Here is a 105994-nt window from a genome sequence, read left to right as displayed (position 1 = left end):
ACATACTTTTGAACCAGTCCTAGGCATTGTTCTTGAGAAAATTGTAGTTTGAAAAGTGGGATCATCTGCTCAGTGCATTTTTTTTATCTGACTTCCTGATAAACCAGTAATAAACATAAACCCTAAAAAGATATAATTTCTGATATTGAAATGTCTGACATTGACATTGATTTTATGAATAGCATGGTAAATAAACATTTTATATCTCTTGAGCAAGTGGCTGAGTTATTGCAAGGAGAAGATTCGGGTGAAGATCTTATTCCAGCATTAGACTCCAGTGATAATGAAGATGAGGGGACAGAGACTTCTTTATTTCGCACTGACAATGGCATACTCATCGTGTCATGCCCCCAGGAATTAAACTGGTACTCATTTTTTGGTGTAGGCTGAGTGAACCTTAGGGCCATGTGTGGTGGAAATTTTGTTTCTTAAATTTGACTTCCTGCCTGGGAAAGTTTGGTAAATTTACCAGAAATTATTTGAAGAAAATGTCATACAGACACTTGGTTCAATGTGGGCTGATTTTCACCTATTTTTATACTATGCGTGACATGCTCATGTTCTGATGTTCCGGATACTACGGTTCACTCACCTACAAAATACGAAGGTTTAGTGTTAGTTAAGGCCCAGTGGAAAGCATTTATCCAACATCTTAATGTGGCAGATATTCTGGAAAAATCTAACTATATATGTGCACTTTGTGGAAGAAATACTAAGAAAGAAAAAGACCACATTTCCATAATTTGAACATTGATGTGGGAAAAACAATAAAAACAAATAGCAAAGCTACCAGGAAAAGGCTAAGAAAGAAAGAGTTTAAAAAACGATGTTCCCTTTCTAAAAAAAAAAAAAAAAAAAAAAGTAAAGGAATTGCCCTCTTTGGATGGCATTCTCAAGGAAACAAATGGTTTGCAGAAAAGGTAAGCATTTCAACATCAGAGTGGACCAAAAGCATCAAGATGATGGCACATGTGGCTTGTATGGTAGAAGCAAAGAGAACCACCACTGCAGGCTTGAGATTGGAACATGGCAAGAAGAATTTTTTTGTGTGTTGATAATTGTATACTTTGTTCTATCGGCTGATGATGACATTGATATGTGTCAAAACCGGTCCCAAACCAAATTAAACATCTTGTGACATTAATTTGTGCAACGGTTTATCATTGTATTGAATAGGTGGAACATCTCTCTTTTTAGCATTATGATACCTGTACCAGAGTGACACAGAAGGAAAATGAAGTAAGTCAACAAAGCGATGGCTGTTCCCGCCATTGTGCTTCCTTCCTGTGAATGTACTTATGATATAGAAAGGCTTCAATAGTTATTTTAATAATACGCACCCAATGCCTTATTTTTTTCTTTATTTCATAATACAATATTAATGATATTATAATATTCCTTAATTACGAGAATTTATGGGTGTCAAAGAGGGGGGTGTGTTCACTCCTTGTAGGTCCATAAAAGCAGTACTGTTTTCTTAACGGGGACTAATCTATAGCCACAATTGGCGAGGCGGCTGTGCATGGGTCCGTGCTTCTTTTAAGGAACCATTTATATTCCAAGACATAAAAATTGTTCAGTACTGTGTCTTATGGCAAACCTGATGAGGGTCAACTTCCTAAATAAAGGATTATATGTATTAACTGGCTGCTTTGCCTCACGTTTTCAATATGGTGATGAATAAAGCATATCACAGGTCTGATATCGGCGGTCCTAATTTAGCTACAAATGCACCTGTCTCTTCATACAGAGAATCGTGCCTGAAGGATTTTAGCTTTTGAAACTAATAAACTGGAAACAAATATCCATTGCACTTTTCCAGGACTTGTGTGAAATACTCCCAAATGCATATATTTCTCTTGGTGGCAATCAATGTGAGCCAAAAATATTAGTGAATAAGTCACAAGCAGGAAGGCAGAAATCTCTCCCACCCAACATAAATCAAAGGCTCAGGCTTGAATGGAATCAATATCAAATAATAAATAATAATAATTTAATAACTGAAATGTTACATACGACTAGACATGATATAGGCTTTTGGGCTTATGCCGTGTCAAGAAAATAAGGTGAAATTCTTTACGTTTCCCAGAGAACCCATATCAAAGAACATGAATGTAATATTCGTCTCAACCAGCCAGACAAATCAGCAATAGCTGAGCACACTCTACCGTCGGGTCATGATATCATGTTCCAAGATGCTCGAGCTCTTACCCATACCAGACACTACAGGTCCAGGATTATACAGGAAGCTGTCGAAATACGTAGAAATCCTATCAATTTCAACAGGGACACTGGCTATCAATCAAGTGTAATACCTGGTTGCCAGCTATTAAGGATTTACGTAGGTAGTTCCCTTCCCTGTCCCTTCACTATCATTATTTCGTCTCTGTGTTTTCCAAGTTCGTACGTTCCTCATCGCCAGATGTTTCATTCCAGGCTTGTGTCAATGTCATACACCTGTCAATATTACGTACACATGTTATGTGACCCTCTTAGACTGATTCTGATGGTTCCGTCTGCTTCCGCTTCAAACACTAGCGCTGTACCGTGTCCGGGGAGCCATCTGGTGACGAATGAACGTACCGTTCCCACTTCAATTATAACTTCTAAATTCAAAAGCTCGTTGTTTAAGAAGCCTTTCTTGTGGACAGCAGAGATTTTCTTCTGACGATGCAGAGCACAGTTCTCTGCGAAACGTAAAGAATTTACCTTATTTTCTTGACACGGCATAAGCCCAAAAAGCCTATATCATGTCTATAAGTACGGGCCGTGAAAGCATCAATTGCAACGAAACATACTACTACCTGTCTTGTAGGTTGACCAGCAAAATGAACAAATCGGACCTCCTAGGTACCACACCTTTCTTCTAGCATTTACCTGGACATGGACCTAAAATTATATAGGGGTGGTATTTAAATGTTCTTTTTTACAAGAAACACAAAATTTGTTTCAACTGATTGTACTAGATATTGCATGAAGCATGTGTTTTTTCAGTCCTCAGCCCGAAGGCTGGCTGGATCCTCAACAGCTCCACCATTAGCTGTCATACACCACTGAAGAGGCATACTAGGGAAATGAGTTGAGGTAGTTTCCTATTGCTTTTCTCACTGAACCAGAAGTCGCTGTTATACATCAGTCTGCCAAGCCCACTGAAATGCATGCAGCAACCAACCATATGAGCAACATTTTCACACCATTCATAGCACAGAATGACTGCATAAGGAATGGCATTACTAGCATTGCTCATACCTCAGTCACTTCCATACTGAGACAGATCAATGAAAGTAACAAAATTGCTCTAGCCTATACCAGAAGACATAGTGCAAACAGTAAGTCTCGCCAGCAAAGGCATATTGCATAATAACAACAAAATACATGGAAATTTTCTTTTGCTAGTGGTTTAACGTCGCACTAATACACTGAAGGTTTTCCGCGATGCAAGGATGGAAAAGGAGTAGGACTGGAAAGGAATCGGCCATGGGCTTAATTAAAGTACAGCCCCAGCATTTTCCTGGTGTGAAAATGGAAAACCACGGAAAACAATCTTCAGGGCTGCTGATAGTAGGGTTCAAACCCACTATCTCCCAAATGCAAGCTCACAGCATTGCGCTCCTAACCGCACTGCCAACTCCCTTGGTCAGTAAAAGACAGCTGATTACGAGTTAATATGAACTGTGATGTTGTAAAGTGCCTGTTTCCTTGATATAAGGCTTAATTATTATTAATATTTTATGTTTTATGCCTCCACTGTAAAAAAAATGGGAAAATGGTCTACACAACATTTTTCGGGGGGCGTACTCCAATTTCATTATCTACACTATTTCTTCAGTTGGATGATGCCGAGTCTCTCATGTCAATGGCAGAACTAATTTCACTCTTGTTGACGAGCTGATAGCACAATTTGCACTTATGGCAGACCTACTATAAAACCATCAGTGTATACTACTACTGCAATGTTTCATTGTAATGAAACCTAGACTTGGTGATGGCATGAATTATGGCAAACAGAATGGAATAGGTCATCCTTATCTTGAATCATTTGCTCATCATCGTCTACTGTAATTTCATCGAACAGGATGGTTGTGTGGTTTGGGTCATGTAGCAGTGAACATGCATTCGGGAGATGATGCTTTCAAACCCCACCATCAGCAGCCCTATAGGTGGTTTTCGATGGTTTCCCATTCCTGCATCAGGCCATAGTTGCCTCTTTCCCAGTCATAGGCCTGTACTATCTCTTTGTCATCATCAGACTTGACTGTGTCAGTGTGACATAAGACCAATAAAAGTCTATTGTAACTTCATCCTCCTCCCAAGGTTTACATTATGCTTTACAGTTGTTATCCTTTCTGGGGTTATTTTAGGACTTTTATACGTACAACAATTTTCAAATACAATAGAGAAAATAGTATCCTTCAACATTTCTATTTTAAGCCCAGAGTGAATACCAGATTAACACTCTGGTGCTCGTACAGATGACTATTGTCATCCAAGGATACAATTTTCTTAGTATTGTAGGCTATATGTTAAAAAAATCATTTCAGTATTTTATATAACTTCAAGAAATAATTGCTAAGGATGCCTGAAGTTAAAGGTTAATTTCTCCAGATACTTCCGTTTATAAAATCTCAAATGCAAGTAGATGGCAATAGTAATCCATGCAAGCTCTGGCGTCACAATTTTGTTGTTAAAACGTCCTTTAAGTGTATGTGACAGTCTTTACTATTTTTTTACTGCATCAATTCCATAGAAAAAAAATTCAGTTGATCCTTCAGGAGCTGGTTGTTGTCTTCAACATGTTATGGATATAATCCTCAGACTTGTTTATCATTATCTAAAGTGCCGATTTTTCTTCAGAATGAAAGAAATCTGGCAAGATTTATCATCTAAAACATCCGCCAAATCTTCATGCAAGCTTCAAAAGTCCAGTAACCGACAAACTGAGTAGATAAGTACAGTATTGCCTTTAAATAGTTCATGGGGGTTTATCTTCCGTTATTGGACATTATAAATTTTCCAGCTAACTCATTCCTGGTTGCCAGAGTTTCGCCCCCGTGTGCTAGGCTGGGCTCATCAGTTGGTACCTAGCACACCTACCAAGACGCATGGCTAGTGCATACCATGGAGGCCACTGCGTAGGCTAATTGTAGCCACCGGCAGTGCCAATACACTTTTTCTCAAAGTCTCCCATAGTGCATTGGCACTGCCGGTGGCTACAATTAGCCTACGCAGTGGCCTCCATGGTATGCACTAGCCATGCGTCTTGGTAGGTGTGCTAGGTACCAACTGATGAGCCCAGCCTAGCACACGGGGGCGAAACTCTGGCAACCAGGAATGAGTTAGCTGGAAAATTTATAATGTCCAATAACAGACCATTTATATTGGTACTAGCGCTACTTGGCGGGGGGCGCTTTACCCAGGAGTCCACACACTTGTTCTTATTTTTATTCGTCATGATTGGGGTTTGGGTCTTTGGTGGCAGACACATACCAGTTGTATGCAGAAGTCTTTTCTGGTTTCACTACGAGATGGCACCACGAACAGTACGCAGCGCATGTATTTGACACATACGTCAGTTAGTTCATGGTGGTTTGCCCCAAAAGACAAGCAGTTTATCTGGCATACTATTCATAACTTACGTGAAAGATGGGCAAAGTATGTAGAAGTCGACGGCCGATGCTTTGAATAAACAAAAAAAACAACCTTGAATATTACAAGTTTTCTTCACCCCAAATCCCAGCAGAAACTCATGCATACACCTGTTACTAATGCTAACAGCAATATCAAGGTCCACTGTAATAAAAATCAACTATCACTATAAAAATATTTACTAAAGATCTTATTTGAGGACAGTACAAAATCGTTAAAAGTATAACACACAATCATACTCATTTGCTAAAAATTTAAATTACAAAAGTAATTTACATTCTGAAGAATACTTGTACTTTCATAACAGGTACCATGTCTTTTACAGAATACAGATTCAGAACTCCAGTTCAATAAGCACAAATACTTCACAAACAAACACAACAGTAAGAAACATCACTTAGTTTTAGGTCAGTTTGAAGCCCACAATCGAGCATCATGCTGCAATAACAAGCTGACACAACCAAAATGACCTTTCCTAGCTGCTTTCATAAGCACGGTAATGTTCTGATTATTGCAGGCATTAACATCTGCACCATGGTCCAAGAGAACTTGCACGCAGTCCACATCTCCTTGAAGTGCTGCAATATGTAGAGGCGTCGCCTGCAGATTATCACAACTGTTGACATCGGCTCCTTTCTGAAGCAGAAGTTTTGCAATTTCAGCACTATGACCATACATACTACAGTGCAATGGAGACCAGCCCAAGTTAGATTTCTTATGTACATCTGCTCCCAAATCCAGTAACAACTTTGAACTCTCTACTAACCCTTCACGAGCAGCTAAATGCAATGGTGTATATCCTTCATCATCAGATTTATTTACATCTTTACTCCGCTCCAAAACCATCTTCAAACACTCTTCATCTATTCCAGCAGCAATGTGCAAAGCAGATGTTCCATGTCGATCAACATCTTCACAATCTATTTTGCCAAGAAATGCCTTGAAATATTCCACACCTTTTGTTGCAGCCACAGCTAATGGAGCAGGATTATCCGGAGTGGATTTGAACACATCTGCTCCATTTTCTATCAACAATTCAGCACAATTCAAATGGCCCGATAAGAGAGACTGATGCAATGGTGTTATACCTTGTATATCTTGAGCATCTATTTCACAACCGTAATCGACTAAAAGACGCACACACTCGTAGCTCCCGATACCCACAGCTAAATGTAAAGGTGTTTTTTGTTTATCAATGGTCTTATTTACTACAGCTCCATTTTGTAGCAGCACTTTCATACACCCACTCCTGCCTTGGCCAGCACTGTAATGTAAGGGTGTGCCACCATTAAAATTCATAGCATTGACATCTGCTTTGTATTCAAGGAGAAGTTCCACAGATTTCTCACGTCCTCTGGCGGCAGCTAGATGTAACGGCGTGAGTCCATTGCCATCTGTCTTAACATTCACGTCTGCACCTTTTTCTAAGACTAATTTCATATTGTCCGAGTTTCGCCCAGCTGCAACATGCAAGATTGTTACACCACCTGGACGAACCTCGTTCACATCTTCAGGAAGACACACAGAAAAAATGTCAGATTTTCCCATTGCTGCAAGGTCGAGTGCCATAATTTTATGATTGGCCACTGCAAATATATTGGCTCCTCTATCCAACAACAACCTGACAGAAGTTTTGTTACCCCGTGATATGGCAAAATGGAGTGGTGTCAGGCCAGCATTGTCCACGAAGTTAACATTCGCACCTTTATCCAGCAACAACACTAAACACGGCACTCTCTCGTAACGAGCAGCAAGGTGAAGCGGGGTGCTGTCGTGTTTAGCTTTGACATTGATATTTGCCCCTCTATCTATAAACGACTGCAGAACGTTTTTATGACCATGTTCAGCTGCAATATGCAAAGCAGTCCACCCTCTCCTGTTCTTAGTGTACATCTCAGCGTCTCTATCAAGCAAAAGATCAATGCACTTTGCGTGTCCTCTCTTGGCAGCAACATGAAGGGCCGTTTCATCGTTGTGGTCTTTTGCATCGACGTAAGCTCCCTCGTCTAGTAAGGCTTTTAAGGACTCATAATTGCCTTGCTTCGCCAGCATATGAATGGATGGAGCTTTGCTAACTTTCTTCCTATTCCATTTAGCTATTAACTTCATAAGACTATAATGAGCACCACTACTCATATCTGCCATTTCTTCCAGCTTAGTCACTTCAGCCCCATGTTTCAACAAAATGTCTATGACAGTCGGAGAAGAACCTTTAAATGCACACGTGAGAGCGGATATTCCAGTTTCAGGATCTCTGTAATTTATGTCCGCTCCATGTTTAAGCAATTCCTCGACGCACTCTGGCTCTTGATGGAACGCTGCGGCCATTAACGGTGTATACTCAGCATTCTTTTGGTTAAACAGAGTTTCGCTAAGAGAACTTTTCTTTTTTGCATTTGGATCAGCTTTATTTTCTAACAAAACGCGAACACAATCTGGATACCCCCTCTCGCAAGCGACGATCAAAGGAGTGGTGCCCACATCGGTATTGAAGTTAACATTGACACCCTGCTGGATAAGGCTCCTCACAACATCAGGGTTCCCACAAACCACCATTGCCAGTAGGTATTCTTCTTCCAAGGTGCATGAAACCTGCATTGTTACCTATAAAACAAGGACAGGAGATTTAAAAAGGAAGTACAGGATACAAAATTGCAAGTTATGAATTTCATATTGGGATCCATACTTAACTGAGTATCAGCTCATGAATGAATTATCTTGTAGAAGTCCACCTTTGTAATACAATTTGTGATTTATTAGAAATCAAAACCGATGTTACATAATGGTTTCGCCTAAATATATTAGGCATCTTCTGCTATGTTTTCTTAATACTAAAATTAAAATGGTTAACTAGTCTGTGGGCTATGATTAAAACACTATATAAAATGGCTTGTGACAGTGAAGGAACTATCATAGAAATACACACACTTACTTAAAATGAACACTTAGGTGCACTTGAAATTTGTGTTATTGTCTTAAAAGTACATTTGGATAAAATAATGCTTTGTAATGCTTTGCGTTGATCGTCTTTGACAGTTAATATTTGTAAACACTCAAGTACATTTGTAAGTACATTTCACAAACTTATATCTTCGTTGGATTAAAAAATGCTAATGTTAATCATGTCTGTACAGTCGAAACTCGATATCTCGAACCTCCATCACTCAAATTTTCAGTATCTCCAAGTAACTTCAATTTCCTGGCCGTCTGTCCCATTCTTCATCTGCAGTTATTTCTCTATTATTCGAAATTCAGTTACACGAATTTCTCGAAGCAAACGTTTCCTCCCTTGAAGCAAAAATCTTCTGTAACTTGACTTTTGTACAACACTGACTGTGCAATACAGCATTTGTAGTTTGTGAGGGATAGTTAAGAAGTAAGGAAAGTGTTACAGTAATGCATCCCTATGCAGACAGAGTAGAAGAGGAGACTTTGAGAGAAGGTTTTTTTCTGTGGCTAGATATATTTTTAAAAAGAGAGTCCCATGATGGTGGGAGAATAGTCCGCTTGATGTGATCACTCTTCTGTTAAGTTGCTACAGTGTGTTGCTAAATGTGTGTTAACCATTTTAAATATAATAATAAGACAACACGGTTGAAGATGCCCAATATATTTCGGCGAAACATGCGTTATTGTAATATGTAACATTGCTTTTGTTTTCTAATAAATCACAAATTGTACATAAAAGGTGCATTTCTACGAGATAATTATTTCATGCCCTAATACAAAATTATCGGAACTGTTTCATCTGCAAAATGAATGATTTATCAAATAAGTGCAACAATTGTTCAGCATTGTCAGGACCCTGTAGGTAGGACAGAATAGTTTCCAAATATAACTGGACTAAGAAAGGGAAATATGCTTTCACCTTTGTTGCTCATGATTATAATTAATAAAATAATGAAGGAATAAAAGAAAAAATATGGGGTCAGAAGTTGAAGGTGATGTATTTATGATGTGGGGAGCATATGGAGAGAAAGAACTAGGTCAGCTTGATATATTGAGCGAGTAAATTGTAATTATGGAAGGAAAATAAGCACAGAAAATATTAAGACAAAAGTATTGAGGAGAGGAGAAAGGGAAGGGAAATTGGGGGACAAGACCTTGAAATTGTGATAAGTTTCATGTACTTGGGAAACAAGCTGACAGGGGACTGGACATGAAGATCATTAAAAGGATACAACAGGGAAACCATTTTACGTGGGTGTGAAAAATTTATCTGGAAGAAGGAAGTGTAAAGGAGTGAAGTATATGATGTGCATTACTGCCCCATATTGACTGACATATGCAACAGAGACCTGACAATGATGAAAAGACAGGAGAGTAAAATCCAGGGAGTGGTGGGGGTGCTTTTTCTTCCAAGATGAAGTATAACCTAGTATCTGTCCTCTCTGAACAAATTAATTGAAACAAAATTAAAAATACATTTCCCAAGTAACAGAACCCTTCAAATTTATATGTGTTTGATCCACTCTCTCACATAATGCAAATGACAAAAGCAGCAGTATTCTCGTCAATGGCTAATACGAGTGTCTCTTTCCTTCAGGCTGAGATTCCATCTTAGGCTAGAGAAATCAGCGAGAAATCTATGAGGATGTGGGCCGCAGTGAATTTGGCACTAGAAGAACACACATGGTGGTCTTCCCTCGTTAGGAGTGTGCAGATCTATCCTCAGCCTACCGGAAACTACGGCCACACTCAGTGAAGGGCGGAAAGAGGACTGCCATATGCCAGTTGTATTTTTGAGGGGGGATGTAACCCAAAAAGCACAAATATATAAAAATAATTCCTGTGATCTCAGTTTTAATCATAATGCCTACTGCTCACGGTAAAATGTTTCGTAAAATTTGTTGCACAATTAATTTTATAAAAATTTGGTGAAAACAAGTTGTGTTATTCACGGTAAAATTATTTTATTAAAATCTGTGGAAGCACCAGGATGGCCACCTATGAACTCACTTCTGAACTAAGATGTGTATGTGCTGCTATCTATTGGTAAACTTTTAAACCAAGAATCAGCTGTTCAACTTACGGTGTGTTTGAGAGTATGGCTCCAACAAAGCAAAACTTGCTGCTTTAGCTGCAATTATATGTTGTACAATGGTAAAAAGGAAGAAAAGAAATGCCAGGAAATGCTGGACTTGGGATAGGATCAAAAGAAGAGAAGAAGGTAGAGAATTGCTGTCCTTGGTCGAAACTTAGTTGAGGTTAGAAGACCAGCATTCATATAGGAATTTGGCGATTGTGTTTTCTGCCTCTCTTCTTGCATTTCTGTTGTAGTAAAGTGGTGTTTTAACTTTGTACAAATAAGGATATTTCTGGTATTCGTCCAGGAAAACACTAAGAGCTTCCTTAATCCACCCGGAACCTGCCATTTTAGAAAAAAGTGTTTGTTTACAATCGAGCTTCACAATCTTCTCCCGACGTAGCGCCAGCATCATCGTGATGTCAGCTTTGCTGATTGGTTCATTTCATAAAATTAATTTTATGGAACAGAACATGTCCTACTTTATGAAAAGTTTTATCAAAGGTCTTATAAAACTTGAATTTGACCGTGCACAACAGAAATTTTATCTTCATTCAAATTGTCGAAGTAGGCACCTTTTAGATGTCGAAGTAGTAACTTAAGTAGAAAACATGCCTGAAGTAGGTGTGATTGAAGCATTCCGTTACCAGAATCAGATGATAAATCACTATCAACTTCTTTAAAGTCACTGCCCAATATGAGGGTAAGAGCTTCCTCCGCAGTATATCTTTCCTCGGTCATCAGGCCTTCCAAAATTTATAAGTGATTGAAAGCTAAATCGAGAAGCACAGGGGAGCAACTAGACGCGAAGTGAGTAGCATACTGGACACGTTGCTTTCATCTTCAAACTATTTACTCCAGTCATCTGGTCATCATAGCCATAACTATAGACTCCCAAGTCAGTCACGGTAGACCTCCAAGGCCGAACTTCCTCAGCGGTCTATCGTAGCTAAACGGAAAATAGTTGAAAGACACGGAACTTCTACAGCAGTCGACCGGCTATGAGGCACTGCTAGAGCAGTCGACCGGAGTGAAAGGGTTAATGCAGCAATTATTCTTCAGAATGTCTCAGATTGCACGGTTTCTTGCTAAAAAGTCAATTTTTCATATTTTCAGGGCTGCAAATGAGTGGAAAGAGAAATATAGCCTTGTTCGCCTTGAAGACAGAAGGATTGTGCAGAGTTTGCTTGAAGATGATGATGATGATGATGATGATGATGAAGAAGAAGGTGAGTTGTATACTGATCAGGAAGATGTTCTAAAAACTAGAAGGGGAAGTATAGGCAGTGAACAAAACACAGACAGTAGTGATGAAGTAGCAGAAAATGGCAGTACAGAGTTTCTAAGTGGTGGTGGTGGTGGTGGTGGTGGTGGTGGTGGTGGTGATGATGATGATGATGATGATGATTATGTTGTTGTTTAAAGGGGCCTAACATCTAGGTCATCGGCCCCTAATGGTAAGAAATGTAATGACAAAATAAAAGTTCAAAATCATCCACTGACCAAAATAAAAAATTTCATGAAAGAATGAATGGATGGCCATGAATTTAAAACAATCAGTGGATCCGACCCAAAAACTATCATAAAAATAGTATTACTGACCAGGCGACCACTTCTAAAGCACAATCCTGAATCAAGAATGTTAGTTGTCCAGTGGGGTTCAAAATCCAGGTCAACGGCCCTCATAATGGTACTTATAGCTAGTAAAGTAGTATTTGTCATGTTGGGGTACTAATCAAAAATAGCGTAAACTCACGGTATTCCACACATGACGGTACTACTCACAAGTAATATACATCGCACAGGTAACGCAGACCTATGGTGTTCCTGCTATTTGCTTTATGTCGCAGCGACACGTCTTATGGCGACGATGGGACAGGAAAGGCCTAGGAATTGGAAGGAAGCGACCGTGGCCTGAATTAAGGTACAGCCCTGGCATTTGCCTGGTGTGAAAATGGGAAGCCACGGAAAACCATCTTCAGGGCTGCCGACAGTGGGGCTCGAACCCACTATCTCCCGATTACTGGTTACTGGCCGCACTTAAGCGACTGCAGCTATCGAGCTTGGTATGGTGTTTCTCACATAATGGCGTCACTCATAGGCAATGAAAACCGATGGTACTCCTCACCTACGTGTACTAATCACGGACGCCGGTATTCCCATGGTGTTCCTCATATGGTGCGTACTAATCACAGGCAACGCCCAGACCCGTGGTGTTTTTCAGATACTAATCGCGAGTACTGGAAACCCACAGTGAACCACTCTCAGCTGCTACTAATCACAAACCTCTGGTGTACCTAATATAGTGGTACTACTCGCAAGTAAAGGTGACCCATGGTGTTCCCCGCATGATGGTACTAATCACAAGTAGTTTCATGGTTCTGATGCAATCATCCCTTGGTCGCCCCTTTTAGTCTCCTCTTACGACAAGCAGGGGATACCATGGGTGTATTCGTCTGCGTCCCCCACCCACAGGGGGTAGACAGAGAGAGAAAAGGAAAAAAGAAGGGATCCGTCACTTTGAAAAATGAAGTAACGGACAAAGAAAGGCAAGGGCCATGAAGGGCGTGAAAATGAAAGACACCTTAGGCCTCGAATACTCTAATACCGTCAGGGTCGGAAAAGAACAAAAGTTAACCAAGGGAGATCGGACAGGATAGATGAAAGTGAGGAGCCTGGCACAAGTAAGTGGAAGCAATGCCAGGACTCAGCTAAGGGCCCCATGGTCACCAACTCATACTCCCAAGTTGAGAGCCCCTTGGGCCCCTTTTAGTCACCTCTTACGACAGGCAGGGGATACCGTGCATGTATTCTTCATCTGCGTCCCCCACCCACAGGGGGTGTTTCTAAGTGGTGTAAAACTAATCCTCCAAGAAATATTCAAACCCGGTGACAAAATATCGTCACGCATTTACCCTGTGTGAAAGGTGTTGCGAAGTTTGCTAGAACACCTAAAGAATGATAGGAACTATTCTCTGATGACACAATGCTATCTACTATGGTCGAGTGCACTTAACGGGAAAATTGAACATGTTCAAAGGAACGACAGCAGGAAAGGGACGCTCGATCTACCGACCAAATAAAGGACCCAATTGGCATACTGTACTTAAGTGTTGCAAGGAAAAATATAACCTCACAAACACAAAGGAGATTTGGGCTAGCGATTAAAACGGGTATTAAGCTGTGCCGCTTGGTTATGTCAGAGAGAAGTTTTAGGTTCTTATTTATATTGCCTAATATCCATCGTTAGTTGATCTCATATCAATAAATTAGATTCAGTAATTTATATTCATCCTTTCGAAATGTCCTAAAATTAATTAAATCATTATTCAAAACTTCATAGTAAGAGCCAAGATATCTAGTGCAGAAGTCAACTTTCCCTCCACCTCTTCAAATGTCTTTCCTTGGGCAGCCACTGCAGTATCATCGGCATAGATGAAAAGCCTGGTATGTTCCGTTATGGGCTGATCATTAGTGTAAATGTTAAATAGCACAGGGGCTAGCACTTGAGGTAAACCGTTCTTTTGTACGCACCATCTGCTCTTCTTACCATGGAGAGCCAAGATATCTAGTGCAGAAGTCAGAAGTCAGGTGGAATCTTCTATTCTGGAGGAGAATACCAATACGAGATGTTAGCTGATAATCATTAATGAGCTGGTAAATTTTCCTCAGCAACTTCCTGTGGTTGATGGTGTCGTAGGAAGCTGTTAAGTCAACAAAGGCAACTCCTGTTACCTTATGCTGTTCAAAACCATCCTCGATGTGTTGAGTAAGGTTCAATATTTGACTGCAGCATGACTTTCCAGGTCGAAAACCAGCTAGTTGAGGAATTAACTTTCCTTCGAGGATGCCACTAATTCGGTTAAGGATAAGGCGCTCGAAGATCTTGAAACAATGACATAACAATGATACTGGGCAAAAGTTTTTAGGATCGTTTGGTTCCTTACCAGGCTTAAGTAGTGCAACCACTCGAGCTTTCCTCCAGAGCTTGGGAATATAAAGCTTAGATACACACTCATTAATCACTGTAAGCAGCCATTGCAGAGTGCTCCGGCCGAACTTCTTGATCTGTTCTACTCTGATATCATCGATGCCAGCAGCCTTATTTAATTTCAAGTTGGAGATGGCAGACTCTAGTTCATTCAAGGTGAAGGGTTCTCTGAGATTATAGTTCTCACTTCCTGGGGTTCGTTCCAGTTGCTCCCGTGTACTCTGACCTTTAATTTTTCCGTTCATGAGTAATTGGGTTACAATCTGGTCTGCTGTAATTGTGGTGAAGTTTCTAGGTTTTGTTGGGTCACCGCTGAGGTTTTTCAGGAGATTCCAGACTCGCCTCCTGTTCAACTTCATGTCCAGATTCTCTACCAGTGAGGTCCACTTAACTTTGCGATATGCTGAGATAGTTTGCAGCAATTCCTCACCAATCTGGATAGTTTCATCAGCAAATGTGTCAGCCTCAAAAAGATCTTTGTAATGGTTCATCAGCTGTTTGCTGTCATCAGTCATTCCTGGTAAATAATTTGTTCTACAACCTCTTGGAATGGTCCTTCTAGAGGCTGTCTGGACGCATTTGACAAATGCCTCGTACATCTCAGGTTGTGCTGGGATCTTGGCAACTTCTGTATCAAACTCGTTGGTGAATCATTCCCAATTGGCCTTATGAAAATTAAACCTTCACTTGAAAGGTACCTCCTCTGGCACTACCATGGCATTCACTTTGCAGATTACAGGTCTATGTTGGGTAGATGGGATGGGCTTACCCATCATCTTCACACAACTCCCAGGAACTTTTGATGACACGAAAATATTGTCAGGGTTGTAGCCTCTCTTCCACCGACCACTATTGAAGGATGCTGGTAGCTTTGGATCATAAATTAGATGAAGATCATGATTCTCTGCCAGGTTTCCAGTTTATCTCCACTGGTATCTGAATCTGGGTATCCCCAAGATGTGCTTCGGCAGTTGTAATCTCCAAGGATGAAATTTACGCCCTGGTACTTAAAGTTAGTAGGTTCTTCAAAGGTGAAGTCAACATTAGGAGGCTTGTATACAGAAGTAACGCTGAAGTGTGGCGTACATACAGAAAGAATCTCGATGTCATCCCTTTCAGTCAGTGAGGTTGATGTGATATTTAGGTTTGGTCTGGTGAAAATGGCACTACCATATTTATCATGGGGCCTTTCCAGAACAAGCTCCATGCCTGCGATTTTGGGTCGATGGCTGTTGTAGCCCCGGTGAGTCTCTTGCACTAGAAGGATGTCACATTTACATTCCTTACACAAATCAGCCAATAAGGTCTCTTTGGCACGCGAAAAACCCTCGATGTTTATCGAGACTATAACAAGTGGTCTTAAAAAGACGCTTTAGGATAATTACTACTTCTGTGTTGACCTTTAGTGGAAGAATCCACCGCTGCTAATTTGCAACGTTGCCCAAGGTGCGCCCGATTGTACTGATTTTTCATAGCGTAATTTATACAATCTTCGGGGAGGCCATCGGAGTTGCTACATTTTGGAAATGCTGACCGGACACGGAATGAAGATGATTCGAAACTTGGGATAGCATAATTGCCTCAGAAACGAAATGGCGTCACTCAGACGCCACGCGACCTTCTATGTCATAGAATTGTGAGCAACCACTGCAGGGATGAAAAGGACTTCGACAGAGCGCAATGGAAAACACTGATAAGGAGCCTTTACTTTCAGCAGATCAGAATGAGATGAGATGACAGTGGAAAGGAAGACTGAAAGGGACGTTAGATAACGGTGCTCTCTCTCTTCCAAACTGCTCAATGTGTACCTGGACAAGATTATTGGAATATATCCAAATGATGATGATGATGCTTGTTGTTTTAAGGGGCCTAACATCTAGGTCATCGGCCCCTGATGGTACAAAATGAGATGAAATGCAATGACAAAATAAAAATCCAAAATCCTTCACTGACCAGAATTCAAAGCGTGAGGACTAAGAATGAATGGATGGATATGAAGTTAAAACAATCAGTGCAGCTGACCCGCAAAGCCTCAGTCACAGAGACTGATGTAAACAATAGTATGACTGGCCAAGAGACTGCTTCTATAGTACAATACAGAATCGATGTTTGCAGTCGAAAGGGGTTCAAAATCCAAGGCATCGGCCCCTTATAATGGTTCTTATCTTTAGGAAAGTAGAACCATGGTATTTGTCATGTTGCAGTACTAATCAAGAGTAGCGTAGACTCACGGTATTCCACACATTATGGTACTACTCACAGGTAATGAAATTCGCACATGTAATACAGACCTATGGTGTTTCGCACATAGCGGCACCATTTACAGGCAACGCAAACCTATGGTTTTCATCACTTAATTGTACTAACCACAGGGACACGTACTATACTGTGGTGTTCCTTATATAGTGGGTACTAATCATAGGTAAGCCAGAACCCTGGTGTCGCTCATATAGTGCTACTAATCACAGGTACCGTAAAAGCCTAACCGCACGGTGCTCCTGCATGCTACTAATCACAAACCTATTTAGTACCTGACATAGTGGAACTATGCGCAAGTAATTGTGATCCTTGGTGTTCCCCGCGTGGTGGTACTAATCACAAGTAGTTTCATGCTTCTAATCCAATCATCCCTTGGTCGCGCCTTTTAGTTGCCTCTTACAACAGGCAGGGGATACCATGGGTGTATTCCTTGTCTGCATCCCCCACCGACAGGGGGTGATATATTATATATATATATATATATATCCAGATGGAAGAGGAGGAATATGCATTGGTGGAAAGAGGCAAGACTGAATTCGCGGATAACACGATGTTGTTAACAGTGTGTAAATGGGCTAAAAGTGGAATGAGAATTAATAAGAGCAAGACAAAGAGCATGGTGATAAGTGAAACAGCGAATAATGCAAACATCAAGATAAGTTAGGAAGACATTGAGGAAGTGTCAACTTTCAAGTATCTCGGAAGCAAAATAACACATGATATGAGATGCAGTCAGGAGGTACGGACTCGCATTGCTATAGCCAAGGCCTTCAACAGAAAAGATTCTCCTTTGTGGACACTTGGACATGGGGCTCAGTAAGAGGCCGGTGAAATGCTTTATTTACGGAGCTGAGACATGGATGCTAAGGAAGAGGAAAGATGACAGCAGGTATTGTAGCAGAATGGGAGGGACATCCGGTGGAAGGAAAATGTAGTGATGAGGAACTGGAGAGAATAAACAGGAAGCTAATAGATGCTATCCAAGAAGGAAGAGTAACTAGCTTGGGCACTGGCTGCGAAGGTTGTTGACAGATGCCCTAGAAAGAAGTAAATGGAAGGAAATGAAAAGGACGGAAAAGGTACCAGGTGAAGGACAGTGTAATAGTTATATTGCTTTTACGTCCCACTAACTAAACTTTTACGGTTTTCAGAAACGTCCAGGTGCCGGAATTTAGTCCCGCAGGAGTTTTTTTACGTACCTGTAAATCTAACGACATGAGGCTGACATATTTGAGCACCTTTAAATACCACCGAACTGAGTCAGGATCGAACCTGCCAATTTGTCAGAAGGCCAGCGCCGCAACCGCCTGAGCCACTCAGCCTGGCAAAGGACAGTGTTATGTATCACGAAACTACCAGCAAATGAGTAGGGTTGCAGAAGACCTGCCTAAGGCAAGAACACTCTGGTACACACGGCTTGAAGACAAGAAGTCTATTGCCGTAAGTTTATCAAACAGATTTTGTCAAAGTTTGAGAAAATCTATGTTGACACACTGGCGTCAAGACGAGCAGTGGTTGCGAGCGGTGTTTTGGCACATGAATCAAATGACAAGTTCAGCTTGCAATGACGCAGTGCTTCGCTTATCTTCATATATTAGATTCCCTTTGCAGTACAATTTCTAACAAGATACTCTGCAGGTAACTAGAGGCATGTACTGTTGGTAACAATGCATCTGTATTTCTGTGTGACACTGGGATTGTTGAACAACAGTTTATTTGCATTGGTATTCAGTATATATTATGCAGTAGAACCGGTTTCAAAGTAATTGCGACGAGAGATTGAAAGTGCTTGTAGACATTGTTTTAGATGGCGATTATGGCAATACTGATATTTTGGAAAATGAATCCGAGTTCAAGGATAGTGGTAGAAACAGTAACAGTTACTGAAGTGAGCAGAATTATTGAAGAATGTGAGAGGGAAAGTACCACCCCAGGTTCTTCCAAACGTGCGCGGCCAGTGACACAAAAGAACTGTAGTGACTGGAAATTGGAGAAAAAAGACTAATCAATTTCGTGGATACAGCGGTGTTTCAAAGCAGCTTACGAAAAATTTGTACACCGCCTACTATCCGAAATTGCAATTTTTTAGAGTACACTGATCTGATTTTTTTGAAATGATTTCAAATGAAACATTTGTACCACAGCCAGCAAACACTCAAGGAATAAAGAACGGGGTAAGTCACAAGCTTCGAGGGCATGAATGTGAAATTTGAGTGAATTATCTGCATTAGTTTTTATTTTATGCACGTTTTCGTGTGACAGGTACAATCAAACTATGGGCGGAAACTTATATCTGATTCCACAGGTAACAATGTGGCCATTTATTGTGACTTGAATTGGTTAAACTCTGGTATTTTGATACAACAACGTAGCTGATATTTTAAGTATAAATATTGCATTACTCGGCTATGGAAACTCATCCTTTATACCTCCTTTCATTTTTGAGAGTCAAAATTAAAAAATCTAGGAAATGGAACAAATTCCTCAGTATTATTACATGATATTAATTTCATTATTTAGCCTGTATTGTCAACCTTAATCAAGTGTTATAGAATGTTTTAAGAAGAAATCTATCTTTACAATACTGGAAATTATATATTCCTTCGTAGAATAACATCAGTGGCACACACTTAACCTACTCCTTTCAGTCATAATCCCCTCAATCTCCCTTCAAACAGAAGCTGCTCGCTCCCCTCTCAGTTGTTACAAAATAGTTTTGTTTTTGCTAATGGCTTTACGTCACACCGACACAGATAGGTCTTATGGCAACGATGGGATAGGAAGGGGCTAGGAGTGGGAAGGAAGTGGCCGTGGCCTTAATTAGGTACAGCCCCAGCATTTGCCTGGTATGAATATGGAAAACCATGGAAAACCATCATCAGGGCTGCCGACAGTGGGATTCGAACCCACTATGTCCCGGATGCAAGCTCACAGCCATGTGCCTCTAACCGCACGACCAACTCGCCCAGTACACAAAACAGTTTAGCAGATTTTGAATTTTAAAAATTCAGGTTACTCAGTCAATAATTTAATATTCTCAGTTGGAAAAATTAAATTTTCCTAATGGGCACTTAGTTGTTGACTTGGATGAACATGAGTGAAAATGAAGATTTTTTAGCTTTGTATTAATAATATTCAACTAATGTGCTTCCCCGCCAATAAGTTACTGTTTATATTAACACGTTCACTCCCAGCTCCCCCTGCAGGCATTTAATCGTGCAGTCCAGCGGTTTTTAAATGACGTGCTGACTCAGAAGGTAACTCGTAATGCACTGCTTTAACTTACTATTACTCCTAAATTGGGAGGGACATGATCAGAAGCGTAGGTAGTACAGGAAGACGTTGAAGCTCATGAGATATCAGAAACAGCTGGTGAGGGAGCTAAATCAAGCAAACCCTCTTCTTGACCTTGGAGATTTAGTAGACTGTCTGCATGAATGTTATATATGTTATTTTTTTCTGTGGATTTGGTTTCTTGCACAGTTGGAAGCAGCAGAATAAAGTGCAAATTAAAAGATAGAAAAAACACTTTCTTTGGTTTTCCAAATTAAGGGGTATAATGCCAGGTATTAGTTTTAGTTTCTTTCTGCCGAATTTAGACTGTTTCAACCATTTCAGCGGGTGCATTGTTGAAATCATACTTATTGTTTTCTTGTCCTTCCACACAACAAGTAGCACTTCCCCATCTCGTCGTAATGTCATCTCACCTTCATTTACTGTTGTTGGTGATGCTTAAATTCTTTTAATAATAATGTTATTTGCTTTACGACCCACTGACTACTATTTTTTTTACGGTTTTCGGAGACACTGAGGTGCCGGAATTTATTCCCGCATGAGTTCTTTTATGTGCCAGAAAATCTACCGACATGAGGCTAACGTATTTGAGCACCTTCAAATACCACCGGACTGAGCCAGGATCGAACCTGCCAAGTTGGGGTCAGAAAGCCAGCGCCTAAATTCTTTTGGTAGACCCATGTTTTGATGGATTGTCCCATATATGGCAGCGTTTTGCTCCATAATTCTTTTGATAACTGAACACGGTTATGATAATTTTCCATGTAGATGGAATATGCCAAACCTAGGTAGAGGTTTAGAAGTTTAAATACTGTATCATGGAGACTGATTCCACTAGCATATATACAGCTATATTACTTTCAGTTCACATACATATCCACTAGGATATTCACAAACCATGTGGACCATTATTCCATATTTCGTGATCTTACCCCGATTGTAAACACGAAATTGAAGACGCTCTCTCCAAGCAAGCATTCCAAAGGAAACTGGTCACTAAGCTGTTCTAAAACAGACATAATTTTGTAGAGCCTATCTGCACTACTCTTGTAGCGCCTGTTGTCACTGAAATAAAGGTATGACATTATACTTTTGAACCAGTTCCTAGGCATTGTTTTTGAGAAAATTAGAGTTTGAAAAGTGGGGTCAACTGTTCAGTGCATTTTTATATCTGGCTTCCTGATAATACCAGTAATAAACGTAACCCCTAAAAATATTTAATTTCTGACAATGAAACTGGTTTCAATGTCAACAGTACTGAATAATATGTGAATTGGCAAGGTGTGGTACTAATTACTTGGTCTGTGTACAGATTTATCTGATTACAAACATACGTGATAAAATCATTGGTCAAAAATGTACTGACGGATCACATCACATCGTCACTGCTGTGAACATCAATATTTAATCCTGCACTGGCCATGAACTGTGGTAAAGTGGGGCGATAAGCTTAGCGACACATTAGACACGATTGGTATGCCATTGTCAGTGCGAAATAAACAAGTCTCTGTCTTCTCATCTTCATTATCACTGGAATCTAATTCTGGAATAAGATCTTCACCCGAATCTCCTGCTTGCAATAACTCGGCCACTTGCTCGAGAGATTATAAAATGTTTATTTGCCATGGCTATTCATTACATCACTCAGTGCCACTTGAATTCCAACTGCACACTTCAGAGAAGCATTGGCTACTGAGTGTATGATTCGAAGCAGTGTATTGTTTCATTCAAGTGTCTGAGTGAATCGAATCACAGGAACGGTGAGCTCCCGGCACATGATTCAGCTCACTCGCAGCAGACAGTGCTGAGTGGCAGATCAGTGAGACAAAACAAACGGACGATTAATTATTGGTACACTGGACGTTGGCAAGGGGGAGAACTTCCGCTGCAGCGAGACATACAGAGCCATGGCACACTGATAGAATCATACACCTGCTCTCAGCTCATTTCAAAATAATACCCGCTTGCATTCACTGTCCTCTTCTTACAGGGAGGTTTAAATGATAGTTGGATTTATATGCAGTGTTAAATAGGTAGTCAAAACATCATTCCAAAGTGGCTAGCAAGTAGGTAAACTATCAGGTTATTCTATTTATTAGTTTAATGAATCTTAGTATTATAACTTAGTTGATATTCAACAATTAATTCAGCTCAGCTCTCTAGCCAGCCCTATGACTATGAGTAATGCTCATGACCACTCATCAGTTTTATACTGGGAAGAACCGTTCTGTATTCTCTCAGTTTGTATGTCGCATCACTGCACAAGATTTCAAAAATCGAATCACCAAGATCACTGGTGAACATGGATCATGAGTAAGTGAGCTGTCTGACGCAATAACTTAACTAAAAAGATGTTGAATCAAAAGTCTGTGAATACAGTGAAATTTCCAAGTTCTTTGAAATCATTTAAGAAAAGACTAGGCAATCAGTTGATAGGTATTTTGCCACCTGGGCGATAGCACTAAATGCACATCATTAATGATTGCCAATTTTTTCTTCTAATTCTATATACTTATTTAATGGAGTTGTCATTGTGGAGGAAAGGCTTTGTAACATCAAAACTTGATGCCAAGAGACAGCTGCAGGAGAAACCTGAATCAGAAAGCTGGATGATGCATAGGAAAGCAGTTCATGGAATGAAGATAGATGGCAGCAATAAGCACTGAATGCTGTTGCTATTGTTGTATCAGTACACACTACACAGATGAAAAAGGAACGGCAACTTGTGCCATAAATTGATGTATCGATTCAGTAACATGAACGGAGTCACATAAATCGATTTAGTAAAATGAATCAAATATCCCATCACTACTTCAAATACCTTGAGACAGACTAGTGTTTATTTAGATCATACAGCACACAATGCGGGGAGTTACCCCAAGCTACAGTAAAATGTTCATCTCCCCGCTATATAACAGCAAACAGATATACTGGGTCATCTAACATACTTTTGAACGTAAAAAGTTGTCGCGAATTCAAATCCGACTAAGGTTGGATACGGTATTTTACACGTGAGAAACCTAATCTGACCAGGGTCTGTTATGGGAACAGATGTGTTAAGTAATTCTCTTTCCACAGGCTTAACACTCATTTGCTCCAAAGCTGATTTTTTTTCTTCTATAACTTGAAGAAATGTGAAACTACCCATACAATGCCCTAAACAATGAAGTAAAACTTCACCCTATTTAATTTATTTTTTCAAATGTCCTTCAGTTGATCTTGGCTGAAAATTTATGGTGGAACTGTATAAGAGTAATGGAAAACAGGATCAATAACTTGATAAAACTCGTGTTTCTCACATAGAGAGTTTCTTTGTGCATGATAAGGATTTATAAAAACTTATTTCCCTGTTAAATAATCCTCTATTAAGACAACCCTCCTGCCTAGCATGGATGGGGTACCATGTGTGCAGATAGTGTCAGGCTTAGCTCATTCAAGTTTACCAGTATCAATATCACATTTTTCTACTAAGTTTTTCTGTACCTCAAAAAATATTCATTCTAGTTTTTTTGGATCAATAATCAAGAGAGTCATGCACAAATTGGGGCAAATATTTCTTTATAGGAGAAGAAATCAGGAATTGGAATAATTTAACGGGGGGGTTCAATAAATTTCCAAATTCTTTGAAATTATTTAGGAAAAGATGATGACGATGTTTGTTGTTTATTGGGGCCTAAAATCTAGGTCATCAGCTCCTAATGGTACGAAATGGAACAAAAAGTAATGACAATTAAAAATTCCTAAATGAATCCACTGACTAGAGCTCAAAAAGACAATGATGAACAATGATTATGAACTTAAAACAATCTGTGGATCTGACCTGCAATACCCCAATCCTGAGTATACTCGGGAATGTCTCACACTTATCGGTACCTAATTTAAAGGCCCAGATATACTCGCTTCTTGTTGTTTTTCAGTATTTTTGCCAGATCTTTATAAAATTATTACTTCAGGTTCCTATTTTTGCCATAAGATGTCTCTGACTCAACCGTAGTGGATGTCGGTGACTTGTAACTGTACAAGAGTATGATCCCAATTTTAGGTTAGGAAATGTTTGTATACGACTATCTCCCAATTTTAGGTCAGGAAATTTTCGTAAAATAATTTGTAAATACAAAGTAGTAAATATCAGGTGAGTTTCTAAATTAAGATGTAAGAACATAATATTGTAAGAAGAATGTGTAGTTCGGGAATATTGCATATGTGCATCATTATATTTTGTATACATTCCTGTCTGTGTAAGAGTCTGCACGTGGTATGGCAGTGTAGATTGCTCAAGATTGTGCAACACCGAAAACAGTGGCTATATCGGGAAAGACTGTTGAAGTCGGTTGAAAGTGTTGCAACAAAGTGGCTTGGAAACCCGGAGTACAGCCAGGAAGTATAGGCTGAAGATTGCAATTGATCAAAGTGGATGTACATGAGTGGACGTTCTATGTCACATCAGTCGCTCAATAGCCAATATGAGGGCTTTATTTCAAGCAAGGTTGGGTTGACTGAGTGACGCGTTAAGATGTGCCTGTGAGGGCGTTGCTACCCGTAAACTTTTCGGGATGCTATAACCATGTGTAGCAAGCCTATATATAAGTGTGTCTGCGTGTGCGGCAAGGATTCTGATTTTATTCGCATTCAACACTGGTGATCCTATGCCATTGTTCTTCAGTATCCGTTACAGAGTGAGCTCTCTACAATTACAGATGCTTACAAGTTTCTGGTGGGCATTCTGTAAATGACACCACTAAGTGTTTATTTGTTAGTCAAACTCTGTTTTATTCAATGTACAGCAGGTGCGGTGGTGTATATTGCATGTATATTCTGGAGTGGATGTGGTGTTGTGCACAGAGCTAATTTTTCTTAGAGGAAATTGTTGACCGAGTATGCAGTACTTCAGTTGGAGAAACGTGAGGGGCCACATTAACCTGTGCTGGAAGCTGGGATGACTCAAGACAGTAATGAAGAGGAGTGTAAATAAGGTTAGGGATGGTCTTCGTAAAGAAGGGTGTATCCGTACGTATAGAAAGTCGTCTTACTTATCTTTACAAGATAAGGATTTTTCTTCTGTAGCAGTAAGCAGTGCAGAGGGACTTACCTGGAGGTATGTCATATAAAATGTATATAGTCATTCCTTCTGCAGCCAGTCCCTGCTATGAATGGTGTGAAAATATTGCTCATAGGGTCGGTTGGTGCATGCATTTCAGTGGGCTTGGCAGACTGATATGTAATAGCAACTTCTGGCTCGGTGAGGAAAGCAACGGGAAACTACCTCACTCCTCATTTCCCTAGTACGCCTCTTCAGTGATGCCTAGGCCATCTATGACAGCTGATGGCAGAGCTGTTGAGGATCCAACCAGCCTTCGGGCTGAGGACTAAACATACATACATACATAGTGAAACTAATTGTAGGCCTATCTAAATTGCGGGTAGATGATTTACTGGTGGTTTGTAGATGTTTGTACATTTGCCTTTTTGGAAACAGCAAAGACGAGTTGGTCTCATCACATGATGATTATTGTTGGTGTTTTTCATGTGTTATTTTGTTTTGGGAGTAAATTCATGTAGTAAAACTTGTGTTAAATCTTCTATCGGTGGAGTAAGGAAAAACTGGCATGCTATCCAAATTTTATTTCAGGGGTAAACAGTAACAGGAGGTCATAAAACAAGTTTGGAGCCTCATCAGCTTAATGACCGTCACCTTGGGAGAGGGAGTTCCTTTTTTTTTTTTTTTTTTTTTTTTTGCTAGGGGCTTTACGTCGCACCGACACAGATAGGTCTTATGGCGACGATGGGATAGGAAAGGCCTAGGAGTTGGAAGGAAGCGGCCGTGGCCTTAATTAAGGTACAGCCCCAGCATTTGCCTGGTGTGAAAATGGGAAACCACGGAAAACCATCTTCAGGGCTGCCGATAGTGGGATTCGAACCTACTATCTCCCGGATGCAAGCTCACAGCCGCGCGCCTCTACGCGCACGGCCAACTCGCCCGGTGAGGGAGTTCCTTCATGCTCTACAGAGTTAATTATTTCTGTAAATCTTTTGGAGGTGGTGCCCAATTTCATTATTTACATTTTATTCTAGTTACAATTAATCCATTTAGTATTTTCAATTTCGCCAAATATTACAGACTCGGACAGCTCGTTTTTACAGCTTTTCCGTATTTATTGCTATCTAAGTGTACTTCGTCTGTTAGGTGAAAATGGAGAGTGAAGAAGAGTTTGACATTGAGTTTAGTAGTCTGGTGGTTCTATGTGTGTGATGCTAGAGGGAAGAAGGCACAAAAGAAATCCAGGTACATCCGTAAGGAGTGCGATGTAGCATTGTGTGTTGATCCTTGTTTTAGGGCATTTCACACAGCCACAAACATATGAACAATGTCTTTCTTGTACAGTATTGAGTGTCATGTTATCTTACTTGCCATCTGTTTAGTGCTGTGATATTTATTTTACATGCAAGTTAAAAGAAGAACCCATAAAAATATCACAAGTATACTCGGGATTTTAAAACAGGAACTTTTCAGCGGCTTATATTTCATTGTTAAGTTCGCAAAATTTACTTCCATTGTTACTAGTCACTTTTTTCAATAGTGTGTCCATTTTTTCAATTAAACTAGGTAAAATAGATTCACAATTTTGTAAATAATTGCTATGTTAAGAGGTTAAAACAATGTTATATAGTGACCAAGGGGCTGCTTGCAAAACACAATCCTGAATTGATGATGCTTGTTGTTTAAAGGGGTCTAAAATCCAGGTCAATGGCCCCTCATAATGGTACTTATAGCCAGTAAAGTACGGTAGGAAAAATATGAAAACACAAAAAGACAAGGACAATCTTCTCACTTCTTTCTTAATCTGCTTGCCCTCCAGGGTTGGTTTTTCCCTCGGACTCAGCGAGGGATCCCACCTCTACTGCTTCTAGGCCGGTGTCCTGGAGAGTAAAACTTTGAGTCGGGGAGGACCAGTACCTTGCCCGGGTGGCCTCACCTGCTATGCTGACCAGTGGCCTTGTGGGGTATGGGAAGATCAGAAGGGATAGATAAGGAAGAGGGAAGGAAGTGGCCATGTCCTTAACTTAGGTACCATCCCAGCATTTGCCTGGAGAAGTGGTAAACCATGGAAAACCACTTTGAGGAGGGCTACGGTGGGAATCAAACCTCCCTCTACTCAGCTGACCTCCTCGAGGCTGAGTGGACCCATTCCAGCCCTTGTATTTCGTGGTAGAGCCAGGAATCAAACTTGGGCCTCTCGGGGTGGCAACTAATCACACTAACCACTACACCACAGAGACGGACCAATCTCCTCATACACTGCCATTTTCAAGTAGACAGGCTCTCTTCTCATCAATCCCTATTCTTTTACATCCACCTCTTCTCAGTGAAAGTCACGTCATGATGGTCCTTGGAGGAGTGAAAGGTAAAGGCTTCCACCATACGTAACCTCGGCACTTTATGAGGTAGAGTGGTTAGCTCTACACCTGGCCACCTTTACCTGGTACTCCTTTTTGGTGTAGGCTGCGTGAACCTCAGGGCTTAAATTTGACTTCCTGACTGGGAAAGTTTGAAAATTTACCAGAAACTATTTAGAGAATTTATGGGACAGACACTTGGTTCAATGTGTGTTGGTTTTCACCTATTTTTATACTCTTCTCTGAATATAACATATGTGTCTGTAAAAAAGTGACATGCTGATATTTTGATGTTCCGGATGCCATGATTCATTCAACTACAAAATACAAAGATTTAGCGTTAGTTAAGGCCCAGTGGGAAACATTCATCCAACACCTCAAGGGGCTCGTACACTGCAGGATGTCAAACTTTCCGTTTTCTCCTTTTTTGTATTTATTTGAAAGACCATACCTTTCTTATGTTAAGTTTCATCGCTAAATTCAGCATTTTGGCAGCGATACAGCGTACTATGTGAGACCATGTGCACATCTGCAGATACGCAGTGTTGAACTTTCAAAGCTATTTTCCCTGAAAGTTGTTTTTAAAATAAAAGGTAAGGTAAGGTAAGGGTGTATTCTGCCCGAAGGCAGGTCTGAACCTCCGCAGAGGTGTTCCTGAGCCGGAGTTTACGTGCAGTAGGGTGGCAGTTCCTTTCCACTCCTCCATTCCCTTACCCCCCACCAACAGCACGTGGCAACCCATCCAACTCCTGACCATGCCCAATGTTGCTTAACTTTGGAGATCTCGCGGGATCCGGTGTTTCAACACGGCTACGGCCGTTGGCTTTAAAAAAAGAAAAACGCAATATTTCTGAAACTATTTGAGAAAACTGCATAAAACTTTGCATAAATATCCCTATTAATGATCACTACAGGATGAAGCTTGTTCATAAAGTTTTATTTTAAAATAGCTATCATATACGTAGAAAATTAAACAAAAAATTGTTACATTTTTGAGAGACAATTTAACAATTCAACAAAGCTATCGGGGAAAGGCTAAGAAACGAGTAGTTCAAACAACAGTGCTCCAAAAAGGTAAAGGTACTGCCCTATTCGCATGGCACCCTCAAGGAAATAAGTGGGTTGCAGAAAAGGTAGGCCTTTCAACATCAAAATGATGGCATACGTGGCTCCAGTACGAAGCTTGTATGGTAGAAGCTAGGGGAACAACAACTGCATGTGTGCCTGCGGTGATATTGGAACATTGGGGCATGTTTTCAGCTACTGTCCATTCGGATCACTGCTTAGCTGCCTCTGTGGATCAGTGGTAGAGTGTTGGCCTCCGGATCCCAAGATAGCGGGTTCAAACCCGGCAGAGGAAGTCGGATTTTTGAAGGGCGGAAAAAAGTCCATTCGAGACTCCATGTCGTACGATGTCGGCATGTAAAAGATCTCTGGTGACACATTTGGTGTTTACCCGACAAAATTAATTAAAATCTCAGCCACAGACGCCCAAGAGAGATCCAGTTTATTCTGTCTGCCATCTAGTGGCCCTAGAGTAAAACGGAATGTCAAAATTGACGAGCAGACAGCCAGATGGTGTCAAATTGAAATGTCTGCACACGGTAGCTGAGGCCAGACAATTATTATTATTATTATTATTATTATTATTATTATTATTATTATTATGATTATTATTATTATTATTATTATTATTATTATTACTGCTTAGGAATACTCACCGTCACACAATTTGCAGCTTTACTGCAAAAGCCCTTCGCGATAACGGGTGGGAAGTGTATGAAGAAGTGAACAGCTTAGCTCAAAATGGAAACAGGCGAACAACAGCTGCACGATGTACACTATGAGAAGCAGGCAATCTACATTACAGTATCCAATTACATCATGAAGAAATATCATGTAAACTTCATCACCGTTTATGGATTGTCAGTGGGTACAAGAGGTACTATACCGGGGATGATGGCCGAGTTGTGGAAGAGGTTTGCCCTCGAGGAAAGCTACCTATAGATCATTCCATGTTAAGAAAACAGTATTGTTTTTATGACACCGGGGTTGCCATATCAAACAGTTCTGCTCAACAACACCACGGGGAAACGGCCGCAAGTATAATTGTCAAATTCAGTATTAAGTTCAAGTTAAAAGACAGAAGAAACTAAGGTGCAAATTATATTCATGAACTCTAGGGTATCAGGGGTGGAGCAAGGTTGGTTTAGAGGGGCTCATTTTGTCTTTATTCCGCCCTATGAAAGTATTTATGAAATAGAAAAGCTTCAATAGTTATTTTAATAACACACACAAGAAATGCTTTATTTTTTCTTTATTTCATAATACAATATTACATTATAATATTTCTTAATCACGAGAATTCATGGGTGTCTAAGACGGGGTGTGTTCGCTCCTTGTAGGTCCACAAGAGTAGTACCGTTATCTTAACTCTCTTGGAGCCAGGCGGTACTGCGAGCGTCCGCCCTTTAAATTGCCAGAGCCGATGAGATCGGCCTTTAAATATCCGTGCGTAAGTTGCCAGAGCCGATTACATCGGCCGGCTGGAATTTCTATGATATACATAATTTTTTGGCAGTCTATAGTGACGTGCATACTTTTGTGACAACCTGTAGTAAAGGAGCTACAAGTTATTGTGTGCCTGACATTGCTTTGGGATTTCTAAGAGGGTGTTCTAGCTTTCACAAGAGTTTCCTGTGTTTAGAAATACCGCTAACCGGTCAGTACAAGATTGCTCCTTGCAGTGAGTGGATTCTTGACAGCAGAATGGCAAGTGGATCACGTGATATATTTTCAGCAGGTATTGATGACGATAAATTAATGGAATATTTGGAACAATGCGAAGTGAACGCGGATGATTTATCGGATAACGATAGTGAATTTAGTTCAGAGAGTAGTGATGAAATTATACCAGACACGCCCCCGGGATCACCACAGCTAAAGAAGAGGCGTTTATTTGTTTCTAATGGCAGTAAAGCTATTGTGAATACTGTTGTTGATGAAACTAGTGATGACGAAGACGAAGATGATGATGATGATGATGATGATGTCTCTGGAGAACATTTTGTGGAAATTTCTCCCAATGAATCTGACAACGTTCCTCAGCCTCCTATTTCGTTCATGGAACTTCCTGGACCTAAACATGCCCCTCCGCCTGATTCTCCGCCCATATCATACTTCAATTTATTTTTCACTTTTTCTCTGCTAAACCTTATAGTCACAGAGACCAATTGCTACGCTGACCAACTCCTTACTTGTAATGAACTGTCACCTAATTCCCGCTCTCGATGTTGGAGACGCACTACAATTGATGAAATAAGGGCGTTCATAGCTGTCATCATGAATATGGGACTGATAAGAAAACCTACCATTGTTTCGTACTGGAGTACTGTAGACCATTTCATTACTCCTTGGTTTGGTGAAATGTTCTCAAGGAATAGGTTTCAGCTTATTTTGAAATTTCTTCATTTAGTTGACAACAGTAAGCTTTCTCCTCCTGGCTCTCCAAACTATGATCCCTGTGCTCGATTCCAGCCTCTTGTAGATCATGCTAATAAGCTATTTAGACATCATTATACTCCTCATCAGCAACTTTCCATAGACGAAAGTTTAGTTGGAACTAAATGCCATACACAACTACTCCAATACATGCCGAATAAGCACCATCACAAGTGGGGAATAAAATTTTGGATGTTGTGTGATGCAGTTAGTAAGTATTGTGTTGATTTTTATACCTACCGACGAGCAAGATACACTGAAGACAGAAACGAAATCAGAATTAATGGACTGTGAGTGACCAAACTCATGTCCCTAGGGAATTATTTTATGAAAGGATTTCACGTTTACGCAGATAATTATTTTACGTCAATCCCCCTTGCAAAACATTTATATTCAGTTGGAACATTTAGTACCGGCACTATACGAAGAAACAGGAAGGGACTACCAGATGCTGTGAAAAAGCCGTTTAAATTAGTTTGTAATAAATATTTCAGACAGGGGCCAATTTTACTAGTGGGATCCAAACAGAAAAAATCTCAGAAAAATCAGGTGGTGGTTATAAGTACACGCGGAGCTGCAATAGAAACAGAAGTGCCTGCAACTGCTAGAAATATTAATCAACCCAAGAGGAAACCTAATGTGATCTTAGACTATAATCGTTATATGGGCGGCATTGATACAAATGACATGGTGTATTTTTATTTGGATGAACGTAGAACTTTGAAATTCTGGAAAAAAGTTGCATTCAATATAATTTCGAGAATGGTCTTAAATGCTTATTTGATGTATTTAGAAAACTGTAACGGAAAGAAAATGACTAGGCTCCAGTTCTACTCCAGTATAATTGAATCTCTGAGTGCTGAATGGTTTGAGAATAGACAAAAGATTATCACGAATATTCCTGTGTGTGGCGTAAAACTTTTGTCAGGTAAATTAGAAAGACGGTGCGTTGTATGTAGCTCTCCGCAACAGAGAAAGAGGTCGTGAACTGTGTGCATCAAGTGCGATAAAGGCCTGCATACTAAATGTGCGGCTCTTCATAAGTGCCCTAAATAAACAAAATATATTTAAAGTTCTATTTGAACAAAAAACACAGATTTTATATGACGTTGCGTTGCGCTTTTTATTGTTCCTATTAGTGTTAGTGATAAGTGATTAGTGTTAGTGTAAATACCCGTAAGTGCTTCAACAGTGGTCTCAAACTTTGAACAACATTATATAGCGGTGACGAGTCTTCTTCTCAAAAATTTTCAGTGAGTAAATTTATTTTGTCAGTTTTCTTCTTTTTTACTAGTGACATGGTAAATTTGTGTTTGCATTTTTTGTTCTTCTTTTTCTCGTTCAGAGCAATTATTCTGTTCATAAATGAATTCTCTATCATTACGTAAATACCGGTCCCCACGGGTCAAGTGTAATGTGCCTGCCTCTCACTCGGAGGTCATGGGTTCGATTCCCGGACAGGTGAACGATTTTTACCTGGGTCTGAGTGTTGGTTCGAGGTCCATTCAAACCAAGTGACCCTAAGTGATGACAATCGAGGAGAGATCTTAGGCTAAGAGAACTACCTTGGTCTAGAAAACCATGAATAATGAACGAGAGAATTCGTCTCACTGACCATGCGTCACCTCGTAAACTGCAGGTCTTCGGACTGAGCAGCAGTCGCTTATTAGACCAAGGCCCATTAGGGCTTTAGTGCCATAGATGTTTTAATTACGCATATTGTATTGTATTGTAAAATGTTTCTTAAAAATAGATACTGAAACATAAAACTAGAAAAGGGGATTTCCGATAAAATAAAAACTATAATCTCAACTATTATTTTTTACTTTTTAATAACTCAGAACTATTTTTATACAATCTAGTCCACATATATAAAATTTATCTTAAGTGTTTGCCATACATCGATATATACATTAATTTTATCGGTGAGTAAAACTGTCTTATTTTCATTAGGGACATACGTTTGAATTTTTTAATTTTTTATATTTTTATTTTTCGCGTTCAAAATAATTATTTTATAGAATTATATTTAGAAATAAATTCTACATTATCAAGTATATTCTTTTGCATCGTAGATTATATTTTCAAAGTAGATATTGAGAGAGAAAGTGCGAAAATATTTTTCTCTTCCTAAAAGTAAACGTTATCGACAACCATAATATCAACAATAATACTGTATAATTCTTTATATCACTCTAAATCAGTTGTTTATTTTATGTAGTCGACGTGTAGAAAATTTCTTGCCGGTATTTGACATACACCGGAAGATATACGTGAATATTTAAATGCACGTAATTCTACTAAAAACGGCCTGGCACTTTGCAGTAGTCGAGTGCAGGCGGAGCTCTGGCCTCTTCCAGCTGCTAGTGAGCGGCCGACCAGATCGGCTCCTGGCTCCAAGAGGGTTAATGTGGACTGATCTATAGCCACGATCGCCGAAGCGGCTGTACGTGGGTCCGTGCTTCTTTTAAGGAAGCATTTATATTCCAAGACATAAAAATCCACTGGCTCCATGGCTAAATGGTTAGCGTGCTGGCCTTTGGCCACAGGAGTCCCGGGTTCGATTCCTGGCAGGGTCGGGAATTTTAACCATAACTGGTTAATTTCTCCGGCATGGGGACTGGGTGTATGTGTTGTCTTCATCATAATTTCATCTTCATCACAACACGCAGATCGCCTACGGGTGTAAAATCGAAAGACCTGCATCCGGCGAGCCGAACTTGTCCTCTGACACTCCCAGCACTAAAAACCATATGACATTTAATTTTGTACAATACTGTTGTCTTGTGATGCAAATGCAATAACAGGTATAACTTGAAAACAATGTTCTCTCACCCATGGGTAACTAATGCAGATATCGAGCTTGAATTATTATTATTATTATTATTATTATTATTATTATTATTATTATTATTATTATTATATATAGCTATGAAGTGTACATATATTTAGTATTAGTATTGTTATTATTTACATAGTTGAATCATCGTATTGTGTGTGAGGTTATGTCATAGAACACGTGTTGTACATAGACATTTATATCAGTTCCGTTAATGCAAATGCCTGTAAATTAATATTATATAATTTATTCTTACCTGTATATATAAATTGTAATCCGTAATTGTGAAATTGTAACTTCCAGAATGGTATAGACATTAGAACAATTGAGAATATTCTGTACATTAGGACCTATGGATTACGCACTCTAGAATATTCAAGAAGGTAGCTTTTTTTTTTTTGGTAACGTAATTTTCTAGATGCCTGGCCAGGCACCTATATAAAGAGGTGATCTTAACGGTGAAGTTAGTTATTGACAGTTGCTGTTAAGTTAGTTACTGTTAGTTGTGGTTTGGAAGTTATTGGAAGAGAGTTACTGTTTAGTAGCACGTGGCTGACATGCCGAGTTAGCCAGTCTCCATGTTGAATTGATCAGTAGTCATCTGTGGTTGAAAGTGTAACCTCTGTGGTATTCGGTGTCAGTTGTCAACTGATTAAAGAAGGCGGCTTTGTTGATATTCTACAAGTGAAATTTTTTGTTTTGTGATACGGTGATTAAGGTGGTAATGTATGTATTAATTTGTAAATATATATGAAAACATAACTGTATCAACTGACAGCATCTCGTGTGCGTCTTCGTGGATACGTTACTTGTGGCAAACCTGTTGAGGGTCAGCTTCCTAAATAAAGGATTGTATGAGGGCTGATTGAATGTTTGCCTTATTTAAGCAGATGGTCCAAACATTTAGCTTTGCCTCACTTTTCCAATGTAATGATGAATAAATCATATCATAGGTCTGATATCGGCATTCCTAATTTAGCTACAAATGCACCTGTCTCTTCAAACAGATAATCATGCCTGAAGGTTTTTTGCTTTCGAAAGTAATAAACTGGAAACAAATATCCATTGCACTTTTCCAGGACTTGTGTGAAATACTCCCAAATGCATATATTTCTCTTGGTGGCAATCAATGTGAGCCAAAAATATTAGTGAATAAGTCACAAGCAGGAAGGCATAGATCTCCTCCACCCACCATAAATCAAAGGCTCAGGCTTGAATGGAATCAATATCAAATAATAATTAATAATTTAATAACTGAAATGATACATACTGTTATCCGTCTGGTAGGTTGACCAGCAAATCGGACCACCTAGGTACCACCTTTCTTCTAGCATTTACCTGGACATGGACCTAAAATTATATAGGGGTGGTATTTAATTTTTTTTTTTTTTACAAGAAACACAAAATTTCTTTCAACTGGTTGTACTAGATATTGCATAATGTATGTGTGTGTGTGTGTTCAGTCCTCAGCCCGAAGGCTGGTGGATCCTAAACAGCTCCACCATTAGCTGTCATAGATCCCTGAAGTGGCGTACTAAGTAAATGAGGAGTGAGATAGTTTCCTCTTGCTTTCCTCACTGAGCCAGAAGTTGCTATTGCATATCAGTCTGCCAAGCCCACTCAAATGCATGCACCAACCAACCCTACGAGCAACATTTTCATACCATTCATAGCACAGACTGGCTGCATAAGGAATGGCATTACTAGCATCGCTCATACCTCAGTCACTTTCATACTGTCAAAGTCAAGGATAAGACTGAGACAGATCAATGAAAGTAACATAATTGCTCTAGCCCATACCAGAAGACATGGTGCACTGTAAACACTAGGTCCCGCCAGCAAAGGCATATTGCATAATAATAATAACAACAAAATACATGAAATTTTCCTTTTGCTACAGGTTTGATGATGCTTGTTTAAAGGGGTCTAACATCTAAGGTCATTGGCTCCTAGTGGTTTAACGTCGCACTAATGCACTGAAGGTTTTCAGCGATGCAAAGGTGGAAAAGGACTAGGAGTGAAAGGAAGCCGCCATGGGCTTAATTTAAGTATAGCCCCAGCATTTGCCTGGTGTGAAAATGGGAAACCACAGAAAACCATCTTCAGGGCTGCTGACCGTGGGGTTCAAACCACTATCTCCCAAATGCAAGCTCACAGCGTTGCGCCCCTAACCGCACTGCCAACTCGCTCGGTCAGTAAAAGACAGCTAATTATGCGTTAGTACGTACTGTGATGTTGTAATTTTGCCTGTTTCCTTGATGTAAGGCATAAATTATTATTAATATTTTATGTGGGACGATGACCTCGATATTAGGCCCCTTTAAACAACAAGCATCATCATCATCATCATCATCATCATTATTTTATGTTTTATGCCTGTACCGTAAGAATGCGAAAATGTTCTACACAACAGTTTTCAGGGGGCTTTCTCCAATTATGGTCATTGTCTACATTAATTTTTCAGTTGGATGACGCAGAGCCTCTCGTGTAAAGGAAATCTGTCAATGGGGAACTAATTTCGCTCTGGTCGACTAGCTGATTGCACAATTTTTACCAAATTTCCTTTTGCACTTACAGCAGGCCTACTATAAAACCTTCAGCGTATGTTATCAATAGACAGCGGAAGTTTTGTGCTCCAAAACGTAATGTTTTAGGCACCTAAAATAGGCTCCTTAACTGCTATATTGAGGCATTAAAATCAATAATAGGAATATATATATAACTGAGCAGATATCAAGTAAACATTAAAACAATGACGTAAACGACCTTAAATTTAATGTGCAATATCGGTATTAAAAGAAACAAAATACATTTCACAATTGGTACATATAAGCGTAAATCACAATTACAGACTGAGGTTAAACATTATGTCCATAGTTGGCTTCACAGTAAATAATAAGCACTTTCTCTATATTGTCCATGGAAAAGTTATGGCATTTGTCACTAAGTATTAATTTGTACGCTGGGAAAGTGTTCAATGTCAACTGAAGACACAGGGCAATATTTTAAATATTTGATATGATGAACTGGGATTTCACTCTCACCTTTCACTTCAGATGATTTTGTTTTTGGCATTACATTTTCAAGTTAACACGTTGAGCTCTAAAGACCAACACACTCCAGATGTGCAGCTGTTGTTCTAGTGAAAGATGAAATTCCAAGATTTGACAAGGTTTTATTTATAAAGGTAAAGAGACTGAGACATTCACATTGTCACTGGGCTTACCAAAGCTGGGAAGAAGGAAGGGGTTGTTATCTGTCCTTGCAGTGTTTAGCGGTACAGGCTCATAACAATCATAGTTGACCTTTTAGTTACAGGCTCTTTAAAAATAATGGTATAGTAGGCCATTATTATGAATAGTGTAAAATATCAAAATTAAAAAGGAAATTCAAATCTAACAAAGAAAAACTAGATAATCTGGGTAATTGGCACTAAAAATAGACTTAGAATGGACAAATAGGGGCAAACGTCAAAATAAGCAATTTTAGGCATTATAAAACTGCTTTATATAGACTTAAACGTTCATGAAACATGTAAATTTAAAATGTGACGCATGTAGATGTTAACCCGTGAGTGGTCACTAGCTGAATTGTAACACAAGTGGTCGCACGTAAGACTTTCTCTCACATTAAAACTTCATTTAAAATAAACATATCTTCTACAATTTTGCGGGGCGTAAGAAAAAAATAAATTACAGAAATGAGGCGTAAAAACAGCGTTATACAGTTTAGATAAAAGAAAATGATTATCTGTATATTACAGAAACAAATTACTCCTTAATGTAAATTAAGTCATTAGTTCAGTCACATGTAAGGACGTACGCCGGGCTGAATGGCTCACACGGTTAAGGCGCTGGCTCTCTGAGCCCAAATTGGCAGGTTTGATCCTGGCTCACTCCAGTGGTATTTGAAGGTGCTCAGATACATCAGCCGTAGTTTTCCTGGCATGTAAAAGAATTCCTGTGGGACAAAATTTCGGCACTTGAGCATCTGCAAAAACTGTAAAAAGTAGTTATTGGGATGTAAAACCAATAACATTGTTATTAATATAGAACTTTCTGACAGTCGCAATACAGAAGTAAGAATACAGTACAATAGGTCTTCTTTCCAACATTTGAGTTAGCTGGAATTTAAACCGTTTATTTCCCAGCATTGTTCATCAACTCACAATTTTTGATGACTCGCATATCATTAACTGCTAATGGAGAACGTTACGTGCACAACTTAAGTCAAATACTAACGCCTACAACAGGATAAAGTATCCCTCTCGACCTCAACATAACACCAAAGCCACTGGTAGTGCGATGAGAAACCCTCTCACACAGGGCGCATGAACTCGTACGAATCTTTGTTCGACTAGAGGAGGGGATGCTTACCCTTCAAATGTGAATCGCCTTACTCATGACGGTTATCAACTCAGCGAGAAGAGGGAACAGTCACCTCCCTTGCATCGCTGAGAAGTAAACTCACAATACAAAATAATGTGAGAGAAAATCTCATATGGTGACCACTTGCGGGCTGAGGAAAGAAATAGGCATTTGCCTAAAATCTGCTGTCTAGTTATAAATGCTTGTTTCATTGTAATGAAACCTAGACTTGAAGGTGGCTCTTGTCAATTTATTTCGTATAATTGCACTTCAATATGGAACAAAAATGAAATTTATAACTTATAATAATAGAATATGTCAACAATATCTTGAATCATTTACTCATAATCGTCTACTGTAATTTCATCGAACGGGATGGTTGCGTGGTTTGGGTCATGTAGCATGGAGTATGCATTCGGGAGATAATGCATTCAAACTCTACCAGCAGCCCTGTAGATGGTTTTCGATGGTTTCCCATTTCCATACCAGGCATATGCTAAGTCTGTACCATAACAAAGGTCATGGTTGATTCTTTCTCAGTCCTAGGCCTGTACTATCTCTTTGTCATCATCAGACCTGACTGTGTTGGTGTGACATAAGACCAATAAAAGTCTATTGTAACTTCATCTTCGTCACAAGGTTTACATTAGGCCTATGCTTTATAGTCGTAATCCTTTCTGGGGTTATTTTAGGACTTTTATACGTACAACAATTTTCAAATACAGTGAAGAAAATAGTATCCTTCAACATTTCTATTTTAAGCCCAGAGTGAATATCAGATTAACACTCTGGTGCTCGTACGGATGACTATTGTCATCCAGGGATACAATTTTCTTAGTATTGTATATGTTAAAAAAAAAAAAATTCATTATTTTATATAACCTCAAGAAATAAATTTTAAAGATGTCTCTGAAGTTTAAGGTTAATTTCTCCAGATACTTTCATTATTAAGAAATCTCAAATGCAATTAAATGGCAATAGTCTCCAATGTGAGCGCTGGCATTACAATTTTATTGTTAAACTTAGCTATAACTTTTATCATCTTCACAAAGTTTTCCAGAATTATTATATTATGCCGCAACACGGGACATTACCTACACAGTGGGAGTTAAGCACTTGATCCGTCTTCTCTATGAAACATGCGATTCCCACCCAACTCCACAAACAAAAGGGTTACGAGAGGCATACGTTTTTATAGCATAAACAGTAGGGAAGAAGGCAGGCAGTAGACAAGCTTGCACCGATGAGATGTATGTGACATGTCAGTGAGGAACTGCCGAAAGTGTTTTAAGCCTGGAAAGTTCCTGTGCATTGATGAGCAGCTGACTGCATTTCGTGGAAATTTCTGACGACATTTTAAATAGGCTTTTATAATCACAACATAAACCGCGAATATGTATTTTAAAATACCATCAGATTTTATTCTTAATTGTATATCATTGTGTCACTGTTATGTCAATAACAGTGTATTACTGTAGTCAACAATCACATGATAAACATTATTACTTTTAGTGGATACATACACAAGTACATGCAGAAAAATCAAAATACTTGAATAGATTATTATTATTCTCGTATCAGAAACATACATGTTGTACACAGTTATAATTACTATATTACATTTGCCCAAAACTTGGCCACTTCCAAAGCATTTTTTGATGCTTGATATAGTTCATCTTCTGTGCAGGAGGCTGGACATAGACGACACTGGAGCATATGTTGGACTGTCTGGTCTTCTCCGCAGTCACATTGGATTTTTTCTTGATCTATATAGCCCCATCTTGCCAAATTAACTTTGGATCTGCCAACTCCAGATCTCAGTCTATTCAGGGACTTCCAGGTCATCCATTCTTCATTGTAGCCAGGAGGTAGAGTTTCAGAAAATCTTATCCAGCCAGGAGGAAGGTAGGATGTAGCCCTCCATAATTGCAACCTGGCTTTTTCAGTAGTGGTTCTAAGTTCCTTTGAAGTTCTGAGAAAACTCTTCCTTGACTTTAAACGTTGCAGATGCGGTGCATGCCCATATAGAGGGTGGGTCCTTTCCTGTTCCACTGTCTTTCTTTCCTTGTTCGCAGCTATTTCTCTTCGAACAGAAGGAGGTGCTATTCCTGCAAGGTGGTAGAGCCATTCAACTGGAGTGGATTTCAAACAACCTGTTATAATTCTGCAAGTTTCATTGAGAGCTATATCCACCTGTTTGGCATATGTTGAATTATACCAGACAGGACACGCATACTCTGCTGCAGAATAGCATAGTGCCATTGCAGAAGTTCGGATGGTTTCAGGTTGGCTACCCCACTGTGATCCGGCCAGTTTCCGTAAAAGATTGTTCCTGGTGAAGACTTTTGATTTGCAGTTCATGCAGTGCTTCTTGAAAGTAAGAGATCTATCAAGTGTCACTCCTAGATATTTTGGAGACTCGCAGTGTTCCAGTTCGACTCCTGACCATACTATCTTTAACTTGCGAGTGGCTTCCCTGTTTCTCAGATGAAAAGCACACACTTGTGTCTTTGAGGGGTTCGGTTTAAGCTGGTTTGTGCTGTAATATCTAGAAAGATCATTAAGGGCATCCGTGAGGGTGATCTCCACTGTTTCAAAATCTCTTCTCTGAGTGGCTAGGGCGAGGTCATCAGCATACAAGAAGCTACTGCAATTGGGGGCTATGGGTTGGTCGTTTGTGTATATATTGAACAGAATTGGAGCCAGCACACTTCCTTGCGGAAGACCGTTTTTCTGTAGTCTCCATCGACTACGCTGTTCTTGGAAATCAACAAAGAACCTGCGATTCTGCAAAAGAGTGGCGATGAGTCTTGTTAGGTTAAAGTCCTTGGTTAGATTGTAGACCTTCACTAATAGTAGCTGGTGGTTGACAGTGTCATACGCTGCTGATAAGTCAACAAATACCACTCCTGTCACCTTACGAGCCTCAAACCCATCTTCTATAAACTGTGTAAGGTTTAATAACTGTCCAGTACAGCTTTTACCAGGACGAAATCCAGATTGCTGAGGTATAAGTAATGGGTCAATTACAGGTAATAGGCGATTTAAGATCAATCTTTCCAGCAGTTTGTAAAGGTGACATAGTAGCGCAATTGGTCTAAAATTCTTTGGATCATTCCCTTCTTTACCAGGTTTCAGCAAGGCAATCACTCGGCTCTTCCGCCATATCTTTGGAATTTGGTTTCTGCTCAAACAGTTATTGAAGAGTTGGAGAATCCATTTCTTTGTCATTAAGCCAAAGTGTTTAATTTGCTCAGTTCGTATATCATCCAAGCCAGCTGATTTTCCATTTTTACTCTGTTTGATAGCCTTCTCTAATTCTTCCATGCTGAGTGATGATGTTAGGTCGTCGCTCTCTTCATGCTCTTCTCTTTGCAGTTTCGGTTTTTGTGATTTGTGGTTTGCCTTCCCGTTCAGCAGTAACTGATGTGCTATTTGGTTAGCAGTGATATTATGATGTGCGGTGGTCTTGGTTGGATCATTGCTTAGACGTCTCAGAAGTCTCCAAGCTTTATGACTGTCTCTTTTCAGGTCCAAGTTTTCAATAGTTTGTATCCACTGATCCCTTTTGGTCTCTCTAATAGAGGAAATAAGCTTGTTCCCTGCTTCCACAGTTACTTCATTGAAAGGATTTTCTTCAAATAAGTTTTTGTATTCTGCAAGTAGTGTGGCTTGATCTGAAGTAAGCCCGGGGATATAAGATGTTCGACAGCCACGGGGGATAGACATATTTAGTACAATAGTCTAGATTTGAACTTTGGAAGCAGGCATACAGATATTAGGTTCTTAAAGCACGATACTCATTCAGTCGCAGCTACTAAATACAAACTTCGTTCATAATCATGAATACCTTATTAAACACCAAAACACGGGTAATAACAAGGGTAATGCTTGCCTAGTGGAACTAGAAAGGCTATCATGATCGACACCCTACTGTAAACAACTTTATAAAACATAAATTTCAAGTTCCACCTATTTAATACTTCCTTCAAGTTTACATTCTATTAAGGAGTAAAAGTTGTTTACACTAATGTCAATGTATGTTCAGTCCGTCAGCAATGCCGCTGGTGGGATCCTCAACAGCTCTGCCATCAACTGTCATAGATGGCCTAGGCATCACTGAAGAGACGTACTAGGGAAATGAGGAGTGAGGTAGTTTCCCATTGCTTTCCTCACCGAGCCAGAGTTGCTATTACATATCAGTCTGCCAAGCCCACTCAAATGCATACACCAACTGACCCTCTGAGCAACATTTTCATACCATTCATAGCAGGGACTGGCTGCATAAGGATTGGCATTACTCATACCTCAGTCACTTTCATATTGTCAAAGACAAGGATAAGACAGAGACAGATCTATGAAAGTAACAAAAATGCTCTGCCTATACCAGAAGACACAGTGCACTGTAAACACTAAGTCCTGCCAGCAAAGGCGGATTAGTGTCAATACAGAACCCAAAAATGAAGTTTTTCAGCTGCAATGACATCCTACTAACGCTTATGTGTGGAAAAACTTCAACTTCGAGCTGTTCACTGTTTAACATGGAAGTGGAGACAAATAAGATTAAGCATTAACATATCTGCCAACTTTACAAAATAAAAAATCAGGAGATTTTGATATGAAAATCAGGAAATACAATTGGTCAAAACTGCTTGCGCAATACACGAGTACTATGGTATATACTATAACACTTATTATCTCAAACCCCGAAGGTTACTATACGAGGCTTCAAGGCTAAAAATTACACATCTCTATTCCCTCACAGGAAGTACTGTATATGAGTGAGATAATCGGTCTCTGATAAGCCTTCCAAAAATGAACTCGTGCTCCACACGTGTGAATCAGTCATGCACTTAGATGTATATTAATCTATGGATTTGCAAATAATGACGACATCATGCACCCGCGCGATTATGCGAAGCGCAATGCTATTTTTATCAAGTAATAAATTAAAATTTGCCAGAACTGTCTCCATATGGCTCCTAAAATCTCTTAGATAAGTCGCTATTTTTGAAATTATGTCACTAAAAAAAAAAAAAAAAACTCCAAATCTAGCAACTAGTCTCTAGAATTGACTAAACTGATGTGAACGAATACAAACATAGCATGCAAGAACGAGAGATCAACAGTCTATATATGCGTCACAATATACAGGTTTCAATAAACACCACACATTCACACGCATTTCTCGTATTAATAAACGTCAATATTTCGTTTGAATGGGGCCAATATGCGACTTGAGGCTACTGTGTACAAAGCTGAAATGGCGGGATTTGAAAACAAATGTTTGAAGTTCACAATAAATAAGCTAAAATCAGAAGAAATAATAGAATAATCGGGAGGCGGGAAAGACTGTTGAAAATTGAAAGTCTCCCGCCTAAATCAGGCAAGTTGGCAGGTATGAAGCACAGCCCACGGCGACACCAGAAACAAACCACACTACAACAAATTCTCGTAAACTTGAGAATATGCAAAATGTTGTAAACCAGCCTGAACTTGTAGGTATATTCTGAGCATTTTGGTACATGGCATTCAGAGAGTTAAAGCAGCAAGGCATACTGATGGTCTGCTCAGGAAAATCTACTGCAGTCTCCCCAACCGATTGCGATGTACTTGCAATTATTGAAAAAAGTTTGTGGAAGCTGCAGAGGACAATAAAGAGGAATGGATGCTGAAATTGGAGTGCAAATATTATGTTCTTGCATGACAATGCAAGGCTCCATACAGCAAGGAACACATAGGCTCATTTGCTACAATTCAGGTACGATGTCTTTGACTATGGTCCTAATATTGAAAGTTCCATCCTGACAGTTGTTAGAGGGAGGTCCGTTTACTGCCTACCTGGGCGGGAAGAAGGGAGTAGGTGGTATGGTTGCCATGGAAACGTGGGCGTGTCCACTGCAGTTGCCATGGAGATAAGGTTTTTTTTTTTTTTGCTAGTTGCTTTACGTCACACCGACACAGATAGGTCTTATGACGACGATGGGATAGGAAAGGCCTAGGAATGGGAAGGAAGCAGCCGTGGCCTTAGTTAAGGTACAGCCCCAGCATTTGCCTGGTGTGAAAATGGGAAACCATGGAAAACCATTTTCAGGGCTGCAGACAGTGGGGTTCGAACCCACTATCTCCCGATTACTGGATACTGCCCGCATTTACGCGACTGCAGCTATTAAGCTCGGATGGAGATAAGCCTGCTGGCCAGGTCGAGTTGCTTGGAGTTGCCAAACCTCTCACTTCTGAGCGGTCTGAACGAACAAAAAATGAGCCGGAAAGAGGGGAAGGAGAACGGAATACAGGAATGCGGCAACTCCGTGCAGTGCTCCTCCCTCCAGCCCAATCTGTCAGAATGCTGCTTTAAATATTACGGGTATAGCCCACACCTCATGCCCAGCAACATTTCCTCCAACTAGAGAGATTTCTTAAGGGACAATGAAGCTGTGCTTCAGAAGTGTTTACTTTGTGGTTTGGGTCAATGGTGGCAGACTCATATGGCATAGAAATGAACACTGCTCATGAAAGAAAACATTCACAGACAGATGACATGATGATTATATTTCTATCACACTGATGCTAATAACAAAATCTCAGGTCCACTGTAATGATATCACAAAGTGAAAAGCAGTCTTATTTCAGGATAATATCAACTAATTAAAAATATAATATACAATTATACTCATTTGCTGCTAAACTTATATTACAATTTTTTTTTTTTTTTTTTACACATTCTGAAGAATACTTGTACTTTTACAACAGGTAGCATGTCTTTACTGAATATCGATTCAGAGTGCCGTGCTAGTTCAAAAAGCACAAATACTTCATGCACAAGCACAATAGTAAGCGACATAAAATAGTTTTAGGTTAGTTTGAAGCCCACAATTGAGCATCATGCTTCAATAGCAAGCTGACACAACCAAAATGTTTCCTAGCTGCTTTCATAAGCACAGTAATGTTCTGATTATTGCATGCATTAACTTCTGCACCATAGTCCAAGAGAACTTTCATGCAGTCCACATCCCCTTGATGTGCTGCAATATGTAGAGGCGTCTCTTGCAGGTTATCAGAGCAGTTGACATTGACTCCATTCTGAAGTAGAAGTTTTGCAATTTCAGCACTGTGACCACATATACTGCTGTGCAATGGAAACCAGCCCCACATCTTATGTACATCTGCTCCCAAATCCAGTTACAACTTTGAACTTTCTACCAACCCTTCATGAGCAGCTAAATGCAAGGGTGTAAATCCTTCACCATTAGCTGTATTCACATCTTTTCTCTGCTACAAAACTAAACACTTTTCATTAATTCCAGGAGCAATGTGCAAAGCAGATGTTCTATGTTGATCAACATCTTCACAATCTATTTTGTCAAGAAAGGCTTTGAAATATTCCACACCTTTTGTTGCAGCCACAGCTAATGGAGCAAGATTATTACGAGTAGATTTGAACACATCTGTTCCATTTTCTATTAACAATTCAGCACAATTTAAATGGCCCGATATGAGAGACTGATGCAGCGGTATATCTTCAGCATCTATTACACAGCAGTACTCTACTCTACTAAAAGATGGACACACTCGTAGCTCCCAATATTTACAGCTAAATGTAAAGGTGTTCTGTGTTTATCAACGGTCCTATTTACTGTAGCTCCATTTTGTAATAGCGCTTTCATACAACCACTCATGCCTTGGCCAGCACTGTAATGTCAGGGTGTGCAACCATTAAAATTCATAGCACTGACATCTGCTTTGTATTCAAGGAGAAGTTTGTCAGGTGTATTTTGTTTATAGTAAGCAATAATAGTGATTAATATGCCAGTTACTTTCCGAATAAGGTGGCCAACCCTCCAATATACAGCAAAACAGCAGAGTTAATCACGCACAGCGGGCCATACTGTGTGGCAAACCCAGAAGGCAAAGTCGTGGTAAGTACATGGACATTGGGAAGAGCAGGGAAAATAAAATATCCCCTTTTCTTTTGGAAATAACCAAAGGGTTGAATATATGTATTTTTCAAACTGACAACAAGACAAAGGTAAAAATGTTACAATTTTTTTCTGTGATACTCGAAAGAAGCAGAAATTTTGTACAAGATACAGGACCAACAAGCCCATTCAATGGGAAATCCAACTAATGTTTAAGCACAACAGTGATCCTGACTAGAATTTCCAAAAGCCTTATTATTATTATTATTATTACTATTATTATCATGATTATTTTTTTTTTCATGATAGGAAATAACATGCTTTCATCACACCAGAAAAATGCACGAATAGATCAAAGATCAGAATCTTAAAGGATGGTACATAATTTTGAGGGACGAACACTGACAATAATACCTAGAGTATACCTACGGAGTGAATAACAACTCAAAATTGTACAAAGATTATCGAGGAACGACAATATGGACCCTCATAATTAAAAAAAAACAGAGTAGCAGTGCACATCGCCCAATTAAAAGAAGGGACCGAAGCAAAATGAACATTCGTATACATAATATATTTTTTTGAAGACAACGACTTGATAACGACAAACTAATTAATGACAGAACAGTAACAAACATTATCAATTTTAAACTTTTGGTCCTTCACATTTTCTTTAAGGATAAAAAAAAAGAAGGAAAAAGACAGAGTGGAAGAGGAAGGAGAAAGGATAAGAAAGTCTGCGCACTCAAAGTCCTAGACAGTTCAGTTCCCAGAAAATAGACACAATATTCCAATGATCTACGAGACACCCATTATCGAGTTCAAAATTATATGTCCATAGCTGAAGATACTTCCGCAACACTGAAAACTTTTACAGAACTTTCAGATCTTAAAATAAATCGAAAATAGTAAGTCCACGTTTCAAAGAAGATTGACTGAAAATGGAGTTTGGTATGTCAAGCCAGAAGGGCAAGACCAATACCTGAAATGTTTAAAAGTTTGTGTGCATGTCTTTTGCTCACCCACCTCGTCGTAGAAAAGCCAGTTCGTAGAACAGCAGAAGTACAAACCAGTTGTACAAGGACAAATGAAGCCCTCCACACTAGAATCGCCTCATATCTCAACTCGTCTCAAAGAAGTTCAACGTGAGCTTATATAGGCAAAGAGTAGCGAACACAGAACATGCGAGAAGGCAGACGTAATACGTGACGTGAGCGGAGGGAGGCAAAACCATGGCCAGCAGACGAAGAGCTGGCCAGGCTAGTAGACGCACAGCTGATAAGAAGCGACACATAGCAGCAGGCGGCTCGTAGAACGCAGCAGCACAGGATGACAAAACAAGTAAGGTAGGTGAAGAAAAGTAGAGTCTCAAATCCCACGATGTAGCAGTGAGAGTACGTGCCAAGTTCCACAGATTTCTCATGCCCTCTGGCAGCAGCTAGATGTAACGGCGTGAGTCTATTGCCTTCTGTTGTAACATTCACATCTGCACCTTTTTCTAAGACTAATTTCATATTGTCCAAGTTTCGCCCAGCTGCAACGTGCAAGGCTGTTACACCTCTTGAACAAACCTCATTCACATCTTCAGGAAGACAGAGAAAAACTGTCAGATCTTCCCATTGCTGCAAGGTCGAGTGCCAATGCACTATGAAAGACTTCGTCTCTTTACCAAAAATTGATGCCTGCTTGGCCTATTTTTGTCGAGACGACAGTAAATGCAGAGAGGTACCAAGATGACATTTTGATGCCGTTCTTCCGTTAGTTAACGGAAGAAGAAAAATTGCGTGTGTGGTTTCAATAAGATTCAGCTCCTGCTCATACAGTAGAAGATTCCCTTCTTACAATCTCTGAAGTGTTTACAGACAGAGTGATCAGTGCCGGTCTACTTCCCCCTCATTCTCCAGATCTAACAGTGTGTGATTTTTACTAGTGAAAGAAAACATTATGAATGAAACCAGAAACATTACAATGGGAGAACTCAATCGCATCAGCCAGAATGTGGTTACCAGATACAATGCCTGTATAACCCAGGAAGGAAGATACTTCCCACATCTTTTATAAGGTAAGATTTCATATAAGACGGTATACATGCTGAAAACAGGGCAGCCGCGTACGACATAAGTTCAGATGAGGCAACTGCCGTAGCGCAGAGTTCAAACACTGTGTGTTTGGTCTTAGTTTATATGGAAGACCCTGTGGACGACGTTTTACTGTATAGAGTAATAAGTTACAGGATGGAGAGCGACTACAGAGAGACGCTGTGGATGACATTTTACTGTATAGCGCATATAATGGTATGATGGTAAATGGGATGAAAAGTCAAGTTGTAAGTTTCACTGGGGATCACTGTCAGATCAGGAAGGATCTTCACTAGGGTAATCACATTAACATACTGTAGTTGTAAATAAAGGTTACAGATTTCTTCATACAGTTACGAGGTTATTTAGGGATTGTAGTAAGGATGTAAAGAGCATATACGTCTCTGGTAAGACTCCAATTAGAATATGGTTCCAGTATATGGGACCCACACCAGAATTACTTGATACGCAAACTGGAAAAGAACCAAAGGAAAGCAGCGCAAATTTGTTCTGGTTTATTTCTGACAAAAGAGTAGTGTTATGAAAATGTTGCAAACTTCGGGTTGGGAACACTTGGGAGTAAACAGGTGAGCTGTTTGCCTAAGCGGTATGTGATACAGATGTTAATTCACATAGGGAACATGAAATATTTGTCCCGAATGCGTCTTGGTAGGTGTGCTATTTACCAAGTGATGAGCCCAATTTAGCACACTGGGGCAAAACGCAGGCAACAAGGAATGAGTTAGCTGGAAAATGTGTAATATCCAATTACGGACCAACTATATTGGTCTTAAGCGGTATGTTCCGAGCTGTCAGTAGAGAGATGGCGTTGGATGACATTAATAGACTAATATGCTTGAGTGGAGTTTTTAAATGTAGGAAAGATCACAATATGAAGATAAAACTAGAAGAGCATAAATCGGGGCAAATATTCATTTATGGGAAGGAATTAGGGATTGGAATAATTCATCAAAGAGAATGTTCAATAAATGTCCAAGTTCTTTGAAATAATTTAAGAAAAGACTAGATAAACAACTGGTACGGAATCTGACACCTGTGTGGGCAGCATTAATGAAGATCACTAACCGATTTGGGTTAGTATGATGACTGCAGGGATAAGAACTATATATATATCTCTGCATATTGATCATGGGCAAGAGCAAACAATGTAATATCGTAGTCAACACTGATGGCAAACCCAGTATAATGTTGACAACTGTGAATGTGAGTCACGAAGAAATGATACTTGAGTCAAATAATGTATATAAATGATACGAGTAAAGAACTGGAATCAGAGATAAGGATTTTTGTGGCTGATGTTATTCTGTATAGAGTAATAAATAAGTTACAAGATTGTGAGCAACGCAAAAACACCTCAACAATATTGTGAAATGAACAACAGGCAATGGTATGATGATAAACGGGGTTAACCTCTTCACTCCCACGCCCGAGTTAACTCGGACATCAAGTGTCTTCCGCTGTCCCAACCACGAATTAACTCGTATTTCAAATGCCCCGCTCTCTCCCGGTGCAGAATTTAGTCGTATGTTCCAGTTCTGTAGCTGAACGTGAGATCGCATCATCTGAGAATGCTCAGAGAAGAACACAGTTATCTCGATACATCGCAAGCACCGTAGGCTATATTTAGTCTCGACCCTTACACTATTATTTGACAGCTGTCTTGAGTCACCCAACATGGCTGCATCCACAAGCACTAGTAAACAAAGTTTGACAGAAAGTGATATTTTAGACGTTTTAGGTAATTATGACAAGTCTGACTATTACGAGGATAGTGAAGATGATATATTAGTGAATGATTCGCTGGAAAGTGATAGTAGGAGTAATTTATCTGAAGGTGGGGAGGAGAAGAATTAGAAATTCTTGGTTTTGCCTAAGCGGTATGTGATACAGATGTTAATTCACATAGGGAACATGAAATATTTGTCCCGAATGCGTCTTGGTAGGTGTGCTATTTACCAAGTGATGAGCCCAATTTAGCACACTGGGGCAAAACGCAGGCAACAAGGAATGAGTTAGCTGGAAAATGTTAGTCGTATGTTCCAGTTCTGTAGCTGAACGTGAGATCGCATCATCTGAGAATGCTCAGAGAAGAACACAGTTATCTCGATACATCGCAAGCACCGTAGGCTATATTTAGTCACACCAAGGTTAGTGCTACCACATACAGTTTCTCGTAGAACCTGGATAAATGTCGCTAATTTTACACCAATAAAACATGATTTTGACCCAACCCAGTCTGGCATTAGAGACGAACTTAATCTCAACATTCTACCAAATACGAAATATTCATTACGTTATTCACAAAGGATTTGTTTTCCCACATATCAAAGGAGACAAATATTTTCGCGAGTGTCTCACAACAGCAAATGAACGCATGGCACGATGTAGATGAGGCTGAACTGACTGGTTTCTTTTCTCTATTGATGGTTATGAATTTCATGTTTTTGGTCCGTATTGAACTGAGAATAATATATAAGTAATAATAATAATAATAACGTAAATGTTTCCACCTTTTCAATACAATATATTCACAAAATTACAAAATTATACGGTACTAGTTTCGACCCATCTAGGGGTCATCATCAGCCGTATTGGAGCAAAGATCATTTGTGGCGAAATCCTAAGACAATATTATTTTAAAGAATAACAAGTGAAATGAGATGTTATGGTAATAGTTAATAATACAAGGAATATAAATACTAAGAGGTTTTTAACAAAGAATAAAGTATAAATGGGGTGTTGTAAAAATTATAATCATGGAAATCAGTAAGTTCTTGTATTGAAATGAAATATGGCTTAGGAAGAGGGCTTAAGGTGGGGCTGAAGGGTGCGGGAGAAAGTGTAATTGTCTTGGAAAAGTACCTTTGATTAAATTTAGGATTGAGTTTAGGTTGGCTGCATTATTGTTTCTGAGGAAAGTGATAAATAGATCGAAGAGTATGTTAGGTTTCTCTGAGATTTCATTGAGATTGTGACTGGCATTAAAGTATTGGTCTAGGTGTATGTAGTAATTTTCTATTATGTTCAGTAAAGGGCCCTTGTTTGCTAATACGAGGATGTCCATGTCTTGTTCAATATTGGTGAAATTATGGTTATAATCTTGCATGTGTTGGCCGATGGCTGAAAACTTGTTGTATTTTATTGCGTTAGTGTGCTCGTAGTATCTGATAATGAAGTTTCTCCCGGTTTGCCCGATGTAGGTTTTTTTACAGGTGGTACATTTGATCCTATAAACTCCTGATTTTAAAAAACTGCTGGTCTTGTTGATGTGTGAAGTATTGTATAAAACATTCATGTTCTTATTGTTGGTTTTGAAGGCTATTTTAACGCCTTGTTTCTTAAAGATGTTGTTAACTTGTAGATATCATTGTTGAACATGAAGGTGGAAAATGTTAGAGGTTTGGTTATTTCTTTTTTGAGGGTAGTTTTTGGGCGATGTTTGTGTTTATTGATTATCCTTTCTATAAAATGATTGCTGAAGCCGTTGAATTTTGCGATTCCGCGGATTGTGTTGAGTTCGTTTTTTAGATCTTTATTGGACATAGGTATGCTGAAGGCTCGGTGAACTAGGCTGTTGTATGTGGCTCGTTTGTGGGACTGGGGGTGCACTGAATCTTGGCGAATGGTGGAGGCTGTTTGAGTGGGTTTTCTGAAAATTTTATAACTGAAAGAATCTGAGTTTCTAGTGATGGTTAAATCTAGAAAGTTGATTTTTTGATTTGATTTGGATTCTAGTGTGAATTTGATATGAGGATCAATATTGTTGAGTCTTAAGAGGGTGGTGGGTGCGTTAATTGATTTCTCATTCATGATTACAAAGACATCGTCGACATATCTGGCCCAAAAGAGAATGTTTTCGAATTCGTTGTCAATTTTGGTGTATTCGAGGAAGTCCAGGTATATTTCTGCTAAGATACCTGAGGCCGGTGACCCCATTGCCAAACCATTTTGTTGATATATGACATTGTCAAAAGTGAAGAAGTTATTGTCGATGATAAGTTTTAATATTGTGATAAAGTCTTGTATCTCTAGTTTGCTTAAGTGGCTGTTTTTGTTTAAATTGTTTATAATTATCGGAATTAATTTTGATACTTGTATGCTTGGGTACATGTTTACAATATCGAAAGAGTGGATGGAGTGATCCGGTTGCAAATTGAACTTGTTTAGTTTTTCTACTAGCTCAGATGTGTTTTTAATAGACTTTTTGGATAAGAATTGATAATTTTTCCTTAAGAAACATTGGATGAATTGTGATATTCTGTATAAGGGGCTCGGTCTATAGTTGATAATTGGCCGGATGGGAATTCCGGTTTTGTGAATTTTGGGAAGAGCTTTAGCAGTGGGGAGTCCTGGGTTCATATGTATGAGTTTGGATTTTTCCTGTTCGGTAAATAAAAATGAAGTGTTTTTAAGAGTTTGTTTAAGTAGTTTTTGAATTTTTTGGGTGGGGTCTTTTTTGATTATGGAAAATGAGCTGTCTGTGAAAAAGTTTTTTGTTTTTTCAATATATACTTTTTTATCCATGATAACTGTTGCATTGCCTTTGTCAGCTTTGGTTACGATGAGTTCGTTGTCTTTAATTTTCTTCTTGAGGGCATATATGCGCTTTTGTTCAGCAATTTTTTCTTTATTATTGAGGTTATTTGCGGGGTTGGTTAAATTGTGGAGGATATCAGTCAGTTTCCTTTTAACATCGGTTCTAACCTCATTTTGCGTGTCTTCCGGCATTTTGCTGATGGCTAGCTCTGATTTTGTGATCACAGTAGCGGCTATGTTGAGGCTGTTCAAGTTTGGCCAGTTGTGTTTCGGTCCTTTGGATAAAGTTAAGTGTTCACTTTCACTTAAGGGAAATTATTCTACAAACTAGCCAAAAAACAGTCAAATTTGGAGAATAAACTCAACAGGCTAAAAAACTGCCAACTACATAACCAACAAACTAGAAACTCCAATAGTAACACGTTCGATCGTACGCAGTTTCATCCAGCTGTTGTAAATCTATCTAACACGCCCTTAAGTGAAAGTGAACACTTAACTTTATCCAAAGGACCGAAACACAACTGGCCAAACTTGAACAGCCTCAACATAGCCGCTACTATGATCACAGAATCAGAGCTAGCCATCAGCAAAATGCCGGAAGACACGCAAAATGAGGTTAGAACCGATGTTAAAAGGAAACTGACTGATATCCTCCACAATTTAACCAACCCCGCAAATAACCTCAATAATAAAGAAAAAATTGCTGAACAAAAGCGCATATACGCCCTCAAGAAGAAAATTAAAGACAACGAACTCATCGTAACCAAAGCTGACAAAGGCAATGCAACAGTTATCATGGATAAAAAAGTATATATTGAAAAAACAAAAAACTTTTTCACAGACAGCTCATTTTCCATAATCAAAAAAGACCCCACCCAAAAAATTCAAAAACTACTTAAACAAACTCTTAAAAACACTTCATTTTTATTTACCGAACAGGAAAAATCCAAACTCATACATATGAACCCAGGACTCCCCACTGCTAAAGCTCTTCCCAAAATTCACAAAACCGGAATTCCCATCCGGCCAATTATCAACTATAGACCGAGCCCCTTATACAGAATATCACAATTCATCCAATGTTTCTTAAGGAAAAATTATCAATTCTTATCCAAAAAGTCTATTAAAAACACATCTGAGCTAGTAGAAAAACTAAACAAGTTCAATTTGCAACCGGATCACTCCATCCACTCTTTCGATATTGTAAACATGTACCCAAGCATACAAGTATCAAAATTAATTCCGATAATTATAAACAATTTAAACAAAAACAGCCACTTAAGCAAACTAGAGATACAAGACTTTATCGCAATATTAAAACTTATCATCGACAATAACTTCTTCACTTTTGACAATGTCATATATCAACAAAATGGTTTGGCAATGGGGTCACCGGCCTCAGGTATCTTAGCAGAAATATACCTGGACTTCCTCGAATACACCAAAATTGACAACGAATTCGAAAACATTCTCTTTTGGGCCAGATATGTCGACGATGTCTTTGTAATCATGAATGAGAAATCAATTAACGCACCCACCACCCTCTTAAGACTCAACAATATTGATCCTCATATCAAATTCACACTAGAATCCAAATCAAATCAAAAAATCAACTTTCTAGATTTAACCATCACTAGAAACTCAGATTCTTTCAGTTATAAAATTTTCAGAAAACCCACTCAAACAGCCTCCACCATTCGCCAAGATTCAGTGCACCCCCAGTCCCACAAACGAGCCACATACAACAGCCTAGTTCACCGAGCCTTCAGCATACCTATGTCCAATAAAGATCTAAAAAACGAACTCAACACAATCCGCGGAATCGCAAAATTCAACGGCTTCAGCAATCATTTTATAGAAAGGATAATCAATAAACACAAACATCGCCCAAAAACTACCCTCAAAAAAGAAATAACCAAACCTCTAACATTTTCCACCTTCACGTTCAACAATGATATCTACAAGTTAACCAACATCTTTAAGAAACAAGGCGTTAAAATAGCCTTCAAAACCAACAATAAGAACATGAATGTTTTATACAATACTTCACACATCAACAAGACCAGCAGTTTTTTAAAATCAGGAGTTTATAGGATCAAATGTACCACCTGTAAAAAAACCTACATCGGGCAAACCGGGAGAAACTTCATTATCAGATACCACGAGCACACTAACGCAATAAAATACAACAAGTTTTCAGCCATCGGCCAACACATGCAAGATTATAACCATAATTTCACCAATATTGAACAAGACATGGACATCCTCGTATTAGCAAACAAGGGCCCTTTACTGAACATAATAGAAAATTACTACATACACCTAGACCAATACTTTAATGCCAGTCACAATCTCAATGAAATCTCAGAGAAACCTAACATACTCTTCGATCTATTTATCACTTTCCTCAGAAACAATAATGCAGCCAACCTAAACTCAATCCTAAATTTAATCAAAGGTACTTTTCCAAGACAATTACACTTTCTCCCGCACCCTTCAGCCCCACCTTAAGCCCTCTTCCTAAGCCATATTTCATTTCAATACAAGAACTTACTGATTTCCATGATTATAATTTTTACAACACCCCATTTATACTTTATTCTTTGTTAAAAACCTCTTAGTATTTATATTCCTTGTATTATTAACTATTACCATAACATCTCATTTCACTTGTTATTCTTTAAAATAATATTGTCTTAGGATTTCGCCACAAATGATCTTTGCTCCAATACGGCTGATGATGACCCCTAGATGGGTCGAAACTAGTACCGTATAATTTTGTAATTTTGTGAATATATTGTATTGAAAAGGTGGAAACATTTACGTTATTATTATTATTATTACTTATATATTATTCTTTTCTCTAACCATGTTGATGGGTCATGTAAGGAAGCCCAGTGTTGCAGAGTACTGGAGCCTAGATCCTCTCATAAATACTCCAATATTTGGAAACGTCATGTGTCGCAACACATATCAGATGATTCTAAGAATGTTACATTTCAATGACAACAGTACAATGACACCTGGAAATAGGCTACATAAAATTAGACCAGTAATAACAGCTCTGATGCATCCAAATAAAGCGATAGTGCCATTTGAAAATCTTGCCATTGATGAAACTTTAGTGCTTCTCAAGGGCAGTGTGTCATTCCTCCAGTACATACCACCAAAAAGGTAGAGGTTTGGTTTGAAATTCTTTGTGTTAGCTGACTGTGAAACTGGTTACATTATGGATTTTATCATATATGTTGGTAAAGGTACAGAAATTGAGGAATTGAAAGAGGCTGGAATATCAGGAAGGGTTGTTTTGACACTGATGAGGCCATATTTTGACAAGGGGCATAAGCTTTTCATTGATAATTGGTATATGTCTCCATTTCTTTGTGAGAAACTCCACGAGAAAGGTACAAACGTATGTGGAACTGTGAGAAGAAATAGACAAGGCTTGCCAGGACCAGTTGAGAAGAAACTCAAGCAAGGAGAGACAGAAGTTCATCATACTGATAAATTGTTATTTATTCGCTGGTGTGACAAGAGAGAAGTGTATACACTTTCAACAATGCATGACAGTAAAATGGTGACCGTAACAAAGTGTGATAAGCAGACCCTAAAACTCAAATTGATAGTGGATTATAATGAAAACAGGGGACCAATGGATTCCGCTGATATGCAGCTCAGCTTCATAGAGTCGGGAAGAAAGTGTATCAGATGGTACAAGAACTTTTCTTTCATATTCTGGACATTATTGTTAGGAATGCCTGCATAATAATGAAGATGCTAACAGGATCAAACGTGTCCCTGAAGGAGTTCAGACTGAACCTCATTCGCTAAATGCTGGAGCAGTTTGGCAGCCGTCAGGAAACTACCAGAAAAGGAGGCTGTCCATCATCCTGTCCACCACCAATGAGATTTGTGGAAATACACTTCCTGTGTCCTATACCAGGTACAGCGAGCAAGAAAGGGCCTACCAGAGAATGTGTAGTGTGCTCCAGGACAAATAAGACAAGACATAAGAGGAAAAAAAATAGATATGAATGTGTCAAGTGTAGTGCTTCACTTTGTGTACACTCCTGCGTGGAAATTCACCACACAGTAGTGAAGTTTTGATGAAAATGTGAAGAGATAATGTTTTAATTTCATTTTTGGTCATAAAACTTTGTAAATAGTTGTAAATATAAAATAAATATTAGCTTATTTCAGCTAGTGTGAAATTATCCAAAATAATCCGGGATGGGGTATGCATAAGCAGGAAAGATACTTGGGAGTGAAAAGGTTGAAAGTCAGGTTGTGAGTTCCACTAATACGAAAAAAGTCCTCTCAGTTTTAATTACTGCATTGATGGGGAAAAGTTTGTTATGGGTATCACTGTAAGTACCTTGGTGTTAATATAAAGAAAGATCTTCATTGGGGTAATCACATCAATGGGACTGTAAATATAGGGTACAGATTTCTGCACATGGTTATGAGGGTAATAGGGATTGTAGTAAGGATGTAAAGGAGAGGGCATATAAGTCTCTGGTAAGACCCCAACTGGAGTATGATTCCAATGTATGGGACTCTCACCAGGATTGCTTGATTTAAGAACTAGAAAAAAATCTAAAGAAAAGCAACTTGATTTCTTCTGTGTGATTTCCGAGAAAAGAGTAGCGTTACGAAAATATTGCAAAGTTCGGGCTGGGAAGACTTGGGAGAAAGGAGACGAGCTGTTCAACTATGTGGTATGTTCTGAGCTGTCTGTGGACAGATGGCGTTGAATGAAATTAGTAGACAAACAAGTTTGAGTGGTGTTTTTAAAATTAGGAAAGATCACAATATGAAGATCAAGTTAGAATTCAAGAGGACAAATTGAGGAAAATATTTGTTTACAAGAAGAGGAGTTAGAGATTAGAATAATTTACCAAGGGAGATGTTAAATAAATTTCCAAATTCTTTGCAATTGTTTAAGAAAAGACTAACTAAACAACAGATAGGGAATCTGCCACTTGGGCAACTGCCCTAAATGCAGATTAGTGGTGACTGATGTTTTTTTGTACAGAAGATTAGCTAATGAACTGAAGAAAGAAATGGAATAGGCAAAAGAAAAATGGATGAAAGAGAAATATGAAGAAATAGACAGGCTGGAAAAAGACCTGAAGTATGAGGTATATAGTGGCTATGAAGTTGATCTTTGATAGTAAAAGGTGGAGAATTGGAATGGTAATACAAAGAAGTGATGGCACGATGCTATAGTCAAAAGAGAAGAGTTTTGGCCTTGAGAGGCCACTCACAACTGTCCAACAAAGCAGCTCAATGTGCTGCCAATTACGGAAAACTTAACAATGTTAAATATCACTTGCGCCAGGCCAAAATATTTTTCTTTATAAAAACAACTACCACAAAAACAGCTCTCCATTTGACACAGACCATAAGTGAAGTTCAAGAAGTGTTGTGAAGTTAGCATGAATATATAAAACCTGTACGAGTCTGACGAGGGACCAAATGACTTGAAGAGTAAGGACAAGGTAAGAATACTGGAAGACGAAGAAGGATATTGTATTTTGGAAAGCGAGGTGGAAAAGGGCATTGAAACACATGAAGATTCATGACAGGGCAAGTGGGACTGATGAATTATTACCAGAGAGGTTAAAATCTCATGGAGACAGGAGTGAAGCAGATATCTTAACCCTGTAATGGCCAGATGACTTTCTCTCAACCACTAAGAAACCAATTACAAAAGAACAACTCTAAGAAATGTGAGGACTTAAGGACCATTAGCCTGACATCCAATGCAGCCAAAGTATTACTGAAGACTGTATGGAAAGCTTGACAGTGATAATGTTCAAGAACAGCGGGGATGCAATGGAGTGTTGCAGAACCACTGATGAGAGATACATTGAGAAAGCAAGGGAAGTTGTTTCTACTGATTTAGAAAATGCCTTTGATAAGAGTGCAATAGAGGAAGCTGATGGGCATTCTAAAGAGGAAAGGAGTGGACTGGGAGGAGAGGCGACTGATCAGGGACCTGTACTTTCAGCAAAAGATCAGAATACAAGTACTGAAGGATGACGGTGGAAAGCAGGGCTGGAAGGGGCATTAAGACAAGCGTGCTGTCTCTCTTCCATCTTGTTCAATGAGTATCTGGAAAAGACTTTTGGAAAATGACTGGATGGAAGAAGAGGAATGTGTGTTGGTGGCAGGAGGCAGAAGAGAACTCAATATGTGAATAATATGTTGCTGTTAGCAATAAATGAAATGAGAATTAATATGAATTAGTGGACCTGTGCTGCATTCATTATAAATAGGTCAGATAACTCGTCTTGATATGCCTGTCGTAGTCATATTGTTTTGCCTGCTCTTTCCAGTAGTTTTATGAACATTTAATACTGGTTCATAATAACGGATTCATTCGTAATGTAGTTTATAACACTTCTTTCCATACAGTATTCACTGGGCTTCGACCATTTGACCATATCTGGATCTTAACATTTTCACACGATCTCGCCCAAGATAGTGCAACATACAGTTTGCCGTGACTGAATACTGGTTCGGCTAAGTAGACACCCCTTTTTCAACAGTTTGTCCCTGCGCTTTATTAATGGTCATACAAAAGGTTAGTCGACTTGGTAACTTCCCGTCTGTGTGTATGTAGATGTTTTCCATTAGGAGTATGCAAGTTATCATTTATCTATTGAGTATATTTAGAAGCTGGGAAAGGCCAGAAAAATCAAAAAGTATATAGCACAGTATAATATTTTTCCATGATCAGAGGAAGTGTATACTCTCTGTGTTGATAGGTAGTAATCAAACATGGCTGGATGCAATGATATTACTAAGGATGAAAAATACATATAATAAATATCAGAATATTAATGAAAGTGTTAGTCACTTGGCAACCTGCTAAGTACAGAATGTATTGTGGGTTAGGGTAAGTCTTCGCCTGCAATTACTGGAATGATCATTTAACGATTTGATTTTATGATTACTTTCCAGAGATAATAAAACCAAAATGAAGCAAATCGGTCCAGTAGAACGGACAGACGGATTTGCCAAACCTGTTTTTGGTGAATTCTTTTAATATAGGGAGTATGGTGATAAGTGCAAGAGAGAATAAGCAAACGGAAGGAAGGAAGGAAGGAAGGAAGGAAGGAAGGAAGGAAGGAAGGAAGGAAGGAAGGAAGGAAGGAAGGAAGGAAGAAGAAACGGGACTGGAAGAATTAGAAATATGATTATGGAGGAGAAGGGATAGGACATCCTGGGCAGAAAGGAGGTACGGGGGAGAGCTGGAGAACAGAAGCAGCTTATAAATGCTCTCCAAACAAAGAAGAGAACCAGCTAGGGCGATGACTCCAATGCTTGCTCCTGGACACCCTAGAAAGAACTGTAAATGTAAGGATAGCAGGAAGCTACCAGGCAAATGAACAGGGTGACAGAAGACAGGACTGCATAAAGAGCTACCGTGTTAAGACTTGCCTAAGGCCAGAACACACTACTGATAACAACTCGATACTACATTTATGAAGACTTGAAAATGAGTAGTCTCTAGCTTGATAGATGATTTGCGAAAGTTCAATTTTATTAGACAGAATTTGCTCTATTTTGAAAACATTATTTTAAACTTTGATAATTTCAAGCAACAACATAGTTAATATTTATGACAAAAGAATTTTCATAAATATTTACTTCTTTTATTAATGGTAAATGAAAATAAATGCTCATAAAAAAAAAAAATAATAATAATAATAATAATAATAATAATAATAATAATAATAATTGTTACGGAGTTCTCCGTGGTAGTTAGAGGTGAAAGAAGGTGCTGGGATGAACAGGTCTCAACTTACGAAATTAAAGTTAATTTAAAATTTAACAAAGGTTATATTTTCTTTTCGAGATCAAGAAATAACAAGTATAACAGGAACTCAGTTGTATATCAACAAATTAAGAATGTACAATTACAATTTGTCAATGGTTTTGGGCTTTGAGCCCCCAGACACACAATCCTTGAGCAAAGAGCCCAACTTTACTTATGTATAAGGTTCAACAAAGGGGCAGAAAACCCCAAACATACCAAGGAGCACTAGCTCCCAATTACCCAGTAAAACCTCCTTGAGGCACACAGAACCCAAATTTAAGAAAGAGCAACCCGCTCTCAAAGTTCAAGCCCATCAACGGCCACACCAAACTCCACCTTCAAGCTGTCCTCCGGACACCTAAAAACGGGTAAAAATACCCAACCTACTGAGGCCTATTCATTAAAGAAACAGGACAATGACATGGCCCCAAAATACCAACTTGAGTGGAGGCATACTCAGCACTCCTAATATACTTTATTAAAACCTAATTTGGCCCTAGGCCACTTATGCAAGGGCTAATCCCATACTACGGAGGTGACACGATTGAAAAATGTTATGACATTACGAGTAGAAGGGAAACTGTTATAAAAACGTAGTCACCTCAAAACAAAATGAATGGGACCTCGAGAGGGTTAGGCACTCTCTATCCCAATTTGTAGTTAAAGAGACAGAATTTATACCAAGTGCCTTTTACATTTTAAATATAGGTTACATGAGGAAAGTTTCGAACCCGCCCCGAGGGTTAAACTGCTGAGCTAGCAACCAAAGAAGTTATTAAAAGGCCATTACCTGATGGATGAACTGCCGCCTGAAGAAAGGGGCGCTTCCCGCCCCCTGCTATATAATCACACTAGGAAAGATGTTACGGAAGTGGCACCGAGACCAGAAAAACAGCAGTTTATATACCCTCGCAGAAAATTCGAGACGTTTCATGAATGAGAACCCACACCCCCCCAACTTTATTGGCTAGGATCAAGCAACATATCCATATTGGAGAAGACACACATTATTGGTTAAAAATTAATTAAAGAATTTCGGGATTGGCTAAATTCAAAACAAGCGGAAAGAGAAGGGTTATACTGCCAACCCAAAAAAATGACTGAAAGAAATTTAACAAAGGACAAACTTATGAACACAAAATTTCTCAAAAAACAGTTCCTTCACTTCGCACCAGGGTGCGCAATTGTAGTTCTTAAGTGGTGCCATCTAGAAGAGAATGTTCACACTTCTCACTACAGAGAAAACAAATATAAATCGAAAAAGACACAGTTCAGAACTCTTCAAAATTTACAGTAGGGACATCTTCTGAGAAACTTTAGAATTAACATGGTTGTTAAAGTTCAGGCTTCCTCCAGTAGAGGAGTTTCAACTGGCGCAATGTTTGAATTAGCGGAGCAGAGGTGTACCGCCCGGTACAATAATAATAATAATAATAATAATAATAATAATAATAATAATAATAATAATAATAATAATAATAATAATAATAATAGGGGACTGTAGGCCAGTAACCCGCATCTCCGAGAAAACATTATTACTGAAACTGCAACTAAGAGAAACCAGACGGAAAAACAGATGACTATTTTTGGCATGAAACAGGTCACAAGAAAAGAGGATGCCATTGAGAAAGAAGCACTTAGGTGGAATCCGCAAGGAGCAAGAAAAAGAGGAAGACCAAGGATAACCTGGAGGAGAAGTGTGTAGGAAGAGATAAGGGAGGACGGCAAATCCTGGGCAGACTTACAGCTGATTGCCAGGAGACGGAACCAACGGAGAACTTTTGATGCAGCCCTTTGCTCCGAAAGGGGACACAGGATATAATGGATAATAATAATAATAATAATAATAATAATAATAATAATAATAATAATAATAATAATAATAATAATAATAATAATTGTTACCGTGTTTTGATGGTTTAGCAGATGTGGAAAGAAGGTGCGGGCGGAGAATGGGTCTAACTACGAAATTTAAAGTTAATTTAAAACTTCAACAAAGGTTATATTTTTCAAACGGAACAAGATTTACATATAATTTGGAATATCAACAAGTTCAACAAGAAATGATTAAAGCCAAAAATCAGGTACCACTACAAGTAAACAGCAAGACTAGAGGTATCCAAATTTTAGGGGTTTTTTACCCTCTTGGGCTATCAGCCCTACATTTTACAAAGCTCTCGGGCATACATCCTGAGCTGCAAGCTCCGTTTTACCTACATACACTTAATTCATGGGGTAGAAAACCCCTTCATACAAGGAGCACTTGCTCCCAACAAACCCCTTCAGGCCTTCTAGAGACACTCAAAAAATCCAATACGGAGAGAACTAACAGGCTCTCAGTTGCTCACGCCTATTTAAGGCAACCTCAACTTTCACCATCACTTGCCCTCGGGCACAACTTACAAATTTATACAGGGGTACCATGTACCCAATCTACTGGGCCTTATCAGAAAAGAACAGGTTAATTACATGGCCCTAAAATACCAAATTGGCTTGAGGCATAGCTTGCACTCCTACATGAAACTTCTTAAAACCTAGGTGGCACTCAGCCGGTTATACAGGGGCTAATCCCATACCAGAGAGGTGACTCTTAGAAGAAAAACTTTTATTACCTTAAGAAGAGAAGAAAATTGGTTATGAAAACGTAGTCACCTCAAAACAATATGAGAGGGAGCTCGAGAGGGTTAAGCACTCCCTATCCCAATTTGCGGTTAAAGATATAGTGTTTTACAAAGATATTACATTTTACAAGATAGGTTACATGAGAAAAGTTTCGAACCCGCCCTGTGGGTTAAACCGCTGAGCTAGCAAGAAAAAGTTATTAAACGGCCATTACCTTTTTGATGAACTGCTGCCCGAAGAGAGAGGCGCTCCCCGTCCCCTGCTACATAATCACACGCTAAGCAAGATGTCGATGAAGTGGCACCGAGCCATGACAATCAGCAGTTTTATACCCACAAGGAAACTTCGAGACCTTTCATGAAAGAAAAACGCCACACCCACTCTGTTTATTGGTGGACGCAATAGTTACATACAACATTGGAGAAGATATACATGATTGGCTGAAAATTATTTTAGAAAATTAGTGATTGGTAGAATTCAAAACTGGCGGAAGAAGAGATCAATATTGCCAACCCAAAAAATGAAAGAAAGAAATTTAACAAAGAACAAACTTAGGGATACAAAATTTCTTCAAAACAGTTCGTTCACTTCGCACCAGGGTGCACAGTCATAGTTTTTTTTGGTAGTGACATCTGGAAGAGAATGTCCACACCTCTTGCTACAGAGCAAACAAACAAGAATCGAAATAGACACAGTTCAGAACACTTCAAAATTTACCGTAGTGACATCTTCCAAGGAACCATTGATTTAATACAGATTTTAAAGTTCGGAGTTTCTCCTGTAGGGGATTATTTTAGGTGCACAATTTAAACTTGCGGGGTCGGGGTGTACCAACCGGTATAATAATAATAATAATAATAATAATAATAATAATAATAATAATAATAATAATAATAATAATAATAATAATAATAATAATAATAATAATAATAATGTTATTTGCTTTACGTCACACTAACTACTTTTATGGTTTTCATAGATGCAGAGTCACTGAAATTTAGTCCCACAGGACTTCTTTTGCGTGCCAGTAAATCTACAGACACGAGGCTGATGTATTTAAGCACCTTCAAATTCCACTGGACTGAGCCACGATGGAATTTGCCTGGCTGGATTCTGAAGGCCAGCGCCTCAACCATCTGAGCTACTCAGCCCGGCATATAAAAATTAGGAAAAAATTGTAAAAAAAAGTCTGAATCCAGTGTTTACATATAATAGAATCCTCATTACGTTATGTATTAAGAAAACCTGAATTTAATAATAATATCAGGAAATGATGATGATAATAATAATAATAATAATAATAATAATAATAATAATAATAATAATAATATCACAAGAGGCCTGTAGAATGAACGCTGAAAGGCATAACCGTTTATAATGAAGATGTGAGTGTGTGAATGAAATTGAGAATTTTCCTGAAAATTCCCTCTTAATACCAAATTAAAATGTACACATATTACTGATTATAATCTTGTATATAATAACAACAAAAATACACTGTTATTATTATAGTCTCCATAAGCAGGTCGATATTACATTCACGGTGTTGTCTGAATCGACTAAGCGAGTTGGCTGTGCAGCTGTGAGTTTACATTCTGAAGATAGAGAGTTCGAATCCCACTGTCGGCACCCCTGGTTTTCCATGGATTCCCATTTTCACACCAGACAAATGCTGGGGCTGTACCTTAATTAAGGCCATGGTTGGTTGCTTCCTTCCTTTCCACTCCCAGCCCTTTCCAATTCATCGTCACCATCTGTGTCACTGCAATTAGTGGGAATCCCATATTACCTAGCTATTGATTCCTCTAAGAGTTCATTCAGGATATGGTCCGTACTAGTACTAACTATTTAAGTGATAAAAGTTTGAGTTCAACAAACGTATCTAATGGGAACAAGAAAGGTCCACCCCACCTATTCAATACCATACAATGTTATAAAATAATTTATATCATTTCATTATTATTAGGACCGGTTTCGATACTGGTGTGCATCATCATCAGCCATAAAATTAGAAAAACATACAATGACAAGGTTACAAAAACAATGCATAGAGTGTACACAAATTTTACAAAATTAGGCAAGACTTAATTAAAAACATGATCTGTAAACATTAACTTATAACCTAAACCTAAATATATAGCACCAATTGTCTTAAAAAACTTTGTATATTCGTCCTTTTGACAAGAGTCTTCTGAATCTAAAAGCTTTGAATAATATGTGAGCAGATTAAATTGAGCCGAGGACAAAAACTAATATCTCACTATCTTAAAAGTCCAAGGGCATATTTCCTTATTTTGTAAGAATATTTGTATAAAAGATTTTCTCGCTGAATATCCACTAAGTCTTGAAGTAACAGGTGCAAATATTAAGAAAACATTTTACTATTGGTTAAAAAAGTCTGTCGTTAAAATAACGTAACCAATCATAAGACCTAAGAACTCCTAGAACTAAAAAGAGCATAAAGAAACTTCACTGTTTTGCATAATAAAATACATGTCTTCTCTAACTTAAAGAACGTGGCTGGATTCGGTCTGCTAAGTATTAAATAACAAAATTTTATTTTACATGAAAATGAGGCGGATGCCGTGTTTCCAGGGTACTGAACAATGTTCTCGGTTCAAAATGGGACCTGAAGCAGATAAAGAAAGAGGAAAATGTTAAGAAGGCTTTTGAAAAAAAGAATTCTTACGACAGGACCTTTTCCTTTTTTTCAAAAGCCTTCTTAACATTTTCCTCTTTCTTTATCTGCTTCAGGTCCCATTTTGAACCGAGAACATTGTTCAGTACCCTGGAAACACGGCGTCCGCCTCATTTTCATGTAAAATAAAATTTTGTTATTTAATACTTAGCAGACCGAATCCAGCCACGTTCTTTAAGTTAGAGAAGACATGTATTTTATTATGCAAAACAGTGTTTGAAGTTCCTTTATGCTCTTTTTAGTTCTAGAAGTTGTTAAGTCTTATGATTGGTTACGTTATTTTAACAACAGACTTTTTTAACCAATAATAAAATGTTTTCTTAATATTTGCACCTGTTACTTCAAGACTTAGTGGATATTCAGCGAGAAAATCTTTTATACAAATATTCTTACAAAATAAGGAAATATGCCCTTGGACTTTTAAGATAGTGAGATATTAGTTTTTGTCCTCGGCTCAATTTAATCTGCTCACATATTATTCAAAGCTTTTAGATTCAGAAGACTCTTGTCAAAAGGATGTATATACAAAGTTTTTAAAGACAATTGGTGCTATATATTTAGGTTTAGGTTATAAGTTAATGTTTACGGATCATGTTTTTAATTAAGTCTTGCCTAATTTTGTAAAATTTGTGTACACTCTACGCATTGTTTTTGTAACCTTGTCATTGTATGTTTTTCTAATTTTATGGCTGATGATGATGCACACCAGTATCGAAACCGGTCCTAAGAATAATAAAATGTTATAAATTATTTTATAACATTGTATGGTATTGAATAGGTGGGGTGGACCTTTCTTGTTCCCATTAGATTCTCGGTTCAATATGGAATTAACATGCAATTTTTAAACTTGAATTCAACAAAGGTACCTTAGAGATTTGACATGTCGTGGCTTTGATGACCTCGCAATGCAGTCAACAGGGCTGTCAATGCTAGTGCACATTAACCTACCCAGCGCATTCAATGTCTGAGAATAGTCAAAAGTTGAATTAAACTTTCACAGCAAGCAAAGGTAATCAAGGGACATAGGCCTGTAGCATCCCCTACACAAGACCACTGATCTGGTAGAGTTAAGTCCAGAGAGTGTCAAGATCATTGGACTGCTTTGTTGCTAGAGTGACAGTGGTTTTCTCATTTTCACTGAATGTGGCAGCCTTGTGGCCAGACATAATGGCAGCTGTATCAGAGAAAACAGGAAACTCCCATTCATCACAGCTATCCAATAGCAACACAGAAAATAGTCACATTTCTCACAATTATACAGCCTAGATTTCAGTGTTTCTCTATAAGTAAGATGACTCCTTGGTGCAGATTGGTGAGTCTCTGGCAAGCATAATGGAAGGATATCTCCTCACTGCTACTTGAAATATCGCTTCACATCATTTTTATATGCTTTTACTGTTTCCTAAACATGCAAATCCAGAATTGAATAGCTACCCTTGTACCATACACAATATACATACATATCAAAGAATGAGTTTTGGTAGTATAAAGAATAAGGCATAACCAATACTGTACATAAACTCAAAGGAAATCTGTCAAGGTATTGAACTTTACAAAGGGAAAAAATTGAGTGTTTGAATTTGATTACTCCATCTAATGATGAAATTATATGATGTATTGAATTAGGAGGATACACTCAATTTTTTACATTTGCAAAGTGAAAACCGTCAATACGGAATGATTCTAATATCTTGTAATGGTATTGAATAAAAAATTTAGAAAGAAGCAATAGAAAAAGCATGGCCTGAATTTAATATCCAACAAACTCTTGGAGAGTACTGACTCTAAACTCTGAGGAACCATATCCACACTCTTCAATGAATGCCTTAGGCAAGACACCATCCCTGAGAAGTGGAGAAAGTCAACAGTGATAATGCTGTACAAAGGGAAAGGGGACAACAGTGATCCAAATTCATACAAAGGAGTTGCCCTCAAGTGCATGTTTCTGAGAATAACAAATTAATATGTGATCATGTTATATAATTTCGTGTGGCTATTTCTAGCCGAGTGCAGCCCTTGTAAGGCAGACCCTCCGATGAGGGTGGGCGGCATCTGCCATGCGTAAGTAACTGCGTGTTAGTGTGGTGGAGGATAGTGTTATGTGATCATGTGACAGTTGCAACCAGAGGGACACTGAAGAAGTACTGATATTAGCAGGTGGGAAACTGTATGGAGTTTTCTTAGATTATATGAAGGCCTTCAACACTATCAACAGAAGGATCTTGATCAGCAAGCTAAAGAGACTTATGGGAGAAGTTCCTTACCAGACTCATCAGGAACATACTGAATAGGAACTATGTGGAAGTAGTGTCTTTAAAAGTAGGAAAGATCACAATATGAAGATAAAGTTGGAATTCAAAAGAACAAATTGGGGCAAATATTTGTTTATAGGAAGGGGAGTTAGGGATTGGAATAACTTACCAAGGGGGATGTTTAATAAATTTCCACTTTTTTTGCAATCATTTAATAAAAGGCTAGGAAAACAACAGACAGGGAATCTGCCACCGGGCGATTGCCCTAAATGCAGATCAGTAGTGACTGATTGATATCAAACTGACAAATGGTATCATACACAGCAATCCCTTAAACGGGAATGTGAAGTTGTATTCTGACAACATGGCTTCCCCCTCAACTAGTAAAGAAGACCCATTATCTACAAAATTTTTAGTGATACCTGGTGTTACGGGAGTGAGGAGTAAGGAGGGAGCTATCCCGGTTCCGGTAATACTGCCAACTGAATGGAAATGAAGTCTGAATTGAATTGATAGTATGATCAATCGATAGGAATTTTCTAAACCTATATTATCACTATGACACATTATATAACATTTCTCGATGCAAATATTGTTCCTAGCATGAATTCTATATGTTGGCTTTGCTGTGTAATCAACAACAGTACTAGTATGTACAGTGTACGCCAGATGTCTCATGGCGATTCATAGTTTGTGTATCAAAGGCTATCAGTACGAATCTTGAAGATAAACGAGGTCTACCGATTCAGCACTAGGGAGCCAAAGTATCACTAAACGTTTCGCAGATAATACAAAGCACTTTCAACAGGGTAGCAGACTGGGTGGAAAACAATGAACTACACCTAAACAAGTCAAAGACAGTGATGCTTACATTCAGAAAAGGAGAAAAACACAAGACCATAAATTACAGAGGTAGACATCTTGTATGTCAAGCATTTCAAATACCTAGTTGTTATGCTCCAAGCAACAGAGAACATCTTCACAATTAATTTTAGAAAAAGGGTGAACGTTACAATAAAAAGCACGAGTGATGTCATTCGAATACGTAATCTTTCCCTGACAAGAGCAATGAGACTCTTCCATCATAAAATTGCCAGTGGTAGCATATGATATGGAGAACTCAGAAACAAAGGTCACACCTACCTACCTAACTTCATTGAAGAACTAAGGCCATTACCTCACTGTAGGATCCGCAAAGTTAATACCTGGATAATCTGCCTACAGTGCATGCATCTAACCACGGCAATACTGTTTTCTCTTTCTTTCTTAGCTGCTGCACCTGAAGCGCTCACATTAGCGTACTTACTTCCAACGAACTGTTGCGAACCATACAACCCTAAAACTATGGTTGTGGGCAGAGTGGTATTCAGCACTGTCTTCCTTACAGCTTTTCTTTATTGGTCTGCCCACTAGATGCAGGGGCTCTGTTTCATGTTAGCCATTGGCCCAAATTGTTTGGGATTAGATTTCTGGGATTGATGTCATGCTGAAGTATATTTCAGCCAATGACAGTGGTAGTAGCCACAAAATGTATGGAAATTGATGTGTGCTTCATTATATTAGGTTATACAAGCAGATATACTTCTAGGGGTGGGCTGGTGGGTCCCAGGTATTCATAATGATCACATCTCTACATGCAATCTGAGGTAAGATTAGCTTCGTTATCTTTTTTTTTTTTTTGCTACTTATTTTGCGTCGCACCGACACAGATAGGCGACGATGGGAGAAGAAAGGCCTACGAATGGGAAGGAAGCGGCCGTGACCATTTGCCTGGTGTGAAAATGGGAAACCACGGAAAACTATCTTTAGGCCTACCGACAGTGGGATTCGAACCCACTATCTCGCGGATGCAAGCTCACAACTGCGCGCCCCTAACCGCACTGCCAACTCGTCCCGTCGTTTACTTTTTGCTCAATTATTAATCTAGTGACGCTTTTAGCGAACGAATACCGTGAGTTCCATTTCAGTGCGTGAATGTATAAAAACTAGAATTATCATGTGGTGGGCCTACAGTGCGTTTGCATTTCCTGTCACAATCACTGTGATTGATACCATGCAATGTGGTGTAAAAGGCAAAAATCTAATTCCATTTTGCAGCAAATGGTAATTTTCTATTCTGTGCTTATTATGTGCGTTTTCATTGCATGCCATTCCACTTATTTTTGGAAGTGTGACAAGGATGACAGTTAAGGGATCAGTCTTCTGAACGAAAGCAATAAACCTATTGCTAATACAATCAACAAAGTCAAAAGTCTCATAGAAACAATAAGAGTTCAAACAGAAAGAGTGATTAACGCCTATAAATCTCACTCCTTCGATCCAACCCATTTTTACCATTCATTCATTGTGAACACCAATGCCTTTTATTATTTGAAATTATTACTTTAATGCCGAAATATTATTCATAATAATGGCTTATAACATAACTTTTAAATAATGCCGCATTCTTTTTAGCTAAAAAATATTCTCAATATTACGCACATCAATCATGAAAATATTCAAGGCCTACTCAGCAAGGCTTGCAAGACGTATACATGGTCTACAGCTGTCACAATTCGAGTAACATCTCAAACATTAAACTTACCAAAGCTAACAGACGAGTAGTATACAATAAAGGATATTGGGGAAATTAATAAACAAGTCGTCTACTCCAGTCCACAAATATAAACATTATACTTCCTAATTATCATGAATATTAGCTTGGTTTACGAGATTTGCGTCGATCATTATACACTTGTTGCATACTTTCGCGGGTTTTGCAGCAGTGCGGCCAATCATACGAGTGGAACTAAGTTTGGAAGCAAAGCGAAACATTTTGCCAGAGCCATCTACAATTAAACGAGCAAGGTACGCTTGGCAACATTGTACCCATCTGTCAAACGGAGGCAGAGAGAAAAAAGGGGGCGTGCCCAACTTTGAATGACTTCACCCATGTAAACTACATTTAGACCAACACAATGATTATGATAAATGCACATTCTTCGTAAAATTATATTAAGAAACATACATATCAGGAAATGCATTCACTGAAGTTAGAAATACACATTTTACATGAACAAAAACAAAACACTTAAACACTACTCACAAACACAATTATTGCGGAGCGTTGATAGCTTTCTAACTGCTGACATAACTTTTGTCCTTCATCTTCTTTCTATAATTATTTAACACGACATTAGGAAATGCAGACAATAAACAATCTATCAGACCATTATTGTCACGTCCACAATGACGGCGTTCAAACTAGAACTGTTGATTTTCATCACTTCCTAAAGCAGCTCTAGACAGAGAGAAGAGAAATTATTTGTGATTTCCGCAATCCACGCTGTCTTCCTTGTAGTCTTCAGATACCAACAAGGTAAATATTCCTGCACTGTTACGCAGACACACACAACACAAAATGATGGCACCACTAACCCACTTCTCTGAAGTTCTTCGAAATAGGGGTAATTTGTTTCATTACTCTGCAGGACACCTAAACATGTGTCACAAGTTGTCCTCCTGGATATTGTTCTTACTGCATACCCAGAAATGTATACTATCTCTGACATCTCAAAATGCCCACCAAAAAGTTCACATGATAAAAGTGAGTCTAACTCGTTTATTACTTCCATATTGGGCCTAATATCACCTACCTTGATGGAAGCAGACATTTCTAATTGGCTACAGCCAAACTGCACTTTTCCATACAACCACCACTGCAAGCCTAAAACTCGTAATCCTAATTTTCATTACTTCAATCAATCAATCAATCAATCAATCAATCAATCAATCAATCAATCAATCAATCAATCAATCAATCAATCAATCAATCAATCAATCAATCAATCAATCAATCAATCAATCAATACTGACTTGCATTTAGGGCAGTCGCCCAGATCGCAGATTCCCTATTTGTTGTTTTCCTAGCCTTTTCTTAAATGAATTCAAAGAAATTGGAAATTTATTGAACATCTCACTTGGTAACTTATTCCAATCTTTAACACAAGACCAGCAAACCAGTTTTACAAAGATTCCACTAACACTACCAAATATGGTGTTAAAAGCATTTCATATTCAGCAAACACAACCTTTAACAATCTACCTCCAGAACTGAAACAAATCAATAAGTTGTACAGATTTAAGAAATAAATACGCAGGTGCTTCCTTGAACGGTATGTTAGAGAATAAATTGATAACCACTATGTACCTATTTTCAACCTAAGTTTAGTTTATTTTGAATATCTTCCTTTTCCATGTAAAATGATGATGTTATGATGTAAATTAATATTTGTAAAATATTCCTTGTTATATATGTAGGCCTATGCCTTATCTGTTAACTGCAACTAATAGCTGCCAAGATGTGATTGTAAAGGGCAGTCCCTCCTTGAGCCACTAGCTCATTGGGACAAACCAATAAATAAATAAATGAATATTTGCCCCAATTTGTCCCCTTGAATTCCAACTTTATCTTCATATTGTGATCTTTCCTACTTTTAAAGACTCCACTCAAACTCATTCGTCTACTAATGTCATTCCACGCCAGTTCTCCACTGACTGCTCGGAACATACCACTTAGTCGAGCAGCTCGTCTACTTTCTCCCAGTTCTTCCCAGCCCAAACTTTGCAACATTTTTGTAACGCTACTCTTTTGTCGGAAATCGCCCAGAACAAATCGAGCTGCTTTTCTTTGGAATTTTTCCAGTTCTTGAATCAGGTAATCCTGGTGAGGGTCTCATAAACCGGAACCATACTCTAGTTGGGGTCTTACCAGAGACTTATATGCCCTCTCCTGTACATCCTTACCCCTAAACAGCCTCATAACCATGTGCATAGATCTATACCCTTTATTTACAATCATATATATGTGATTACCCCAATGATGATCTTTTCTTATATTAATACCTAGGTATTTACAATGATCCCCAAAGGGAACTTTCACCCCATCAACGCAGTAATTAAATCTGGGAGGACTTTTCCTATTTGTGAAACTCACAACCTGACTTTTATCCCCGTTTATCATCATACCATTGCCTACTGTCCATTTCACAACGTTATCGAGGACACGTTGCAGTTGCTCACAAATGTTGTGATTTATTTGTTACTCTTTACAGAATAACATCATCCACAAAAAGCCTTGCCTCTGATTCCACTTCTTTACTCATATAATTTATATATATGAGAAAACATAAAGGTCCAATAATACTGCCTTAAGGAATTCCCTTCTAACTATTACAGGGTTAGATAAAGGTTCGCCTACTCTAATTCTCTGAGATTTATTTTCTAGAAATATAGCAACTCATTCAGTCACTCTTTTGTCTAGTCCAATACCACTCATTTGTGCCAGTAGTTTACCATGATCCACCCTATCAAATGCTTTAAACAGGTCAATCGCGATACAGTCCATTTGACCTCCTGAATCCAAGATATCTGCTATATCTTGCTGGAATCCTACAAGTTGAGCTTCAGTGGAATAATATTTCCTAAAACCGAACTGCTTTCAATCGAACCAGTTATTAATTTCGCTAACATATCTAATGTAATCAGAAAGAATGCCTTCCCAAAGCTTACATAAAACGCATGTCGAACTTACTTGCCTGTAATTTTCAGCTTTTTGTCTATCAGCCTTTCTTTTATACACAGGGGCTACTATAGCAACTCTCCATTCATTTGGTATAGCTAGGTCAACCAAACAATAATCAAATAAGTACTTCAGATATGATACTATATCCCAATACATTGTCTTTAGTATATCTCCAGAAATGTTATCAATTCCAGTCGCTTTTCTAGTTTTCAACTTTTGTGTCTTATTGTAAATCTCATTGTTATCATATGTAAATTTTAATACTTCTTTAGCATTAGTCTCCTCCTCTATCTGGACATTATCCTTGTAACCAACAATCTTTGCATACTGCTGACTGTACATTTCTGCCTTTTGAAGATCCTCACATACACACTCCGCTTGTTCATTATTTATTCCTGGAATTTCCTTCTTGGGACCTGTTTCTGCCTTAAAATACCTATACATTACCTTCCATGTTTTACTGATATTTGTATAACTGCTAATAACTATGCTGGAAAACGTCAATTTTTTTAAAAAAATAATAGTTTGTAAAGAACTCGAAAAATTCATAAGGATTGTGAAATTTGCTCGGGAATTTTAAACAATTCTAAAACAGAATTAATGAAATTGGAATCTATCGGTGTGAATGCTAATCTAACGCAAATTATGAAATACAGATTTCCACATAGTATTAGCAATTATACATGTTGTACCCTGTCCTTTCCCTATCCCACACCCACGCGTGCTTACAGAGATGGAACAGAAAACATTTGTTGTTTCCAAATGTCAAATCCACATCATCACATTCCTTGGTCATTAAATATCTCAACATAGGTCCATCATTCCTACGCCATTCGGTTATTACATTTCACAAAGATGCCACTGAATATGATATTATAATAAGCTATAAATGTGCACAATTTGGGCAAAATCATAGCCGATTACAGTTACAAGCCGGAGTAATGTAAGTTTGGCAACGTGCACCGGAGGCCAAAGTGAAAGCGCGGGAGCCATCCATGTATGTTGGTGTGTAGTGAACTTCGTCTTGTGTTTAGTTTTATTTTTCACGGATATCTTCCAGTATATTATGCTTGCCATGATAGGATTGTACAGTAAGTGTAGTAACACTGTAGTTACAACCACTAAGCTATCGGTACTGACCAAACCTTCTTTCTAAGTTATCACTTTGAAACTTCCCTAACAGTAAATAATTATTTTGCTTTCACAGTTCCATAAGAAATTTGTTGAGTAACTCTTCATTTAGTGCAATGCTAAAATTGTTCGCTTAAATATATGAGGTAATGCAAAGAGTCTACTACTGCTTTCTCTGCTTACCTAACGAAACTCTATGAGCTTGTCAAGCATTTTTAATTCATTGCTTTATACAAATTCAACACCAACACTGCTAGCAGTGGCTCCTGTACCATGTAATAAACATCAATTTAGTTGAGACCAGTCTGCTCATTCACAAATAATAATGTTATTGATTTATTGAATTTTTGGGAGATGCCCGACTTTTGTCCCGTAGGAGTTCTTTAACGTGCCAGTAAATCTACCGACACGAGGCTGACGTATTTGAGCACCTTCAAATACGATCGGCTGAGCCAGGATTAAACCTCCCAAGTTGGGCTCAGAAAGGCAGCTTTATCGCCGAACTACTCAGTCCTGCTGCGCCTACACATTATTTCGATAATAGGCTCCATGTATGCTTATTTAATCAGTTATCTTGTTACATATACTGGAACATATCCATGAAAAATAAAACTAAACACAAGACGATGTTCACTACACACCAACATACACGAATAGCTCTCGCGCTTTCACCTTGGCCTCCGGTGCACGTTGCCAAACTTATATGACTCCGGCTTGAACTGTAATCGGCTATGATTTTGTCCACATTGTGCACATTTATTGCTTATTATAATATTATATTCAGTGATATCTTTGTGAAATGTAACAATAGAATGGCGTAGGCATGACAGACCTATATTGAGATATTTAATGACCAGGGAATGTGATGATGTGGATTTGACAAATGTTTGACAAATGTTTTCTGTTCCATCTCTGTAAGCACACGCGGGTGTGGGATAGGGAAGGGACAGTGTACTTGTATAATTGCTAATACTACGTGGAAATCTGTGGTTCATAATCTGATTTAGATTAGCATTCACACCGATAGTTTTCAATTTCATGAATTCTGTTTTAGAATTGTTTAAAATTCCAGAGCAAATTTCACAATTCTAATTAATTTTTCGAGTTCTTTAAAAACTAGTTTTAAAATAAAAATTAAAAAATACAACAAGTGCACATGTTAGCCTATTAATAGGAGCAAGCTTCCGCATGTATAAAACATATTTCAAATTCACTGACATTTTCATATCTCTGGACTTAAATACAATAGCATGCCTTATTTCTAACAATGCAGATACCGGTACCTCTCCAAAAGTCGACTGTGCCTCCCTGTCTAAATGTAACGGCTAGACCGTAGCATGTGGGATCGTAACCAGTCTCTCATTCAAGCGAACGCTGGGAATGACAATCCACCTTTTCGATCACTTTTTATGGTGTGAATTAATTTCACGATGATTCTAGCACCTTCCGAACGTGCTGTCCCATGAGGAATCGCATATCTCTCCCTATCGCAGTGTGCAAATTTAGCATTTGCACGTAATTATGATGAACGAATATAGATTGGGTCTCTATGTATATTAATGTGCACGTCTGTACTATTTACGCACCTGGCGTCCACCAGTAAATTGTAATTAGGTATGAAATGGTTTTTGGTGCCGGGAGTGTCCGCGGACATTTTCGGCTCGCTAGGTGTAGGTCTTTCGATTTGACTTCCGTAGGCAACCTGCACATCGTGATGAGGATGAAATGATGATGTAGACTCCTTGCCAGCGAAACTAACCAATAAAGGTTAAAATTCCCGACCCTGCCGGAAATCGAACCCGGGACTCCTGTGAGAAAGGCCAGCCAGAGCACGACTGTCATTAGGTAACACAGACGAAATTAGAATACTTCTCGATACTGTTCACTGTCACTCCGAATATATTAGTACTGAAATGCGGCGGAAACAGTGTTCCGTCAACAAGCAAGGGTTACCCCGCGACTGACTGTTCAGAAGTAGTGCCTTGCTGGGCGAGAGGCCCAAACTTTAATAATATTCTTGTAGTACTTCCGTGTTTTCCCGAGGACATGACAGGGAGAAGGACTACAGGTCCTCTATATCGACGTTTGCAGACTGAGCCGTGTCTCGAAGCGTGGCCTGCTCGTACGGGACGTAATTTTTGCCAGATGTGTTGGGTTTGGCTCACAGTCGATCGCTGGATTAAAATTTCGCGGGCATAGCGACTTCTTCCATGACGTCCTTTGCATTTAGCCAATCAGAAATTAGTCGGGGTTAATTCTCTTAAATTGATATGTTAAATTGCAGTCTTTCCTGGCGAAGAACTCCCATAATTCCGACTCCATAATCAGAATTATTTATTTATCATTAATAGTGAAGTTAGCTAGATTATTCCTTCGCGTGCAAATAGAATTTTTCTACTGGTTCTCGGAGTGGGCAGGCGTTTGAATATGTCCCTCTCTTTGGGCTGACAGACCTCACGAGAACAGGCTCTGAGGTCCGAGGCGGGCATTAACCTCCGTTATCAGTATTCCAGAATGCGAAATATGGTGAGTGGAGTTATAGTTTCCATGTCGTTTTCCGGATATCCGAAACTGTCGTGCATTATTCCTCTAATGCCAGTTATTCCCATGGAAGTTCAAATTAATACCGGAAGTCTTGGCCGTCCGGGTACAATATACGGCAATACTTGAGCCATTTCTAACTTCTTTGGGGCTTTAACTTCATTGAGGGATTTATTAATATTTTGCGTAATACAAGAAACAATGCTTGGTGCTAATTTGTGGTTAATTTGTTGCTTATTCCATAAATGTCACAGCAACAAGATTTGTATTACCGGACCAAGTCGAGTGGATCCGTGGAAGGAATGTGAACTACTGCCGTGATGTTTGCGCAGCGCACGGAAATACCATATAGACAGGTTCAACGAGCTAGAATAACATAGAGAGGCGGAAGCGCTGCCTAGCTGAAGCTAACTGAACGAATGTCCGCCATGTTTCAAGTGGTCACATAAGCAAGAGGGCATGGCTGTCGAATGACTCTGTTGAAAATAGACCGTTGGCTCGTTGGTTCGGTTAGATGATATGCTGCCTCAATACTTATATTGTGACGTTCTTTGACATGCTATGATTGTTCGGGAAACTTGAGAACTTTGAGACTTATTTAGCTAAAACCCTGTGAATCTGTTTAATTGAAAGGGCAGGCATATGTGTAGTGTTTGAATAAGGAAGAAGAATAAAACGGATAGTTTTCTTCTGTCCCAACAGTCCGGTTGAGTTATGTTATCGGCTAGTGATGGAGCGTAAGCCGAATACAGTAATACGAAGTACGTAACTATTACTAAGGTGTTACGCGCAGCAAGAGCGAGAATTTCTCCAAAGTGCAGAGCAATATTTAGTAAACGTGCACGAATTATTCCTGTACCAAAACGAGGAGGATTCCTTCCTGCGCTGTTTGCTGGCTTAGCAGCTTTAGGGTCATTGCTAGGTGGTGCTAGTGCTGTAGCGAGAACTGTCAAAGCTGTAGAAGAAGGGAAACAACAGTTGAAAGGGAGTGAACGTCATAACAAGACGATGGTGGCAATTTCGTTACGACGCAAAGGTGTGAACATGAAGCTAGCGCCATACAAGAAAGGGCTTGGTATCTACATTTCTCCAAAAAGCGTCTACTGAATGCACTGCCACATCGAGCTCTAACGCATGATGAAGTTTTTACGTTTGCTAAACGAATAGGAATTCATTATTTTCGAGGAGTTTATATGCGCGATTAACTACCAGCGCGCCCACGTGAACGTAAAAGTGCCGTAATTAACTTGAACGACAGTCGTGGACCTGGAACTCATTACGTTGCTTATGTAAAACGTAAATCTAAAGTATGGTATTTTGATAGCTATGGGGACTTACCTCCTCCTTTTGAGCTCATACGTTATTTAGGAAGCAGTGCAGACATTGTTTACAATAAAAACCGTGTGAAAAACTTTAATACACGCATGTGCGGACGATTATGTCTTATGTTCTTATATCAAACCCAGACAGTAGAGAAAGTGCATTAGTGTCTATGTGATGACGAACAGTGAAGGAACGTTTGCTGTACGTGGAGAAGGACCTGAAACAACCGTCTATTTTAATCCACCAATCGAACTTGGCTATCAGCCGCATAGTCTTGGACTAGTATCGTTTTAAAGCTACAATAAAATCTATAATGTGCGTGATGGTGTAAACAAGTTCTATTACGATGAGTATGTGCTAACACTGCCCTCAGGTAGTTATACAGTCGACGATATTCACGACTATATTGAAAGTACGTTAATTGATCAGTTTGGGGAAGATAGTTTTAGTAATCATAATTACAAGTTCTCAATCACTATAAGCAACATTACACATAAATGTGATATTGAATCATCATTTAAGATTGACTTCAAATCACGACCTGATTCGATTGGACCACTGCTTGTATTTTCATCGAGGGAGCTCCTACCGAACGTACGTTACGAGTCTGATCAACCTATAAAACTCTTCGATGATTATAATGTGAACATTACTTGTAATATTATTACAGACTTGAATAGTAATCTACAACCTTCGCACGTCCTGCACGACTTTATTGTTACAGAGGAACGTGGATATACTATTTGTGAGAAACCAGCAGTAGTTCTTTATCATCCTGTTTCTGTAAAACACATTAGCAACGTTACTCTTAGACTTGTAAATAAACATAATCAGTTTATTATTTAGATCAGCACGCGTACGTAGCTTACAAACTACATCTTAAACCAGTATGAAAACCATCTATAAAACACGGTGTACATTCCGAAGACATACTACATGTGTGCAGAGACTCATCGAGTTAACAGATACCCATAAGCAGGTACTCCAAAATTTAGGATATACACTACTACAACAGAATGGAAGAAATGCTAGACAATACGAATACAGTAGAAAGTCGTGAAGGTGTAGTACGAAGTGACCTTCATTCCTATCAACCTTTTACGTTTGGATTAAATAACAATGATGAAATTCTTTTTATTATTAATCAGCAAGATGTATACACCTTACCACACGAAAGCTACCTCTATATTGAAGGACGACTAGAAAAGTCGGATGGAAGTGGACCAAGCACTTCACAACTAAACAACCATGATCTAGCTTTTCTCTTTTCTGAAGCGCGATATGAAGTAAATAATGTTGAAATAGATCGAACGAAGAATGTTGGTATTACAAGTGCAATGAAACTCTACCCTTCTTTCTGTGATGAAGAAAGTAATCTTTTGCGGATGGCTGGATGGTGTCCAAAAGCTACTAACAACTGGATGATTAATGAGGATGGAACTTTTACGGGTATGTTATCACTGAAACACTACTTTACACGTATTATAATCAACGCAAAACAAGAGCTTATTCTAATGCGTGATCGAAGTGATTACAATTCTCTTAAAGCAGTAGAAACACCAGTAGAATCGAAAATAACAGTGCATCGTATACTGTGGAGGATTCCACATGTAACCTTATCTGATCGTGAAAAACTTCGATTGCTCAAGATTGTAGAAAATGATACACCATTACCTATACGTTTTGGGAGATGCATGAATATCCTGTGTTACCACCTACAAACAAGCATAGCTGGGCTGTTAAAACATCACGTTTTACTGAAAAGCCCTTGTACATTATTTTAGGATTTCAAAATAATCGTAAATTCAATCACGAAAAAGATAGCTCACTGTTTGATCACTGTAAATTAAGACACGTTAGACTATATCTCAACGGAATTACGTATCCCTACGAAAACATAGACATTAACTTTGAGAAAAATAAGTTTGGGATACTCTTTGACATGTTTTGTAAATTTCAATCATCGTATTATCAGAAAGAAGATCGTCCGCTATTTACACCTCAAGAATTTAAAAATAAAGCACCGATTGTAGTTATAGACTGCTCTTATCATGAAGAATCTATAAAAGAATCTCCAGTTGATATTCGTTTAGAATTTGAAACACCTGAAAACATTCCTGCTAACACAGCAGCCTATTGTCTTATTATTCATATGAGTGATGTTACTTACCATCCGCTAACGAATATTGTTACGAGACTATAAATAAAAATAGCTCTTTATCATTTTCATTAGTGTGTGCTTCGGCATCGTACGCTATGGAACAAAACTGTAAATGTGCATGCTGTTTGCATGCTCATACGCAACATCTTATTTATCTTACACGAGTGAGTGAGGCTATTAAGATGTTCTATAAACATAGATCGTCAATGCCGAAACATCTTATTCAATACTTACCACCAGGATTTTTATCTGCGTACGCTGCCTCTTACGTACATAATTTTTGGGGCATCCTTCCTCTACATAGTAAGATGTCGATCGAAGTAGCTTTATGCAAAACTTGTCAACGACATTACAAGCATCGAGGAGAAAATGGTGATGATGATTGGGATGGACCAAATCCGAGGATTGAACACTGTAAACAGTGTATGAATGAACTTTCTCTAGTACTTCATGATGATGATGATTCCGAAAAGGGATAACAACAAGGTAAGAAGTATATGATATTCTCTGTAAAGCATAACATACTTAGTATAATATATTTCTAAATGTTTTGTTTAATTTGTATGTTGCAGGAGGCATTTCAGAAGCATACGTTGTTAAGAAGCACACCAACCTTTTCAGCAGCAAAAACGAACACTGTTGTAGTACATTTGTAAATAAATATTTGATCGCATTCAAAAATGTTGTAATTATTGCATTGCTTTACACCGACTTACCCTTAAGAAAACGATCAGGTCTAAACATGCACAATGATGTCATCACTGCAGCACGTGCTTACTTTAGCTTTCTCGATGCATGTTTAAACTTGTTCGAATTTACCGCCACCATATTCCTTTACACCGACTTACTCTTAAGAAAACGGACAAGTCTAAACATGCACGATGACGTCATCACCGCAGCACGTGCTTACTCTAACTCCCCCGAAGTATGGTTAAACTTGTTCGAATTTACCGCCACCACATTTCAAATAAAGAGTGCAGCAACGAGGTAAGCGATGTAAGATAGCGGTAACTGTGTTGAATAAAGATGGCTGTTTGTCAAAAAGAATTTTTCAAATTATCCGCCACCACATAGAGTGCGGCACTGCGCTCTCTTGATTAAAGATGGCGGATGACAGCTGTCAAAAAAGCACGTGGTTTGGTAAAGCACGTGGAATTTACCACCACTACAAAGAGGGCAGCACGGTGCTCTCTAGATTAAAGATGGCGGATGACAGCTGTTAGAAAAAGCATCTAGATTTTAAATTGCTCGCTACTACGATAAAGATAGCAGCACGGTGTTCTGTAGTTTAAAGATGGCTGCTTGTCAAAAGAGATTTTTTTCAAATTATCCGCTACCACATTTCAACTAAAGAGTGAAGCACTGAGGTTTGCGATGCAAGATGGCGGGTGACAGCTTGTCAAATAGATTTTTCAAATAGTCCGCCTCAAAAGTAAGTAGCTAAAGAGGGCAGCACTAAGGTTAGCAATGCAAGATGGTGGATGACAGCTGTGACGTAAAAATTACCCGCAAGATAGCAGCACGATGCTCTTTTCATAAAAGATGGCAGCTTGTCAAATAGAATTGTTCAAATTAACCGCCTCAAAGGTAAGTATCTAAAGAGGGCAGCACTGTTCTCTCTGGATTAAAGATGGCTGCTTGTCAAAAAGAATTTTTCAAATTATCCGCCACCACAAAGAGGGCAGCACGGTGCTCTCTTGATTAAAGGTGGTGGATGACAGCTGAAGAGCACGTAGAATTTGTTTCCAAACAAGAGCACGTGGAATTTGCCGCCACCACATTTCAACTAAAGAGTGCAGCACGGTGCTCTGTTGATTAAAGATGGCGGATGAAAGGTGTTAGAAAAGCACGTTGATTTGTTTCCAAACAAGTGCACGTGGAATTTGCTGGCACCACATTTCAACTAAAGAGTGCAGCACTGTTCTCTCTGGATTAAAGATGGCGGTTGACAGCTGTCAGAAAAGCACATGGGTTTGTTTCCAAACAAGAACACGTGGAATTATCCGCCACCACATTTCAAAGGTATCTAGCTAAAGAGGGCAGCACGGCGCTCTCTAGATTAAAGATGGCGGATGATAGCTGTCAAAAAAGCGCATGGGTTTGTTTCCAAACAAGAGAATGTAGAATTTGCCGCCACCACATTTCAAAGGTATCTAGCTAAAGAGTGCAGCACTGAGGTTTGTGATGCATGATGGCGGATGACAGCTGTCAGAAAAAAGCACGTGAGTTTGTTTCCAAACAAGAGCACGTGGAATTTGCCGCCACCACAAAGAGGGCAGCACTGTGCTCAAAGATGGCTGCTGTCACGTAGAATTGCCTGCCACCACATTTCAATAGTCTCTAGCTAAAGAGGGCAGCACGGTGCTCAAAGGTGGCTGCTGTCAAAAAGCATTTTTAAAATTATCCGCCACCACATTTCAAAGGTAAGTAGCTAAAGAGGACAGCACTGTGCTCTATAGATTGAAGATGGCGGATGACAGCTGTCAAAAAAGCACGTGGATTTGTTTACCGATTCAAATCTCGCGCTAGTGAGGTTAAGTTGGTAGCACTAAGGTTTAGGCCCGCCAAGATGGCAGCACTGCGGATGACAGGTGACGAATTTGCAGCTACTACGATAAAGAGGGCAGCACTGTGTTCTGTAGTTTAAAGATGGCGGATGACAGCTGTCAAAAAGCACGTGTATTGTTTACATTTTCAAATCTCGCGCTAGTGAGGTTAAGTTGGTAGCACTGACGTTTAGGCCCGTCAAGATGGCTGCATTGAGGTTTGCGATACGTTGTTGTCTGTCAAAAAGCACGTGTCTGTCAAAAAGCACGTGGCTTTGTTTACCGATTCAAATCTCGCGCTAGTTACGTTAAGTTGGTACCACTGAGGTTTAGGCCCGTCAAGATGGCAGCAGTGAGGTTAGCGATGCGTTGTTGTCGATGACAGCTGTCAAAAAGCACGTGGCTTTGTTTACAAATTCAAATCTCGCGCCAAAATTCAAATTTCCCGCCAAAATTAAAATTTCCCGCAGAAAATCAAATTCAAAAGTCCCGCCAAAATTCAAATTGCCCGCGGGAGGTGGAGGCCTCTCCCGAGAGCCGGAGGAGGAGGCGGCCGCCTAATCCCTGTATTATACTACTCAGAATAACACAATATCAATTATATTCTATGTAAGTTAATATTTTTCGAGGAACACAAATAGTTTGGAAGTAGAGAACTGGCTTCCCTAACCTCAGACTTATTCTGAAAATGATGTATGCACGCTACGGTTTCGCCATGGACTTCAAAATAGTCACGATGTATATTCCTAATCGATTTCTCTTCTAATGTTCTATTCCGTAGGAAACATAAGAAATGTTGTATGAGAGGCATTGCCATAGTTAGACTAAAAACTGGTCCACCTAGTGCACTCATGTTCTTTAATGGGTAGAAACACGATCAAAACAAGTACATTCTATCAAAACAAGTACATTCTCACATTACTGCATATAATTACAGATCCTATGTATCCACTGACTCGTCGCCGCAAGACCTATCTGTGTCGGTGCGACGTAAAACAACTAGCAAAAAAAAATATCCACTGACTTATATAAATACACTCGCACACTTATATTCTACAAAGAATCTAACATTTATCGTCATCTTTCATAAAATTACACCGACTACATACGGTAACAATAAACCAAAACAAACCCACATTTCCAACAATTCCGGCTACTCCATTCGCCATCTTTGATCGATCGAGAGTAGCATTAAGGTCTGAGGATTGGAGGCGGTCTTGTATCTACACACAGAATCGACCATGATAATAATACATCGATTTTACTATTATGCTCATTACAAATATAATTATCTGAAGATTATCATAGGTGTTTGCTCACTTTTTATGCATATTTATGCCAATACTGCTGTTAGTGGCCAAAATTGAATTTACTACTCTCCAGGGTTTACTTGTATTGTGCATCTAATTAACAAAATAAGAGTGTTCCAGTTTCCTCTTTAGTTTGATCAGTTTTTGCAAATCAGTTTATATCTTTTTAATTTCTTAGATTCATATTCACAGTCTAGTTTGTTCCTGAGCTGTTTTATCTCTTAATTTCGTCATAAATATTACTTTTCTATTCATATCATGATTTCTGATGTCATCCACAGATATTTGGATTCCTTACGGGTACTTCTTAGGCTACCAATGTGGCTGACAGAGTATATTTATTTTCTATGTAATCAATTAATTTACCCGTAATAATGTTATAGGTATCGTTGCCAACAGTTAAGGGATACGAAGACTTTGTTTTATATCTACTTCTATTCACAACAGGTTTCCTTGTTGCTATAATAGGGAGGTATCAAGCAAAAATTGTGTGCTAGGCAACGTGATGATAACGGACGGTTTGCGCTTTCCGCTTCTCGATTGTTTTACATGAGACATACGGAGTATTTTTAAATTTATGATAATCGATTCGAAATTGTTATTGTAAATGCATGAAAATTGATTTACCACATTCTGCTGATGGTTTGAGAGAGATGGGAATTTCAGGTGCAATGACGATTGCGGATTTGAAGGAAAGAGGCGGAAAATATCCGGAAAGAAGGAAGAGTTGATTGAAATATAATGACTAAATATACCAACTTGTTTCTTTTGATGTCTTTATTAAGATTGAATTCTATAAGTGCAAATAGCCTTATGAAAAATTGACTAATATATATTAGACAGAGGCATACCGTACATCAAGCACGATATTGGTACGACTGCCGTACCTGTGGCTACTTCCAGTACGACTCAATTGCATTTCCCTTGAGCGCACGAGTTCCAAACATTATTTCAAGCCATAAGACAGATATAAATATTTCATATTTGAAATCGATGAATTATTTCGCATTCGGAAAGTCTGAAACTGATGCTGCTCCAGTGTCAAATTATAGATCCCCCTGTGATTCAGGGTTCATTTCCGCACGCGATGTTATGACTGCTTCGCTAATTCTTCTTACTCTAGGAGTTTTTCCAAGGCAATGGTATGACTCCATGAACATATAGAAGGTACAGCGATCCTCTAATGTCTTCGTCTCTCACCTAAAATTATTGAAGTACCGTAGGTTCCATTCACTAATCAGAATATCACTAACTTATTATACAATTATTTCTTAATTAGAACGAATTAGCTTATTTGTCCTTTTCAGTAATGACAAAATATTCAACTGCAAAATGCTTCGAGCAGACCTTGATATTACGAGCGACACTTTTTATTTCTTATGTTCCGCCGACGAAGCGCATGCAAACGCTTTTTTTTTTTGGAAAGGCTACTCCTTCGGAAATTGATGGTATGAATAGGATTGACCTTGATTTTGGCACATTGGAACACTGCGTCATGCATCACAGTTTTCTTGTGCTCTTTGTTGTCGTTACGATATCGTAAAACTATAACTTCATCAACTAACTCGGTCGCCTACGTAATACTATAAAGGCCGGGAAATGGAAAGGGTATCATGTGCAAAACTTGATTCTACGTAGTTCCTCAATTCACCACTAGGATCGCTCGTAGGCTCCATATAGTACAGCGACTTTATATGTACAGTGTGGCAAAGTCCGGTCCAGCCGTCATGTTTTAGCCAAGTAGGGCCTACTCAATCAGCTGATAGATGGAGGCAGGCGCGGTTCTGCCTTTAGGTCACATGGTCACGTGCCCCTCCACCAATTAAAACTATTATAAACATCAGAACAACATTATTCACGATTAGTGTCACGACCATCTTCAGTGAGTTCATGAGGCTATGATTCACCATGGTTGTTCTTGTTCTAGCAGCCCTGGACTAAACTAGGCAACACAGTAAAGGTCTAATCCTGGATGGGACCGACTCGTTCTTGTACCTGAACATCTTCCCCTCATTCTGCGATCTGAGAGGGCTGAAGGGGGTTATGGCAAATTCCATTGACCCGTTCACAGTATTTCTACGACGTGACACTTCAGCGCTAGTTCGTATTTTGAACTTACTTCTCCTACAGCCTACTAGATAGCACCTAGCTACACTTTCTTGTCGGCATATGTATTATTAACGCGCGCAAAAGAAGTGTTTGTAGCAAACCTGTGCTTACCTTGTACGTCTGTTAGATTAATCGTGTCCATCGGTGTCGATGTTCATTGTAAGTCTGAAAAGTGTGTGAAGATTAGTGTGATGTATCTGAGTGTATTCCTGTGCGAGCATAAGTGTTTTCAAAATGAATCAAGTGAGCTACTTACAAACAAAATCTCTTAATTACGAAAACAGATTATTAGCTATAGAAATGGGCCGACCAAGACCAGAACTTAGCATAAACCAAGTGTTCAAAGATAAAAATAGAACCTACAATCGCAGTTTTAATAAGAACGTGTACGAAAAGTGGGAATGGCTGTGTGGTTGTCCAATAAGTGATTCGCTGTTTTGCTTCCCGTGTATATTATTCGGCGGAGAAGAAACATGGACAAAAACGGGAGTGAAAGACTTAAAACATCTACCAGAAAAGAGCAAGAAACGTTGTTTGTCGAAAACTCATTTAGATAACAAAATGAGTTTTGCCGTATTGGGGAAGGCTGACATCAGGTTGCAACTCGATGATGGATATAGGGTGTCTATCCGAAAGCACAACGAGCTTGTAGACAAGAATAGATATATTTTGTCGCGTATCATTGATGCTATTAAATTTTGTGGGGAATTTGAGTTGGCCTTGCGTGGTCATGACGAGAAAGAGGATTCAGATAACCCTAGTGTTTTAAAGGACTGATTAATTACAATCAATCAATCAATCAATCAATCAATCAATCAATCAATCAATCAATCAATCAATCAATCAATCAATCAATCAATCAATCACCACTGATCAGCATTTAGGGTAGTCGTCCAGGTGGCACATTCCTAGTCTTTTCTCCAATAATTGCGAAGAATTTGGAAATATATTGAACTTCTTCCTTGGTAAATTATTCTAATCCCTAACTCCTCTTCCTATAAACGAATAGTTGCCCCAATTTCCCCCTGAATTCCAAATTTATCTTCATACTTCTTTCCTACTTTTAAAACACCACTCAAGCTTGTTCGTCTACTTATATCATTCTACGCGAACTCACCACTGACAGCTCGAAACATACCACATAGTCGAGCATCTCGTCTCCTTACTCCCAGGTCTTCCCAGCTCAAAGTTTGTCTGAAAACATCCAGAACAAATCGTGCTGCTTTCCTTTGAATTATTTCCAGTTCTTGTATCAAGTAGTCCTGGTGAGGATCCCATGCACTGGAACCATACTTTAGTTGGGGTCTTACCAGAGACTGACATGCCCTCTCCTTACATCCTTACTACAACCTCTAATTACTCTCATAACCATGTGGAGAATCTCCTTAATATGATTTCCGCAATATACCTTGCCCTGTATTATTCCTTAATATCTAGTCAAACAACGGTATTAGGTCACAAGGCCTAGGGAGTCTTTCATTTCCATGCCCGTAGTGGACTTTGTCTTTCTTTGGCCGATACCTTCATTTTTCTAATTGTCGGATCCCTTCTACTCCCCCCACCCTGATTAGTGTTATCGGAGGATGATTGCCAAGTTGTACGTCCTCTTAAAACAATATTCACCGAGCTCGATAGCTGCAGTCGCTTAATTGCGGCCAGTATCCAGTATTCGGGAGATAGTGGGTTCGAACCCCAATGTCGGCAGCCCTGAAAATGGTTTTCCATGTTTTCCCATTTTTTCACCAGGCAAATGCTGGGGCTGTAGCTAATTAAGGCCACGGCCGCTTCCTTCCCACTCCGAGCTCCTTCCTGTCCCATCGTCGCCATAAGACCTGTCTGTGTCGGTGTGACCTAAAGCAACTAAAAAAAAAACAATATTCAACACCATCAGCGCTGAAACAACAATGGTGAGGCACCACATTTTCTATTCGGTCCGTCCTTAATGTTTTAAGTGGTGGCTGCAACAATATCCTAATTTGAAGGGGGTATGCGAAGTAGCTCCTTTGGGAAGAGCTTTCGCATTACTGGCCATCCGCATGGTCGTTTGCAAGTCTACTTTTTATTTATTCTCTCTCGACCGCGCGTCAAAATTTCTTTTTTATTTCATTATCTTTTCCATTTTCTACCTTGAAAGCCTTGCAGGCGGCCATGGACCGGGGGTGACAGTGGCTCTTGAGCGGCAGTGGTCTAACGCCGGGGATGTCTTGGTATGACCGCGACAGCGTAACCAGTGCCGAAAGGAGATATGGGATTGCCTGGTGGGTTTAGGGAGGTTTCTCATAACTTCTCCTTTACGGAGGGGTGGAAGTAGCTGGCAGAAGACTAGCCTTTGCACCTCAAGTTATTCTGTACTCTTGCACTAGGCTATGTCCCTGCGTTAGTACTCGCTTTTCGGTCATTTGTCCAAACAGGCAGGTCACCACGGGCTGTGAGGCGGGGCGGAGCCTCACGGCACCTCCCCCCAAAAGACACATACTAGCACAGCTCTATTCTCTTTATCTCACCTTTATCTCGAGCTGGGCTGAGCGATGACCGTCCGACCAGGCCTCCAATGATTTCCATCTCTTCGGATCGTAGATGAAGCACGAGGATGAACGTCATGACGTGGCTTCAGAAACTGGAGGCAGATTTCTGTCTTAACCAACATCGATGTCTTGATGTATAGGAACAAGAGCTTGGATAAGAATAGTATGTTGAATAGCAATGTGTACTACTATGTATTCTTTTATTTGCATGTAAAATAAAGTTTTGTCCGTGCAAGAACTTGTTTCCTAATTTTTTAAAAGTTACATTGTACTTATAACGCACGGTGCCTGTCATCGTTGAAGGGTCTGCCTTACAAAGGCTGCACCACTCTTAGTAATGAGCCATACAAAATACACCCTGGGGTGTACAAAATTCCCTGTACTTGCGGCAAGGTATACATTGGCCAAACATTCCGGTTCCATTGGTACTCGTATCAAGGAACACCAACGTAATATCCGTCTCAATCAGCCAGACAAATCAGCAATAGCTAAGCACACCCTATCTATGTCGCGTTCCAAGATGTTCGACTACTACTAACATTTTCATTCCTTCCTTGAAGGAGGAGGTGAGCCTTTTAGACGGCGGTGCCGTCTCTCAGACCAGAAGATGCTTGGAGAAAGTGAGGGGGTAGACGTTCGTTGCCTATACCAGGAACTGTCTCGGCATTCACCTTAGTGCAGGAGAATGGTAAACCACGGAAAACAGTTTTCAAGACAGCCGAAGGTGGGGACCAGCCCCTCTCCGTCTCCCGAATTCAGAGGCGTAGAGCCGTGGCCATCCCTCCTCTGCTCGGTTGGCCGGTCAGAGTGCAGAGCTGTTGGACCACGGACCAGCCGTGACCACTTGTAGGCCCAGACTCACCCTGCATTCGCCGACCCCATGTTGGAGTTCTTACCGATACTAAACACTACAGGTCTGGGATTAAATGGGAAGCTGTGGAAATACGTATTTCAATTTTTTTTTGCTAGTTGCTTTACGTCGCACCGACACAGATAGGTCTTATGGCGACGATGGGACAGGGAAGGGCTAGAAGTGGAAAGGAAGCGGCCGTGGCCTTAATTAAGGTACAGCCCCAGCATTTGCCTGGTGTGAAAATGGGAAACCACGGTAAACCATTTTCAGGGCTGCCGACAGTGGGGTTCGAACCTACTATCTCCCGAATACTGGATACTGGCCGCACTTAAGCGACTGCAGCTATCGAGCTCGGTGACGTATTTCAACAGGGACACCCTTTGTCACTTAAGTAGGCCTAATGCGTGGTTGCCAGACATTACGGATTTATATATGTGTCCTTTCACTATTATTATTTCTTTCCGATTTTTTCCAAATTCGTATTCTTCTCATCACGAGATGCTTCACACTAGTGATGGGCAACGCTCTCGCTCGAGACTCTCAAGACTGACGTCACAGATCTCGAGACTGTCGCGGGAATCTCGAGACCGATCCTCCTGTAGTGCAAGCGTGCGACGTACCAGTAACTACGACTGTAAACTTACCGTTCTAATATGGAAACGCGTGAGCCAATACACTTTGTCAAAAGCCTGGAAAAGTACTGCATGTTTAACTATGAACCCCTTAATACCATTAACGAAAGTGATAACGGAATGACCGAACTCGATAGCTGCAGTCGCTTAAGTGCGGCCAGTATCCAGTAATCGGGAGATAGTGGGTTCGAGCCCCACTGTTGGCAGTCCTGAAGACGGTTTTCCGTGGTTTCCCATTTTCACCCCAGGCAAATGCCAGGGCTGTACCTTAAGGCCATGGCCGCTTCCTTCCACTTCCTAGGCCTTTCCTACCCCATCGTCGCCATAAGACCTATCTGTGTCGGTGCGACGTTAAACAAAGAGCAAAAAAACAAAAAGATAACGGAATGTCAGTATCTTAAACTGTTCACGGCTCATTTGAGGTGGACATGTTAGCTGAATAACCCTGCATAATTTGTGAATAACTGTAGATAGAGTGTACACCTACTTGGATACTAGAGGCGTGCATTATTCGAACTTGAGACAGGGAAGATGTGCTTTGCTACATATGCAACCCCCATTACATATGAGTGGAAAGTGTAATCTAAAATGCCCAACTTTGCTCCAATTCTTTCAACAGGGATGATGGGCAACGCTCTCGAGACCGATTCTCGTGTGCTGCGAGCTTTGCGACGCAACGTCCCAGTAACTACGAGTGTAAGCTTGGTAGTTATCATCAACAGTTCTCATATGGAAACATGTGTGACGATAAATTTTGTCAAAAGCCTAGGAAAGCTCTGCATGTTGAACTATGAGCTCCTTAATACCATTTACGAAAGTGAAGACAGAATGCCAGTATCTTAAACTGTTCATGAGTTATTTTAGGTGGAATTCTTAGCTAAATAACTCGTATGATTTGTTAATAACTGTTATTAGGATGTAAAGCTGCCTGGATGCCTCAGAATCGTTGTTGGCAGGGAAGCTTCTTGTGATTAAGACCGGGCCGGAGGTGTTCTGTGACTATTCCTCTTCATTTATATTATGTGTTTTTAAGTGTCGGATCATCCCAGAAGTATTTCTGCCGATGTACCGGTATTTTACTTCTTTTGAATAAACAACACAGCGGGCTGTTCTATGTGGCATCTCTTAAAAAAACCGACATCCACGGCTTACGTTGCGTTTCGGACATCGTCTTCAAGTTGTCGCGTACACCTAATACAATTTCACATTGCACCGTCATATATCGAAGTACCTAATTATGCCGGGAATACTCTATAACATTGTAAGGAATTACATCGTTCGTCGCCAAAATATCGGTAAACACAAGCAGTGGTCATACGTTATTGAATGTGGGGTCTGATATCGATGTACACCTATCTGTCGAAAGAATTGGAACAAACTGAAGCACTTTAGATTACACATTCCACTCATGCGTAATGGTGGCTGCATACGCATCAAGGCGCATCTTGCCTTGTCTTGAGTTCGAATAACGCACGCCTCTAGTATCCAGGTAGGTGTACCTACAGTAGCCGTCAGTTTCTGTATTTAGCCTATTCATTCATGTACTTACCATTGCGTACAATGCCAGAATGCGTATCCTTTATAATTATGTTATACTGCGTCAAAATAGAACTCGGTAAAAATGAACGCCATAGTCGCTTGTTGACACGTATTTATGAAATGGAGATGACATACTCGGCACAAACAACATTCAGCTCCGACTACCTGTACAGTAGGCCTACGACACTCTGCTCGCCGCACAATGCGGGGACAACGCTCTCGAGATCTCTAGACCTAGTCTCAGACTACCCATCACTAGTTCGCACTACGCATAGGGAGCCATCTAGTGGCGAACGAGAGTAGATAATTTTTCGAAGAGACAGCAAAATTCTCTGTGAAAAAAGCCCAAAAGCTTATTATCGCATCTACATACAAACTATTATTATCTATGTAATGCCATCATTCATGGCGCAAAATTTGAATCACCAGTATACTGTATTTCAAGGAAAGTGTGTGTTTGGTGGTTACTTACACTAATGTCCGTATTTCATGTACATCATCCTTTAATTGGTCAGTTTCATTTGTAAATGGTCTGAAGGAATGCAGTTTATCAAGTTCCTATTGAGTCAAGGGAAAGTAAGAATAATTTTGTGTGACTGTTTCTAGCCGAGTGCAGCCCTTGTAAGGCACACCCTCCGATGAGGGTGGGCGGCATCTGCCATGTGTAGGCAACTGCGTGTTATTGTGGTGGAGGATAGTGTTATGTGTGGTGTGTGAGTTGCAGGGATGTTGGGGACAGCACAATCACACAGCCCCCGGGACATTGGAATTAACCAACGAAGGCTAAAATCCCCGACCCGGCCGGGAACCGAACCCGAGACCCTCTGAACCGAAGGCCAGTACGGTGACCATTCAGCCAACGAGTCGGACTCAAGGGGAAGTATAAATGGGCAAATATCCTAAGCAAAATTTGAAAAGTTCCAACAACGCTTAGAATTAATGTATTGTTCAAAGAAATACAAGCACCATAAAAGGCTTGAAAATGAAAATCTCCCCAGGCCTCGGAAACCTAACACCGTCGGAACAAAAAAGAACAACAGTTGACCAAGGGAGGTCGGATAAGAAATATGACAGCGAGTAGCCTGACACAAATAACTGAAAGCAATGTCAGGCTCAAAAATGCTACAAAAATGAAAGCCTCTGGGAGCCCTTTTAGTCTCCTTTTACGACAGGCTAGAGGTTCTGTGAGTGTATTCTACCGGCCCCACCCACAGGGGGAAAGTAACATTATTATTGCTGGTATTATTCCTGTCCTATTACTAAATTCATTAGTCAGCCCGTACCGTAGTTAGGTCTAGTTTTACGGCTAAATATCCTTTCTTACGCCAACGCTGTGTGGTGGGACGTCATCAGTATTACGTGTTTCTGTGGTGAATTAGTGTGCATGAAGATAATAAATAATAATAATAATAATAATAATAATAATAATAATAATAATAATAATACCAGCGGTTCCGCGGCTATTTTAAACTGCGCGCCTTCTCTATGGCCATCTATGCCAACGGACTTCAACTTGTAAACTTCCAATGAATTTCGTCTTCTACAGTTAGATGGCTCTAACATCGATTTGCAAGCTCACTCTCCCGCACCAAAAACAAACCTAGAACTTAGGAAATTCCATGTTGGTTATTAGTAAAACTTTTTCTGAAGACTGGTTTTTTAATGTACCGAAGTTGTCAACACTTCAGCTGGTTCCTCCTCTACTGTAATCTATCAGATGCTTGCCAATATATTCTCCAGCCAATCAAAACCGGAGTTGTGTACAGACTACCAGAAAAGTGTGGTTCAATTTAATCGGGAACCTTACAGAACTACATTCAGGGCACTTCAAGGCCGTCTTGTATGAATTGCACCAGTGCCTGGGAGTGTGACTTGACGGAGGCAGGGGCGCGGCCTGCTTGAAGAATATCTAGCGATACAAGGTAATGGCAGAATTTTCCTAAACATGTGATAGCACCTGCGGGTAGTTTGAGGGGAAGGTTTTAGCAGTTTTCTTTTAATATAATTATGTAAACTGGTGGTTTAAATGTACGATTTTCGGTGAAGTCTGAGGACTCTGTTTCTATTCCCTACCGGGAAATATGTTGCGTAAGGGAAAGAAGAGTGGTGACCCTCTGCTGTCTCCCATTCAACCTTGCAATTGGGCGACTTAAAAGTTTTCAAACTCTAAATTTTGTAAATCTCGTCTTGGCTTGAAAGGTTCCTCCTTTAGTCACCCTCTTGTAGTATGTGATTAACCTCTCTATCTTTGGGTCGTAAGCCCACTTAGATTTTTAGTAATTTATATAAGGAGTGTTGGAGTTTCGCCTCCTTGCCTTTTGTTAATGGCTGGTTATGTCCAACCTTTTCTCTTAAGGCCATGTAGTATGGGTAATTACGCCCCTGTTTATCCTGTATTATCCGTAAGGCAACTGTTCTTCGTCGCAGCTCAAAACGCTTAAAAAGCTTGTCATTCACTAAACCAGCCATCGCAAGGGGTAACTTAAGTCTAGCAGGGTGTCCACCAAATCCAGATTTTAAAATTCCCTGACATTTCCCTGTTTTCCAGACATAAAAACCAGTTTTTTTCCTGACACATGACAAAAAACATAATTATAAAGGAAGTGTCAGTAATATTAAAATACATTTTTAAAACTTAACATCCAAAAAATAAATGAGCAATTAATGTGCGTATTAAAACTTGGAAGTTTAATTTAGTCTGATTAAATTCACTTAAAGTTTTTTTTACATGTATTACCATTACTGCTTCAGCGAAGAAATTTCTTTGTAGCCACCAACGACTCGAGCTTCTGCCATCACCCTCCACTTCTTGTCTTCTAATTCCTTCAGCAACAAAGCGGCCTTTCTCTTATTTTTTTGCAAAGAATCTTCTACTTCCAATATTTCATGTTTCTCCTTCAGATTTTGAACGCACAAAGTATGAGCACTCCTTGCAGCATGGAGTATGTTATTAATGGAGACCTTTTCAGTTCCACCAGGGTTTGGGATAGAATCATATATTATTCTTTGTGCTACAGGGGATACTTGTAGCATGTTCTCTACTATAATTTCTTTATTAACAGGAAAACCACATTCAAGTGAAGAGCATTTCCATGAAACAATATTAGTATCATTTTGAGAAATGAGGCCAACTTTTCTGTTTTCAAATTTACTATTGGAAGAACAGTGCGAAGCCAAAAGTGATCTAACCTCTCGTCTTTAGAATACAAAGAATTCACTTCTTTCAAAGTATCATTCTCACAAACAGAAGTGAACTCCCTTTGTACATGAACGGCTTCATTACCCGAGGTCCATTTGTTTTCAACAAAGGCATTTAAAGCTATCCTTAGCAGTCTGCTGCTTAGAGGCTACTTGGCTACACTTGGATCGAAATATGAAATTAATTTAGTCAGTTTATATGCTAGCGGTGAGCAGATGCGGCCAACAGCTGGAAACTGAGGATGATGACGACGATATGCCAGCGGTGACCTTTCCAGTAACTATTTGCACAAAGCTACCATTCCTCTTAGACAATCTGCAAAACACTAACATGTCTCTATCATTTAATCCAGGATTGCCACGAAGTGCTGCTTTAGCAGCATAACCTATGTCAATTTTAGATGCAGGCAGAAGATTTTCTTTACTGTCTAAATACGTTTTAGGAGATCTTCTGAAGACTGCAGTGACTCAGACTTAACAAACCTTGTCATGATATTTATCATCAATGAAAGATTCATAAAGGAGTGATGCAAATGGGAGACCTGTCTGAAACTTTTAGGAATGGTTACAAATCTCCAACAAGTGATAATAAAAATGACAACCTGGCCTTAAGAACCTTATCTTTAAGTGAAGTTGACACTATTTTGAAGCTGTTACAGCTTGAGATTTTCTTGTCTCTGTTTGACATTAGGTAGGATATCTATAGCATGTTCAATGACTTGAAAATTTTCAAGCCGTCTTATAGCACAATATTTTGAAGGAAATACGTTTGAACCTGAATAATGTATATAATCAGCATGACTTGCAGGAGCGTAGCAAAACAAGAAGTGAAGAAATTCTGCAATATTCCACTGGGTTTCTTTTATTGCCATTTTATATGAATTGTGCACACTATGCAAGCCACAAGATCCAATGTTCAACAAAATAGGAACATCTAGATCATCTAATAAATTACCAAAATCCTGAAATAACTTTTTATTAACATTTGGACCATCCACTGAAATTCGTAATTCTTTTTAGGTACGGTCCTTGCTGTGCTTGCAAAAAACCATTAACAAATCTGAGGAGGTAGAGTGACCAAGAAATATGGAATCAAAATAAGAACTGCATACTTCATTAGTATCAGGATTGAAACAATGAACTACAAGATCCATTTGGCCTCTCTGAGAAACTTTATTCAGTGACTCGTCAAACCCAACGGTGAAATGTGTGCACTTACTACCCATCTCAAGAACTTGTTTATGAAAATAGAGAGCCAAACCATGAGTGATTGTATATGCAAATTTTGTTCTGTGCAGTTGAACTTTCGAAGCTGTTTCAGAGTCTGGAAACATTACTGAAAAAAACTGAGAACGCAATATAGGTCTTATTCATCGAGCTCACCATTCCCCAACACAGAATATTCAATAGTAAGCAGATCAAAACATTGAAAATTCGATCAATCATATAGCTATTGATATTATTGATTACTTCACATTCGAGATCACACTTTTTCATTAAAATTTATTCCTGGCATAAAAGACACGCCCTAGATTAATGTTATAAAAACTGAAAAATGTGTTTGTATTACACGGATAAATACGGTATGTCAATTTTATCTGGCAGAAGAATGAATTTCCAGATTTTTTCCTGAATTCCCTGATATTTCCAGATTTTCCCGTTAATTATCGAATTCCCTGACATTTCCCTGTTTCCCAGGTTTTCCATACGGGTGGACACCCTGTCTAGTGGTAGCCCACGTCTTGGACTCAGCATACGCCACTGGAATAGACCCTTAGTAATAAGTGACATTAATATGATGAAGTAAAAATACAATGCTTAAAATAATATAAACAAGTTATGTGCTTGTTGGTCAAAGTATAAAATGAAAGGGAAGATATTAACAAGTGTTTAAAGACTTGACCACTTTGGAATGGTTAAACGGTCTCGAGCGTAGCACTGCTAAACACTAGGTGAAAATAAAACTCGGAACATCTTAAAACTGACATAGGATGCAGTCCTTCCACAGAGTATTGATAATAAAGTAACATAAGTAGGTTTGATGGTGGCTTGTAACTAGCAATGATAGAGCTTACGAGAATCTTATTTCTCAATTTCATCCCCCACTCGTCAATTTATCGAACACAGTGATTAATAAGAAAGAAAGTACAATACTTTCCACAGGTCAAAACATAATTGGCCGAATGTAAGTACGCCTAACATCGCTTCAAAACTAGTTATTGAAACCGAAGTCGCCATCAACAACATGCCGAAAGATTTACAAGATAAATTAAGACTAGACGCTAACAGACATTTAAATAACATTTTCACATCTCCCGAATCCAATAGAACTTACGCATGTTTTCCGGAAAGGACCAGCATAATTGAACTTAAGAAGATGAAAGAGAATCAACTGTCACTAAGGCGGATAAAGGAAATGCCACCGTTATTATGGAAAGATTAGAGTATATTGAAAAAACAAAAAAAAAAAACTTTTTAAAGATAGCTCTTTTTCAGTTGTCAACAAAGATCCCACGCTGATAATTCAAAGGAAACTTAAACAAACACTCAAGAATGTATCATTTCTTTTAACTGAAAAAGAAAAGCCGAAGCTAATCAACATGAACCCAAGCTTACCAACTGCGAAAGCACTACTGAAGATCCATAAGGCCGGTGTTCCCATACGCCCTATAATAAACTATAGGCCAAGTCCTTTACACAAACTTCCTCAGTTTATTCAACAGTTTCTTAAAAAATATTCTACTTTTGCTGCTCAAAAGTCCATTCAAAATTCTGAAGAACTTATTAAGAAACTAGATAAATTTAACTTGCAACGCTGTTCTATTTAAAAACCCACCAAATTTGGCGGAAAATAAAATAAATCCGCTGAGTTGGCAACAGTGCCAGGAGAACTTCTCGCATCACAGCATAGACTTCTTGTCAGTGAGATAAAGCTCGGACGTCCTTTACGCTTCGTACCAAACCTACGAACACAAAAGATCAAATGGTTCAAGTTACAAGAGAATGTAATATCTCAGCCTTCTATTGTTGACATCAAGGCGTACATTACCCAGGATATAGAAGACGGCACCACCGCAGATTGCCAATGGCAAAGATTTCAAAGTCTCTGGACAATGACAGCTAGACAACATCTGGGAGTCTCAAAAGTGAGACTGAAAATCAACAAGGAGACAGGGTGGTGGAAAGAAGTAGTTCAGGAGGCACTAAAGGAGAAGAAAGTTGCTTTCAAAGAGTGGTGGAAATCCAGGAACAGCCTAGAAAGGTTGCAGCTTAAGTTGAGATACAAGGCAGCCAAGAAATCTGAAAAACTGATTTTGGCCAAAGCTAACAAGAGGCTGTTCAAGGATTCTATGAAGCCCTAGATACTCCAGAAAGTGTGAGCCAATTCTATAAGATTGCTGCCTATCATGAAAAGCATTCCAGAGATATCACTGCCACGAAATATATCAACGACAAAACAGACAACCTTCTTACAAAGAAAGAGAGATAAAAAAAACGTTGGCAGAAATATTTCACTGAGTTGCTAAAATCAAGAATTCCCAAAGGACATAGTGGTTCCTCAATGTCCTGTACAGGGCCCTGTGCTTATGTTCACCCCAGCTGAAGTTTAGACAGCTGTGTCAACAATGAACAATGGCAAATCAGTAGAATCTGATGATATTCCATTTGGTTCTGGGTACTGAAGGAATTGATTGGCTAACTAGGATGTTTAATAAGATCCTCGCTGGTGCACCCATGCCGGAGCAATTTCGCCAAAGGTACCTTGTGCTTATCTTCAAGTAGAAGGGAGATGTTACAGAATGCGGGAGCTACAGAGGTATTAAACTCACCTCATACACACTAAAAATTAATGCTAATTTCTTTACGTCCCACTAACTACTTTTACGGTTTTCGGAGACGCCGAGGTGCCGGAATTTTGTCCCGCAGGAGTTCTTTTACGTGCCAGTAAATCTACCGACACGAGGCTGACATATTTGAGCACCTTCAAATATCACTGGACTGAGCCAGGATCGAACATGCCAGGTTGGGGTCAGAATCACTAAAAATTTGGGAACGTGTCATTGCCAATCATGTCAAGAAAATTATAAACATCCATAGGAACCAGTGCAGCTTCATAAGTGGAGTCTCAACGAGTGATGCGATTCAAACTCTCTGAATATTGATAGAGAAACATTGTGCACTTCACAAGGATCTCCACATAGTTTTCATTGATTCAGAGAAAGCATTTGGACTGCACTGCGACATCAAAATATTCCAGAGGAATATGTGAGGCTTATCCACGACACGTACATTCGTCCCTCTAGAAAGGTGAAGTCTAGTTCTGGTATCTCTCGGAGTTTCGCTGTTGAGGTTGGTGTTCATCAAGGTTCAGCTTTGAGCCCAATCTTATTCAATATAGTTATTAACTACTGTACCTCACAGAACTACTGATGACACAACTATCATGGATCCTTCTATATGCAGATGACATCGCCCTTGTTGGTAAAACACGTGAAGAGGTCGAGGCAGCCTTAGAACTTTGGAGACGAAGGGACTCAGATTAAGCCGTAAGAAGACTGAGTATATGTTCTGTAACTTCACCAAGCCAAAAGTTCAAGATCCACTCAATACAATTTTCTTAGCGGGAGAACCACTGGCAATGATGCTAGCTATTTGCTTTACGTTGCACCGACACAGATAGGTCTTATGGCGATGATGGGAGGAAAGGCTTAGGAATGGGAAGGAAGCAGCCATGGCCTTAATTAAGTTACAGCCCCAGCATTTGCCTGGTGTGAAAATGGGAAACCACAGAAAACCATCTTCAGGGCTGCCAACAGTGGGGTTCGAACCCACTATCTCCCGATTACTGGATACTGAAATCAGATCAAATTAGATGTATGGCACATCCCACTCTGACGAGTCTAGTGTCAGACCTAAGACGAAATGCTGGTTAATAGAGCAAATGCCCGAAAAAGCCATACATCTAATTTGATCAGATTTTTGATATGCTATATTGGTGGAAAAATATCTAATTCCCTCCATGGGAATTTAGAATTTCCATACTGGATACTGGCCGCACTTAAGTGACTGCAGCTATCGAGCTCGGTAAATGGCAATGATGAATAAATTCAAGTACCTGGGCTCAGTTATTACCACCGATACGACGATTGATGATGAGGTGAAGCACCGCATCAACGTTGGATGGACCAAATGGTGTTTGCTGACAGAAGGATGCCTATAAAGCTCAAAGGCAAGATATACAAAGACTGTTGTTAAGCCTGCCCTCACTTACGGATCCGAGTGTTGGACAAGGCAAAAGAAGCATGATCAGGAAATGCATGTAACGGCATTATGGATGCTGCGATGGTCAGCAGGTGTCACCCTCTTGGACTGAGTGCACAATGAGCATACACACGGATCATTTAATACGCTCCCTATCTGTGAGAAATTGGAGGAGCAGGAGTTGTGCTGGAATGGACATGTACAACGTTGAGACAAAGATTATCCCATTAAGAGAGCTCTTGCAATCGAGGAACCAAGGAGAGGACGCAGACATCCGAGAGCAACATGGTGGCGTACAGCCGAAGAGGCTTTGAATAGAAACGGCATTCTAGTGGCGGAGACATCCAACCACAGGGAGTACTCTCTACGGATCAGAAGAGCCGACCCTGAGCCCTGAGTGATACTTGGGTGTCCATTGTGGGCACACATACAGCCAGGAAAGAAGAACAACAAACACTAAACACCAATATTTGTGGAACCAAATGTATCACAGACACACAGAAAATTAGCTAAATTTCTACAAGTATTAACTACTTTACCACTAAGACAGAGCTGTTGGAACAGCCAGCCACTCGCTAGAGCATCCAACAATGTCTAATCATGACGTTCTTTTGTTGATTACCTACTTCAAGACAGAACACATATTTATGAATATTCCTGAGTTATGCAAGATGGTGTAAATTTTTGTGTCCTTACAGCAACCTTTGTAAATCAACATATTCAATAATAGACGTGATACTGTATAGGCTTTTGGGCTTATGCCGTGTCAAGAAAATGAGCTGAAATTCTTTACGTTTCGCAGAGAACTGTGCTCTGCGTTCGTGGACAGTCGAGATTTTCCGCTCGTTCACAACTAAGTATTTTTTATTTTCCACCTTGTAGATACACTAAACTGCTTGAGGAAACTTATTGGTTAAAAGTGGTACATGTTTCGTATATTATCAACATCTTCAGCCACATAACACTGTTTAGATGAAATGTTCATATAATGATAAAATATCAATGTTTTAGAGGAAGATGTTGATAATATAGAAACATGTACCACTTTTAACAAATAAGTTACCTTAAGCAATTTAGTGTATCGACAAGGTAGAAAATAAAAAATACTTAGTTGTGAATCTGTTTATGTGCGATATGGACCATGAAGCTGATTTTATGTAATTTTCTTCTGATGACGCAGAGCACAGTTCTCTGTGAAACGTAAAGAATTTCACCTTATTTTCTTGACACTGCACAAGCCCAAAAGCCTATACAGTACATGTCTATAAGTACGGGCCGTGAAAGCATCAATGGCAACACGTTCATTAATCTTCAAAATGTTGTGAACAATGTGTGCCACATGAAGGTACACATTTTGAACACATACTGCACCAACACAATTAATAATAATATTATTGCTTTTACATTCAACTAACTACTTTGATGGTTTTCGGAGAAGCCAAGGTGCTGGAATTTAGTCCTACAGGAGTTCTTTTATGTGCCAGTAAATCTACCGACACGAGGTTGACATATATGAACACCATCAAATACCACCAGACTGAGCCAGGATTGAACCTGCCAAGTTGGGGTCAGAAGGCCAGCACCTCAACAGTCTGAGCCACTTATTCCGGCCCAACACAATTAAATAACATTTCAGAGTTTTTACTTTTCTCTCCTCTCACAGCTTCAAGGTCAAGATGCCACTTGCTCGCAAAGCTCTCCAAGTCATCTAAGCACTGCCACTTGTTTCATACAAGGCAGGTGATGCAACATATTTGAAGCTTCTAGGATTCTTGTTGCTTGTTGTTGAAAGGGGCCTAACATCTAAGGTCATCGGCCCTTAGGATTCTTGTAACAGGCCATAATGAATGGTTTCAGCTTTTTGGTACCCACAATTAAACAATGCACTGATTCTTTGTTTTGTTTACCAGTGACACATTTTCCATTTTCCACATTTTCCACATGTCTTATCTGGGAGCTGACAATAAAAGAGTGCAGTCACATCAACACTAAAAACAATATCTGGGTAAAACTCATATGCGATCGCTTGAAGCCTTCTGCTTTTCCATTCCTCAGCAGAGTCACTGTCCACGTCCTTGCCTTTTCCACCAAGTTCTTTCCAAGCGATGCCATAGCATTCATGAAACCTGCCAGTCAGAATTTGCTTTGAAGTTACTTATTTGTAGATTTCAGAAGAGATTTTAAGCTTTCTCTTGTAGCATTGTTACTGCATATTTCTTAAAACTACATGCCTAACACTCTTTGCAACCATGCATGGTCTCCTAAACATATTTGTTTCCTTCCCAGAAAAAAAAGTTGAAATCTTGTAAGCTTTCATATATTTTTCTGAATTCTTTATAAATTTCGATTGGCTGTTTATGTGATTACAATGTTGCCAAGCAACACCAACTTGTTCATGTCTGTTCTCCACTTCTTTAAGCATCTTGTTTTATCTTGTAATGTTATATTTTTGCATTTTGATCATAATGTGAACAATGGGCTGAACACAATGTCTTGAGTAAATGTGAATCAATCTGAACTGGATTAAGGTGACAGCTTGTGCATACACCTGCTCACCACATTAATGACATGTGAACTTCGGCCTATTCCACAGAATATGCGTTTCAAAGTGCACAAGTAAAGGCATATGTTGAGCCATTCCAATTTAAAAGCTTCAGTGGCTGCCCCAGTCCTCACACCTGTGAGAGAACCGTGCTGGAGCTCTGTAGATAATGCATAGGTGAGTAGATGAGGAAGGGCAGGTGTTGATAGGCACTGACGGGGAAAGGACTGGGGTGACAAGGATTCTCCGAGTGTGTTCTAGTTACCTGCGGCTGAGCTAGAATGGCCTGATGTGCATTATATCTTAAACCAATGCTCCAAAAACAGCAATATTTCTAAATGCATTATCAAAAAATACATAACTGTGAAGAACATTTTATTGGTAGAAATTCAGAGTGAGTTTATGATTTTTGCCTTTGGGATTTAAAATTAGTATGCCTAAATGGATGGTAATTTATATTGTAGCATGATGTAATGAGATTCCACTGTGCGAATTTACAGAGTTTCCTTTGCTGGATAAAATTCAACGTACTGCCATGTCTGCTATGAGATGTCCTGCAGACACGGCTGGTCCTATAGACTCACCTGAGGTAAGTTAAGAGTAGTTCCAATGGCAACAGACAGATTGCAAGGACATACTTTAGTTTCAGCCAGGTACCTTGGATATACGAGAGGTGTTTCTTTTTTAACAGAACATTTTAAGCAAGCCTCGGACCTATGGAAGTAACAGAGTTCCACTCCCATTTGACAGGCGAAAGACTCCTTGGAAACAACTTGGTGAACAAAATGGAATTTGATGGAGAGCTATCAATATTAATGGAGCTAATGGAAGAAAGAAAATAGAACTGGCTGAGTCAGCAAGGAGGATGCATCTGGATGTGCTAGGAGTAAGTGATATTTGGGTAAGGGGATATAAAGAGGAAGAGCTAGGAGATTATAAAGTGTACTTGACGGATATTAAAAAGGGAAGGGCAGAGTATGGAGTAGGACTGTTCATCAGGAATACTATTGCACACAATATAGTTTCTGTTAGGCACGTAAATGAGCGAATGATGTGGGTAGATTTGGCAGTCGAAGGAATTCGGACTAGAATTGTCGCAGGGTATTCACCATGTGATGGTGCAGATGAGGATGAATTGACAAGTTTTATGAAGCATTGAGTGACGTCGTAGTCGGGGTCAACAGCAAGGATAGGATAGTGCTAATGGGCGATTTCAGTGTGAGAGTTGGAAATAGAACTGAAGGATATGAAAGGGTGATTGGTAAATGTGGGGAAGATATGGAAGCTAATGGGAATGGGAAACGCTTGCTGAACTTTTGTGCTAGTATGGGTTTAGCAGTTACGAATACATTCTTCAATCCAATCAATAAATGAAAGAAAGGTTCCACTTAATCGATTCTTTCTCTCTCTCTTTTCTTTTTTTTATTTAGCCTTGGCCTATTTATAAAGACATTAATAATCACAGAACATGTTTCGATTGCTTAGCAATCATCATCAGCTGTTTACATGTAGCTTAGGTAAAAATAGCATAAAATCACTCTTAATTTATATTAAAACATTAAAAACAGGTGTTAGTAGAAAGCGTATAGGTGGGAGAGGGGAGGGGGGGGGGAAGTGCATTGAGGGCGGTTATTAGTTGGACATTAAACTTAATATTAAAAACACTTATTGGACTAAAATGTCTTAGGTTCATTATAAGTCCTGAGAGCTTTTGCAATAAAATCACTTGCTGTTAAAAACTTGGGAGATTTTTGGTAAAATGTTCCTGTTGGATTGTTTATGAAGTGTTTATGTCTTCTTAAAACGGCTTCTGGTTTTCTTCCCATTCACTTGTGTCTTATTAGGTGGAAAAGTGTGGCCCTCTGTTGAATGAAGTCTACTATTTGGTGTTCGAGAACTTGTTAAGTGAGATCGTCTGTATTATGACCTGGAACCAGCAGAAAAAGATTGCGTCAATTAGTAGTTGTCGCCTAGAAACGTGTTGCATACGGAGGCTATTTAGTATTGACAGATGTGGGAATATAAACTTACCCTTGTCCAATTTGTTTTCTTTATTTCCCGTGCTACGGGTGTGGGTTTGTATCTGCTGTTCTCGACCTTGTGTTGTAGCGGTATGCTGTGGTCTGTAAGCTAGCTTGGTTCAGAGGGAGGGAGGGCAGCGAGGACGTGTCGTCATTTGCTGTTTCGGGCGGGGGGGGGGGGGGGGGGGGGGCGGCTTCTGTCTGTGACGTAGTGGCCTTGTGATTGCTTAGTGCGTTCGCTGGGCGTATTTGATTCCTTCCTAGTAACTCCGTGTATCTCAATATGTGTTCGAATAAGGGGTTTCCCTGCTCATTTATTTCATTTAAGTTCTTGTCCCTGTTAATTGACTTGTCTAGAAATATGTGAATACTTTCTAGACTGTTCATTAGTCTTCCCTTGTTTAGTCTGTTAAGAATTACCAGGTCTTGTTTAATATCTGTAAATCTATGGCCCATTTCGCTCATA

At 39.2% G+C, this 105994-nt stretch overlaps 1 protein-coding gene across 2 annotated transcripts; it reads right to left on the bottom strand.

Annotated features, from left to right (window-relative positions):
* Positions 1-5815: 5815 nt before the first annotated feature.
* LOC136868861 (ankyrin-3) lies at positions 5816-71033 on the bottom strand. Of its 2 annotated transcripts, XM_068225419.1 has the most exons (3): positions 70857-71033; positions 35222-35301; positions 5816-8250 (listed from the first exon to the last, which is right to left on the bottom strand). In XM_068225419.1, the coding sequence occupies exon 3, from the start codon at positions 8242-8244 to the stop codon at positions 6055-6057; it is 2190 nt and encodes a 729-aa protein (XP_068081520.1). In that variant the 5' UTR covers positions 8245-8250; positions 35222-35301; positions 70857-71033; the 3' UTR covers positions 5816-6054. The 2 variants fall into 2 exon arrangements, with proteins under 2 accessions (XP_068081520.1, XP_068081521.1); XM_068225420.1 differs by lacking the exon at positions 35222-35301.
* Positions 71034-105994: the final 34961 nt, after the last annotated feature.

This window comes from Anabrus simplex, chromosome 1 (genome assembly GCF_040414725.1).
Source record: "Anabrus simplex isolate iqAnaSimp1 chromosome 1, ASM4041472v1, whole genome shotgun sequence".
In the NCBI taxonomy this organism is placed as follows: Eukaryota; Metazoa; Arthropoda; class Insecta; order Orthoptera; family Tettigoniidae; genus Anabrus; species Anabrus simplex.
This window is presented reverse-complemented; position numbering and strand designations above follow the sequence as displayed.

What these genes read in the sequence shown, in the direction of transcription:
- LOC136868861 (XM_068225419.1), bottom strand. Translation starts at nt 8,244, where the DNA reads ATGCAGGTTTCATGCACCTTGGAAGAAGAATACCTACTGGCAATGGTG.